This window comes from Hippopotamus amphibius, chromosome 6 (genome assembly GCF_030028045.1).
Source record: "Hippopotamus amphibius kiboko isolate mHipAmp2 chromosome 6, mHipAmp2.hap2, whole genome shotgun sequence".
Classification (NCBI taxonomy): domain Eukaryota; kingdom Metazoa; phylum Chordata; class Mammalia; order Artiodactyla; family Hippopotamidae; genus Hippopotamus; species Hippopotamus amphibius.
Window position 1 is genome coordinate 168,239,027 of NC_080191.1, and position 144,179 is coordinate 168,383,205.

The 144,179-nt window shown below is 41.2% G+C and overlaps 2 protein-coding genes and 1 long non-coding RNA gene across 12 annotated transcripts; 1 reads left to right on the top strand and 2 right to left on the bottom strand.

Annotated features, from left to right (window-relative positions):
- The first annotated feature begins 3,669 nt into the window (after positions 1-3,669).
- LOC130855053 (uncharacterized) lies at positions 3,670-8,863 on the top strand. Its single transcript, XR_009054216.1, has 4 exons — positions 3,670-3,717; positions 4,108-4,227; positions 7,857-7,929; positions 8,850-8,863. It is a non-coding gene; the product is annotated as an uncharacterized LOC130855053 (long non-coding RNA).
- Positions 8,864-19,661: 10,798 nt separating this feature from the next.
- On the bottom strand, positions 19,662-20,907 carry GP5 (glycoprotein V platelet). The gene is given in 7 exon segments (XM_057737817.1): positions 19,662-20,049; positions 20,051-20,204; positions 20,207-20,330; positions 20,332-20,355; positions 20,357-20,743; positions 20,745-20,787; positions 20,789-20,907. Coding segments are annotated over 7 exon segments (1,239 nt in total).
- A 5,080-nt stretch (positions 20,908-25,987) lies between these two features.
- Positions 25,988-106,886, bottom strand: ATP13A3 (ATPase 13A3). Of its 10 annotated transcripts, XM_057738287.1 has the most exons (36): positions 106,347-106,408; positions 105,657-105,700; positions 103,361-103,504; positions 102,403-102,467; positions 84,655-84,754; positions 84,036-84,209; positions 83,201-83,383; positions 82,826-82,896; positions 81,086-81,166; positions 79,873-79,942; positions 76,664-76,798; positions 76,150-76,222; positions 73,684-73,815; positions 72,363-72,542; positions 71,879-72,036; positions 71,002-71,190; positions 68,945-69,006; positions 64,884-65,034; positions 61,361-61,477; positions 60,731-60,748; positions 60,447-60,600; positions 60,230-60,350; positions 56,897-57,021; positions 55,074-55,249; positions 54,427-54,549; positions 54,270-54,349; positions 53,466-53,508; positions 53,268-53,377; positions 52,881-52,977; positions 51,255-51,327; positions 49,495-49,672; positions 48,631-48,827; positions 43,560-43,648; positions 37,811-37,891; positions 36,108-36,197; positions 25,988-29,407 (listed from the first exon to the last, which is right to left on the bottom strand). In XM_057738287.1, the coding sequence occupies exons 5-36, from the start codon at positions 84,703-84,705 to the stop codon at positions 29,210-29,212; spliced, it is 3,780 nt and encodes a 1,259-aa protein (XP_057594270.1). In that variant the 5' UTR covers positions 84,706-84,754; positions 102,403-102,467; positions 103,361-103,504; positions 105,657-105,700; positions 106,347-106,408; the 3' UTR covers positions 25,988-29,209. The 10 variants fall into 10 exon arrangements, 9 of the variants coding, with proteins under 9 accessions (XP_057594270.1, XP_057594271.1, XP_057594267.1 ...); XM_057738288.1 differs by lacking the exons at positions 102,403-102,467; positions 103,361-103,504 and adding an exon at positions 104,740-104,873 and having other exon boundaries at positions 106,347-106,428; XM_057738284.1 differs by lacking the exons at positions 102,403-102,467; positions 103,361-103,504; positions 106,347-106,408 and adding an exon at positions 106,438-106,884.
- Positions 106,887-144,179: the final 37,293 nt, after the last annotated feature.

Sequence of the window (144,179 nt, forward strand, 5' to 3'; positions counted from 1 at the left end):
TCCCACCCACATATGTTTCTCTAGTTTCGTGAATAAGCACAGAATCCAGGGAGTTGGAGGCCATGTGATCCAGCCTCCCCACAGGAAGCCCCCCCACTTCACCCTCAAGAGGTGAAGTTAGGACCCAGTTGGTCTACTTCTAGGATGGGGCTGTCAGTATTGCACAATGACGTCCCCTGGTAGATCGGCAGAATAAAAAAGATGGAGACACCCAGGCTTGGCAAGTATGCTGGTGGTCTCACGCACGATTGATGGGAATATAAACTGGTGGAGCATTAGATATCAAAATTCAAAACATGTAAACCAGCATCAGTGTCACATTCGCAGACAGGATCGTGTGGACACGAAGTTATATGTTCAAGTGTTGTTGGCAATAACAGGTCATTGTACACAATGCAGATGTCCGTCCATAAGACATGAGTCCATGCATCAGGAAAATGCACACCAAGTAGCTAACTTAAAAGAGGGGCTTCACCTCTATTTGCTGAGGAAGAAAAATATATATGATGTTTTAAGCAGACTAGTATACATAATATGATCACACTTATTGGTTTTTATGAAAACACTCTTTCTATTTGTCAATCATGATCACACAAGAAAGGCAGATGGCACAAAACTTCAGTTTCCCCATCGCACGGCTCTTCAGTCCCACGGAGCCCACCGGCACGGGCATCCGGGGGTCTTGTCTCTGCCTGTCCCCCCACACTTCTCTCCTTCCCCATGTGGCCCCGTTCTGCCCTCACCTGTGGCTCCCTTTCCAGTGGCCCAGCTGTCTTGGAGGCAGAGAGGGCCATGGTCCCTGAGCTCCGGATGTGTGGCTGTGGTTCCCAGCTCATCCCCACGGCCCCAGCTGTTCTCTGAAGGAGGAATTTTAGGTTGTTCCTCAGAGCAGTGAATCTCAAAGACAAACAGGCATCCCTTTTGCTCACATGGACAGCCTCTCATAACAGGACAGGGATGTGGCTGCCACCTAAGTCTCTGTCCATTTACTCCGTTTTGTGAAAAACCTTTCCCGACCCAGATAAGGAGGAACAGGAGAGAATAGTGCAGGTGAGAGAAAATTTCAGCCAGCTATATATCTGTGTGTGTGTGTGTGTGTGTGTTATACGTACACACACGTATATCTTTGTCTATATCTATTACATAAATGCACAGAAAAAGATCTAGAAGGATACACACAAAACTGCTACAGTAGTAGGGGTAGAGAGCAGTGATGAATGAGGATTTTTTATACCTGTCTGTTGTTTTATGTTTCATTTTTTAAAAAAGACACAAATGAACTTATTTCCAAAACAGAGACTCAGGAACACAGAAAACAAACTTATGGCTACCAAAGGGGAAGCGGTTTGGGGGAGGAATAAATTAGGAGGCTGGGATTAATATATAGACACTACTATGTGTAAAATAGATAACCAACAAGGCCCTCCTATATAGCACAAGGAACTATTCTCAATATTTTATAATAACCTACAAGGGAAAAGAATCTGAAAAAGAATATATATATATATAACTGAATCACTGTGTTGTATACCTGAAACTTACACGATATTGTAAATCAACTATACTTCAATTTTTAAAAAAATTTTAATAAATAAATAAATAAACACACATTCCTGAATTTCATCTAATTGATCATTAGGACAACTGTTTTAAGACAAAAAAACAAAATTCTATTTGTTTAATGTTTCTTTTTATTACTTTAAAACCTGGCCCCCTGGACCCTCTACCAATGGTTCTTTTCCCCGCTTCAGACCCCATCGTCCCTGCCCTCACCCGTGGGCCAGCCCCTCAGACGTTTGGGATCCATGAGCAGGCTCACCCCATTCCAAAGCCCCTTCCTCTCCTGAACCTTTGGACACATCATACAGTCCCTTCCCCCCACAATCCTGGTTTCTCAGCTTGGCGCCCGGCTCAGCAAACTGAGCGTTCAGTAAAGGGCAGGCCTGGCCAGGGGCCCGTGTGCAGAAGTGAATTTGTCTGAAGAGGACACAAACACGTGAACAGCCAGATGCAAGCGTGAGGCATGTGTGAGATGCAGCCACACAAGGGAGCCGCCCAGCCTGCCTGAGCCGTGGGAGGAAGGCTTCCCAAGGAGGTGGCCCTTGGTCTAAGCCTGGTAGAATGAGTGGACATTTGGGCACTCGGGGAAGAACAAATAGCAATTGCAAAAGCTCAAAGGCACCAAGGTCCGGGGCACATCCAGCACGTGGCAAGTCGTTCCAAGTAACCAGAGGGCAGGGTGTGCGCAGGGGCTCTGCAGATACACCGTCCGGGGGATGCAGGATGCACTGTACGAAGGGTCCACCAACTGACTCACTCTGCAGGCCAAGGAAGGTCACAGAAGGGGTTAGCCAAGGAGAGATGTGCTCAGGTTGCGGTAGGGCAGTGGTTTCCAACCAGGAGTGATTTTGCCACCCTCTCAGGGGACATTTGGCAATGAATGAAGACATTTTTGGTGGTCACAACTTGGAGAATGCAAGTGGCATTAACTGAGTACAGGCCAGAGATGCTGCTAAATATCTTCCCATGCACAGGACAGCGCCCCCACGATAAAGAATAACCTGGGCTGAGATGTCAAGAGCGCTGAGGTTGAGACACACTGGTGTAGAGGATGGGTAGTTCTGGCAGCAGGACAGAGGATGGATTGCTTGGAGGTGGGGGGGGGATGGAGACCTGATAGAAAAAATTATAGCAGTAGCTCAGATGGGAGATGATGAGAGCCTGGGCAAAGACAAGACCGTGAGGACTGAGAGAAGAGACTGAATCAAAAGTTATGTAAGGAGTAAAACTGGTAAACCATGGTGATGCATTGGTTATGGTGGTAAGTGGGGTAACACAGGGTGGCTGTTACTCTATGGGTGAGGTCACAACAAAGTGAGCCCCCAAAAGCAAGAGGTTAAATTAGATGAATGTTTATTTTCCGCCTAGAGCTGGAATGGTGGTGTATCAGGGACTGAGGTCTCATCTATCTAATTGCTCAATCCATGGTTGCCCTCTCATGTCCAAAATGGCTGCTCCAGCTCCTGCCTTCACATTCATATTCCAGCCAAAGGAAAAGAGGAAGCGAAGGGGTCAGTCCTTCTCTTTCAAGGCATGACCTAGGCGCTATACATATCACTTCTGTTCACATTCTACCGGTCAGAACTTGGTTGTATCGCTGCCCCTACCTGCAAGGGAAATGTCGTCTTGAGCTGAGCGCCATGTACAAAAGTAAAACTCATAACTATGAAAGTAGGTGTGAACAGTCTTTGGGGGGCTCTTGGCAGTCCATGCCACAGGGGATGAAAGAGAAAAAAACCATGAAGGAAAGCAACCAGGTTTTCAGCACGGTGCACACAGTTAAAGGGGGAGAAAACACAGCAGAAGGCGTGGGGGGCAAGGTGGCAGACGCACTTGCACAGGCTGCATTTGAGCCCCATGGGACCACAATGTAGACTGTCCGGTGGAGTCCGAAATCAGGGTCTGAGCCTGGGAAAGAGTCTGGGTAGGGTGGAGGTCTAAGTAGCCATAGATGAGGACTTCGCCCAGAAAAGGTGTTAATCTGGGGTCCAAGAACCTCCCCCACTAACGCAGGTGCTGCACCTAAACGATGAGAGGGAGAGGCAGCCTGTGACTCCCTGAGACCGCATGTCAGAGCACGCGTTGCACATGGGCGCTTTTCTAGGGAGTCAGCTCATGACTTTTGTCAGATTCTCAGAAGTCTGAGTGCAGCGTGAGGTAAGAAAAAAAAAGTTCAGAAAGGCAGCCTGGGGCTCCCCGATATTCCTGAGGCGGGCGAAGGCAGAGGAGCCAACTCAGGGAACCGGAAAGACCATGAGGAAGGTGCTAGGAGCAGCAGGAGGGAACTGGGGGGGGGTGCAGCAGCGTTTGAGAGACCGTGGCGGCTGAGGGAGGAACCGTAGGCGCGGCCGTGTGTGGAGGCTGTAGAAGGAGCTCGTGCAGGAGGCGGGGGCCCGGAGCGCAGGATGGGAGGGAAGGCTGACCCTGGAGGGGACACGGGGCTTTTGGGGTGACCGAGGGTGAAACATGCCGGTGGAAATGTCCAGCGCAGAGGGAGGGACTGTGAAGAGAGAGATGGAGCAAATGATTTTTTTCTTCTTGAAACAGGTTCCGGACACCAACGTAAGGTGTGGTCCCAGCACCAGGAGCAGAAGTGCTTGCTGGCACAGAAAGGGCTCAGGCTTCTGGGGAGCTTGCCACGTCTGTCTGTCTTTGGCTGTGTCCTTGGTAAGTGAGCCACCTCTCCAAGCCTCCTTGTCTCCGTGCGTGAACTCAGGTGGCAACCTGCCTGATGAAAGGATGAGCGGAAGAGTCACGTGTGGGATGCCCGGCTCAGTCCTGACTGCAGTAGATGCTCAGTAGGTGGGAGGGCCTTGCTCTCCTCCCCACCTTTCCCTTCCTATAGGATGGCTGCTTTTTACTTCTCAGGAAAAGGGCAGTCTTAGAGAAAATGACTTTATACCCTTCCCACTTGTCCCAAAGTGGCAGGATTTTGTCCATTTAAAGTATTGCAGACCAGCCTCATGAGGGAAGAATGCAACACTTAAAATATGCAGAAAAGTATTAGTAGGACACACAAGCAGAAAGTCACCTTCTTTTTTTCTTTTCCACCAGAGTTTTTTACAAGATATTGAATATAGTTCCCTGTGCTGTACAGTAGCTCCTTGCTGTTTATCTATTTTGTAGATAGTAGTGTGTATCTGTTAACCCCAAACTCCTAATTTATCCCTCCCCACCCTTTCCCCTTTGGTAACTGCAAGTTTGTTTTCTAAGTCTGTGAGTCTGTTTCGGTTTAGTAAATAAGATTGTTTGTATCACTTTTTAGATTCCACATATAAGTGATATCATAGGACATTTGTCTTTCTCTGTCTGACTTACTTCACTTAGTATGATAATCTCTAGGTCCACCCATGTTTGCTGCAAATGGCCATTATTTCGTTCTTTTTTATGGCTAATATTCTATTGTATGTATTTACCACATCTTCTTTATCCATTCCTTTTTTGATGGACATTTAGGTTGCTTCCGTGTCTTGGCTATTGTAAACAGTGCTGCAATGAACACAGAGGTGCATGTATCTTTTAAAATTAGAGTTTTGTCCAAATATATGCCCAGGAGTGAGATTGCTGGATCATATGGTAACTCTATTTTTAGTTTTTTAAGAAAACTCCATGCTGTTCTCCCTAGTGGCTGTACCAATTTCCAGTCCCACCAACAGTGTAGGAGGGTTCTGAAAGTCATCTTTTTAAAATCTCCAGTGACAGCTCCCAGACTCATCCCCATCCATACCCAGTTATTAGTGATGTTTCTCCAAAGGCAGGAGTCATGAGATGGTTCTTCATCCGGGCGTTCTGTTCCTGATGGTGATGATGCTGTGTTTAGAGTCATGAGTGTCCCCAGGAGGCTGTTTGGTCAGAGATTGTCAAGCCTGGGAGCAGTGGGTGGAGGAGAGAGGATTTCACACGTGAAAAAGCAGTCTTCAAACAAACAACCCAATTAAAACCCAGGCAAAGGACTTGAGTAGACATTTCTCCAGGAAGATACACAAAAGGCCAACAAGCACATGAAGAGATGCTCAACATCACTAGTCATCAGAGAATTGCAGACCAAAACCATAATAAAACATTACTTCACACCCATTAGGATGGCCGCTGTCCCCAAAATAGAACCTAGTAAATGTTGGAGAGGATGTGGAGAAATCGGAACCCTGGTGCGTTGCTAGTGGAAACGTAAAAATGGTGCAGCTGTCGTGGAGAACACTGTGGTGGCTCCTCAAAAATTACACCCAGCCCAGGAGCTCTACTCAGTTCTCTGTAGTAACTCATACGGGGAAGAATCTGAAAAAGAATACATGTGTGTATATGAATAACTGAGCCACTTTGCTGTACACCCGAAAGCTACACAACGTGGTAGATCAGTTATACTCCAATATAAAACAAAAATTTAAAAAATTAAACATAGCATCACCATATGACCCAACCATTTCACTTCTAGGTGTGTGTGTGTGTCTCCAAACGACTTGAAAGCAGGGATCAAATAGTTAAGCGCACACCCCTGTTAACAGCAGCATTTTTCACAATAGCCGAAAGAGAGAAGCAACCCAAAGGTCCAAAAGGACAGATCCTGTATGTACAGATTATGTGAAGTACCTGAGGTACTCATGGTCATAAAGACAGAAAATAGAATGCTGGTTGCGGGGGGCTTAGCCAGGGAGGAATGAGGAGCCAGTGCCTGATGGGTACAGAGGTTCAGTTTGGGATAATTAAAAAGTTATAGGAACAGATGGTGATGATGGTTGCGTATGAATAGGCTTAATGCCACTGACTTGCACCCTTAAGAATGGTTAAAATGGTAAATTTTATGTTGTGTGTATTTTACCGCACACAAAAAGCAATCCTCATATCAAATTATGCTGGACAGAGTTGAAGATCACACTTTAACCGGTGAAATGTTTTCCTACGAAATTAAAAGTTCGACTTGCTGAAAACATTATGAAAAATAAACACAGGACTTCCTAGGTGGTGCAGTGGTTGAGAATCTGCCTGCCAATGCAGGGGATGTGGGTTTGATCCTTGCTCCAGGAAGATCCCACATGCCGAGGAGCAACGAAGCCCGTGAGCCACAACTATTGAGCCCATGTGCTGCAACTACTGAAGCCCACACGCCTAGAGCCCATGCTCCGCAACAAGAGAAGCCATGGCAATGAGGAGCCCGCGCACCACAATGAAGAGTAGCCCCCACACACTGCAACTAAAAAGAAAGCCCATGCACAGCAAAAACGACCCAACACAGCCAATAAAATTAATTAATTAATTAATTTTAAAAAAAGATCTGGGATCTAAAAAAAAAAGAAAAATTACAGAAGCCCAGTCTAAGTGAGCTAGTTCCTGGCTCACCCAGACACGGACAGGTCGCAGAACCCACCCGTCTGCTCTGGTCTGAACTTAGCTCCCCTCGCCCAGCAGACACATCTGAGCCGTGGAGGAAGACTGGCCTGCCTCTGGGTGATGGGAATATCAGCCATCTTTCCCTCCCCTATAATTTTGTCGTTTGTATGTTTTCCACATTTTCCGTAATTGATTTGATGGTTTTTATAATGAAGAAAACACTCCTTAAATTCCCCATATTTTAAATACTCCATCCTCCATGCCAACCCCTGTGAGCGAGGGCTCAGCGTTTCTCAGGAGGGGCCTCCACTGCCCAGGACCAGCCCCTGAGTGAAATGCTCTTTTCCTAAGTGAGTCCTGCAGGTAGGATCACAGGGATGGGCTAGGCTCACAGTCCAGGTGAACAAACGTCCCAGCAAACCTTTGTGGCCATCAGCTGGGCTCCAGGTAGGCACCCTGCTAGGGTCAAATGTCTGAAGAGACCACCTGGAATGACCTGCAGCCCTCATCCTCAGAGCTCAGTCTCAGGGACCTGAGACACATAAACAACTAACATAGAGCATCCCAAACTAAAACAGGTCCTGACCTCATGCAAGTGTTGTGCCCGGAAAGGACAGAGGAGGGGAAGGTTCTCCAGCCGGGGTAGATCAAGGAAAGTACAGCAGGGTGGATGTAGGGCTTCGGAGGATGAATGGGATTCTGAAAGGGTTTGCAGGGGGTGGGTGGGCATTCCAGACAAGGGCCACAGGGTGAGCAGAGGCCCAAAGGCAAGAAAGGGTGCTTGTTTGAGGGCTGAGCTTTTATAGGTAACTGTATTATAAAGCCCTTGTATGCCAGGCTGAGAGATTTGGACCCTTTTCCACAGCTGACTGCAAACCAGGAAGGGTGGTGGTTGTTACGGTTTCATTTACTTTATCAAGAAACCAGCCCACGTGGACCAAAAGGCCTCAGAGTCTGCTTTCTTATCCCAGCAGCCTCAAGTCACGCAGGTAGGAGAGTCTGAGCCTAACCAGTAGCTGTCTCTGAACCTACAGACTGACTATGGTAAGCTTGCCAAATGTCTTTTTAAACACTGCTTTTCAAAGAGCCCAAACATTCCATTTCCCTCAAAGGGATTCAGGGAGTTTGAAAATAGACAGGACTTCCCTGGTGGCACAGTGGTTAAGAATCCGCCTGCCAGATGTAGAGAACGGACTTGAGGACACGGAGGAGGCGGGCGGAGAAGCGGGGGCAGGGGGGGTGTGAAGGGGAAGCTGGGACGAAGTGAGAGAGTAGCACTGACATATACACACTACCAACTGTAAAACAGCTAGCTAGTGGGAAGTTGCTGTAGAACACAGGGAGATCAACTCAATGATGCGTGATGACTTAGAGGGCTGAGATAGGGAGGGTGGGAGGGAGTCTCGGGAGGGAGGGGATATGGGGATATATGTACAAACACAGCTGATTCACTTTGCTGTACAGCAAAAACTGGCACAACAGTGCAAACCAATTATATTCCAATAAAGAGCTTAAAGAAAAAAAGAATCTGCCTGCCAGTGCAGGGGACACGGGTTCAAACCTTGGTCCAGGAAGATCCCACATGCCTCGGAGCAACTAAACCTGCGAGCCACAACTACTGAGACTGCGTACTGCAACTACTGAAGCCCACAAGCCTAGAGCCTTGTGCTCCACAACAAGAGGAGCCACCGCAATGAGTAGCCCCTGCTCTTCGCAACTAGAGAAAGCCCGCTCACAGCAACAAAGACCCAACGCAGCTAAAAATAAATAAATAAATAAATAAATAAATAAATAAATTTATTTTAAAAAATAGACAGTTAACAGATAGGGGTGCGAAGGGGACAGGGCTAGTTGCAGGAGGAAGAAGGGGAAAGTTCTCTTTTGCCTAAAACAATTTACTCGAGTTACATTCAATTGCACAATTTTAATATGAGACTTCTGAATTTTATGCCACAATGAAACAGAGCGGCCTTTGAAATGATTAAACTCACAACTTCGTGGTCCTCGTGGCTGGAGCAGCTTCCAGGGCGTCACCACACCTAATTAAAGGTCAGAGATGAGCGCTGTAAGAGCTGCTGTGTTTCCCTTAGTCACTACATGAACGAACAGGTCTGTTTTGAATGCCCTACATGATTGAAGGCTGCACAAAAACACAGGGGCACGTGGCTCGATCCAAGGAGCCCCATTCTTCCCCTGCTCCCCACTTCGAGGAACCTGCTCTGCTCATCAGCCGCTCTACAAGTTCCTCGCAGCCTACGACCGAAAAAGGGGCAAGAAAATGCAGCCAGCCAGCCAAACAGGTTTAAGAAAGGCATGGACCAGAAAGAGAAAAACAAACGCTGTATACTAGCACATATATACAAACTCTAGAAAAATGGTACTGATGCACCTAGTGGCAGAGTAGGAATAGAGCTGCAGACGTAGAGAACGGACTTGAGGACACCGGGGGGAGGGGAAGCTGGGACGTAGTGAGAGAGTAGCATCGACATATATACAACTACCAAATGTAAAATAGGTGGTGGGAAGCTACTGCAGAGCACAGGGAGACCGGCTAAATGCTTTGTGAAGACCTAAAGGGGTGGGATAGGGAGGTTAGGAGGGAGGCTCAAGAGGGAGGGGATATGGGGGGATATACGTATACATGTGGCTCTTTCACTTTGTTGTACAGCAGAAACTGATACAATATTGTGAAGCAATTATACTCCAATAAAGATTAAAAAAAGAAGAAGAAAAGAAAGGCATGGACGGCTAGGAGCCCAGAACATGGACCACAGCGAGTCACATCCCCGTTTGGGTACCGGTTTTCCCATCCATACAGTAGGGACATTACATGAGCTAACTATTTATGACAGTCTGTTATTCTATGAAAAAAATCATAGCTTTTTGCCTCATATCATCTGATAGAGGAGAAGAGAGGAAGGAGGGAAGGAAGGAGGGAGGAGGGATGGGGAGGAGGGAGATGGGCAAGTTTTGTTCACAGTTTACATTTGCATTTGCCTGACTAATATCAGACCTCCTGACTGCACTGCCCACTGACACATCAGTGCCCAGAAGCGACAGCTTCCAGCTTTATTATTATTGTTGTTATTATTATTTATTACATAAAAATGGAAAACGAGACCCTGTTTCCGGCTTCTCTCACCTCACAGGCGCATAGGTGACCCAGGCTCCTCCTGGCTGGGACTGGGGGCAGCGGCTCTTGCAGGAAGGGAGTCGGCTGGGCTCGGTCTGGATAAGTTGTGACCAATGCCCTCAGAGGTTTCGTTGCACCTGGAGCCTTCAGCCGCTCAGTTCCACAGTGAGACCTGAGAAGAGCATTTCGGATTGCAGCCCGATGGCTTCCTGAGCTGAGGCCTCTGGAATTCTGCCTCCTCATCTGCTTTCAAAAACTCCAACCTGTGTTTTTAGGCCATTTATTCAATCCCAGACCTTGGAAGGTCACGCCACCTGCGGTTCAGAAAGTAAGACATCCTCGTAGCAAGGTTCCTCTGAGGGCTTTGGCCCCCATTTCCCATTTTGAAGGACTTGTCCAGAAAAGATAAGTCTAGTAAATTTTTCCAAATAAAATCTGTATCAGGAGGAATTGGGGTTTCTTTTCTTTTTTTTTTTAATTTTTAATTTTTTATGTTTTACAATAAACTGCATATATTTAGAGTGCACAATTTGGTATCCCAATCTCCCAATTCATTCCCCCCCCAACCCTCCTCGAGGGTTTCTTGTTTTGCTTAAACAGTTGCTTATATGTGTGTTACTATCCAGAACCATCTTTGTCACCTAAAAGTGGTCAGGGTTCTCACACCACTACCCACCCAAACCATGTGCTTTGGGGGAGGGGTTGGGGGAGGGGGAGGACCGAAAAGGAGGCGAGATCTCATCTGGTTTAAATCTATACTTTTCTAGAAAAGGAAACTTAAACCCAGAGACGTCTCAATCAAAGTTGGGATTAGAATCCATGATTCCCTCTGTTACTCCACACCTTTGACTACTCGTTTCTGTGCTTCGGAAGAGCAACATGGGATTCCTGAAGACTGCCTTCCGCTCAGCCTGTGCGTAAGAAATGAGACAGCTGGAAGAGCCGCTGCTCCTCATAAGGGATGCTGCTGGTTGTTGCTGTGAGTGGAAAATAAGGCTAAATGACCACGGAGCCTGGGTTCCATGGTCAGAGCCATCACTTTCTGATGGGGGGCTGTCTTCTCTGGCATCGGCCATTTCCCTGCTGGCAAATGAAGGGAACTAACTAAGCCTTGCTTCCGACAGCAGAGGATTCTGAAGACAGGAAGGCAGTGATGGTGCTTATGACCACTGGGCACCTAGAAGGAAGGCGGGAAGTGGCTAACAGGATGGATGGAGACCCAGGTGACGAGGAGGGGGCCGAGCAAGGATGACCCCGGGCTCTCCCCTGCTCTGGTCACCCACCCCATCCCTCCTGGGAGGCATTTCCTCGTGTCTAGGACGGCATCATGGCCCTCAGGACTGGTGGCTCTGGGTCATCTCAGAGAACTGTGTTTTTATCCAGTGACCCATTCATCTTTTGTGTATTTGCTCTCATCCCTCCCGGTTCCAGAAAGCATTCGAGGTGGCTCAAATAAAATGTAACAAAATAACCTAAGTTGAAAGCAAGAAGGGGGACTTCCCTGGTGGTCCAGTGGTTAGGACGCTGCACGCCCACTGCCGGGGGTGCAGGTTGGATCCCTGGTCGGGGAACCAAGATCCCGCATGCCTCGTGGCGTGCCCAAACAGAAAAATATTTTTTTTTAATTGAAAAAAAAGCAGGGCTTCCTAGGTGGCTCAGTGGTTAAGAATCCGCCTGCCAATGCAGGAGACACGGGTTCCATCCCTGCCCCAGGAAGATCCCACATGCCGCGGAGCAACGAAGCCCCTGTGCCACAACTATTGAGCCTGCGCTTTAGAGCCCGTGAGCCACAACTACTGAGCCAGGGTGTTCATCCCGGAAGGAGAGGATCTGGGGGGCAGATCACTGCGTTTAACCAGTTCAAGGTTTGGTGTGGGGAAGAGGAAGGGATGTGTTCCATGGGGTCTCAAGAGACAGAACGAGGCCCACTTGGTAGGAAGCACAGATAAGGCCCAGGCAGGGGCAAGAACTCACCCACAGTCACACAGCTGGTCAGTAGCAGAGTAAGGATCTGATCCCGAGAAGCGGGGGGCAGGGTATCCAGAGGAAGGGGCACGAGAAGAGGGAAGAAAAGTAGACACACGCGCTTTGGCCGGGGACCAGCCCTCTAAGGACTGTGTGGGAACCTAGAATTGAGCTTTTCCAAAGCAATCTGGGAATATAAACCCCTGGGAGGCCCTGCTGGCCAGTGAGAGGTCTCCTCCCTGGAAAGAGCAAGCTGCAAAAAACTCTGCTGTTGGGACAGCCGGTTTTCTGTTTGAGGATGTGGACTGACCCCAGGGCATGAGGCACCCACACCGACACAATGCCTGCAAATTGCTCTTCCTCTCTGTGCAGATCAGCTCAGCAAGGCCACGGCCAGTGTCTCCAGTGGCCAGAGTCTGGGCAGCAGGTTACACCCATATCCACCCAGTTCAACCCAGAGCAGGGTGGAGTAATCACAGTTCGTGTGAGGGAGAAGGGACCTTAAAGGGCATGTTCCAGCCTCACAGCTGTCTCCATCAAATGCGGGAACTCCTTCCGTCTCGGGGTTGCTCGGCCACAGCCTGAGCAGCTCACAGACACAGCTCATGGCCCCACGTGACGGCCACTCTAACCCTAGGACCAAGTATCAGTAAAGTGGAATAATAATACCTACCTCCCAGGGCAGTTGTGAGGGTTAGGAAAATTGATTTCATGTTACCAGGCATGTATTAGATGTTTAATAAAGCTTGGTTGAATGCAGCAGCATCTGGAACACAGAACCCTCCCAAATATTGGACTTGAAAATATCAGTATCTGTGCTGGAGCAATAAAAGTCAGGAAGCACCTGGAAGCATCAACAGAGAGGTGGAAAGGGATGGAGGAAGAGTGTCACTGGACAGAGGCAATTCATTGTTTTTTTCCCCATGGGCATCTCAGGCTCCCGGTACTCTGGAACCAACCATTGAATTCAATTAATGCTTGTCTCTTTATGATGTTGATGAAATCATCTCATAACATTCCAGATGCCTAATGAGGGTGTGTGCAGCTACTGGGCAGTGAGTCCTGGAATCTCCCTGCCTTCGGCATGCGCCGGTAGTAATGGTGATTTTTAAAAGCTGGGAAGCCCAGAGTGACTTCTCCCAAAACAGACTTAGTCAGTCCCAATGTCAGCAGAGATTCAGAGCCCAACCTGCAGTTGTTCCAGAAAGAGAAGCCAATTACAACATGCTGGGCGGGGTGGGGGTGGAGGCAGAGAGACTGGAAACTGGAGAATAGAAACGGAAAGACTTGCAGTTAAACATGAAAAGTGGTCGTCCCCAGTTATCTCCTCTCCCTCCAAGGACCCCACTTAGATGGTAGCAAAGGAATTGAAATGATAAACCCACTACATCACAGGGAATGGAAGAGGATTATCAATGAACTAGAAATTTGAGCACATTTATGGAACAGAACAGTTGAAGGCAGCTGAGCAGAGAGATCCCATTTTCTTAACAGAGCCTCAGAAAGGTTTGGAATTGATTATATGAGGTACAATTCAGGATAGGTGTGTGTGAGATGTGGGAGTAAACACCAGGGAGTTATTTGAAAGCTACTATATGAAATAGCTGTCTTTGCTTCCATCCCAAGGAAAACAAACAAACAAGTTATTTTTTAAAATTATAGTGTACTAGAGAAAACAACCCTCCACAAACATTCTGGCTTGTAGAGGTTCCCAGTATGATATTCAGCCTGCTACACCAGAACCCTAACATGAAACTTGCCCGTGTGCACAAAGCTCTTAGAGTTGGTGATTTTTATTGCCTCAATTTTAAAATATGAGCCAACAACCAAGGATTTAAGGGAAGCAAACAACAAACAACAACAAATCGCAGAGAAAATAGAGATAACTCAGAAAGGAAAGGAGGACTTTAAAAACTACAAAATTTTAAACTCTAGTATTCTAAGAGAAATCCAAGAGACTGCGTCCATAAAATAAGAGCGAGTCTATAAGTCTATTAAAGAACAGGCACTACAGAAATTAAAACTACAACTGTAGATATTAAAATTTTAATTAAAGTATTGGAAGACAGAGTTGAGAATTCTCAAAAAAGTAGAAGAGATTTAAAAGATAAGATACAAGAGAAGATTAAAAAGAAAAAATTAAAAGAGAGTCAAAAAAATTATCAAGGAAGTAGTGTATGATAATTTCATAAAATTTAAGGACACAGGTCTCTAGAGGATCCTGGGCATTTCCAGCCATGTGAACAAAGTAAAGAGGAATACATAGCACATCGTATTGAAAGCAGAACACGAAAGACATAGAGAAGATCCTAAAGGCTCCCAAGAAGAAAAAATGAGTCAGCTATAAATAATGACAATGAATTTTCACCAGTAATCTTGATGCAAAAGATAATTTGAACTTAGAATTCTATTCCCAGCTAAACTAGCCACTAGTATGAGAGGAGAATAAAGACATTTTCAGGTAAGGACTTGGAAAAGAGGATACCCTCTGTATCCTTTCTCCCAGGAAGTTGTAAGATGGGAGAGCACGCTGGAAAGAGGGGTACATGGGATTTAGGAGACAGTGGAAGCAACCAAGGGAAGCCGTGAAGAGGAGCTCCAGGAGACAGCTGGGTAGAGGTCCAGAGTAGTTTCCACAAATCCTAGAAAAATGAAGGAAGTGCTAGAAAGGAAATATAATTACAATGTACTACTTGACACTATGTAAACAATATTTCCAAAGAAACAATGACTTCTACTCCTTTTTATTCATTTTCAACAACTACCAAAATGTTAATTATGGTAAGAGAACATAAAAGTCATAAACCTTGACAGAAGATGGGAGGTAGGAGAGAAAAGAACAGCAGGAGAAATGATCACAGAATTGGGATCATACTGACCACAGCTGAGCCAGAAATCAATAAGAGAGAGGTGTAAAAAAAGAAAAAGGAATTAAAAGCATACTTCTAAACAATTCAGTTAAAAAAAATCATGATGAAAATGAGAAAACACAGAACTGAGCAATAATAGAGATTAACATTAGAAATAATACCACAGCTTAAAAATGGGAACTCCTGCTGAAGCAGTCCTTAAGGGAAATTTAATCCCAAAAAAGAAGAGAGTGTGAAAATTAATGAGGTGAGTATCCGACCCGAGAGGTCATGAAGAAAAAGACAACGAAATGGACTCAAAGAAAATGGAGGAAGGAAATGCTAACGCTGACAACAAATAAAACAAAAAACAATGATACACTAGAGAGGGCAGCAAAGCCCGAGGCTCGTTCTTAGTAAAAGCAGGGAAAAAAACCAAAACGTGAGACTGATCAAGAAAAAAAAAAAAAAAAGACGTGTATAAACAATATTAAGGATGAATAAAAAGGGCATGGGGGCTTCCCTGCTGGTGCGGTGGTTAAGAATCCGCCTGCCAGTGCAGGGGACACGCGTTCAAGCTCTGGTCCAGGAAGATCCCACATGCCACGGAGCAAGGAATCCCGTGTGCCACAACTACTGAGCCCTTGTGCCACAATTACTGAAGCCCACACACCTAGAGCCCTTGCTCCACAGCAAGAGAAGCCACCACAATGAGAAGCCCGCACACGGCAACAAAGAATAGCTCCCGCTCTCTGCAACTAGAGAAAGCCCGCGCACAGCAACGAAGACCCAATGCAGCCAATAAATTAATAAATTAATTTAAAAAATATATAAAATGCAACAAAAATGGAAAAATAGAAAATCAGATTTATAACTGTTGAAATTAAATCAGCAGTTACGAATAAACTGATTTACACAAAACATCTGTGGTAGCCAGGCTCCAAAATGGCCCTGGTGATACCTGCTTCCTGGTGTTCTCACTCCAGTTGGTGCACTCCCACACTGAACAGGCTGACTTGCATATACCAGTAGGATACTGAGGAAATGATGAAATGTGACTAGCAAAGCTAAGCTATAAAGGACACTCACTTCTGTCTTGATATCTCTCTTGAACACTCAATCTGGGGGATGCCAGCTGCCTATCAGAATCCCAGCAGGGTTTCTCAGTGGAGCTTGACATGCTGACCTTAAAATATGTGTAGAATTGCAAAGGTCCCAGAATAGATAAAACTTTTCTGAAGAACAGGTGGAGTGGTGACTCTACCGAGAATTATTTAAGCTACAATAATGAAGACAGTGAGTATAAGACTAGATAAGTAGGACAATGGTTTAGGCTACAGGACCCAGAAACCAACCCATGCATATAAGCAAACTTGATAAATGACAGAGGTAGCTTTGCAAACCAGCGGGGAAAGAATGGACTATGTTATCACATAGTCTAGGAAAATAGGATGTACATTTGCAAAAAAATGCAGTTGGTTTCCTACATCTCACTGTATAGTAAAATAAAATCCATGTGGCTTAAAGACCTAAATGTGAAAAACAAACTTTACAACTTTTAGAAGAAAATAAAGGAGAGTAATTGTATGACTTGAAAGTAGGAAGATTTTCTTAAAACAAGATTTTTTCGAAAGCACAAACAATAAAATTTCATTGCTTAACCAGATTAAAAGTAAAGCTTCTGCTCCACAAAAGACAGTACAGATAAAGTAAAATAAGAAGTCACAGACTAAAAAAACAGATACTTGCAAAGCATATTTTACAGAGGATTAGTGTCCAGGATATGTAAAGAGTTCCTACAAATCAATAACAGAAAGACAAAATGCCTCATTATAAATTGGTTGATGTATATGCAAAGATAATTCTAAGAAGAAATCTGAACATTCAATAAACATTTAAAAATAAGTTCAACTTCACTAGTTATCAGGGAAATATAAAACAATGAGATACAATTTCCTACCTATTAGATTGACAAAAATTTTAAATTCTGACATTATCAAGAGTTGGTGAGGATATAGAGTAATGGGGCATAAGCAGAAAAGAAAAAACCCAGGGAATAAATGTCCATCAACAAGAGAACAGAGACATTGTGGTATATTCATTCAATAGAATATTATGTAGCTATTAAAATGAATGAACTACAGCCAAATGCTTCATGTGGATAAATTTCAAAGATGTGTTAGCCCAGAAAAAAAAGTTAAAGAATACTATATGCAGAGTATCATTTATATAAAATTTTGAAAACGGGCAAAGCATTACTTCTGCTTGTTTAGAGTTGCAGACACACGTAGTAAAAGTATAAAAACAAGCCTAGGGATGTAAAACACCAAATTTATTAATGTGGTTACCTCGGAGGAAAGGAATGAGAACAGGGAAGAAGTATAGACAAGAGTCTTTATCTGGTGTATTTTATTCAGTTGAAAAAATATCTGAAGCAAATATAGCAAAGTATAAAGGTTTGATACAGCTGGTTGAGGTGTCCAAAGATGTTCTCCATACCTTTCTGAATGCTTGAAGGTAATGGCCAGGAGTTTGGGGGAGATGTTTTAGTTGGAGAGGACACCAAAATGTAAACCCCAGGGAGGTGTGTACTGTTTTATCTGCTGCTTTATCCCTCCACTTAGAAGAATGCCTGGTACTGAGGAGGTACTCAGCAAACGTTTGCTGAATGAAAGAACATATGCAGAGGCATTGAGACATGTTAGAACACGCTGTGGTCTGAAACAGCGAATCATAATAAGAGTAGCCTACTTCTATCGAGCTTCACCTGCATTGGTCTGGATTATTTCAATCTTGCAAGGATGGTAAGGACCATTATCATCCTCACTCTACAGGTGAGGAAACAAAGGCTTAGAAAGCCAGGCAGCCTGCCTGAAAGCATAGTGGTTAGGACTACAGTCCACAGTCCATCAAAAAAAAAAAGTCTGAATTTTACGGTGTAGGTAGTTTCAAATTTTGGAGCAGTGGAAATAAATAAGACAAGAAGGCACATAAACACGCACACACACCCTCAAGTGGGGTGAGCAGGACCAGAAGGCGTGGGAGGGTGCCTAGTGCCGGAGAGCCTGAGAGGGGCACACACAGAAGGGAACACTTCAGTCTGCCAGGGTACTCAGGGAAGACTTCAGGAGGAGGAGGAGACAGGTGAACTTGGCCTTGAAAGAGAAGTGCACCTACAAACGGCAGGAACCCAGCTCCTCGTGCTCCACATCCAATGGTTGCTGTTGGCAGGTCTGTTTCCCTGGACCCTGAGCGCAGCCTCACCGCACAGGGCTGAGACCACCCACAAGCGAAGACTAACCTGAATGTAATCTCCAATTTGAGGGTGTTTGCTCTCACTTTTGTATACACAGAGAAGAAAAACCAGCTCAAAGCTCTTCTTTTGAAATCATGACAGCAGTAATCATTGCTTGCCCTTTAACAGTAAGAGCTACCATTTATTGAGCATTTACTGTATGCAGGGTACTGGGCTAAGTCATCAGATGCTTTACTGCCCTTAGTTCTCACAACAGCTCTAAGTACGCACTGCCTATACCAGAGATGAGGAAACCAAGGCTTCAAGAATTCAGGTGTGTTGCCACAGGCCTATGCAGTTACTGGGTGGAGCCGGGATCTGAACCGGCGCGGGTTTCCGACTCTCCAGCCCATGTTGTAACCACTGCGTCTCACAAGCAGACACCCAATTAAAGCAACGAGGGTTTTACTGCCTTCAATTGGAATAAATGAGAACTTGATCCGAGCATAATAAACTGGAACCCAAACTTATCATTACATTCATGAACACCTGTCACTGTCAGGCGCTCTGTGAACGCTTGTGAAATGAGGTAGCGTGTCTAGTTCCAGCAAATGAAAAGCACCCCAGCGTCAGAAGGACAGACCTCACCCCTGCAGGAAGCAGGTAGAAACTCACAGCCCACGTGAGCAGGCAGCCGTGCTCCGCCGGCGCGCACCTGGGGAGGCCGGGAGCAACCACCGGCGCCCCCCGCCTCGGCCCCGCCGCTCCCCCAACCCGGGCCCCACCCGCCCTGGTGCCGCGCCTCTTCCGCTCCTCCGCGCTCAGCCGCGACCCCGCTGGAAGGGCTCTGCGCTGGGTACCGAGCTCCTGGAGGGGAGGCCGGGTGTCCGCTCCCCCTCGGCCGGTGACACAGCGGGCCTGCTCTGAAAATACGCGTTTGCGTGGATGGAGTTCAGCGCTCTCCCCCAAACCCCAGAGGTCACACCCATACAGTGAGGAGCAACAGGACAGAAAGAGAACCGGGAGAATTCTGCGCTGCAAATCTAAGTAGATAAAGAGAGCCATCCATCCTCTCCCCTAGGAAAGGCCACCATCCCTGGGCCCCGGCCCCCGCAGTCGTTTTATTCATTCATTTCACAGACGCTCACCGCACACCTACCAGGTGCGGGAGGCAGGCCCTGGCCTGGAGCTGGCCGCCTCCCTTGCACCCTCCCTCAGCACACGGGGAAGAGACCCCCTCTCCACCCGGCACGTCGGGCAAGCGAGGGGCCTTCGCAGCCCGCGCCCCCAGGAGCACCCCGTGGAGGAGGAGACCAAGACCCAGCGGGCAGACGCAGTGTGCGGCTGTAAATGGCTGGGCTGGGCTGGGGGATGGGATGGAAGGGGGAGGAGGGAGAGAGGCAGGGAGGGAGGGAGGAAGGGGAGGGAGAGGAGGACGAGGGAGAGGGAGAGGGGGGCAGCGGCCGCCGGCCTCGACTTTCCCCGGAGCCACGCCTGACAGTACCCTGGCCACGTTTCCATTACTTGCAAGGTCTTCCCCGTGCCTCCAAGCGCAGCGCGCGCGCTGATGAGGTTCCAAAAGAGCCTGCCGAGCTTAACCATCGCGCACGGTGCTCCCGGCTGGTAAGGCCCGAGCCGCGAAAAGCACAAAAGACAGACCCGGGACCGGCGGCGGTCCTGGCGTCTGCCCTCGGCCGCCGGCCGGGCGCCCGCGCGGGGCGGCCGCGGGGCCTCGGGACGAGCGCGGGCGGGGCGGCGGCAGGACCCCGGGCAGCCGGGGCCGAGGGGCACACGCGGCGCCGGGAAGCGTCCGCGGCTGCCTGGGGTCGGGCTGGGCCGCCTGCGGGCCGCGGAGGCCGCGGGGCAGCGCGCGCGCGCGACGGGGAGGGAGGGCGCAGGGGGGCGCAGGGGGGCCCGCCGCTCGCCGAGACCCCCGAGGCCGCGCGGGCAGCGGGGGGCGCAGCCGGGTGCCGCGCAGCCACCTCCCGCAGGCCGCCCGCCTCCCCGAAGAGCCCCTCGGGGGCTTCCCCCAGCGGGTTCTCGAGCAGGGTCAGGGAGGTCAAATTGTGCGTCTGAAGAAAGAGGGCAGCGGGCAGAAACTCAAGGCGGTTTCTGGAAAGAGGCTGAGAACTCAGGCGTCGAAGGCGCCGGGAGCTACGGAACGGATGCGATTTCGGTGGAGCTGCAGCTGCATCAGGGCGCGCAGGCTCTCCGGCAGCCCCGAATCCAGAGAGACGAAGTGGCTCGAGTGGAGCGGAAGCTTCCTTCTCAAGCTTAACCTGGACCCCCAAATAATCCCCCGGGCAGGTGGGCCAAATTATCTCCCGGTAAGTCCAACAATATCAGGTTCCCCAGGTGTGTGAAGAGGCTAGCAGGAAGGAAAGCGAGTTGGGTTTGGTTCAGACAGAGCTCCTGCAGGTTAACCAGTTTCTGAAACATGTTCTGGTCAAGGCTCCTTAGTGCATTGCCGTCCAAAAACAGCTGTTCCAGGAGCACCAGCTTATCCAATGGCGCGCCTGGAAGGCGGGTTATCTAGTTAAGCGATACCCTCAGGGCTTTGAGTTTCATCAGGTCGTGGAGAGTGCCGGGAGCAGTGGCCGAAACGTGGCTGTCGGACAGCATCAGGCGCCGCAGGACGGTCCTGCCACCGAAGCTGCGGTCCTGCAAGGCGCCGCGCGCGGCCCACTTGGAAGAGCAAGGCGTGCGTGCGGTTGGTGGGGGCCGAGCGCGGCGATGTGCGCCACGCTGCCCCGCGAGGACCGCGCCGCGTGGCGGGAGATGCACCGGCAGGTGGGTGGGCAGGGGACGGGCTGGGCGCGCAGCGCAGCGCTCCTCAGCATGTCTGAAAAGGCGGCCGTGGCAGATCTCTGCGCAACGCACAAAGGGCAAACGCTCGAATTTCAGTCTTGTCACCCTGCGTGATCCTTTCGCCAGGGTTATCGCTGACTTTGAGTGTGACTCAGATACCGGTTAAGGCTCCCTCTTAGGGGCGCTTGCTTTTCCTGGGTGGTGAAAAGACATTCGTTCTGCACTAGGAGGCCTCATTCTTTTGTTTTACTGATTCTCCACTCTTAGTTCAAATCGTTGAAATGAAAGCCTGCGGAAAAGTCAACACCTTTAAATCTTTACATAGAACTATTTAAAATAATCCTTCTCACAATCAAGCTCACAGGCATCACAGAGTCGTGCTTGGCCCTGCTCTTGACTTTATAACTTAGCCAGGGGTGGCTATGCCCTACGGCCCTGAAGGGAACAGCAAAGTCTGTGAAAACAGCAGCAACCACCACCTGATTCTTTTTATCAGAATCATGCTGTATCTGCAGTGCCAACTTTACTACCACAGGACCACCGCAAAACAGTGAACACCCTGTTAGCCACACTGAGGAAAGCCCGTAATAGTACCTATCACTTTATGCCACGCATTGTTCTCAGCACTTTACTGAAATTAATTCAATGCTTACGATAACCCTATGAGCTAGGTACTGATATTATCCCCAATTAAAGGATGATGCGACGAAGGCACAGAAAGATTAGGTAACTTAACCAGGGTCACAGGACTAGAATTTGAGCCTAGTATTTCTGATTGAGCCATAAATAAGGAGCTATCACTTCTAAGATGCTTAAGTAAAAATTAGTACTCATGGAACTGAATTAGCTGTGAAATACACACAGTAATACTAAGCTGCCAAAACAATGTTTCCCACATGTAATTTTAAATGAATTGCTTCTTGTACTAAGTTTTATTTCTTATTTGTACAGACTAATTGGGCCCTCCAGTCGCCCATGCTAATTTTTAAAATATTTGGCCTTACCTGAAATGGTGCTGCACCCGAAAGCAATCGGAAGGCTTAAGAGCTTTGTGTGTGCTTTAGCACTTTCCAAAGGAAGAGGGAAGTGTGCTTGCATCCTGAGGATAAAGACTTCCCCGGAATAAAAGTCACGGAAAGGACCCTACCTCAGAGGGCATATTCTGGTTTTTAATGACAAGTAAATGACAAATATCTTCAAACTTTGAAGAAGAGACCGTATATAACCCAAGTCCTACTGCCAAAGCTGAATGATAAGAGCAGGAGGGAGAGCAGTTTCTCCATAAAGGCACAATATGCCTCTGTGATGTGTGCCCAGTAGTGACACAGCCAGGTCCCTGCAGCAGCCACACCCCTGGTTTGGCTACACGTCCTCTGGGCCTTCCTCTTTCTGCCACTGCACTCCAGTTCTGCTCCAGTTCCCCTCTCTGCCTTTTAGGACATTCTCAAGTGCTCCACTTTTTTTTTTTTTTTCTTTTTAGGCGTAATAAAGCTAAAAAGATTCTCAAATGGCCATCCTTGCTGGGTTGAAGGGTGTTCACGTGTTCAACTGAACATAGGAATGTCAAACTGCTTTGCCAAGTAGTTGTGCCAATATATGCTTCCACCTACCCTGTATGACAGTTCCTGTACCAGAGTTTCTGTACTTCATCTCTGCCCAAGGCTTGGAATTGATTTTTTTAATTTTTGCCATTCATATGAAATAATTGTCTCAGAGTGGTTTTAATTTTTCATTTCCCTATTGAATGATGAACTTGAGCATCTTTTCATATTTTTAAGGGCCAATTACGCTTCATTTTCTGAGAAATTTGGGCTCTTTCGAGCATTTTTCTACATGCAAAATATGTATGATTATGTCTGAAAAGCTGAACTGTGGACATTATGTATTCTGGATACTAATTGTCAGTTGTGGGTGTTACAGATATCTTCATCTAGTTTCTGCTTTGCCTCTTCACCTGCTTTATGTCTTTTGATGGACAGAAGTATTAATATAGGCAGTTATTAATCTTTAATGATTCATTTTTTGTCTATTAAAATAATTCCTCCTCTCAAGCTAAAAAAATATTTTCCTATAACAGCTTATTACATGTTAGAATTTTGTCCTTTGCATTTAGGTCTTTAATCCATCTAGAATTGATTCTTGTGTGTGATGTAAGTTAAGTACAATTTTTTTTCCCCACTAGGCGAACCAGCTGTCTTCCCTCAGAGCTACAATGTCAGCACCATCATAAATCAACACCTGATGAATGTGTGGGTCTGCTTCTGGGCTATTTGATAATCCCTGTACCAACATCACACTGAAATATAAAGCCTGAAAATATTCAGTGTTTTATGAAGTGTGAAGAAGTAGACATTCTCACACTAAGTTGGTGGGGATATAAATGGTAGCAAACTTTGGGGAGGAAAATTTAGTGGTATCAACCAAATTTTAAGTATACATATTATTTGTCCAGCAGTTCCACTGCTAAAAGTATACCCTATGGAAATGCTCATTAAGACATGTACACAAAAACTTACCTGCAGGATTGTAATAGAAAAAAAAAAGAAAGAAAACCTAAATGACCACCAATAGGAAACTAGTCATGCAATAGGATGCCTTGCAGACTTTGAAAAGAATGGACTTGAGCTCCGAGTACTGATGTAACTTTCTAAAATACACTGAATGACATAAAACAAGGCCAGCGTGGCATGTAACATGGGGTTCTACTTGTGTAGGATTTTTAAAAACATATGAGCATATATATCTTTTCTAGAATGATACAAAAAAGAAACTTTAGTATTCCCCCTTTGGGGGAAGAAACCAGGAAAAATGTCACTTCCTTATATACCTTTCTGTGAGGTTTGAAATTTTACCAAATGTACTTAATGTCACTATTAAAATTTTTTAATGCAAATATAAAGTGGTTTGGAAGGGAAAATGGCACCATTTAAGAAAAAAAGGAGGAATATAGGTATTTAAAAACACTAGGAAATGTCAATGCTTGAATTGCAAAAGAATAAACATTAACCTCTGGAATTTTTGAGTGGAGTGGTACAGAAGTGGTTCTTAAATTATTCTACCCTAGGTGGCAAAAAGTCCCCCAAATTCACATTGGCAGGTGTTATAGAAAAGGACCTGACATCTATTCAACCTTTGATGTAGCCAAATGCAGTCAAAGCCCATTAAATGTTGAACTGACTAAAATCATCCTCTAAGGCATGCAGTCCTAGACCACAGGGAAAGCCGGCCTCTGCCAGGTATCGTGGGAGGTCTGCTTTTCCGCTCAAATCAACGGAAGCAACTCCAGAGCCCATAACAGCTCCCCTGGTGACCAGTGAGTCAGTCATGCACGGTGCACTAACTGAAAGGCCCCTTGCCCATCAAATACCAGGAGCCACCGTGACAGAGGCCTGGGAAGAGGCACTGTGGGATAATCAAAGTACAACTTCGAGTCAAATTCAGGTGGAACTCCATAATTCAAAAAGACACATGCACTCCAATATTCATTGCAGCACTATTTACAATAGCCAGGACATGGAAGCAACCTAAATGTCCATCAACAGATGAATGGATAAAGGAGATGGGGTACAAATATACAATGGAATATTACTCAGCTGTAAAAAGCAATGAAACTGGGACATTTTTAGAGACATGGATGGACCCAGAGACTGTCATACAGAATGAAGTGAGTCAGAAAAACAAATATCGTATATTAACACATATATGTGGACTATAGAAAAATGGTACACATCAACCGGTTTGCAAGGCAGAAATAGAGACACAGATGTAGAGAACAAACATATGGACACCAAGTGGGGAAAGTGGGGAGGGTTGGGGGGGAATGAATTGGGAGATGGGGATACCAAATTGTACACTCTAAATAGATGCATTTATTGTAAAAAATTAAAAATTAAAAAAAAAAAATTCAGGTGAAGCTTCTTTAGCCTGTTCCCCCAGGAAGATCTCCAATGAGAATTGCATTTTGAAGAGAGGACATTCTGATGGCCCCAGAAGGGAACACTGGGCACAGACGTTGCAGACAGTGGAGGAACACTGAGTTCATTCGATGAACAAGTTGATGAGGTATTGAGAAGTACTTTGAGCACTGAAGTAATAACGGTACCAGTGTTTCAAATCCTTTGGATTTTGGATCCATGAAACAAGTCAGGAATCTGCTGTCCTAAGATGGCAGCTTCTGTATCCAAGTCACAGAACCCTAGCTTACAGGGTTTGGCCATTCAAAAGCAGGTATCTACCCAAATGAGATACACTTTTCTCCCCCTGGGAGGAAGACTCGGAGGCCAGGGCACAGCAGGGATGTCTCCGTACGTGTGGAGTAACCACAGCCCCAACTTGGTACAGGGATGATCTCATTCAAACTCCTAGAACTCCCTCTGTGCTTCCCTGCAGTATACACCCAGAGTGAAGTACCTGGCAGTGACGGAGGGGGAGGAGGAAGGTGAGATATGCAGAACTGTGCTGCCACCAGCAGGCTGTGGTGCAGGGAGCAAGACCATGTGCTACACTACCCACAGTGAATGGAAGGAACTCAGGCTCAAACTAGGTCTCACACCAGCCAACCACCCACACGGCTCATAGCAGAGGACACACAGCTCCTGCAGAACCTGTGACACAAGGAAAGGCCTCCTACCCAAGCACAAGGCCCAGCAATCCTGCCCTCCCTGGGATTCCCAGGGCCGGCAGTCAGCTCCAAGGTCTCCTGCTCCACGGAGCACTCTTTTGGCATCCACGGATGCCATGTCACCTCAGACTTACCATGGCTTACATGGCATCAGCTTTTGGTTTGATCTTCCCAACTGTTCATAAATTCTAAGTCCCTAGTCTTCTGTCTCACCATTTCCCTCTGGCCTCGACACTTGACATTTGGCTCTACACGGTACCTGACAGGTTTCCATGGGCTGCTCACAGACATGACATGGTATGTGGAAGGCTGCATTCTTTTCTTGAAAAATTCAAAGTTGAGGGAGAGAGCGGGGGGGAGAGAAATGCAGGGAGTATTAAGCAGGAAAATAAATCCAGAGAGGGATTCGGCTTCGTGTAACTAAAGAGCAAACAAATGTATATAAAGACACAGGGAAAAAAAAAAGAAAAAGAAATGTTAAATCATTCATTTAAATCTTTATTTTGAACAGCTTCAATCAAAAAATTTCAGGTTATTTACAGCACTAAATGTACAATTTTGCATGTATGCCTTTTTGACATCAGGGTACCATTCTTGAGCAGCAATACGTTTTTAAAAATATAAAGATGCAGTATCACTTCTGATATAAAGTTACTTAAAAAAATCCAAAGTCTTAGGGAATTCACAAATCATAACAGAAGTAACTATTTTATTAATTTAATGTGCACATAATTACCAAATCTTAATACATTAAAAATATGTTAAATGCCCACAGACTGTACAAAAATTAACATTTTGTTAAAAGTTCCCAACCACCTCCCACCATAAATATACAAAAGCCTTTCTTCAGATGTGTCAAAACTGCATGCATGAAATCTTAGGATGTTTTCTAAAGCTGGAACTCTGCTCTTCTCTGGATACTGGATCCACAGCCGTTTGGGGAACAGAATACATAAACGCTGATACAGTTTTCCATGCCTCTGAAACTGTGCAGTATTTTCATAAACATGGGAAACAAAATAACAGTAAAAACCGCAACAGTTTTATTTAAATGCAAGTACAATTTGGAAAGCTTTCAAATGTAAGGATTATAAAACTAATATAAAAACTTTTTATTTTGTTGTTGGCTTAGCCACTCTTATTCAAGCATTATTTGCAGCATTGCTTTACAGCAGTTGGTGCTAGAAGATACAAAACATAGTTACCACTATTTATAATATTTAAGGGAGGGGAAAAAAAAAAAAACTTTAAACAACCCTGAGGGAGACACACGTTAAAAATCTTATTTATTTAAAAAGTTAAAAAGTTGCCTATCATTTAACAATTACTTTCCCGGACATTTCTGTCCCTTCAGCATGTGCATAAATACAGTTTAAATCAGCAGTATTCATTCCTCTCAATACATCAAAATAACATATGTACAGATTTTAAATTTAGATCTGTATACACTCAAATAATTTAATGTGAAACTCAGAATCAAAATGACGATGTAATGGTGGCCTACAGAGAGAGGACGCATCCACCTAGGGCACTGAGCGGGGCGCACCCCCGGACTCACAGACAGTCTCCAAAGCACATTCTGGAAGCCATCCATTACAACCCGAACAACCCACCTGGTCTGTGTTCAAACACAACCTCCTACAAATGCTTCTGTCCACCTACCTAAAAACCTCATTCCTTTGAAAACAATATAGACAGATGTGATACAAAACTCTTATAAAATCTAAATGTTAAGAAAGGGGGAAGGGTGTCAAAAATATAGCTCTTTATGATCATGCTCTTAAAGATGTTGAATACAATCTGATAGTGAGATTTTTAAGCTGCTACTTAGCAATTACTTTAATTATATGCTTCAGTATTTAAGTCAAAGAATAAAATTTGCAATTGTGGGAGATCACTGAAGACGAACACTCCTATGTACTGGAAGTGAACTGAATGTGGAAACTACACAATGATCAAGAGAGCAAGTAACTATAAAAACAGTGCTAACTCACAGCTCGAGAGGTCTAAGATGCATAGCTTCATAGAATCATTCATGGAATAACTGTTCTTATTATCTAATGTGTATTAATACAGTATCATACGTTTTGATGGAAAATTCTGATTATGTGTTTGTAAGAATCACCAGTGGCCACAGCAGTAACAGTGATCCTGAGCGTAACGTACATTTTTCTGCAGTTACCAAAAATCATCAGGTCTCCACAGCATAAAAAAATGAGAACCACGTGGTTCTACGGTTCTGGGTGACATCTGATCAGACTGGTGAACACGTATCAGCTGGGAGCAGAGCACAAGCACGCTGCTGGTCAAGGAAGAGCACAGGGTAAGATCACACAGTCTTAGGAGTGCAGTGTCCACATTCCAGCAGTATCAGTTTTCTTGTTTATCAGAACGTTGGGCTTTGCCAAACTGCTAGATCTTACCTATACAGGAATTTTTTAATTACCTTAATTTTGTTTAGAATTTGAACGTTAACCAGGCAAAACAGAAAGGTGAAAAATATTTTCCACATTTCTTTTGACTCAATGAATGTCTTTTTTTTAACTTTATTTCATTTTTTTCCTCCCAGAAACTTCCACAACCAAACATGCTCATTCGTAAAAACCCAACCCAAAATAGGTAAGCTCTGACCTCTGGCGCCACCTAATGGCATACAACAAACTCGCCAGGTTCATATTGCTTTGAAAAAATAGCATTCAAAACCACTCGTTGTTTAAGCCTCATTATTGACAGGAGAAACATACATCAAACCTTTAAAAATTTAGGAGGTAAAATTCTAACTCAAAAAACTAAAAGACAAAAAACTATTATCCTATGTCTTTAGGTAAACTAAAGACGTAGAAGAAAACAGACATTTAAAATAGTATAAAACCTGAGAGGAAAAAACAGGTATGAAGAGATACTAGAAAGATAGAGCTACATCTACTGCCAAAAGAAATAAGCTTTTTTCCTACTGAAAAGGGTTCAACAACATTCAACTAAAGCAAATTACACTACTGACACCACACACAGCGTAAGATTCATTTAATAGCTTTGAGGGACATCTCAAGAAGGCAGTGAAGCACCTTGCTGATTAGAAAAAATAAAACCCAGGCAGTTTATACAGAAAATATAAAACCATAAATGGAAATTACCTGAGTTGTTCTGTAAGTAACAGCATAAAACTCACTCCTAACTCTAGGCTATCAAAGGGAACTGTATGTGTACAAAGTTTACTTTGGGAGAAATACTGAAATCAAACGAAAACAGGCTTTCCACCTATTTTCATTGGAGGCTAATTAACACCCATTTCATCAATCATGAATTTAGGGCTTGTATATAAATGATGACTTTTTCTAATCAGGGGGCTGTGAAAATAAATTTAAAGGCATAAACTAAGTCTTAGAAGCTGATATCTAAACACCTTCCAGATACCAACTTTCTTCTGTACCCTATGAACAGTATCACTGAGGGTAACAAGCAAGTTCTGGAAATATATATGTACTATTTAGAGTTACTGAATGAAGGTACAGGGCTTTATAGATTGATTATTAATTGAACTGACAGGCCAATCTCTTTTGTTTTGTTTAAAAAAACAAAAGGCTCTCAAATCAGCTGCTCCATTAGAAGGGACATAAATTGAAAAGGTGCCATTCTGAAGCACAGGATTAGGTAAAGTCCAACGTTTACACTCTCAATACTGCCACTAGAACACCACTGAGACCCATTCACTGCTATGTTATGGTGATGATCTGACATGATCCATTCTCCTTTACTAAAGCTTTAGCTTCTGTTGTTGTTTGAGGTTTTGGTGGCCATTCTGGGTCAACCAAGAGCTCCTGAGCCAGATACATGTACTTGGCCTTTGGCATCTTCTTCCTACAGTTCAGGGCCCAGGACAAGCAGCATTTCCCCCACCAATCCACTGACTCCTAAGAAAATAAGGAAAAAAAGGAACACTCAGTAGATTAAGAGCTGCTGTTTTTAACAGGTTTGTTAAAGCATCGTTCATCAGCACAGAAAAATAAGAGGAAATGACTTCCGAGCACAGCAAATACATGAAAAAAAAAAAAAATCCACACTTAATGGAAAAAAGTCAGCTTTCAATTATTTAGGAACATTATTTTTTTAAGATTATATTTTTAAATTATCCATGTAATTTATACTTTGTTTTACTTAATCCTACGTTCCTATCTCCTCTTGCATGCAGATATATTTTTAAAATAATGTGCATATTTAGAGTCTATGATTCCATAGCATAAAATATCTAATGTATTAAGAATAACTGTAAACTATTCAGAAAGAGAAAAAATTTTCAGTATTTAATATGAAAACCCTCATTCTATCCCAAATTATCTTTTGGTACTATTGCTTCTAGCAACTTAAGCACCTGATCATTTTGGGAAGAAAACAGTATAAAGATACCGCAGCTACTGTTAATGTCACCTTTCAAAGCATTATGTAAATACTGTAGCTCAAAAGCAGAAGTTAGATCATGTTTAATGTCAATCACTTCTTTTAAAACCACATTCTTGTTAACATAAAAAAAAATTTTATTTTATAATGATGGTTTCCCCAGTGCTCCACAACTGGAAAGAGGTACATAGAAAGGAATAAAGTACTATTTCTTAGTATTATTTCATCATAAAAAGCTCTGCTGTCACAGAAACCCTCTCTGATCAATCCTAATGTTTTTACTTGATGTGATCTTAGATAAATAGCTCTTGGAGAACAAGAAAGCAGAGTCCCTGGTTATTGTACAAAAATGTAAATTCAATATAGGCCCTCAGAATTTGTCTTAATTGAAACTGGAAATACATGAAATAAAACTAAATGACTATGCTGAGACCTGTAGTCATATTTACTTCTGAAGAACAGTCAATTCTTAATTATTTTGGCTGTTTCTTCTACCAAGCAAAATTAAAATCCCAGGTTACTCTATTTTGCCACCAACATATAGCCTAGGCTACAACCAGGTCTAATCTCAAATGAAGTAAGATGGCCCTTGCAGCATGAGTGTGAACTGGACAGGTCCACTTACACACAGATGTTCTCAGTAAATACCAGAGTGCTACATGATCCACGACGGAGTGACTGCAGATACAGAGGAACCCCGTACACAGAGGGCCCGTTAGATTGTATCAGTCACAGCAGGTTTTTGGCTGTGGGGAGGGTCAGCGACCCTAACCCTGGCGTTATTCAAGGGTCAACTGTAACCTAACAAAATGGAAGCACAACATAACTGAGAGAGGCCTTCTAATGTTAACTCTCAAAATAACTTCATGATGAAGAAAGGCAAATGTGCTGTAACACAGACCCTGAAACACAGTTTTCTAAATTGGCCAATGAATAGCAAAAATACTTTAAAATGAAAATTCTTTATTTAAAACTTCTTCCAATTATATTCCAATACAGACCTTAAACAAACAAAATTCTTCGTACTCTGACTTGGTAGGTCTCATCTTATTGAGACAACCACCAGGAACCTACTACCCTCTCCTTCCTCAAAACTGAGGGTGGGCAGGCGGCAGAGCGCCCAGAGCCTGATACACAAGGACCACGGGCTTTAAAAGGCCTTCCAGTTTACTGTGTCGACAAAACACAGTCAGCTGCAGCACTACCAAGAATTTAAATTTAAAGGCAAAAACTGGTTGGTCGCAAGTAAGCGATATTAAATTAGGGGTGGGGTGGGCTCGTGGGGATACAGATTAGAGGACTATTCATCTAGGAGCCTCTTTATCGTCATAGCTAAAAAGAGTCATTATCGTCACCTTAGAGGAAGCCCACAAGAAAACATTTAGCATGAGAATACAGAAGAGACCAGATATAGGAGTCTTCAGGTGACCCAAATAACAAATTCCTTTCCAGGACAGGCACACTTAGTATGACAAGCCTTAGTACGTAATCTCAGGTGACGGTTCACGACTTGGACGTATCTCTTCCCCAAGGTGTTTAAATTCTTCAATCTAATTGCAGGGGGGAAAAAAATCACTGTTCCTAAATCAATGTGAAAGCTGTCACTTTTTATTTTACAGCAAGTAGTTTTGTTAAAGGATCACAGAAAGGAGTGAATGGTGAATGCTGACTTTAAAAAAAAAAAAAAGAAAAAAAGAAGGCAGAAACATATAGGCCTTGTCTTTCCAGATGAGCCCACTAGGTTGAAAGCAATGCATAACAGGCTGAGTTAAGGAAAGTCACAGCCAAGTCTATTCAAATGTAAGACAGACAGACACAGACACACACACACACACACACACAAATCCATCATTCTCCACCTGTGGAATATAAGGCAAGCAATAAAAATCAAACGAATTCCACTGCAAACAGAATCACAAATGAATAGTCTTCTTTTTACATTAATGTGCGTTTTTTAAAAACCATGTCTATTAAAAGCAATGTACACTTGTTATAATCTTAAAAATAAACTGAGTCACAAGCAACCCTAGAGACGCCCCCTCCACTGTAATCTGACTTATACTTTGTTCTTGTACCCTCACCTCTCCCACATATCATACACAAAAAACGCACTGTAAGCAAGCACAGGCTTGTTAGTTTACAAACACACGCATACCACAGACATCCTCAAACAGCGTAATTCACTGGTAGAGAAAACAAACAGTGCTACAGGCATGCTAGAATGAGAACTGAATCAAGAGAGAGGAGACAGCTGCAACAGGACAAAGGCAAGCACTGTGCAAGGAGAGGAAAGAGCTGCAGCATCACGGAGCTTAGAATGAGCGCCAAGGCCTCCCCAAACATCTAGGTGCAGTCCCTAAGGCAGGAGCACACAAGAGCCCCAGCAAGTGGATCCTGTGATCTGCTCCTGAAAGGCATGGTTAAATAACCAAGGGTATCCCTCATGGCTACCACAGCCCAGCAGAAAAACCACAAAGAACTTTCAGAAAGATACACAGCTAAAATTCTCCTGCTTCTTAGACCAGTCCAAGCTGTTCATCCTAGAACCCCAAAGCCAGCCTGCTCCTAGCAGTGTCTTTTTAGGAAATGTTTTCATAGGTAGTATGTAAGATATAAAGCCATGCTTATGTGGGAAATGTAATGGTACTGTAGTTTTCATAAAAGTCTTCTACCATACCAATCCTGAATATAAAACAAAGACAATCAAAATTAGAATTCTATCTAAATAAGCTCGAATAAGATCCTAAGTGGCATAAAGACGACAGCTAACATCTGGATTTTTCCCCCAAAAGGAAAACATAATCAGGACAAATTCTCAGGCATTATCAAAATACATGATGTTATGACTCCAGTTCCACATCTACCACTAAGCAGCCTCAGTTTACCACACACAGGACAGGCACAAATGCTTCTTTGAAAGAGACCGTGTAGCACAGATCTCAAACACGGGTAAAGCTGCACAGAAGACAGCTGACGATGGGGCCCTCCACTAAAGACGTCTCATCAGTAGATCAAAGGTGGAGCTCAATGAATACCCTTACTTGAAAAGCACTGCCATCTCAAGAATCTTTTTCTTTTTTTCTTTTTTTTGGGGTGGGGTGGGGGGGTCAGAGAATAAGTGTTAACATCTGGGGCTGCAAAGATCATTCTAGGAAAAGAATATGTAGTTACATTAAAGTTTTAGCTTTGATTATTTACCAATGGTTTATTTAACAATGGACATTTACTGAGCCACTGAGCATTAATAAGAAAAAGAGCCACTATGGGAAATAAATGACTATTATATAAAAATCTTTCCTGTATCTAAACTAGGTTGGCTGCACATACGTTCAGCGGGCCAAGTAAACATACTATCTGAAATGCCTACTACTAAATAAAATTAAAAAGTTTATTTGGTTTCTAAAGAACAGATGGAGGCTTTCTGTTACAGGCATATTATGGTCCTGGGCCCATATAAAACTGAACTTGAATTGCAGTTCTAACACCGCTTCCTCATCTGTGAAGACACGAATATCTTTAGCCTCTCTATCCTCATCTCTTAGGTGGTTGTAACAGTTAGAGAGAATTTATACAAAATGCCTCACAGTGTCTACCATAAAAAGTACATTTTGAAAACAATAGCTCCTGTTTGTCTCCATTCTGTCACTTGATTGGTTCTATCAGCTTGCATCTCTATGGCTCCAGCATGCGAGGCAGTGTGGCACAGTGGAAAAAACACTCCTCTTAAATCAGAAACCCTGGCTTCAACTCCCAGCGTGGCCACTCACAAGCTGCATAACCACAGCAAGCTGACTGAATGCTGTTTCTTTATGTACAAAACCAAGTTAGAAACACCTTAAGAGTGGAAGGGTTCTGGAGGTGTTGCAGAGCTGCCTTGCAGATCACCAGATATTTTGGACATGGTTACTAGAGATTTCTAGGTGAGGTTCTCAACTTCCCAACTCAACTGTGTAAGACCTGGAGCCTAGTCCAGGGTCTCTAGGTTTGAAGCTTCGAATCCTACTCAATGGTCTCTGGGTCTATATGGTAAAGAAGGAACAAAGAAACAAGGCTGTTCTCCAACATTAAGAGAAGACTGGGAGTTGCCATCTGAGAAGACCTCACGGGATTCTTGGTAGGAAAGAGCACAGAACGGGCTCCTAGGTGAAGCAGGTCACTCTCATCTCTACTTTCTTTTTCACCTTATGACAGGGTTTTTCAGCCTTGGCACTACTGACATCTTGGTTTGAACAGTCTTTGTGCTGGGTGCTGCTGTAGGATGTTTGCTTAGCAGCACCTCCAGGCTCTACCCACGACACGCCAGTAGCAACACCCACGCCCCCGATTGTGACAAAAAAGTCTCCAGACACTGCCAAGTGTCTCCGGGAGAGTGGGGGGCCTTATCCCTAGTTGAGAACTATAGCCTTACAGTAACCTGACTAACGGAGGGGCTCTCTCCAAGGGTCACAAACACGAACAGTGAGAGCACAGTACAAACGGGAGTGTCTGAAGATGAAAGCATAGCATTCTGTGCTATGAGGTTTTAAGAACTCTCTTTCTAAAGCCAATGATTTTAAAAATGCTTTCTTACTTAAATCATGACCCTAGAAACTGAAGGCCAAAATTCTTGTCTACTCACTGATGCTCAGAACCGGTTAACACATGGGGCCTGCTGGAGCCTCCCTGCTCGAGACCACTCTCTCCCTCCACTCTCTCCCCAGACCACTTCAGAGGTACAACTTCACATGAGAGGCACAAACTCTTAAAAATAATGAGGACACGTGCTTACTTACAAATTTTTAGAAAACAGATGTAGCAAATGACTCAATTTTCTGCCATTTAATTTTGGTTGAAACGTGAGGAAGGCTTTCCAAGTTACATTTTTTACAGCTTTATGATACCCACTTTAACTTAGGGTATAGGTCCTCTTCGGAACCTGCGTTTCCTGTTTAGATCAATAGTCAGAGATCTCTTTGCAAAAGCTAAAAACTCAACAGAAATGTTTTCCTTGGCCAAGGCCTTTCCAGTACAAATATTTTATATGAGGACTGATGACAGGACCCAAAGTTAACCCCTCGAAGTAACGTAGTGAGGTAACCAAGACACAGCGGAGATTTAGCTCAGGGACCTGAGCCTCTGACACAGCTCTGGTCATACTTACCAGGGACAACGGGGCACTACGCTGCTTTGAGAAAAAGAAACTAAAGCAGATTTTAGACTTATCACTTCATTACAAAACTATCCCTACTCATCATCAACCATTAGAAAAGGAAACAGTGCTCTACAGACCCTCTCATAAAGTGATCCTGTGACGACACCAAGCATCAAGCCTAATGAACACCAAAGCAAAGCTCAGGACATAGCTACTCAGGTAAAAGAAGGCTTTATTTTTAAATAAGTGAGGGGTCCATGCCAGGGAATCCTCTTGAATTTGGAAAGCTTCCTCCTGGCTTGGGAGGAGTGAAAGGCTTAGAACTCGTGTCCATGAAGCATATCACCCAACTACAAACAGCAACGCGACAGTAACGAGGGAGGGAAACGTCACATTGCCGAGTTCTCTATACTCAAAAAGCTGGCTCAGAGCTGCGATTCAACAGTACTGGTTTCAAAAATAAGACTAAACTATATTTTCTATCAAGAATTTCAACATCCTTACACCAAAAAATGGGTTTTATTCACCTGCTTCTCTCTTCTTTTTACCACAAAAAAAGCCAAAAGTCCTAAACCATGGTTTGTATAAAAACCAACACTATCTCTCTGGAATTTTTTCTGAATGATGAGAGATAAATGCTGGGGAAAACCAAAAAGCCACCCAAAATTAAGCAACTCACAAATCAGAAAAAATTGCTCAGATTTTTGACCTTTGGACTCTGATCCATGAAGAAACAATTCCCATTTCACAACTTTACATGAATCTCATTTAGCTTCTAATGGGACTCATAAAAACCGGAAACATAAAAATTAAGTCAGACAGAAATGGAAAAATGAACTTACCACTGAAGACAAGACCTTCACACACAGAGAACATAGGGATTGGAATGGAAAGGAGGCTTGTGAAATTTCTGAAGTCCTAAAAAGCCTGCAACAAATGTTTGCCATGAATTTTTTAGGACTCCTTACAAAACATGAAATGCCAGGCACAGAGGGAAAGGTTGAGCAGCACACAACAGAATGCCAGCCTACACAATGCAGAGGACACAGTGATGAGAAGAGCTGAGAGTAAGGGCTGATTCCAACCTGCGGTGGCTGTGTGCTGCTGAGGCGATATTCTCCTTGTTTGTCTCGATTGAACACAACTTTCCAAAGGATCATGTCAAGGAAGACGTTCTGAGAGACAGTCCAGTGGGTTAAGAATTAAAAATACTACTTTGTTAATGCATACATTTAAAAAGGCTCACACGATGCTGAGTCATTAGTGAAAAACATGATTTGGTTTCCACACAGAGAATTTCAGTTAATACTGCGAAAGGGTAAAGAATAATGACAGGACTTTTGCAACAAACATAAAACATCATAAAATTCTTCATAAAATGTGGCCTCTAAATTTTCTACAAAATATGGCTTTTATTTGAATCCTTCGGTCTTTCCCATATTAAAAGAATGCTTTTCCTCTGAAGTATTTTTCTTAACAATGAATGGTGTTATTTATATATAACTATACGTGAGTATGACGAAAAATAACTCTGTGGATAGCAAGAATAAACTAAGGGAGATCAAGAAATGATTCCCTAGAAATTGTTTTTTCAAAAGATCTTATCTTAACATTTTAGTGAAAAGATGAACTTAAACTATAGGAAGAGGAAAGCTTTTAAAATACAGTATCTTGGATGTGCTTTCTGCTGTGCATAAAACAGCACAAACACACTAGCGTAGGCAACGTAGACGATGCGTGCCATAATAACCGTACTGCCCACTGTGGCCCCAATTTAAACACCACATCCTCTTTTAGAAAAATAACAGACATAATTTCCAAGTCTAGAACTATTATCTCTACAGTATACGTATTTCCCACACATGACCTAATTTTAATTCAAAAGCCTACTCTGTGAAACCCTTAATTAAACATCACAGGTGCATCTCCTTCTTCATTTGATATACTGCTGCTGTACCAGTGAGAAACAGCAGCTCTGAAAACAGACCAAACTGTATTACTAAGCAGCAAGTGAGAACTTGCAATCTCCTTTCAGAGAAGCTGACCTAAAGGCACTCCTAGTGGGAGGGTAACTATACAGCATACAATGGATGGAAGAGTACGTAGGGCCTCCTCCCTCCAGGGAAAACGTAAAAGTAGGCAGCAAGGAAGAGGCCCCAGCAATCACCGCTGGGCTCCGTAAGTTCATCACGGTGGCTGCTTCATGTTTTCTGTAAACTCTCTCATTATTAACACTCCCTACACTTCCTGGAGAGTGCCCCTCCCTCTCCCCCCTTAAATGGGAGATTTGACTGTACAGCACAGGACCTGGGTGGTACTCTGATGTTCATGGCCGCTGGTGTGCCAGTTTATGGGCTACCTGAGCACCAATCTTCTCTCCTTTCTCTCTAGCACTAATTTTTGATTTCTAACTGCTTATTTTCTCCCACTTATGACTGCAGCTAAGTCATACCCCACCCCCCGCGGCCCCCTTTTCTTCTGGCTACATCTCATGGCATGCGGGATCGTAGTTCCCCGACCAGGGACCAAACCTGCTCCCTCGGCAGTGAAAGATCGGAGTCCTAACCACTGGACCACCACGGAATTCCACTCCGTCTCTTAACATGACTATCATTAGCTCATGGAAAACGTGAGATGAGAAGCCTAAATGAATTTAACTACAATGAAACAACCTCTTTGTGGGTTTCCATAATGTTACCTACCCTTCCCCCCCCCCCCCCCCCGTTATCATTAAATATCAAGAATCGCAAAGCAGCACGGCAGCCATTGAACTCCGCGAAGCGCTTACCTCTACCACGATGGAAACGAAGGCGTTGACAAGAACAATGATGAGCACGGTTGTCCGCCACTGATACGGCACACACACTATCTGTAAGACAAAAGTTACGCTAACGCGGTACGCACTTGATATTACAGCATTACATCATAATTTCCAATTTACTTAACTCCCATTATATGCCAAACACCTTCACATATACTATCTACTCAGTCCTCAACAATGCCACAAGCTACTTTTCAGATGACAAAACACAAAGTGAAGTAACTCAAGGTTTAAAGATACATTAAAGAGGTTGAACTTATCGACAAATCCTATTCAAACTCAAAAGCCCATGCTCTACTAGGATCATGAATTTCTAACAAGTCTCTATTTTAAAAATAAGCCCCTAGGGCTTCCTAGGTGGCGCAGTGGTTAAGAATCCGCCTGCCAATGCAGGGTACACAGGTGCGATCCCTGCTCCAGGAAGATCCCACATGCCGCGGAGTAACTAAGCCTGTGCGCCACAACTATTGAGTCTGCACTTTAGAGCCCGTGAGCCACAACTATTGAGCCCACGTGCTGCAACTACTGAAGCCCACACACCTAGAGCCCGTGCTCCGCAACAAGAGAAGCCACGGCAATGAGGAGCCTGGGCACCACAACGAAGAGTAGCCCCCGCTCACCACAACTAAAGAAACCCTGTGTGCAGCCACAGAGACCCAACAAAGCCGATAAATAAATAAAATAAATTTATTTAAATTAAAAAAAAGAAAGTCCTATCTTTAAACAATGAAGTAGATACCGATCTAATAATGAAGTATTACTCAAAACTCTACACTGTTTAAAGACAAATTCACACACACACACAAAACTATGCAATCAATTTAAGAAGTAAGTTTTCACTTTAAAACCTCTGGTTAATTTCTAAGGCCTAAAAAAAAGATCTCATCCATGCATTCATCCCTTTAGTCAGCAAATTTACTGAGTACCTAAGATATCGTGTCAAGTGCTAAGGAGTGACATGATCTAACACAGTTTAGAAAGACACTAACAGCTCAGCAAGGATTTGAGGGATGGGAACTGCTATACTGATCCAGGCAAGAGACAATGGTAGCCTAAACTGCAGTGGTGGGGGCAAAATAATAAATAAATATATTTGGTCTCTGTCCCTCGTTCCGGACCCAGAGCTCTTTAAACTCTTAATTTCCTGAGTGGTGGGGGTGATAAGAGTATCTTAAACAGAGCTTCTAAGGCTACTCTCGATGCTCCTGGATAGCTTCAGGATGGGGCTGGTCACCAAAAAGACTAAGGCCCCCTCCCCCATCCTCCAGGGAGAGGGGAGGGGCTAAGACTGCTTGAATAATTGATCATGCCTATATGATAAAACCTGCATTTAAAAAATCCCTGAACTACAGAGTCTGGAGCGTCTCTGAGTTGGTTCAACACGTCGTGTGCTGGGAGGGTGATGCATCCCAATTCCACAGGACAGAAGCTCCTGCGCTTGGGGCCCTTCCACACCTCGGCTTCTGTACCTCTTCATCTGGCTGTATCCTATACCTTCATTATATTCTTTATAATAAAACAATAAATATAAGTGCTTCACTGAGTTCTGTGAGCTGTGACAGCAAATTACCAAAGCTGACAAGAGGGTAGTGGGAACCCTGATTTATAGCTGACTGGTCAGAAGAAGTATAGGTGACAGTCTGGGACCTGCAACTGGCGCCTGGAGCAGGGGCAGTCTTGTGGGACCACGGCCTTAACCTGTAGAGTCTGTGCTCACTCCAGGTAGTGTTAAAACGGAACTGCAAGACACCCTGTCGGTGTCCAGGGAGTTGGAGAACTGGGTGGTGTGAGTAGGAAACAATAGTTTCCTTTTAGGTGGCAGATGGGATTGGAGTAAAGAGAGAGACAGAGATTCAGAATAAGAAACCTGAGAAAACCTAGGAACAGATTGGCCATGAAAACAGAAGGAAAAGACAAGTACACACACACTTCTGCCTTGGATAAATGGCAGTATCAAGAAACAGAGTCGAAGCAGGGTTGAGGGAGAACATGATGCGCTTTGTATTTTACATGTTAAATGAGAGAACTGATGGGTGAACCACGCATACAATGTTCAGTACGTCAGTGGATATTCAGGTTAAAGCTGAACTGTGAGACTAGGCTAAGAGTTTTCCACAAAGTCAGGAGTTTTCAACACAGAGATGGCAACTACAGGTGAAGCTACAATTAAGGATGAGGTCACCTGAATGGACAGAGTAAGATAAGGGATAAGAACACAAATGTGTGGAACACTAACATTTAAGACACAGGCAGAGGGTGTGGAACCACAATGGAGAATGAGAACGAGGAGTCACAGAAGCAGGAAAAGGTCAGAAGAGAGCAAAGCATCACAAAATTCCAGGCGGAACGTCTCAAGAACGATGGCATGTCTAACTTGTCAAATACTGCTGAGGAGACAAGGAAGACTGAGGGGAAACAAACAAACAAACCACAACAAAAAACACGAGGGGGACAAACCCACTGGACTTAACAAGAGGGCTGTTAACTGCCTTGGCAAGGGCAATTTCAGCAGACGTGCAGGGGCAGCAACCAGACTGAGCTGAATGAAGCATTCTTTCAAAGAAAAAGAATTCGGCTGTGAAGCAGAAGACGTGTGGCGAGAGAGAGAGATGATATAAATGTGTTTTACTTTCTTCTTTTGCTCAAAGTGCTTATCTAAATCCCTGAATGAAGCATGTGGGGAAACATGCCCACACACGGTTGGTTAAGACTACAAACTGTCAGCCTCTTCAAAGTTCAGTAACACGGTATTTATAAAAATTCAAATTCTAGAAATCCTTTGACCCAGCAATTCTACTTCTGACATTAGCCTCTATATATGCATTTGTCCTTCTTAGTGAAGTGTGCAAGAATCTGCAAATACAGCACTGTTTATAATAGCAGAACAGAGGAAACAACCTAAATATCCATTAAAGGGATTCGTTAAAATATGGAAAAGTCTTTGAAATGGAATGCTCGTACATAAAGTTCAGGTAAATTTGATACCCAAACTCGTCAATAACATCAAGAAAAGAAGACTAAGTCTGATTTCACGTATGCAACCAGAAGCAAAAACCCTAAACAAAATCACAGTAAACCAAATTCGGCAGGTATAAAACAAGAACACATCATGACCAAATTGGATTCATTCTAGGAATGCAGTATTGGTTCAACATTTGAATATCAGCCGACTATAATTCACCACATTCTCCTGGGAGAAACATTCTGTGACCATTTCAACAGCTGTAGAAAAAGCATTATGTAAAATTAAACACCTATTTATGTTAACAACACCATAGAAGAGGTAAGATTCCTCAACCCAATAAAGAACATATACTAGAAACCTACAGCCCACAATATACCCAATGGTGAAATACTAGGAACACTCCCCGTAGAGTCAGGAACAAGACAACCACATCGCTTCATGTGGTTAACAGACATGAAAACACATAGACGCGTAAGGACGGAAATATCAGGAACAAAAAAAGTCACTATTTATAGATAACTGTCTAAAACAAAATCCTAGAGAATCTAAAAATTATAAGAATAAAGTTCGACAAGGCTGATGGATACAAGATGAACATCCAACAACTGCACTGTTTCTACCAGCATAAAAGGTTACAAAATGCAATTTTAAACAGATACTCATCAGAGGAACAAACACCATAATACTACAGGAATAAATCTCACAGAGACTTGTAAAAAACCTTTAGGGAAGAAAGATATTCTGAAGAAATACAGATATTCTCCCCCTCAATTTTTGATAAACCCAGTGTAATTCTAATAAAAATTCCAAGAGGACTTACCCTGGTACTTGACAAACTAAACGTACAATTTACATGGAGGAGGAAAAGCTCAGGAACAGCCAAAAAGATCTTGATGAACAATGTGAGGTGGGGACATGGGTCCTATCCAACCATATATCAAAATTACTTATAAAGTCATACGACATTTCACACCCACTAGACAAACACTGGCGATGATGTGGAACAAAAGATCTCACACACTGATGGGAGCATAAATTGGTACAATCACTTTGGAAAACAACTGGAACTTTACAAAGCTAAAGAGGACGTGCTCAAAATTATACTAGAACACACCATAAGACCCCTTTGCCCTAGTGGTACGCCAAGGTAAGGGAGGTGGTAATGCAAGCAGTATTTTACCACTGACATTGCTTGGAATTCCCACAACAGGGTGATACTTAATAGCAGATGGGTGTTTAGTGGGCTTTATTGCTGGTTTTAAATTCTCAACAGCATCACACCACCCTTCGTACTTGGGATGAACTCTTCAATATTATGCACTCCCTTATACTAAGAGACATGTATAAGAATGTTCACATCAGCACCATTAATTCAGGAAAAGTCTATAAACAACCCAGTTATCTACCAATGAAGGACTGAGAAGTGAATTATGGTATATTCCTATAACAGAATACTACATACAATGAAAATGAAATGCATGTAGCATCATAGCAAGGCTGATGGGAAAAAGTAAGTCGCAGTAAAATAGAGATCGCAAGACACCATTTTCATAAAGTTCAAAAGTAAGCAAAACTATCTTTTAAGACTTCATACATATATGATAAGTGTATAATGAAAAGTAAGACAATGAGGTAGTGGCTCCCTCAGGGTGTGTGGAGAAAAGTGCACAACAGAGCCTTACTGGCATTGGTAATGCTACCTCTTTTTTAGGTTAGATGATGGACTCCTAGGTGTTATTTTATTACCATTATGATGAACAACTTAAATATGTATGCATATTCTCTTGTATAAAACAAGTATTTCATCTTTCATAAAGTTTTTAATGAAAACAAGAATAAAGAACTCAATAGGGACTTCCCTGGTGGCACAATGGTTAAGAATCCACCTGCCAATGCAGGGGACATGGGTTCCATCCATAGTCCGGGAAGATCCCACATGCTAGGGAGCAAACTAAGCCCGTGCACCATAACTACTGAGCCTGCACCCTAGAGCCTGTGAGCCACAACTACTGCAGCCCTCGCGCCTAGAGCCTGTGCTCGGCAACAAGAGAAGCCATCACATTGAGGAGCCCACACACTGCAACAAAGAGTAGCCCCCACTCGCCACTACAGGAGAAGGCCCGCGTGCAGCAACGAAGACCCAAAGCAGCCAATAAATATATTAATTAATTACTTTTAAAAATAAATAAATGTACAGTGAAATCCGTGCCCCTCCTTTAGAAAAAAAAAAAAGGACTCAATGGACAGCACCTGATGAGGCAGCACACGCAGCTACTCAAGAAGTAGGTTGATAAGGGACAGATCAAATAATGGAATCAAAGCTTTTTACTTTTAAAGACCAAGGGACATTTAATCTGCTTGTGGACAAAGGGAAACGGAACCAGAAGCAAAGCCTGAAGAAACAGGAAAGAAAAATAACAGGTAGAGTCAGCAAAAGCTGCTGTTTCAACTATGTTCCTTATTATTACTGTTTTTTTAGGGTATCTTTGGGTTAATATACCTGCATCTTAGAAAATTAGGAAAGAAGAGACCCTGGAAAAAAGAAACACAGACAGTTTAGTCTCTTTCCCGAGTAACACAAGAGCAAAGGAGCGGGACAGATCCTAGGCCCTGGAGTACTCTCCAGAAGTCCCATTTGGCTGCGTAATTCCGGGCGTCATTCTCCACGGCTGCCTCGTGCACCGCTGCTCTCACAGGCCCTGCTCCTCCCCAGACGACCCGTCACAACTGCCGTGCCTCCTTGAGCCTTACCTGAAGAATCTGGTCAACAGAGGCGACCGGATGCAACATGATGAATAATATGAAAACACACAAAACAATCACGGACGCAACAAAAAAATCTGAAAAAGAAAGGAAGACAACTAAATTAGGGAGTTCCTTTAAATAAAAAAAGGCACATAACAGCAGCTGCTATGCTGTTCGTCTTAAATGTGGTTCTGAACACTTCCACTCAGGTTGACGAAGTATACACAATGCGCGCTCTATGATATTTCCCAGCGTATGATACATCGTACAGGCCTAAAGGGTTTATTTATGTGATGTGAATATAATCAGCATGTATAAAAAATAAGAGACAGACCTTACGGACATTTATTTGTATATCTCACAGACAGCTACTTTATAAGATAACCAAGCCAATCTATAATTCACAGACAGGAGACTAGACTGTGTGTGCCAAATGAGATTATCGTTGAAAACATATGCAAAGACAATTATCGTTGACTGTAAACATGCTGATAACATTTATTCGCAGTGTTAGTTATGTTATAACCCTAAATAGAGGCATTCTAAATTGAATGTATCTCTGTTAAATGAATCCCACTTTTTCATTACCTTCCTCTGTGAAAATATTTCCACAGAAAACACCAGGTAAAACCCAGAAATTGCGCTGATCCGTTACTTTAACTCTGGGCTAACCCTGTGGCTTGCTGTGGTAGGGAGGGATGGTAAACTCCACCCACCAGCACTCTGTGCCACTTTCCTAACTCAAAAATAAAACTCCCTGTTCAAGACCGTTCTGTTACCTGTGTACATACCTGCGTTCTAATGCACGTACACAAGCACACACATGCGTAGCGAGCCACGGGGGGGTGTCTCAGAAATAGTCTCAGGTACACTGGCATACCCCCAACGCCCCCCACCCCCCTTCTTCCTCTGGTCTGGATATTTATTTCTAAGTTCCTATTTGAGGTCAGCTTCAAAACTCAAACTTTACTATCACCTTAGATATCCAAAACTTTATCATGAAGCCTTTAGACTGAGTAAAGAAGTTTAATATCCTATTTACTGGAAATGAGGGGGTCTCAATATTTTTAAATGTGGGAGTCATTTGTAAATATGAAATTTGTTAATATGTCCGTTGAAAACTACAGCCAACAGAATATTCTATAGAAACAATACTGTGTTTTACATATATGTACGTTTATTGTTTCACATATATGTGTGTGTGTGTGTGTATTGTCCTAGCAGCTCAGACTGGAAGCTATACTAACATTCATGCCAAAAGTGGGGAAACTTTTGATACTATGAGCCACTGACCAATAAAATGAATTTGGAACCCACTTTGATAAAAAATGAATTTTTTTCTAGATTTTCCCCCTCAACATTCTACTAAATTGCACAGGATGGGCCTTCCCTGGTGGTCCAGTGGTTAAGACTCCACGCTTCCACTTGCGGGGGACACGGGTTCAATCTCTGGTTAGGGGAACTAAAGATTCCGCATTCCGCAAGGGGTGGCAAAAAAAAAAAAAATTTCAATCATGAGATACAACATTCTATGCAATAAATGCAGCAATGGAAGTAATACACGTTATACAGCCATTCAAATATTTATATAGTCAGTTAAAGAAAAAGTGTTTGGAAAATGCTAGCTGGAAATATATGAATACATAAATATACACAGACTAAATGAGAAAAAGGACCAAAAAGAAAGTGAGAATACAAATCCTGAAGAGACAGAGACAGAAAAGGTTTTGTTTCAATAAAGTAACAGCCCATATTGAATGTTTTTCAAATTCTATTGCATTTTTACAGTGATAAGCAAAAACAGACTTGCAATCTAGTCCTGACACATTACCAGAAAAAAAAATTTTTTTTTTTACCCAAGCTCAAAAACTTCTTACATCTACCTCAACAGTATTTTGCAAATTTTCATCTGTCTTTCTGCCAAGATTTCCATTTGAAGGAGAAAATAAATAATAGAATCTTTCCTTTGTTTAGCCAAGGGAGGAAAAGGGGCACTATTCAAAGGAATTTGACAGGGGAGGTGGATGGCTGGCAGATTTAGATAACCACCAAAATGAAAAGATCAATAAGGATTTCAACCAAGAATGGAAAAATCAGGTATTCATTTTGGAGAGGTATGAGTTTCTAGTAGACCGTGCTTTCAGTTGCTGGATTCTCCTGGCATGGTCAGTGATTCCTTAGTAATCCTACTGAAGTACAAGGAATACTCTTCACCAGAAGACAGCTAACAAAACAAACTCTGGGAGAATGTTCCACAAGTTAAAGAATTAGATTCTGTTTCAGATGCTGGCACAAAGCTATGTGAACACCAACAAGTCATTCACAGTCAAATTATTTCACCTATAAAATGGGGATACGGTGAGGATCCTGTAGGAAAGAGCAGATTTAAGTTGTTATCACATACGTCCCAGCTATGGCATCAGAGAACTGTTCTTAATGGTACCAGTTACTCTTGACCGACATGGCATCAAAATAAGGCACCAAAAAGGACTCCCTTCATATTCCCCTCAGTTAAATGACTCAAAAATAAAAACATACACAGAGTAAAAAAATCTGCAATACTTGGCTAAGGCTCTGATATATACCGCTCTTGTTCCTTTCTCAAAAATACTAACCAGGACTGTCTGACCCATAACCACAAATTTCAGGTCTTTCTTGTTCCTATTCCCTCCTTCCTTACTCAGTTACTTGTCTTTAAGAGGCCACCTTAAAAAAAAAAAAAAAAAAAAAGAGGCCACCTTATCCTGCCAGGCCTCTAAGTACCTGCTCCAGCCAATTCAGGCATGGCAGATGAACAGGAAAAAAGAGAGACAGGCCTGAACAGGAGAGATACTGGCAGGTGAGTAATACTGCCTTCATGAGCTGAGAAAGAACTCGGACTTCAAAAACCGTAAATAACAGGGAGCAAGCAAAAAAGCTGTAACAAAGACCCCAAGAAATCACACCTGGCTAAGACAGAGCGCTGGAACTAAGTCCACATGATCACGGCCCTTGAAAAGATAGCACAGTCAAGTAAGAATATATAACTGGGCTAAGCTAGAGCTGAAAATGGGTAATCGCAGGCTGAAATGAGGTTTTACTTATTAGATTCAAACGGAACCACGAGAAGAGAGCAAAAAACTCCATAATGCTTTAAATGCCTAAGACTGGGGTTAATTCTTAAAAATGATCACCTCAAGATAGACTGAGTACATTACACTGTTTAGATATCGAGAGCAGCAACTAGCAGATCCCAGTGCAGGAGAAAAGGAAAGGCTAACGTCAGCTCTAGGAAAGCCTAAACCTCTCCATCTGTATTCATACCTTACACTGTACATCACTTTACACAGCGACACCTTACTTCTGTCATTTCTCACTCTCTTCTCTGCTTTTCTTTCCCTACTCATCAGCACCGCCTATATCCCAAACCAGGGCCTTCAACGACAGACAGAAAGACGGACAAGACGTGAAAATCAGCGAAGTGTGTATATGCTGCCTTTCCTGCTCCTACTGTGTTTTCCAGGAAGCATGCTTTATGACAGCATGCACTTCTGTATCCACTGACAGACACGCACGAGCTGCATATATAAGTAAGAAATGTGGTTATATTTCTACTAAAATATAATTTTTAACACATATTTAAAAAAAAAAGTCCACCTATCAACCACTGAGTTTATTTAAATCAATTTAAAATTAAATGGGAATACAAAATATTTAAGCCTTTAATTTTTTTGGAAGTTTTCCAAAATAATATAAAAGATGCATTTAAAAAACAGGCAACTAATAGTCTCTTTCTTTCTTCTTCTTAATTGGAGAAGTATGCATAGGGTGGATTTACTTAGCTCTCTAAAAGTAACTTTCCTGGTGTACCTGTCTTACTTATTACTAATGAGTCTGAACACCAGTTTTCTTCATGTAAAGAAAGTTTTGTTCTTTGATAGATGTTTTAGCTATGCCTGGACATGCTCAATATTTCCTTGAAATTTTAAAATACTGAACTACAAATAAAATGTAATCAACCTTAATTATTAAATTCACCTTATAATAAGGTAACTTAAGTTATGAAGTTCTCTTAAAAGTTCAATGATAAACCCTCTCTGCAAGGTTTTCTGTCCCACATGATTTTTATATGATTCTCAGTCTCCGTTTATTAGATAAGAAATACCAGGGTTTTTTTTTTTTTTAAAGTAAAAACAGATTTCAATTATTATTGGCACATATTTTTTAAACAGTCTTACCTGTCCAAAATATAAAGTAATAAAAGCTGCCCTGCAAAGCAGAGGGTAGAAGACTGAAAACGTAGGTGAAAATGCTTTGTAAACTCTAACATGAGATAGAGATGCGAGTAGTCATCACTCCTATGTCACACCAATATCTGTAACCTGACATTCTGCCAACCAGAACACTGGCATTCCTTTACAGCAAAAGAATAACTACTACTCACCCCAAAACACTGCAAAAGTCTATAAAGTTCTATATAAAAAAAAAGGTAAGTTGTTCCACATATTAATTAGTAGACTCTCAACTTCTTAAAACCAGCATTTACATATAGTGAATGATTATTTTTCCCCCAAACCCTAATTGTGAAAAATCAAAATGCTATCTCCTACTGCCACAGGCAGACAAGCTTACACAGGCACAAGCCTCTACTCTACTGGCCCCTTCTGCGGTGGATGCAAAGGTGACAGAAATGGAGAATTCCAGGTGAATACTGGCTGGAACAGTGTCAAAAATGAGAAAAGACAGCTGGTGCTATGCAGACCACCCAGAAGGAAAGTATAATACCCACTGTTCCAATTGAGGAACCTCTGTTCCTGCTTCTAATTCTAACTCTCTTTGCAATGGGCTGTAAAAATAAAAGATGGAGCCAGAAGTAATAGGATGTGAAAACCAAGAATGTTTAGAACTGCTGGCTTTAATTTTAAACTCAGGGTGGCAGCTACCATGAGAATAAAACAAGAGAGTAAACATCTAAATCACTAGGTTCATTCTATTTATGAAGATCTATTTTACTTTGAAAGGACAGTTTTAACTCTACTCTTGCATTACTCTTAAAGAAGGGAAGTAGGATGGAATTCACAATAAATGCCAAACTTACAATTCTTGTAGCAAGGTTGCCTGAAGGGTTTTCCTTTTGAAAAGGCAATTGCCACTATGAGGTACTGAAAACTGGAGATAAAAAACACTGTGGTATTTTCATAATTTTCTATATTATGTCTATCAGGATTGGTTTCATTGGACAAATCTGAAGAATTCCCATATAGGCTTCTTGCTGTATTAACAGCTGCCTGTGTACTAGAACACACATGAAAAATTCTGTATTAGTAAACACAACATCTATTTCCCAAAGGAAACCAATTTTTCTTTCTTGTCACATTCCAACCAGTTAAAAAATTAGAAGAAACTTCATTAATTAATAATAAGCCCCTCTTACTTTTAATAAACGCTCTCCCCACTCTTTAAATTTGGGGAGTAATTTTAGCACAGTAAAGGTAAACACACCTTGTGTTTTACCTATGTGTAATTAATTAAAATAACATTATCATAATTTGTGAACTGGAAAACACTCTGCCCATAAGCAAATAAAAGATCCACTTAATACCTTTACTTAATTTTTTTTAGGTTTTAACATGTCGTTTCCCAAACTGGGGGTAGAGAAGTTAGAAACAAACATTCTGGGTTTAGAAGAGACCCTAGTGATTAATTTCAACTTTCTTATTTTACAGATAAGGAAGGCAAGGCTCAGCAGCAAATTAAGAAACTGGTCCAGTGTCCCCATCTTAGTAGTGATTATTAGGACCTGGCCCGACCACCTTCCTACACATAAAGTCAAATACAGGCCAAATTATTTAAGTGCTTAGTCAAGCTGCATGCAATTTCTACATAAATTTTAAATCTATTTTCACATGCATATACATTACACACATTTTACACATATTTTTTAATGGACTGACCAACTTACTCTGAATATGGAAGCGATTCTTTATACCAAGACTGCTGCTTGACCCAAAAAAACCCCAAAGACTGAAATCCAATGCAGATGATAATCTGAGACAAAACGGAGAAGAGAAGGGCCCCAGATATAAGACCTGAAGGTGGTCTCTGTGCCACAAGTTCCTTCCAGGCAGGATTTAAACTCACTACATTGAAAAGAAAGAAAGAAAGGAAAGGTTTGTATCTAAATTAATTTGTCAGATTCATTTAGGAAATTAAAAAAACTTTTTCCCTAACAAATCTTTAACATGAAAAATGTCCAAAAAACAAGCCAGATGGCATACATACTTAAATAATCTGTAAAAGTAAACAATTTGGGCTTTTTCAAAAATGGCTCAGGAGTACTTCTTTACATTAGCCTATTAAAATTCAAAGGAAAATACGAGCACAAGTAAATAGAAAACTAAATAATAAGCATATATCATCACTTCCTTTATACGTTTAAGAATTTATTTCTGAATCTTTAATTACAAAGCTACAGTTAAAATAATACATATTTCTTCCTCTTAAGAAGACATTAACAAAGGTCTGAAGCTATATAAACGTAACAGTAACATAAAAAAAGGCTTTGACTGCTTATTAAGGTAGTGTCCACCAAGTTTCTCCACGATAGCATTTCTATTTTTCTCTTTGCAATTAATAAGTAATTTGTAGAAAGATACTTTGTAAAAATCCTGTCCCTTATCAACTTTCATTCACAAGTTTTAGCATCCACTAAAGACTGTCAAACTCAGCGGTTCTCAACCAAAGTGATTTCGGCCCCCAGAGAACACCTGGCAATGTCTGGCGATACTTCTGATTGTCACAAATGGGAGAGTATCACTGGTATCTAGTGGGCAGAGGCCAGAGATACTGGTAAGCAACCTATATAACACACAGAACAGTCCTTTCACAACGAAGCATCAGTCGACCTCAAATGTCAATAAGACCAGGGTCCTTCCATGGTATAAGCCAATCATTCCTTCTGTATTATTAATTAGCATTTTACTGTTATTTCCAGTATGGACTTGTGAATTTTCATTTGATTAAATAGATCAGATGTCATTACCCTCATTATTTATTTTGATGTAAACATCACCAGTACTGAAACAAAATCAACAACTTGTCTCCTTATATGATGTACTCAGGAGGACACAGCATTCTTTGGTACTCCTGCCAAGAATGCACAGCCTGAGTCTACTGAGAATAATCAGACAAAGCCATACAACTGGGTTACCTTCTTTCATAAATGTCAACGTCAAGAAGTCCCCAAAAAGGCTGACATACTATTCTGGATTAAAGATGACTAAAGAGATAAGATAACTAAATGAAATTTATGAGCCTGGGCTCGGGGACTAGGGGAGGAAATATGTATAAGGGACATTATTGGAACACATAACAAAACTTGAATATGGGTACGGAATAGGTAAAACTGTATCAACGTTAAATTTCTTGATCTTTATAACTGTGTTTAGTTGTATAAGAGAATGACTGTTTAGGGCAATATACACTAAAATATTCAGAGGCAAAGGGGCATGATAACATAAACGTACTCTCAAATATTGCAGAAAAAAATGGAGAAAATAAAAAATGGGGCAAAATATAAACAACCACTAATAAAAGAACATACTTACAGGGAAAACAGAGAGATATGAACTGTTACAACTGTTCATGTAAATTTACCAAAGTTTAATAAGCCATATCAGAACTTCATATGCTTTAAAAACAGTAACAAAACAAAATACTCACTTGTAAACACCACTACCAAAATGATTGCCAGATCAATGAAGAGAAACTGGAAGTCTCCTAGGTTACTTAAGATCTAGAGAAGGGATTTTTTTTAAATAGTTAGTGTTCAGGAACTATTTTTACAGCACCACATTTATACGATTTCCCCCTGCTTTTATTAGATTTTTCCTTCCTGGTTTTAAATGACAACATCAAAATGACACTTGGACATGCTTAAAAATTGAACAGATTTGCCTAGTGAAATATAACATCTGCACAATTCATTTATTACAAATTTATTTATTTATTTATTTATTTATATTTACTGGCTGTGTTGGGTCTTCGTTGCTGCGTGCGGGCCTTCCATAGTTGTGGAGACCAGGGGTTCCTCTTTGTTGTGGTGCTCAGGCTTCTCACTGAGGTGGCTTCTCTTGTTGTGGAGCAGAGGCTCTAGGCGCGCGGATTTCAGTAGTTGCAGCACACGGGCTCAGCAGTTGTAGCGCACGGGCTTAGTTGCTCCGTGGCATGTGGGATCTTCCCGGACCTAGGATTGAACCTGTGTCCCCTGCACTGGCAGGCAGATTCTTAACCACTGTGCTACCAGGGAAGCCCGCACAATTCAATTTAATATATTAGCATAAAAAGTAGCTCCTCGGGACTTCCCTGGTGGTACAGTGGTTAACAATTCGCCTGCCAATGCAGGGGACACAGGTTCAAGCCCTGGTCCAGGAAGACCCTATATGCCGTGGAGCAACTAAGCCCATGCGCCACAACTACTGAGCCTGCGCTCTAGAGCCTGTGCTCCGCAACAAGAGAAGCCACTACACTGAGAAGCCCGCACACCACAACAAAGGGTAGCCCCCGCTCTCTGCAACTAGAGAAAGCCTACGTGCACCAATGAAGACCCAATGCAGCCAAAAATAAATAAATAAATAATATTAATAAATAAATCTTAAAAAAAAGTAGCTCCTAAAAATTCATTCAATAAAAGCCTTTTAAAAGGTTTTTGGCAAAAAGAAAACACAGACTACTCACAAACTTCAACATTCTTGAAAATGAGTATCCTGACGTGTCCTTACTCTCCACCACCACCCCCCTCCTGATATTTTCCACACAGGGTGAAAAGGGATAATTTCACAAAGACTCTGGAATCTCACCACTGTTCATCTAGAGAAAAATCTAAAGTGACATCACTTCAACTACAAAATCCATGGAGTCCCTAGGATATCACTTGTTTATAAAAGTCCTAGAAGTCCTAAAACTACAGCTGAAACATCTTTTCTCATTCTGGCCTTCCCTTATAAATGTGCAGCAAAGTTAACTGCAATTCTAAAATGTGTCACAGCTGGACATTTTGAAGAGTTCTAAAAAAGATGTCCAATCTGTGTTAAAGGCAAAAAAAGAATACAATCATCTTTTACTCACAAGGCTGAAGCCACAGTTGCTGGCCTTAAGGAAAATTCTATTCCAGATTAATGAGATTTTCAATCTGCTACTCAAAATACAGTAAATTAAGGGAATATTTACAGATGCTAGTTAAGTTCCATAATTAATGGATGCACTCAAACTGAAACATATATGCTCAAATATCTTAGTTTAAATATCTTAACACTAAGTATCATCTCTGTTAGCACTGTCAGTACTCACAGAATACAGCAGAGTAACACTGAAGTACTGTATAATGCTGTACAAAGCCATAAATTTAAACACACAGAAGGAAGTCATTAAAGCAGCACGGCCTTCCCTGTGAAAACAAATGTCGGCACGTGAACAGAAGTATTCGAAATGCCTCCTACAAACCATAATTATATCCTGACAGATGAATATCTACATTCAACAGTTACAACAAAGCACTTTTCTACCAAAAGAACTCAACCAAAGCAGACGTGGAAGAGCTAAGGAGCAGCAATCCATCTGCTGCTAAAGAGTCACCGATCGAACACACTAATATGCCATTAAGACAGATTCTTATTACTTTCTACGGCTTTTCTTCTACATCATTAGAGCAAGCTACAAGAAGATAATGTATCCTACCTGATAAGGTTTGGCACACAGGAAATACTCGGAGTTCTGGAGGTAAAGGGAGATGCCACTGAAGCCTCGAGCTCTGATAAGGAAATGCCTCCATGTGCCCTCTTCAGAGCCTAACGGTTTGAAAAAGAAAATTGCTTGAGTTCTGTGCATGTGATTTAGGACACAGAAAGAACTACAAGTCACAGAATCGATACTTACACCACAATCATTCGCACCGTCACCGCACATCCCAACAAAGTAACTAAGAAACAAACATTATGTTAAGATTTTGATTAATTTCTTAAAATACACAACTTTTAACTTAAGACTTCCTCCAGTACAGTATTTTGAAGAGCTAACAGACCATGATTCCCCCAGTGGAACTAATGAATCTTTTTCACTACAATGACCAAGGCAAGTTGCTTTACCAACAGCACAAGCCTGCAAGTCAGGTGACCTAGGTCACTGCTCTATTTCTTCCACAAGATGGGCAACCACCGGTCTGTCACTCTGGCACCTCGATTTCCTAATCTTTAGAACAAAGGACTTGGGCCTGCCGAGTCTTTAGCACACTTATTTTTAAGGCTATCAGTAAACATTTCTCCCTTAAAAACTTGAAACGTAATTAGTTACTAAAAGTATAATATCACGTCTATCAAGCTGAGTGAATGAACTCTACCTTGTGGATACCAGGTAGAAAAGGAATGGTGGATACTGTACTTTACCTAAATAAATAAGCAGCTGAGCCTCTTTTAAAGAGGCGCTTACCTATCTTACAGGTGATAAGTTTATATATATGAAATATTTTAGTTACTTTTCTGGTTTTGAAAACAAAACTACAATTCATAGAAAATTAAAAACCAACAACAGGGAACTCCCTGGTGGTCCAGTGGTTAGCACTCTGTGTTTCCACTGCAGGGAGCACGGGTTCAATCTCTGGTCGGGGAAACTAAGATCCCACATGCCTCAAAGCACCCCCCACTCTCTCGCAAACAAACCAAAACAAAATCCACCGCTACTCACTCTACATTTTGCAATGCTTCCACTAACTGTGTCTTCTGGTCAGGTGCCATACGAGCAAACACAGTGCCACGCAGCATCAACTGGAAAGACACACACTTCTGTAAAATGCTGTTCACAATGTATTCATGTGGACACACACAGAACCCACGTCACTGACCTTAGGGACAAGGTCTTGAAAATGCTCCAGTATCACCGAAAATGATTTTCCATTCATTGCGAAGTGGTAACGAGTCACCTGAAGATCCTCCAAGTTATCACGGAACAATTTAATTGGAATAGCCTGTGTATAAGACATTCAGAAGAATATGTAGGCAGCCAAACCAAGTAACACAGTCCTATTTTAAATATCTGATCCAAAACTAAATTCTTTCATTTGATGTTTTACGCAAGACACTGAATGTTTAACATTTATTGAAAGTAAAAAAAAAATTCAATTTTAAGGTAATCTATATTGCTTATTAAAAAAACAAACCTTAAGGAAGGCTAAGTATCAGCTTTGGTTTGGAATGACGCGTGAGCCGAATGTTACAGACCACTTGCCTCATTTAGCACTCCTTTTCAAATAGGATAAATATTTGGGATTCTTATACTTTAAAACTGTGCTTCTGAACTTTGGCTAAATATCAAAATTTAAACACTGAGATACCTGCACCTGCCCCAGTCCTAATGAATCAGAGTCTCTGAGGAGATGGCCCAGGCTTCCGTTTTTGTTGACTTTTTGTTTTGTTGTGTTTTTAATGTACATTTTTTCAGAATAAATTAAAACAAGCAAGCTTTGGAAAAGAAAGTTCTGCTTGACATTACCTCCGAGTCAATTGCTGATGAATCCCTACTCTGTGTTAGGGTGTCTGCATAATGCCAATTTATCTTGGCAACTTTCCCATCCCTTGGAGGTAATGCTTCGGCAATAATAACTTTATCCTGAGGTAGAATCATTCTACAGTCTCTGGCCACAGAGATAGCAGTCAACATGTTGTCACCTAATTTTCGAAACATTGAAAATACGTTAACATTAAAAAGGAAACATGAATGCATTAAACAACAAGTACTTACGGAGAATCTACTATTGTTTCCATGACTGGGCTGGGCAAAATGAAGTTAGTGTATGGTCCCTGCTCTTGGAGTTTAAAAATAATAAAATCAGGACAGATATATATCAAAAGAAGCCTCAAATAATTCAGAAGCACATAGATACTAAATAGAACATTCTCACCCACAATTCCGAAAGACAAATACATTCTCAATCTTTTTGAGTCCTGCACTAGTGGGACCATTCAATGCCCTGGCACAGTGCTCAACAAATATTGTTCAAATAACGTAGGAGTGAGTAGTAATCTGTACAAGAATATGCGCGTAACATCACAGAAAAAAGTGAATTACAAAAGCAAGATTACACAAAACAAAAAGATAAGCAAAGTAACAAGAACAGAATCTTTACAAGGTATAAGGAGAAGCAAGACAGACAGCTTCTCAGTCACGAAAGGAAAGAACTACAAATGCTGTAAAGACAAGATCAAGAGAGGAAAACACATGTGCGGGAGAAGCAGGCGAAGGTTTGGGGAGCCCACTGCTACCAGAGCAGAAGGGCACTACTGTCTCTTCCCTCAGTTCCCACACACTAGTTCCAAGTGTGTCTTCCTATGACCTGACAGATTCTCTTGGGACATATGCCATATTCTGTCATGGCAGGAAAACAAGGGCATGCGATACAGACAGAAAGTGCTTTGAAGCACGATCATCAGAACCAAGAATTGCTGGAATGCTAATAAATTTGGTTACTTGAGTTATCTGGTAATAAGCGTGGTATTAGATGTATCTTAGAGTCTAAAACATAAAAATGTGAACAGACCTTTGCCATGTGTCTTACTAAACACATAAATACCATAAAGTGAGTATCTTAAATCTGAGTCTTTGCTAAGAGAAAAAAAAAAAACCTTAAGACGGCCACATTTTTCATACAGCTAAGAAATAGGAATTATCTAACACTATCAACAGTATAATACCAGGAGAATCACTTAGATGTAGCAGTCCAGAAAGAAACCAAAAAATGGCTCTTTTCACTATTACACAAACAACGATAAATGTATTATCTTATATATAAAAATATAATTCTAACAAATATCTATTGATCATTTTCCATGTATGTGGCACAGTTCTAAAAATTACAGACCACCTCAAAATAAGTAAATCATATTCCTAGCTCTCAAGAATCTTATATTCTAGTAGAGAAAACAAATCTACAGATAACTAACACAAGGCAAAGTAAAATAACTGCTCTAAGAAATATATGATTAAAGAGACAACAAAAGAGAGCAGAATTAAATATATATAGTGTGCCTTTCACTATTTTATTATACTTATTACAAACAGACTTGCTAGACCTCCAAAGTATATTGTCCTCTATCTGGAAAAATATTCAGAGCTGAAATAGGGCGATGTAGGATAGAGCACCTATATAATAAATTTTATTACTTAGGTTACAGGGTAATAGTGCAGTATTAGATGGAGCTAAATATCAATAGTAATAAGTAGGCTTTTATAACTAACTGATCATTCCTCAGTATTAGATAACTTAAACTCTAAGAGTCACACTCAATTTTTTTCTGTGTCCTTTTATAAAGCCTAACCTGTAACCATGACAGTGCGAATGTTGGCTTTATGCAAATCTTCAAGTACTGCAGGGGTTTCTCGCTTTAATTTGTTCTGCATTATAACTAATCCCATAAAGTCCATGTTGTTCTCAATGGCATCTCTGCAGAAAAAGAAATTTTAACAAAATGATTTAGTCAAGAGAACAGGTATTCGTTCACTTTATGTTGATAAGGCAATTTAAAAGAGCCAAAAATTATAAATTAAAACATTTAATATGCTGAATAAACCATAAATGTATAAGTTTATGAGTTCAACATCAAAAAAACTTAAAATTGAAAAAACAATTCCCAAGAAATACATTTTGAAATTAAATTTTACCCTTTGAAACACGGGTATATAAAGATCCTTAGGAAATGTGTATCTTTGTAAGACACTAAACACTTCTAGTACTAAGGAATATTCATCATGTATCCTACCTACAAAATGAATGACCATAAAATATATCTATTCTTTACCATCCCCCATACAACACACTCTAATTTAAATATGAAGAGAAAAGGAGAAACTGTGCCACAGGCACATTCCATAGTTACACTGCATTCATTATCAAGTCTTTGAGGAATTTTATAAAACTCTTGATCAAATTCTTGATCCTGAAAGTGTGATACAAAAACTATTAGCAGCGATGAGATCTACTCAGGATCCAGAGATGGGTCTTTTAGAATATTCATATTCAGTAGTTATCAGGACGCTATTCCTTCAGACAGCTGATTATCTACTCTGCACCAAGTACTGCATTAGTCACTGGAAGGTCAAAGATGAAAAGGCATAATCTCTACTCTCAAGACCCTTCTATGGCAAAACAGACATGCAAGCAAAGAGATCATGCAAAAATAGTATGTGCTTCTGCACTTTACAATGAAGATGAAGTCTATGCAGTGATTACTGCACTCTTAAAAAAATCTAAAGCTATCAAATTTACATCACAGAAATATACTTTTCAATGGAGAATGTGGGGCTTGAAGTTAGGGACCAAAATTTCAGACTTGGAATAACCAAGTGGTTTTTCTACACAAAATTCAACAACAAGGGTGCTTAAGTAAACAGCAACGAAATCTAAACATCTTTGAAATTATGTAATTTATACAACGGGTGGTAAAGTTATTAAAGAGTAGTTAGAAAACTTAATACAAACGATACTGCTGGTGGTAACAGAAGAAATAAGCCTTGAAACCTGAAAATGCATCTCAAAGCACAAAGCTGTACCAATGTGAAACTACGGGGTCAAAGCTCTGTAGCTATTTTCCTGTGAAGTACTAGTATCTGGCTGTAGCTGGTTTCCTAACTCTCCTATGAATGACACAGGTCATGGAAATCTTGCCCTCTAGTTAATGAATAGTACAATATTCAATTCAAAGTATACAGGTTCAAGGTAAGAGAAATGCCAAAACCTGTTCCTACAGGTAGAATGGAAACACAGAGAAGATCCTGGCTGAAAGATGCGGAAGGGGAGCAGAGAGAGAGCAGGGTTGATAAGGAAGGTAGGGTATTCTGGGCAGATGGAAAAGCCTGTCCAAGGCATGGAAGGATGCCTAACCCATAGCTATAACTGAAAGGCTCAAGAGCCACAGGCAACTCAATTCTCCATCTTTAAGGTGGGGGAGGAGGGGTGGTAAAAGGCAGAGTTGTAGAGAAAGACACATAATCAAAATAACATTTTCCACGTGTGGCTCCCAATCACACACATGCGTCAGACCATCTGCTTCCTGTTGTTTGTTTTTGTTTTTTAATGTCCTTGCTTAGACCACATTCCCCCAGTATTCTGTTCAAATAGGTAGAATTCCTAAGGTTGTTTTCCCTTTCAGTTATTATTTGGCTATCCACTCTACTCCTTTAGTTCTCATCCAGAAAAACAGGACTGTACTATAAACACTGTCCTACCCTTTTCACATAATGCACTTGGAATAATTCACCTAAGTAGTAATACTTCATGATTTAACCACTACCTTATGTTCTTTATACTATTTAAACTTGAACCTTATGCTCACATAGAAATATTTCTTTAGGCTGGATTCCTAGAACTGCATTTTCTGAGTCAAACTGTATAAGCAAATTTAGATTTTGATAGGTATTATGCACGTTCTTTCTGAATTTACGATAGTGCAGTAGCAGTATGTTGTTAAAACTTCCTCAAGTCTTCGCTAACCCTTGGTATCATCAATCTTTTCAATTCTGTAAACCTTAGGATAGAAGTCATGTCTTGTTGTGGCCCCCAAGAACTGAAACATCTTACCATTTTCAAGTGTTCAGTGGCCATTTGCATGTCTTTTTTTCTGGTAATTATCTGTTTGTATCATTTATCTTTTTTTTTTTTAAACTAAGCATGTGCTTTGTGTTTCTTTCCTGATTCATACCCTTGATTGTGAACTCCGCCGGTGGGTGATGGGAGCCAGGTATGAGAGTTCCAGGCAGGAGACTGGTATTAGATTTGAATGCTGAAGAGCCCTCTGTAGACGCAGTGTGGTACAGAGATTAGATATAGGAAAGACTGGAGAATAGAGCTGTGTCCCTGAATTAGAGACAATGGCAGCGGGGATGTGAGAAGAAAAGTCTATTTGATGGGCAGAATTAGCACGATAACCAATAAATATTTCTTTCTGCTTACAAAATGCTAGGTACGCCACAAAATATTCCTAAACCGAAGTGTTATCTTCAAAACGTCAGTCTATATCAGTGATAGTAAGTAACAATCCTTGACTGTGAAACCCACAGTTATAACTGGAAGTAAACGTGCTGCTGGTAATGGCCATCTCACTTTTGGGGGTGAGGATGGCGGGTGTGGTTATTGTGACTCATGATATTCTGATCAAATTAGCGCTTTTCATTTCAACTACTGGGCAAAAGCAAGTAGAGCTGACCCTTGAACAGCACAGTTTGAACTGTGTGGGTTCACCTGCACACAGATGTTTTTCAGGAAATACTATAGCACTACAAGGCCCACAGCTGAATCCGCACAGCAGGTGCTGGAGCCAGTGCCCTACAGATACCGAGGAGTAACTGCAGATCACTGGAGACAAACAAACTTCTGGAGGATTACATTTACCAAAAACATAACTGTGTTCCTAGAACACGCATGACACACAGCAGGCACTCAATAAATATTCAACAAGTAAATGAAAAGTATCAATAGTTTCAGAGCTGTCCTTTTATCTCAATTGCCTAAAACATTGAATTATGTTATATACTTGCATATATCCAATACCTAATAAATAAATAGTAAATTGAATATAAATTATTACACAAGACTTCTATAAACATAAATGATGCCTTATTGGAAAAACTGTAGAAAAACCATTCATCAATCTTACCTGCTAATATTCTGCACTTTATGCCATGTCAGTTTTGACTCTAATTTTCTGTGTGCAAGAGCAATCACACGGAAGCCCTGTTTGGTGTAATCTTCTAAAACTTTTTCAAAATCAACAGGAACTTTTAAAAAGGAGAAAATAAAGGTCCCTGTTAGAATTGGGACTACAGGCTTACACAAATACCAGCGTTTCACTCAAAACCTAGCTGCTTCCTTACCTGTTTCGGGTTTACAAAGACTGGCAATGACCTCCGGTGCCCCTTTCATGTAGGCGTCCATCTTTCTGTCCCCTAGCACCCTCGCAACCACACTCATACGTTGCAAAGCAGAAGAAAAGGGGAACTGGCGAACGATTCCTATCTCATAAACAGCCTACATAATTTCAAAAGATGCACAAACCATTTAGTATTTTTTAAGCATTAAAACAGATACAGAAGTATATCAATTTAAAAAAAATTTTGTTAAGATATACTTAGGTAACAAGTAAACATTCTTCACTTACTGGAAGTTCAAACAGCTCCTAAAAATAAAACAAGACAAAAAGAATAAAGTGCTAGTACAGATTAAGTCCATTAACACACTCAAGCTAAAAAAAATGTCAACCACACATTCACAAAACATTATTTGGAAAACAGCAAAGAATTCTGAATATTTCAAAGTCAGGTTTTACGATTGCTTCTCTACCACCTCTCATTTCTAAAAAGAAGTATACTCGAGTATTTTAAAACATTCTGCTACCCTAGAAATATTAACATATTCAGTTCTAAAATAAACTAAGAGGGACATATTTTAAAATTAACTTAAAAATACAGCCTTTCACATCTTCTTTTTATTAAGTCCTAGGAATATAGATGTAATTTAAAAGGTTTTAACCACCATGTATCTAAATCACAAGGCACTAAGAAGCTCAGTAAATAAAAGTGAAAATTAATAGTACTGAGAATTAAATCTCAATGTTTTACATAGAATGCCTGCAAAACACCAGGTGTAGTTTCTGATAAATGCAGTAAACATAGTCATGTCTGTATTAGTGTTAAAAAAAGGACATGTGACTTCATCTTCCAGCAACATTTTAAAATGAGGACAAAATGTGAGCACCAGCAGTATTACCTAGTGTAAAACAATTCCGTACCATTTCTTGGTTTCCTGCAGGTGTAGATTCAGGAAGCAGCTGTTTTGGAGGACGAACCACAGTGGGCATAATCCGATTATGAAGTGCTGTTTCCTCTTCAGTTGCTTCTTCCAGAAACTGAAAGGAAAATATTCAACGCGTTGATTCATGAAATTCATAAATTTAATTCACTGTTTCCATTTTAAAATGAAACATTATGGCTATGTTCAGTTAAGTTTAAAAAAAAAAAAAAAGTAAAACAAAATATAAACAAAGCTAGTTAAAGTCCTAGCAACCAGGCTTCCCAGGTGGCACAGTGGCTGAGAATCCACCTGCCAATGCAGGGGACACAGGTGCGATGCCTGCTCCAGGAAGATCCCACATGCCGCAGAGCAACTAAGCCTGTGCACCACAACTATTGAGCCTGCGCTTTAGGGCCTGTGAGCCACAATTATCGAGCCCATGTGCTGCAACTACTGAAGCCCACGTGCCTAGAGCCCGTGTTCCGCAATAAGAGAAGCCACAGCAATGAGGGCCCACGCACCACAGTGAAGAGTAGCCCCCACTCACCGCAACTAAAAAGAAAGCCCGTGCACAGCAAAAAAGATCCAACACAACCGATAAAATTAATTAAAAAATAAAAATAAAAAAATTAAATTAAATTAAATTTAAAAAAAGTCCTAGCAACCCATGGCAGAGGGGAGGCAGAGGTTAGCAGACTAAAGATACAGAGAAAAACTTCTCTAATTTTGCTCCTACAACCAGCTGGGTTTAGAGACTAGTCCTGCAAAGTACAGAAAGTCCTTGCAGTTCCAACAATTGTCAGTCTATCATCCAGGGATTCCCTCTGCTAACGAAAGAAGATTCAAAAATATGTGGCGCTCAGATACGCTTAGCAGAACCACTGGGTCAAGAGCACACTGAGGAACAGAGGTGTGAATTTAGTTGCCCAGCCTGAGCATGTCTAATTCAAGTACTACTACCCTAACTCCTTGAAATTTAATTTTAAAGTATTTTTGATGAAAAATCCAATCAAAAACTTGTATTAAAGACATATAAAAAGCAATAAACTAATTTATCTCTATAACTGCAGGAATCATCAATGGGAAAATGAAGGGGAAGAGAGCAGTGTCCAATCAGCCATTTTTACACAATTCTTAAGAAACAGTTTAACACCTCTGAAACTGGGATGCATCTTACATGGTATGAACCATGTCAAATAATACTAGTGCCCAGTTATGTAAAAATATTCCACAGGTACTCTGTGGTAAGATCAAGCATCAAAGCACCTCAGAGTTAAACAAGCATGCTATTAAGCAACAGAGACACAGATGTAGAGAACAAACATGGACCCAAGCAGGGAAAGGGGCAGGGTGGGGGGGGTTATGAATTGGGAGATTGGGATTGCCATATACACATTACTAATAAGAAAAAACATAACAAATTGTACACTTTAAATATATGCAGTTTATTGCATGTCATCTGTATCTCAATAAAAGTCCTAAAAAAAAAAAAAACCATGCTATTATACAACCTTACTTATTTAGCCCACTTTTTAAAAGATTCACATGCAGAACAAAAAATCTACTCAAAATCTATTCAGTTGGAGAAAAGCTTTCGAGACTATCAGAGATGAATCACCTGTACTTTGTCTAATGAGTACTTATTGTGGGCTTTAAGAAGATGAGAGTACTTCTTCATTCATCTCCCTCCCTTTCAAAATATTAACAAAACACACAAAAAAGAAATAATCCTGAAAAAGTAAACAGAAAGCAACGCAGGGAGAACTGAAACACACTGATGGATACAGCAATGAAGGAAACAGCAGCCCGGAATAAACACAAAAAGGACCATACGGGAGAGGCGGGAACATCTCTTCTCACCAGAACAGCTGAGCAAAGCAAAAAAATAAAAAATAAAAAAGACAAAACCAGGAGTCATGCTCTAGTAATACAGACTACCCACCGGAGAAAAGGAAAGGCTGCTAATGTGAGGGGCAGCATTCCAGAGGACTGCTTGTACAAGCCCCGTGAGAGAGGGCGGGGAAAGCAGCCTAAAGATCACGGCTGCTGGGCTTCCTAGGCGGCACCGTGGCTGAGAACCCGCCTGCCAGTGCAGCGGACACGCGTTCGATCCCTGCTCCGGGAAGATCCCACACGCCGCGGAGCAGCGAAGCCCGTGCGCCACAACGATGGAGCCTGCGCTCTACAGCCTGTGCGCCACAACGACGGAGCCCATGTACTGCAACGACGGAAGCCCATGTGCCTAAGAGCCCGTGCTCCGCAACAAGAGAAGTCACGGCAATGAGGGCCCGTGCACCACAACAAAGAGCAGTGATGGCATTCTGATTTTCCTCCCTTTACAAGGGATTTGTTATTTTCCTTGGATGCCCACAGGACTTATTTTTTCTTCTTTAAACTCCTATGGTTTTATTAGCATATATCTGGGTATTGGCCATCTGGGTCAATTTTCCCAGGTATCTGGTAGGCCTTTTCAATATCGATTTCAGATCTCTTATGTTTGAGGAAATTGTTCTTGAATAGTGGCTTTTAGTATTTTTCTGTTCATTGCTTTGGGCAAAAGAAAGCCTGCGCGTAGCAAAAAAGACCCAACACAGCCAATAAAGTAAATTAATTAAGGAAAAAAAAAATCACTGCTGCTCCCCTGAACCTGAAGAATGCCTGCTGGGGGGGCCCCACCCTCAACACACAGCAGGCTCCCCCAGTCAGCCTCCCCACTCAGGGAGGACACGTCTCAGAAAAACAGACCAACGTACATATGAACAAGGAGAAACACCTTGTTGCAGCGACCCAGAACTATCAAGTCAGATCTTCATCCTTAAATATGAAAGTACCATCAAGATGTATAACGAAAACGAAAAGCATGAAGGAGATGTCAGTGACACCTCATTTTTTTTAAAAAACATAAAGGAGAAGATGAATATAGGAAGGGGTAGAAAACCTGACCCAGAGAACATAAAAAATTCAGAAGCAAGAAGGGAACTTTAAAAACAAACTATTATTAAATCTTCAAGAGAAGAACTGGATGCAGGAAAATGCTAACCACCAGAGAATGTAAGCAAGCACTCAGAAATTAAATAATCAATGACAAAACAAGCAGAAAAGTAAAAAAAAAATAGAAAATTCTGTGCACGCATGTCTATGTGTGTGTGTGAGAGTAAGGACACAGGAAGTACAATATGGGGACAAAACAACACTGAAGACACATGACCACCCTATACGTTTTCCCCACGGCCAATGAACTTTGTCACTGAGATCATCTTACTGACTTAGACCTACTGCCTCAAGATACTGATACAGGTCATCCTCTATTAAAGGTCGTTTGAATGAGTCAATTTAACTATATAGACTTTTTACACAATTATAAATATCTCTCCAGTGATGTATCTTTAGAAATTACACAGTTCCTTTTATGGTACAATACAGACCATTGTCAAAACAACTTGAAGAAACAATTCTTCGGCAAGTTAATTTTTACTATTTTCCTAAAGTTAATTAATTTTACTTTAAAACACTGAACTTACCCATCTGATGGCTTCAAACATCTTCAAATCAAGTGGATCACCAGAAAGCACTCCTTCAATTTTTGTAAGTGAATGACAAGTTGCCATACAAGCAACAAACTGAGACTTTACCAACAGCTCACTGCAAACCTTTTCTTCTGGCAAAAGAAAACTATACAGAAAATGCACTGAATTAGTCATAAATCCAAAGACTGGAGGCCTTTTCAGGTTTCATTATTTTAAAAAGTAGAAATAAAATGTTTGCATTTATACATGTATTAATTTTCACTATAGATTTTGACATTCAAAAACATTTTCTTATGACTTAGAGGGCTGGGACAGGGAGGGTGGGAAGGAGTCGCAGGAGGGAGGGGGAGATGGGGATATATGTATAAATACAGCTGATTCACTTTGTTGTACAGCAAAAAACTGGCACAACACTGTAGAGCAATTATATTCCAACAAAGAACTTAAAAAAAAAAATAAAACCACTTTCTTCCATGAAAATTATTATACATGACTAAAATACAGTATTATCTTAGATTCTGAATAACTAGACCAGACACAATAGTATAGAAAATACTACATACTAAACAATAATTAAAACTCCTGCCTATGGACCTACTGCAAATTAGAACACATAAAAACTCTCTTGTAAAAACATAAAATGAATGTGTAACATATTACCTTTCAAACGCAAAACTGGGCTCTTAAGAAAGGGAAAATTTCAAGCGCCAGAATCAGGGAAAGGAAAGCCAGAGGGGTGTGACCTTAAACAGATGCTGCAACTGCCTGGGCGAGAAGGAAAAAGGAGGGGAGCCATCTCACCACCCTTAGGGCCTTGGGTGTTAGTAACCACATCCTGGCCACATACAAAGTGTGGAGCTGGAACTGAGAGAACCCCTCTCACCCAAAATTGCCAGTGTTCTTGAAGAACTACACCCTTGGAGAAAGAGTATACTAGAAAAAATTTCCCCACAGACACAGGCAAAACTAAGAATAAGCTTCTCTCTTTTCCCCCACTCAGAGTTCAAGAAAATAGTTGCTATCTGTATAATATGTTCACTATGCATCAGGCACTGCTCCAGAACTGAAACTTACTCGGCTCATCTCGTCCTTACGCCGCAGGAGGCATTTCATTCACTCATTCTACAGGTGAGGAAACTGCAGCAGAGCAGCTAAGTGACTTGCCAAGGCACAGCACGTAAGTGGCAAAGCAAGGCTTCAAACACAAGAGGTCTGGTGTCAGGGCCTAAACTCTAAACCATTACGCTACTCAGGATGGGATTTGGGCTTGAATATATGCTACTGCCTGGCCCAGAAATCCCCAAGTTGTGAAAGTAACAGTAAAGCTTGTCTGGCACCACTGATACTCCTTTTGGCCAAGTGAAGTCTAAACTCTCTAGAGAGGAGCTCCCACAACACAGTCACAAAGAAGACTCACAGAAAAATCCTGCTAAGGATGAGTCCATAATTTAAAAACGAACCAGGAAACAATTCCCACACCTCATCAGACAAAACAAACATAGAACTAGAATCCCATGAACTTGAGATAACAGAATGGCAAGCTGAAAGAATGCAAAGAAGGCATTTTAAAATTACAGACTTAGAAAAAGAACAAGACACCATGGCGGGGTGAAGGGGAGAGGCAGATTTGGAAAGAACCAAATGAAATTTCTTGTCGAGGATACAGTTAGGATTCCCAGATGGAGAGAAAACAAAGAATGGGGGAAAAGCCACAACGGAACAGAAAGAGGCTAAAAATTTTCCAGAATTTATGAAAAGCATGAATCTTTGGAATCAAGAAGCAAAATGAGTCCTGCACAAACAAAAAGATCATGGTAAAATTGCAGAAATCAAGCATAAAGAAGTAATTTTTTTAAACAAAGGAGAAAAAAAATTACTAAAGAAGACTAAGATGTCTCAATAGCAATAACAAAAGAAGTCAGGAGAAATGGAATAACATCTTTAGGGTGCTGAGGGAACACAGCTGTCAACCTAGGAATCTATATACAGTTACACCATCATTCAAGAGAGAGAATGAAATAAAGATCTACTAACAAATGTTAGTTACAGAAGATGGCAATTTAATCCAGAGGAATGGGATACAAGAAGCAATGGTTAGCAAGGTATCCATAAACCTAGGTAAATTGTAGCATGTAGACTGCACAAAACCAAAATCATAAAATGTTATGCAACAAATAAATATAAAAAGGGAAGTGAAAGTAAAAGTCTACAGTCCATGGGGTTGGGGGGGGGGGGAGGGTTAGAAACTAATAAAGACACCCAGGACTTTAGACTCTAAATATGAATATTAATAACTTAAAGACAAGTAGCAAAAGATCAGAATGTATAAATTCTGAGAAAATGAGAGAAATATGAGAGAATGTGTATGGGAATTGGGGTCAGGGATGGTACAAACAATTTCAAATGTGTCTGAAATCACAGTAAATGTGAACACAATGGCACAGAAAGACTGTAAAGTCAAGAGATGGGAAAAAAAGATATACTAGGCAAACATCAGGCAAGAGCAAGCTGGTGTGTAACTATACAAATATTAGATGAACGAGAATTTAAGACGATGCATCGTTAGGGGTATGGCACAAAGTGACATGCTAATTACCAAGAAGATGTGTCAGATCTGACATTAAATGAACCAAACAATAATCTCTCAGACTGTATAAACCAAAATCCCACAGACTTTTGAGAGGAAGAAAAAAAAGAAAACACAACCATGGTAGCAAAACTTTTAAGCATCAAAAGACAGCAAAAACAAAGTAAAAAGATGAAACAGAGACTGGTGAAATATTTTTACAACCCATAGTACTGAAAAAGACGATCACCCAGAAAACACAAGAGGACTTCTAACAAGTGAACACAATGAAGACAAACACCACCACTAAAGAAATCAGGGTATAAACTGACAATATACAGAGTGAAGGTACGCTCAGCTTTGTAAGTAATAAAGAAACTCCAAACAAAGCCACAATGAAATACCACTTCCTGTCTATCCACCTGGAAAAGTCAGAAGCCTGACAATGGCAAGTTTGGCAAGGACATGGAGCAACAGGCTCTCTCACCCACTGAGGGACGGAGTGTGAGTGAGCACCATCACATACAGAGCACCTAGACGGTACCTACTGCAGCTGCGGCCATGCACGTGCTGTGTGATCCAGCAACGACACTTTTAAGAAGCTGGTGTACTGGAACTCAAACCACATGCTCACAGAACTTGTGAGCCTAAGAATTTTAATTATGACACTGTGAAAGTGGAAGGAAAAAGGAAGAAAAAATAAAACCGTCCCTTAGAGCTGAAGAACAAATATTATGATTTAATCACATAATGGCATACTAAACAACAGTTAAGATTAATAAATTGAATCTATACATATCCACATGGATGAATCTTGAAAACAAAGTTATGAGGCAAAAAAGCAGCAGAAACACATGCAGTGCATATCAGTTGTGTATATTTATTTATAGATATATCTTGTTTAAGGGTAGATATAGATGAAGTAAAAATATAAAAACATGCAAAGATAACAACTTCAGAATGATGGTAGGGACAGAGAAAGGGACAGGTTAAGATTTTAGCAATATCTGTAATGTTTTAAAGCTTTTAGGAGATCTGAAGCAAATATGGCAAAATGTCAACTATTTATTCTTAGTAGTGGGTACACAGCTATCTACTATATTACTTTCTATGTTTGAATGTTTCATATATTAAAATATTCATTAAAAATTAACTAATAGGGACTTCCCTGGTGGCGCAGTGGTTAAGAATCTGCCCACCAACGCAGGAGACACGGGTTCAATCCCTGGTCCCAGAAGATTCCACATGCCACGGAGCAACTAAGCCCGCACACCACGACTACTGAGCCTGTGTGCCTACAGTCCGTGCTCCACAACAAGAGAAGCCACTGCAAGGAGAAGCCCTTGCACCGCAACAAAGAGTAGCCCCTGCTCACTGCAATCAGAGAGCCCATGCACAGCAACAAAGACCCAACATAGTCAAATAAATGAATAAATTAAAAAATAAATAAAAATTAACTAATAAATGATCAAGTCTAGCTAATAATTACCGTGTATTTTCCACTCGTTGAATCCCCCAAAGATCTAAACCATCTTCAGTAAGAGTTCCAGTCTTTAAAACAAAGAAGAAAAAAGCACACATTTACAAAATCATGAAAAGCTATGCTACATCGACATATAGCTATACAGCTGCAAAAGGGGGAGGGAGATAAGCAAGATCTCTGTGTGTGTACTAACAGAGAATAACTTTTAGGACAAAAAGTGAGGAAAAGGGCGCAGAACACTCCCTATGGTACAGTTCCTCTTACATGGGTGGGGCGGGGTGGGGGAGATATGTGTAGAATTGTGTACTTATGTGCTTATATTATTAAACAGTGAAACAATTCACCAATCAACCTATCAATCAATAAAGGATGCCAACACAGGAGGAAGAGACTAGGGCGTAGGGAGCCAAAAAAGGGAAGAGGAACAAATTAAATGACATCAAGAGGTTGCAATCAGCCAGCCTGGTTTCCTCAACAAGACGACTGGGAAAGAGAGGTAAGAAAAACAACGGTCCCAGATTAATTGTAACCAATGCAATCCTTATTTAGATTCTGACTGAAAACACAAATTGTAAAAATCTGAGACATTTCTGAGAAAGGCAGGCAAACCTGAATACGAATTGGATATTAGGTAATACTAAGGAACTGTCAATTTTGTTAAGTGTAGTAAGCAGTGATAATGGTACTGTGGTAATGTTTTTTTAAAAACACTATCTTCTAGAGCGATACACCAAAGTACATGGATGAAGTAATATAATGTCTGGTGCTGCCACCTTCAAAATGAGGCACAGTGAAGTAAGACTGACAAAATGTTGGTAACTGCTTAAGCTGGATAATGGGCAAATGAGGGTTTATTATACTTGCATCTTTTTCTCCACTTTTGTGTCTGCTTAAAAAGTTTAAAAACATCTCCAGAAAAGATTAAACAAAATTTTAAGTTTCTGAACAGATTCACATGAAACACAGTCATGGGATATGACCTTTTTCTTTTTCCTTAATAAAATATATATCACATTTTTTTCTTTCATAATGGAGATGCACAAAAATCAAATTCTTATCATATCAGTTACCCAGAAGAGCCAGATGGAAGGTTTTTTGGTCAAGGTTTAATTCTCTCAATTTTTAGGAAAACTCATTTCAGGTGAGGAAAGAAGAACCCTTTGTAAGAGGCAAGATAAATTTCACACAGGCACAAAATTTGCCATTTTCACATAAAATCACAGTCAGTGTCTTTCATAATTTTGTAACACATTCAATAAAATCATGGAGCAAACACTAAACGTATGTACTTTACAGCAATAACATTCCAGTAACTGTATCTGTATAGAACCTATTCTGTTAAAAAGATGAAAGAGCAGATACACTTTACTACTGCTGCTGCTGCTGCTGCTATATGGCGCAATTCTGGACGTGAATGGTCAGTCAATTGCAGATCTGGGCAAAAAAGCAATATCCAAAGTATTCAAAATTGAAAAAATGAGAAGAAATAATACAAAAATGATGCATGTACCAAGTAAGTTAAAAAAGAGAAAAATGGGAAGAACATTTCTTTTAAAATGTGTGCAAATTAACTGATAAAGAATACAGAACCACTGCACTTTAAACACACGCAGACACTGTGTGTCAGCTGTATCGCGATCAGGTCCTTACAGAAAAAACAAAAAAAAAATATAGAAACTAGGGGCTTCCTAGGCAGCGCAGTGGTGAAGAATCCGCCTGCCAATGCAGGGGACACGGGTTCGAGCCCTGCTCCAGAAAGACCCCACATGCCCCGGAGCAACTAAGCCCGTGCACAACTACTGAAGCCCACGCACCTAGAGCCCGCGCTCCACAGCAAGAGAAGCCACCACAGTGAGGAGCCCGTGCACCACAATGAAGAGTAGCCCCCGCTCACTGCAACCTGAGAAAGCCCGTGTGCAGCAACAAAGACTCAACGCAGCCAATAAATAAATAAATTACTTAAATGTATATAAAAAAAGAAATACAGAAACTATTAATCTGAATAGTTTAGATTTACAAAGCTACAAAGTGACCTTTGAGAATGATTATGAAATTGAACCAACCTTGTCAAAGCAAACAAGATTCAGCTGTCCACAGATGTTTATCCTTTGGGGACTGATACAGAAAATACCCACTTTTTTCAGTCTTCTTTGGGCATACACAATGCCAGCAGTCATTGCAGCAGGAAGTGCAGGCGGCACAGTAATTGTAATGATATCAAGAGACTCGATAATTATATCTCTAGCTTCTACCTATAGTTAACATAAAAATGTCAGACTCTCAATATTAAATATTTATTAACCCAATGTGGGTACTTCTTTAATGAAAACTCTATAAGCCATTTTTAGTTTTATATATAATAAGTGTGTATATTCATGCATTAACTATCTATAATTTTTTTCCCTTTAGAGATTCTGCAAAATAGAAGACTGTGGAATGAGACCTATTTTTAAAGCTAATTCTTGCTTTAATAGCCCCATATACTTCACACACTACATACTTCAAAGTCAACAAATATTTTCAGATATTGTCTCTTACTACTATGCTAGTCTCTATAGGGTACAGAAAAAAGAAATCTGACAAGGTTCCTTAGAAATATCTTCAATTATTTGTAATCACAAATAATTTTAATGCTGTATATACCAGAGGTTAAAAAAAGAAAAAATAAAGCTTTTGGTATGTGATCACTCCTCCCTTTTTTAAGTCACAAGAGAACAGATAAAAGATCATCTAAACCGGAACTGATCAAAACTTTCTGCTTTGATGATGATGTTCTATATCTGTACCTTCTAACATAATAGCTACAAATCTTATATGGCTTTTTTATTTAAAGTTAAATTAAATTTTTAATTTTTCAGTCTCACTAGCTACATTTCAAATCTCCAATAGCCACATGTGATAATTAAGAATGAAACTCCATTAACGGTCCCACATACATACCTCATTTAAAATGCTATTGATAATACTGTAGATAAATCCAATGCCAGCCACTGCCACAAGACACAGCAGAAATAAGTAGGCATCTCTGTAGAGTTTAAAATCAGTCGGTTTGGGATATAATATGGAGCGGACAAGTTGTCCTTTGGAAGTACTAAATCCTTTAAAAAAAAAAATTAAAGAAGAAAATGATCATATAGTATTTTTATAAGAAAACGAGAATTATCTCTCAAAACAGAATCTCTTCTTAAACACTCAAGAGGCATCAAATATGCTAAATGAGGGCTTCCTAGGTGGCACAGTGGTTAAGAATCCGCCTGCCAATGCAGGGGACACAGGTTCGATCCCTGCTCCAGGAAGATCCCACATGCCTCGGAGCAACTAAGCCCGTGTGCCAAAAAAACAAAAAAAACAAAAACAAGCAAACAAAAAACAAACAAACAAAAAATATGCTAAATCATGCAAGACAAGATTAACTATTTTCTACCTGTTCTAACTACTATGGCTTTGACAAGTTCTCCAGTGTAGAAACGAGTTTGAATAACAGTTGTCCCACAAAACAAAGTGTGTCGTCTATGTGTCTCTGGACTATATAATTCATCTTCTGCTCCTTTTATGTCCACTGAAGGGTTTGGCAAATTAGTCTTTGTCACTGGAACACTTTCTCCTTAAAAAAAAGAAGAAAAAAAATTCATAAATTAAAGCACAGAAATCAGTATCAAACAGACAAATCTTGAGTTGTTAAACATCCTGTCATACTGTTGACAACAGTTATTAAGAGTTCTCACATGTGAATAATACAGCTTAATCAATAAGCTTTTTGTCTACCAATTTCCTTACCCAGAAATATCAAATCTTGTCTTCCACAATAATTTCTGAAAGTGATCTGTGACTCAAAGGTAATCATTTGGAAACAATTGCATCAAGTTTCCAATAAGAAGACAAAGTTGCTACTGTTGCCCTAGCAGCTGTTCTGCTACTCCTGAGAAATAAGCTGGAAAGCACTCTGCAACCCCAAACACACAGGACACGTGACGATCCGCTCCTAATGTCCCCCTTCCCTGACACCACCCCCCTCCGCCGCCACGCCCCCACTCCCACCCCCCGCCACGAGTAAGAAGAGAACAGGCATCTGAGCAAGGCAGAAGAGTATGGTCATTCACTAACAGTAAGAAACAGCCAAATTCTTTTAACACTAAAATCTAATACTCTGTTGCATTCACACTTCTTGTGTCAAAGGCGATGGTGTGTGGGGGTATTTATGTGTTTGAATGTGTTTTAAGACAGATTTAACAGTTTAAAATTGCATTCTATAGGAATCACTTTCTTGCCAGATTGACTATGACAATTAAAAAACAGTCATATGATAAAAATATATAAAGCTCTACCTCCAGATTGTGAATTTCCAAAGGGAAGTTATTTTAAAGTCTATTTCTCCCCAATTTAATAAAAATATCAACTCTTCTATTTCCCCTTTTTACACATCAAAGTGAGAAGTAAATACGCTGTGGGCAAAGGATTTCTTTCCTCTTCCCTTACTATAAAGCATTTCCTCATGTCAAAAGAATGGACAGAAGCAGGACAAGAGGTGAAGGGAACACCAGCATTGTGCTTTAGTACCACAGCTGAGTATAATGCAGAATTTGGTTCCCTCAAAAAAAAAAAAAAACAACAAACTTCAACAGCTATCACATTCATGAGTAAAGGATATAAACAGCATAGTTAATTTCAACATAGCTTCATCAGTAACTTAATCCTGATATCATTATAAACAACTCATTTGGGTTTACTCATTTAATTTAGTTTACCTGTTAACATGCTTTCATTTACAATGCAAGTACCATTAATAAGTACTGCATCACAAGGCATGACTGTCCCATTTAATGGAATGACCATGACATCTCCCGGCACAAGGTCTGTAGAAAAGATCTCTTCGATTTCTGAATTTAAAGAAAGAGAAGTCTGAAAAGAATATTCTTTCACTTGGAATAAAAATACAGCAAACAAAAGATCTACCCAAAGGTCCCCTGGTCTCAATAAGCATTAACAATATAATGAAGTTGAACAGGAAAACCCCAATAGAGTTTTGACAAATAAGATTATTATTCCTTAAACTAACAAAGCATGGTGTCTAAATGTGTCAGCTAATTTGTCCCTAGACAGGACGCTCACTGCACAGAGTTGATGCCAAGTCCCCTCTAACCTAACAGGTGGGTGGGCTTCAAACTCATTACAAAGGTGGATGGTCAATCTTAGCTATCAGCCCTATGAGTAAACAGACCGGTGAGTCCACACAGGAGACCCCTGCAGCAGGTAAATAAACAAACTCAGATTTCTGTAATCCCCTGGAAACAGATAAAAGCACTGAAATCTTAGCACTTTCTTTTTTAACAGCACTCTTTTTCTCATTGTTACTATTTATAATCCATAATGTGTCACTGTCTTCTAAATATTCCTAAAATAGTCCCAAAATATCTTAGATATTTTAAATCAATTTACAAAATAAACTTTGTCATATCTAGTTCATTATTTCCTTAGGAATTTATGTATTATACTCAAGTGAGTTAACACACCTTTAAAGATCTTACCAAGTAAAAGGCGGCCTTATATTTGGGCATTCTCTCTCTCTTCCCCTACTCCTAGATTTTATTAAACTATGCTTGGAAGAGATTCACACTAGTTTCTAAGCAAAGATGGGTGAGGGGAAAACTACTGTTTGTAATATTACCCTGTAAGAAAAATACTCTTGTTTTCTAAAAAAAGGTAGAAGTCGTTTACTAAGCTATGAGGAAACAACTTCTAAAACATTCTAATGTTATTTAGCATGTAGTAAGTATAGTATTCTTCATTTCTTAACAAGATCCTTTATTTTAAAAACATGACTCTTAATGCCTTAAAACCACTTGAAATTCTAACCCTCTTGGTGTACCGGGAAACTAAACCGCAGTGATCCGTTGGACTATACAAACCAGGTGAGGAAGATACACACTGAACAGCGTATCTGTCCCAGCACCCCCAGGATCTTCGGTAGGGGCAGAGTGGGAAGAGGAAGAGCGCCGACAAGCTACGCATCTAAGACTGCAGGCAGCTAGGAGAGGCAGACACTACCAGCTCGAGCAGCAGGTGACCAAGAAGCACGAGGAAGAAAGCAACCTACTAGGCCAACTTGGGTTTACACTTGAATGTAGTGTGCTGGACCAAAAGAATGCAGACGGATTGGTTTTCCTGATCACTCAAAGTGGCTACTGTCTCCAAGGCCCATGACGCTGTGCTCCCTCTCCTTTATCTCCTTTACCTCTTCAATACCTCATCAGACAACCTGATGCGTCCAAAACATGTTCCTTCCCTACAATCCTGCTTCTCCTCCAGTGCTCCCTATTTAATTAAATGACACCAACATCCATGCCCCCAGCCTGATACCATGCTATCACCTTGCATCCAATGAATCATCAAATCTTGTTCAATGCCCACATTTAAGTATCTTTCAAGCCCATCTCACCACTTTCCATCTTCACGACCCTCACCCTGCTTCCTTTCATGCCTTCAATATCACTCCCTTCTAAGTAAGTTTGAATATGGCAAACAGAATGATTTTTTTCAAACAAGCAAATATGATCATATCACTCTCCTACTTAAAACCCTTCATTGGCTTTCCACTGCCCTTTGGGAGAGTCCAAATTCCTTAACAAGCCTTAAAAGGCTGTCCACCATCCAGCTGCTGCATCTGATACACTGAATTTCTTTCAGTTATTACAATGGCCAAACTCCCTCTAATATCCAGGCCTTTGGGCCACTCAGAACCCTCCTCTCTCCCTCTCTCACCCCCACCTTACCACTTTCTCACCTACTTCTTATTCATTCACTTAAAAATACTTTTTCAAAGCAGCCATCCCTGACACCTACAGTAAATGAGCTCTGACATCTAAGTTCCCTGATCTCTCCCTATGATAGCATTCACCACACTTCACTGTTTCAGTTTATCATCTGTCTTTCCAACTAGACTGAAGTTCGATGATGGCAAGGACTATGTCCATCTTGGTTAACCACGGCATCCCAAGAGCCTAGTATAGTACCTGCCACATTACAGAAAAGCAAAAATACAATTTCACATAAATGAATGAATTTGATACAGAAACATGAGTACAAATACAAACACACTTTCGTTTCTTATGGAAAATAGTGTGTATGTATAATATATTGGGCTTGTTTCACACATTAGTGCTTAGTGGACATCTTTTTAAATTTATTTTTCCAGAGTAAACTGAAGTACTTACCTTCATTTGCTCTGCAAACTGAAACTCTCACAGTACTGTGAGCTGCCACCATGTCATGCAACATAATATATTGCTGAATCAGGAAAAAAAAATTTTTAATCATTAATTTAAGCTAACTCTTCAAGCTATTAGAAAGCAAGGGTAATATAAGGTAAGTTAATATAATAAATGCACATTACTCTGCCTTTAAAAATGTCAAGACCAAATTCAAGACAAAATGAGAAGCACTTTAATGAGACAGCCCTGAAAACAGAAGAATCAGCCCTCCAGTATCCCAGTCTAAGATAAGCAACTATATAGTTCCCTACGGCCTTGAAGCAGTCAAGCGATACTCTGCCTCTAAAAAGCAGCTGCCTTCCCCCAACTCAAAAAGGAGGGAAAGGGAGTACATATTCACATAACTAAAAGAATAACTGCATGGAGTACTTACTTTATACCAAGTATTATTCTACACATCTTACGTGTTATTACAAAAGACAAATACAGTTGTGAAATCCACAACAAACTGACTCACCTTTCTAATGGCATACAGGGAGCTTACAACTGATATTACAGACATGATCACGATGGCTACAGCATAGTAATAGTATTCATCTGTGCACCACAGTATAACACTGAACAACTGGAAAATGTAAAATGGGTTGAGAACCTAAAAAACAAGATTTTTAAGTCAAATTGAATGAGATTTATAACCATACAAATTTAGGGAAAAACGACAAATAACATACAAGGGAACTCCCATCAGGGTAACAGCTGATTTCTCAGCAGAAACTCTGCAAGCCAGAAGGGAGTGGCATGATATATTTCAAGTGATGAAAGGCAAGAACCTACAACCAAGAATACTCTACCCAGCAAGGATCTCATTCAGATTCGAGGGAGAAATCAAAAGCTTTACAGACAAGCAACAGCTAAGAGAATTCAGCACCACCAAACCAGCCCTACAACAAATGCTAAAGGAACTTCTCTAAGCGGGAAACATAAGAAAAGCAAAGGACCTACAGAAACAACAACAAAACAATGAAGAAAATGGTAATAGGAACGCACATATTGAAAATTACCTTGAATATAAATGGACTAAATGCCCCAACCAAAAGACACAGACTGGCTGAATGGATACAAAAACAAGACCCATATATATGCTGTCTACAAGAGACCCACTTCAGACCTAGGCACACATACAGACTGAAAATGAGGGGATGGAAAAAGATATTCCATGCAAATGGAAATCAAAAGAAAGCTGGAGTAGTGATACTCATATCAGATAAAATAGACTTTAAAATAAAAAATGTTACAAGAGACAAGAAAGGACACTACAAAAAGATCAAGGGATCCATCCAAGAAGAGGAAATAACAATTATAAATATGTATGTACCCAATATAGGAACACCTCAATACATAAGGCAAATGCTAACAACTATGAAAGAGGAAATGCAAGGCAGAAATAGAGACACAGGTGTAGAGAACAAACACATGGACACCAAGTGGGGAACGCGGGGAGGGTTGGGGGGAATGAATTGGGAGATTGGGATACCAAATTGTATACTCTAAATATATGCTGTTTAGGGCTTCCTAGGTGGCGCAGTGGTTAAGAATCCGCCTGACAATGCAGAGGTCACGGGTTCGATCCCAGCTCCAGGAAGATCCCACATGCCACTGAGCAACTAAGCCCATGTGCCAAAATAAATAAATAAATAAATATATGCTGTTTAATGTCTGTTAACTGTATCTCAATAAAAGTTCTTAAAAAAAAAAAAAAAAAAAAGAAGTAACCAGCAAGATACTTACAGGATAAGCTCTATAGTATCCTTAGGGCAACATGTAACTACCCAAAGAGTAGGGCAAGATGTTACTGTTTTTTTTTTAACCATTAAACTACTAGAATTTGACTAAATAGGCTTAATTTATTTGCATCTGTTTAAATTCACACCAAACTCAAACATAGATTCAACTAGAAATAGCTGAATTGTATGAATTTAGCTGTTCTTCATTCTGCTTTAGCAATAAAACACATTTACTTTCAATAATTACTATGCTGTTAAAGGATACAAAACTTTCAACCAAGTGGAATAGATGTTTCCTTATTTTGAACTCAAAACACTAATTTACTTATGAGTCAAAGGTTCACTGGAGTACAAAGAGAAGACAAATATGAGATAAGTTATACCATTTTGCTTTCTCTAAGGAAATTAAGGATTAAAACCTGAATGAAAAAAAAGATAAGGAGTCCTGGTAATGGACTTTGTTTACCTAAATTTTCTAGTACGTTATCAATTTCATTAATAACCCCCCAATGTCTTAAAATTGATGCTTCTGTACTTTTTAAAGCACTTTCACATGTACAGTCCCATTTTACTTCAAAACCAAATGAGATCATTAAAGGACTTACTACAATTTTACCAATAAAGCAGCAGCAGGGAGAAAGGTCTTCTAATGATCAAAGCTAGTTACTGATGAAGTCACATCACAAACCAGCCTTTCTAATTCCTGATCATTCACTTTGCTAGGCTCTGAAGCAGCATTGCATGGCCACTCTCAGGAGCCGACAGAAAACAATCTGTACCTTCTTCTAAAAGTATTCACCCGGGCTTCCTAGGTGGCACGGTGGTTAAGAATCTGCCTGCCAATGCAGGGTACATCGGTTCGATCCCTGCTCCAGGAATATCCCGCATGCCGCGGAGCAACTAAGCCCATGTACCACAACTACTGAGCCTGTGCTTTAGAGCCCATGAGCCACAACTATTGAGCCCATGTGCTGCAACTACTGAAGCCCACGTGCCTAGAGCCCGTGCTCCCACAACAAGAGAAGCCATGGCAATGAGGAGCCTGAGCACCACAATGAAGAGTAGCCCCCACTCACCGCAACTAAAAAGAAAGCCCGCACGCAGCAAAAAAAGACCCAACACAGCCAATAAAATTAATTAAAAAAAAAGAATCAGAAAAAATAAAAAAATAAAAGCATTCACCCAACACAGCTAATTCTAATCTTTAGCCCCAAATCAGAAAGAAGATTGGAGAGCCTAACTCTCCTAGATAAAACCACTTACTCCCTTCCTTTGCATGCCTGCACCCCTTTATTCACACCTCTTCTATGGCTCTCGCACCTGAAGAGTCTCTACTGTAACTACTGACATGTGTTCCTTCTGAGCTAAAACGCAAGCTCCTCACTGTCACTCATCATGTCATGTTCTTAATTCCAAATTCCCTACACAATGCCTAATTCCTAAGAGTATACCACAAGCAGGAAACATGACAAATTCTTTTTAAAATTAGGGGGAGGGCCTTCCCTGGTGGTCCAGTGGTTAAGACTCCATGCTTCCACTGCAGGGGGCACAGGTTTGATCCCTGGTCGGGGAACTAAGATCCCACATGCCCCACAGGGAGGCCAAAAAAAATTCAGGGTGGGTAGCAAAGGAAAGAGCTCTATACATCTGTAAAACAGGGCAAGGTTTAGATGTGCAACTTCCTGAGAGTTTAAAAACAAAAAAACAGAAAAAAGACGACAGACAAGAAAAGCAAAAAAATTAGACAAAATAAAAAAGTAATCATGCCCCCAAATTATTGATCTACCAGAGTAATATCTTTCTGACCTTCCAAGTAAAAAAATAAGCAAAGAGACGTTAGGAAACAAAAAACCAAGAATATCTTCTTATTACTTAAACCCTGGCTCTTTTCAATTGACAAACCTATTGATCACAAATACTGAGACAAGTACAACTGTCTTACCTCCTTAATTAGAAGCTTAAAAACCGAAGGCACTTTCACAGCAATTTCATTTACTCCATAAAGCAATTTTCTATAACAGGAAAATATAATAATAATATTACATTATATCATATTAGTACAATTTAGGGAAGGCATTGCATTAGATAAGGCTCAAACCACCGACTGCTCCTTAAATCTGGAACTTAAACATTCATGTTTCTGACCAGCTGTCTTCTACAATTTAAATTCTCTATCTACAGTATTTTAATCAACGTAGTCAATACTGGATAACTATACTGTTATTTTATCTTTCTGTGTAACAAGTACCTTTCCCACTAGTCTATAATAACCACGTCAGCAAAAGATCTCCTTTTCCATCCATGAACACAATACATCTCAACAATTATGAATGGCAATTAATTTCTGCAAAAGACTACATAAGTAAATCTGAGGGGTCCTGTACTATTTTTCTAATAAGAATACTGCACTAAAAATGTTTATTTCAAAACACTATACATTTGGCTTTTTTTTTAAGTTGCTTAAAACCTTTCCCTTAAATTCCTTATAATAGTACTTCCTATATGATAAATTAATTATTGCCTTTTATAAAGCAGAAGCCTGAATGAATTTATATTCCAACCCTTTGAAAGAACATGCTATAGGAGTACAAGAAAATTTCTAATTTAGTTTGAAAACGGCATTTATCTCTACGATATGTAATATGCTGGTATACTTCTATACTTTAGCAAAGAATAACACTATAAAAAGGATTATGTCTCTAAATTTACAAATTTTCACTGTGGTAAATTTGAGCTCATGCTTATAATTCCCAATATTTCAGTAAATCTGAGATTTGAATTGTAAGACATTTCATGGTTTTATGTACTATCAAGAAAGATAAAAATGCTGTCAAGTAAAGGATAACACTCCACCCAATGTGTGACACACCCTTCTTTAGAGATGTTAAAATGTAGGAAAGTGTGCACCTTAGAACTGATGAAATACAGTATATTTTCAGGGACAGTCACTTCAAAATCAGCTTCAACATTTTTATAATTCTTAAACTGAGAGACAGTCTTACCCAAATAAAATATCAATAAGTTGTCAACTACTATGTTATAATATTTAAATACCTGTTAATATTACAACTATATGGTAAAAGCGTAGACTACACATACACTACTTTATTGAGGAGTTTTGATAATAGATCTAACTTTAGTTGGATAAAAATTACCTGTAGGCATGCATCCCCTTTGTCAGTCCTGCACTATGCTTTTCATAAATTGACGTACAAGAAACACCTTCATCCAGTCCCCTAAATAAATCCAAAGTTTTTACTTTAAACAAAGTTTAAAATATCCAAATTTCTTAATGCCTCATTTTTCTATATCCCTGATTTTAAACTGTGACTTCCTTGCAAATAGACACCCCTAACAAAAACTGAGATAACGGATGAGAATTTTTAAACCTCCAATTCCTGAGATAAACAATAATGAAAGGTCTAAGTCTGAAATGTGGCAACTTCTAAATTATCCAATGTATCACGTGATAAGATGGTCTCAATACTCAAGTTCATATAACGATATTATTATCCTTTAAGTCTGTGCCAAAGTTGTTAGAGCTTATTTAAGCTAATAAAATTAAAGGTAAAGTAGGACTAACACAACAATTCCAAACTAAACATGAAAAAGTTTTTACTTATTATCTAGTTTCCCCTCAATTTTTAAGCTTCACACTAAAATAAGTCCTATTCACTTATTTTTCTTCCTATAAAAGCATCAATCTAAACCCTTCCTTCATCTAATACATACTCAGAAGAGAAGTGCAGGATCTGTATGTCACAGGCAAATGTCTAAAATCTGTAACACTCAAAACTGGGATTCAACCAGCATACCTACTTTCCACTACAATGTCTTAATTACGCTTATTTTAAATGAGATACTATTCATAAAAACTCTAAAGAGAATCTAACACATCATTTAACTCCAATCTTTTTCTACTTTTTTCAGAGAGAAAAACCAAGCTCCATAATTTGCTATCATTGGGATAAGTTTAAACTCTACAAGCTGGCATGGCTGGCAAAAGCTACACAGCAAATACGCCTGACATTTTTTCCCACTGAGGCTGATTACTTCTCCAAAGGCAGCAGGGATCAGCTCCAAGTCAAAATTTTTTTAAAAAACAAAAGGACAGTTCATTGGCAGTGGTCTATAAAGAAAGTAACGGATCTTAACTAGGAATGGTCTTCAGAAGTAGGCATGTGGAATTGCCCTGCTCCATTCCAGAATATTCCGACTGTCTAGTGTCTGAGGAAAAAATCCAGGCATGAATATCTTAAATGTTCATAAAGTGATTCTCTTTTCACTGCTAATATTAAGAATTCCTTTGCCATTCTCAAGCAATGATACTTAAGGAGTGTTTATAATAATCACTTTAACAGCAATAAAAATAGAATCCTAGTTAATTTAGTACTTATATAACTTGAAGCCTCCACAAAAAATAAATTTTAAGGGATTATTCCAATTTGTCCTACGCAAGGCTTAAGACATTTGACAATGTCCCATCTGTATCCACATATTAAAGTGAAATTTGTCTATCACTCCATCTCTCAAGTACAAGTGGATGCAACTGTCAGGAAACTGAGCAGTGATAATTCTGATACCTTGACAGGCTAAAAGGTACACCTGAAATTCACTCTGAGATGAATCCTCAAAAAGAAAAGCACTCAGACTGGATTTTGGGAGCATACTGCTTCTAGCTTTTATGTAAATTTTGCCAAGGTACAAGTTGCTGATAGGATTTATTCTAGAATGGTTACTGAGTATTCAAATAACACCAAGGAGTTATTAATGAATAAGTGAATGAAAGTTACGTAATAAAAACCTCTTCAATTTTATGTAACACTAAAATGAATTCTTTTCTAGCTAAAACATTATCAAGATACTCATAATATAATCCAAAGAAAAGTACTTACTTTAAGAAATCGAAATTGTGAAGGGTATCATTCCAGAAGTATTTTACACTATGATGGGTGAAATAACGAATCTGCAGAATATACATAAAGGTTACATCAAAAAGCATTATCATCACTTGTTAACCATTAAGCTTACTAACATAAATTTAGCATATAGTATAATAACTATTAAAATTAAAGCAATCACATGTGACATGTAATCTATTCCTTCTAGTAAATAACTAAATTGTTATATAGTTATATATAATGACAAATAGGTATTTTATATGCATATAATTTAATCTCAAACAAAAATAACTGCAAGTACAATCCGTAATAGCATAAAATATAACAATTTTGGTTTTTAAAAAAACTTTGAGACTAAGATCACAATACCTGTTGTGACTGAGGTTGTGAATATTTATTCATCTCAAGTCTATTCTCTTCAGCCAGATTTTCAGTTAAGTGAACTGCATGGCCATTTGAAATCTTATCAGCCATTGATTTTGGGCTTGAAAATGGGGGAGTTTCCAGAGAAAGAAAGTGAATTTTTGCACAAAACCATATTCTGAATTCATCCTTAGAAGAGGAAAGAATAAGGGTAAAGAATCAATTATGCATATTACATAACCATATATATTTGGTTTCCGTTCCTTACATGATATATTAAGTATCTCTAATTGAGAAAGTGCCATTTTCTACTCACTAAATGTTAAACCATCTCATCAAGATGCATAAATTCAAACATGAAATGCTTTCAATTGCTTACCATTTTATATGTCCTACTTCACTGATAGAGGATCTCATAAAAGATCATAATTTCTTAATTTATCTATCTACATACTGAGACTAGATATTAAAGCCTCTTATGTCAATAAAATGCTTCCAATTAGGATTTAAAAAAAAAACACCTAGGGTGCAACAGCATCGCATAGTAGAAGAGATCTGGGATACAGTCCTGTCAAGTGACCCTGACAGACCAGCCACTGATCTAACCTCTCAGTGCATCAAGAGCTATAAAAAATGGTAGATGTGATGATCTTTAAGATTTTTTTAAAGTCTAACCACTGGAATAATAGTCACTTCAAACACAGATGCTTTAGAAATACTAGGATTAGTATTCCTCATTGTATCCTAGCAGTGACGTTCTCTTCATATTTTATTTTGAATACACACAAAGACATTATTTTACTCCTCAAATAATCAGCTACAAGTAAACACGTGGACTTACAGTAGTCCTCAGCAGCACCACTTCACAATCTTTAATTGCAGCTCTGATACAGGTCGCCTTCACCCGCCACTCAGGCATCCAATAGAGGAGCAGGAGAAGAAAGCCACCGGTACACACCACTCCGAGACAAACTATGGCAAGCTTCCAGCGACAAAAGTTATAGCCATAAATCTCCTGCACGGACACAGTGATTACATATCAAATGATATGAGAGGTAAATTTCAAAGTGACAACCCTATCTTTCCCCCCACACACCACCAAGAAAGAGTTGAGTTTTATTAAGGTGATTTTAAACTTTTTTTTATAAACGAAAATTAGAAATTTTGCATTTGGGATTATATTTAAGCATTAGCTAACGTAACTTCTTAAATTATCAAATAAAAAAACATACCTCTTTCCTCTAAGTTTTAAAAGTTCACAAGTGAAACAGGAACTATACTGGAACCAGAAGTGTTAGTTACATAATCCCAATTCAAAAACAGTCAGAAGGAAGGCAGAACGTTGATTTAGCTGTTGTTTTATTGTATTTTATTTTAGTAGTTTTTTTTAATGTACTTTTCTACTTCCCTAGAAATACAAATTCTTCACACTTTACAAGTAAATTATAAAAGCTGGTTACCATTTCATCCTCTTGACCCTGGTTGACAGTCTTTCTTTCTTCTTTGTCCATTATCTACAGTGGTTGGAAAGGTCTTGTGCCTCAGAACAACTGAAGATAACTGAGGGAGGGAGGAACAGATATTAGGACATTATTCTGTATCTTAGTAGACTATACTTGATAGTAACTTCATACTATCAGATTTCTTGTTTTTATACAAGTTTAACTGATATTTAGTAGTCACTAAAGTGCTGATTCTCATGACATTTTCAATGGTGTGCCAGTTCCTGAATCTGCATGACTTAACTACTATCACAAAACTTGGCATATTTCATTAATTAATTTACACCAGCACTAGCCTTAACACAAAGCCATTTAAATTCTAAGAGAAAACTAGTACTACAGAATCTTCCTGTTTCATTCCCCAGACTCATCTACTGAGCACCTATCACGTGTATGGCAATCCCTGGCCAAGGGTCAATCTCTAAGGCAGGTGGACCCCTATTGGAGACCACTCAACTGACTGTCTCATTCTGATTCCAAGTCCACGGAGCAATCTTCTTATTCCTGACTACCCACAATGCTTGTCTAGGAAAAGATGTATTGAGCCCACTGATAAAATTTTTTTCCTGTATTAAAAAAACAGATTAAATTCAAATATTAGACATTCAGCCACACATTAAAGAGTTGCAAAATATAAAACTATGCCACTTTTCTTGCAATTTTTTTTCTTTGCTTCTGGAAAATATATATATTTTTGAAAAAAATGTTACTTAACATAATATCTATTACTGTTCTATTAAATTAATATTCTTGTTTTTAAATTTTCTTAAGTTAATTTTATTTATGTATTTATTTGCTGTGTTGGGTCTTCATTGTTGTGGGCGGGCTTTCTCTAGTTGCGGCAAGTGAGGGTTACTCTTCATTGTGGTACGCGGGCTTCTCATTGAGGTGGCTTCTCTTGTTGCAGAGCACAGGCTCCAGGAGCGCAGGCTTCAGTAGTTGTGGCACATGGACTCAACAGCTGTGGCCTGAGGGCTCTAGAGCACAGGCTCAGCAGTTGTGGCGCATGCGCTTAGTTGCTCCACGGCATGTGGGATCTTCCTGGACCAGGGATAGAACCTGTGTCCTCTGCACTGGCAGGTGGATTCTTAACCACTATGCCACCTGGGAAGCCCCAAATTAACATTCTTAAAGATCTATAACTAATGTGGCAATAACAGATATAACCCACATAAACAAAAGCTCCTTTAGAGTTCACAGTTGTTTTCAAGAATGTAAAAGGGTCTGAGCCCTGATTCTGAAGAGTCTTAGAGCCACTGCTTCAGACTAGGCCGATCTCTGCAAAACACAGCGGGAATATTACCTCCCTTATTCCAGATGCCATACCTCCACTCATCTATCTGGTGTATACAGCACAGGCCTGACACACGGTAGGCACTCAAAAAATAATTGCTGAATGAATGACCTGATAGAGAATCTGTGCTAAGACAGCAATAACTATGTAATGTTTACAAGATACGAATTAATAGCAAAGTAAAACCAACTGCAGGATTTCAAATTAACCCCCCATACAAGACTACTAAAATCTCCTGATTTATGTCATCAACAAAATGACCAATAAAAATACTGATGCCTCCTGAATGGGCACCCAAAGTTTCTCTACCTTTTGGTACCCCTGAAGACGGGGTCAGGACTAGGTAGGGTCAGGGCTTTCCACAGAAATAAAATGCAAGAGTTTGATTACACACGCACACACACTATACTGGACTCAGTGTCACCTTGGAGAAGGAGCCACAGAGGTATCTTGTTTCTCAGAGGAAAACAAACCACATTATCATACAAAACTTTTTAGGCAATTTAGTAACAAGTTCCTCCCAGTCTAGAGTAGTGTTACAGCCCTGAAAAGTACAGTACTAGAGTCATCCCACCATTGTAAGACTGTTCCATCAAACCAATACAACTTGAGGTGGCAGTTATTCTCAAGGGCTATACACCTGCTGCTACAGACTATGGGGAGAAAAAGCAAGTCCAATCTCTTTCCCTGTAGAAAAGACCAGCTGTTGTTACCTGAACCTGTAAGGTTCAGTCCAATCCTGCAAGGTTTCAAATGTGCACATGTCCACCTTTCAAAGGGTAAGGCAAAGGAACTCTCCCTGATACCTTCCCCACTAAAGAATCCAGTCTGGAGTTCTTAACCTTTAATCTGTGGTTCTTCCTTAAGTTCTGGACTGAATCTCAGGATCATCATTCAGGACTCACCAGAGCCATTTTTAATAACCAAAACATATAACTCTGATCCCTATTTCCCACCACCAACCAAAATATATTTCTTGAGGGGAGGAACTTCTTCAAATTCTTAAATGGAGAGACTTCTGCTTCCACCCAAGACAGAGTAACACGGACCAGACTAGCCGTCCTAACTAAAACAAAAAAATGAATAAAATACATAAGACTATACAGTCTTCAAGGAACCAGATGTCAATGAAAAAAACTGATACAAAAATGGGTGAGCTCTACAACTGTCCCATTTTACAAACTGCATAATTTACAGGATGCAAAAAGAAAAAAAAAAGTAGGACAGGGAACCCAGGGGGAGTCCAGCAATTTTCCTGAGTTAAAGAGTTGAAGCTGGAAGTCTGGGGAGGCACCAAAGTGACTGGGTTTGCAGGGTAAATTACCGGAGAAGAGATCTGTACAAAGAAGGAACACTGAAAATCTGCAAAGTGGTCCCTTCTCAACTCTTCAACTGAATACTGATCAGCACTCGTGTGTGAGGAAACTACCAAGATGAGGGGAAAATCCACCCAAAAGGTTTAAGTGGAAAAATGCATCAGGGCTCACAAAGGGCTGGAAAGACTACCTGTTCCCACCAACCACAGTGGAAAACCTGGTTAGCTGCATGAAATCAGGAGTACTCAGAGGGTTTTGCTTCAGTAGCGGGTTCAAATTAACCCAAAACTAAAAGCTACACTGGCCCTGCCTAAGAAAATGTTTAAGACTTGAAAGAATGAAATTGTTTCTAAGTAACTTAACTGCTTCACAGAAAACAGACCAAGGAGATTTACAGGAATACAAAATATCTAGTTACAATATCTGATATCCAATTAAAACTTCAGCTTGCAAAGAAGCAAGAAAATACAACCCATAATGAGAAAAATCAATGGACAGAAGAGGACCTAGAACTGAGAGAGAGAAGAGAATTGCCAGACAAGAACATTAAAATAACTGCTGTAACTGTAGTTCGTATGTTCAAAAAGCAAGTGGAAAGATTGATCATGTGAAGCAGAGACATGAAAGATATAAAAAAGAACCAAATCAAACATAAAAAGTACAATGTCAGATGAAAAATACACTGTATGGGATTAACAGCAGACTAAATATTACAAGGGAAAAAAAATCAATGAACTTGAAGACAAAGTAATTGAAATATCCAAAATAAAAAAAATGGAGAGAAAAAAAGACTAGGGGGGGGAAAGCTAACATAACAGCATCAGTAAGCTTGTGTGACAACCTGAAGCACCCTGATATACATGTAAGAAAGGAGGGAACAAAAAATATATAATTCTGAAGTGGTCCCCAAATTTCTAGATTATATGAAAAACTATAAACCCACAGATCCAAGAAGTCCAACTAACACTAAGCAAAGAACATTAAGAAATTACACCAAGGCATGCATATCATCATCAAAACCTGTGAGGAAAAATGGGTTTTTTACATATTTATGTGTATATATGTGTGTATACATATACACACACAAACACAGAGAAAGGAGCCAGAGAAAAAAGTTATGTCACAGAAAACAAGTAAAAATGACTAAATTTCTTGCTAAAAACAATGCAGGTGAAAAGACAGCAGGGCAACATCTCTGAAATACCGAGAAAAATAAACTATTCTGAGAATTCTATACCCAGCAAAAATATCTTCCGAAATCAAAGGTGAAACAAAAGTCTTTTTCAGATATAAATTTTGGAAAAAATTCACCAGCAGCAAACCTACACTATTAAAAAAAAAAAAAGTTAAAGGAAGTCCTCAGACGGGGGGGAAAAAAGATAACTGATGGTAATAAGGATTTCCACAAAGGACTGAAGAGCACAAGAATGGTAACTATGTGGGTAAGTATACAAAACAACAACAAAGAACATGGAGAAATGAAAGTATACTCTTACAAGGTTCTTAAGAAAGTAGAAAAAGAACAGCAAGTTACACCCAGTGTAAGCACTTAAGGGAAAGACTAAAATTCAGAGAAGAAATAAATGAAATTTAAAAAAACAGAAAAATGAAGAAAAATCAATGAAACCAAAAGCTGGTTCTTTGACATCAATAAAATCAATCATTTCTAGTTAAACTCGGTGGGGGGGGGGGCACAAATTATCACTATCAGGAATAGGACAGGAGACATCGCTATAGATTATGCAGATATGAGAAGGATAATCAAGGAACCAACAAACAACTTTACACAAATCAACTTTTCTGCAGGTCTGAACTTACTTCCAAATTAAAAAACTTAGAAAGTTTAAAAAAAAAAAAAAAAACTTTATCCATCAGGGGATGGTTGATAATTGATTGCTAAAGCTGACTTAGAATGGATAAACACAAAGTCCTACTGTACAGCACAGGCAAGTATATTCAATATCCTGTGATAAACCATAATGAAAAGGAATACAAAAAAATGTGTGTGTGTGTGTATAATTGAATCACTTTGTTATACAGCAGAAATTAACACAACGTTGTAAATCAAATATACTTGAATAAAAAAAAAAAAAAGCCACCCATTAGAAGTGAAAATAGGAGAAAATTTTCAGAGAATAGCCATTCCTGGCACCAAGGGATATGAATGTTGAGGACTCTGCCTCTGAGTCCCAAACCTATGACTCAACCTATTATATATCAGGTATTACCCATTAACTCTTACTCCTGGGTTTTGAATCTAACTCTTCTTCACTCTTGTCTTTTATCCATTGCCTAGAAATATAGATGTAATTCCCCACTTTTGCAAATTCTAAGTTTTCAATGTAGAATACATTCATAGATAAATAAGCATGCTTTTTATAATTTTAGAAAAAGAATTACACTAAAATTCAATGTTTTCCTTAATTCCATATACTATACTCATAATTATTTAAAATCTTTTCCCCAAATATCTTGACAGAGTTCACATTAGTCCAATAAAACAATATTTTCATCTCATCTTCTACAGTTAAAAACTGACCACAGCAAAAAATACTCAAATTATTTTTAAATGAGCTATTATTATACGTGGTACACTTCCTATAACAATCTGTGTTCATACTTTTCTAAACACAATTCTTGACCATATTCTCTCATTACTCTTTTTATAAATGTTATCTCTCTGAAATTCATAAATTTATTTATAATTTTATGTATAATATTTATAAATTTATAATGTAATAAATTTATAAATTTATTTCTCTGAAATTTAAGGCCAAGTTCTTAAGTCTTATCAAATTTTACCAAAGATGAATATTAAAAATAATTTAAGTCATTCAAATTAAAACTTTCTCTAAAAGTCACCAATTATTATTCTCTTTAAACATATTATACTTCATAGGAAGTTACTAAGAATTCACTTCTCAAATAAACTTTTAGTAAAACCCAGTGAGACAACTGCAACAGCTTATATTTAAAACATATACACACTGCAAATGTATACTTAAATTTTAAAAATATGTACATAAATAGAAATCCCTTAACATTTCTATGACATCATGAAGATAAAAATCTATATAAACATATTTCAAAATATATTACTTATCAAAATGAAAATAAATATTAAATAATATTCTACCATTTACCCAATTAGATGCTTAAAACATTAATATCAAACTTCTAAAATCTATTTAACTTAAAGAAGTATAACTTCCGGTGGTTTGCTTGAGTGCATGTGTTTTTTAATCAAGTCAATTCCTAGATCATAAAAAACAAAGAAATTTTTCTTACCAATAGCACTATATCATCATTCCTTCCAACTGTTGGTATTAGCAGAGCTTTCAAAAGCCGGCTCTTAGTAACAAAAATAAAATAAAACTAAGCATAAAAATCCACTCAAATGAGAATTTTCTGCTACATACTGGTTTGGGTTTTCTTTTCTTTTGAACTGCTTTCAAAGTGACATTAAAATTTAGGATTTTTTAATGCACCAATTATAAATTAGTTTTCAGAAGATATACCTTCTGCCATCTGACTACCACTGCAGAGCTCCGATTTCTTGAATAAATCAAATAAATCATACCTAGCTAGCATACTGAAGTCCCAATTCCACCGTGCATGACTGAGCCTTGGTGTTATCTAAATAGCAGGCAGCTTATAGCCTATTGTGCTTAACCAAACCCTTCCTTGCATTTACAATGAACTTGATTTTTTGTTTGAGTAAAAACAGCAGCAAAGGACAAAGTGAAGCTATCAGGAATAAATCTGGTGCTAATTTTTGTGAAAGGTAACTCATTTTTTTCACATTATATAACTGCTAAGAATCATTTAAAGTATAGTCTTAAATCTAGGATAAGAGTCAGATCTCATTTCCTAAAACAAGATGAGCTGGCCTCAACAAGCACAGAAATCCCCAAACCTAAGGCATCTTTGCTTCAAACCTGAGTTTCCCATGAGCTGTAACAATATTATAATAGTATGTGTGCAGGGTTTTCTTTGAGGATACTCTATGTATATGCCTAGAATTTCAAAGTAAGTATTTTTACAAGGTGATTTAGAGAATCGTCTGCCACTCAAGTAAAACCTCAAAGTAAATTCTGAATAAATATTTTTAACTTAATTTTTTACTTCAATTGGCATCTGCCAACTTCAGGAAGACTGAAGTTAAAAAAATAAAATTAAAAATGTACTATTCAATATTCACAAAGCTAAATAAGTATTAAAAACTTCTCATATGATATTTTTTATAAGTTTGTAACATGTACTTCTGAAGTTTTAAAAATTATAACTGCACTAAAACTTTTTGGGCCACCTTGAACTGTACAAAAACAAAATGAATCATCCCACTTTATTTTGTAGTTCTAGGCTTTTTCCTTAGAATTAAACATAGCGACCCATGTTAAACAAAGATTTGATAAACACATCTTTCAGGACCACAAAGCAAAAGGTGTTTTAAAGATTCTTAAGTATAAACAGCACAGCCAGCATTCTGAATATTATTTCACTGTCAAATTTGTAGCATCCACAGCAATTAAGATGAGCTTTTGCAATTCAAAAGCAGTTCTACCTTTACAACTGAAATAAAATGTGCCTTAATAAATATAAAATCCTAACTCTACTCACTGTACAACCTTAATTTTAATATCTATACAAATATTTATGTAAATAGAATGAAAAAAGTCTCAATCTCCCAACTATAGTAAGCAAATTGTGACAACTTTATGATGGCAAAACTTAACACTTCAAGTCAGCTCCTAACAATAAGAATGACATAATATAATTTAATGAATACATGGAAATTTTACAAGGATACCAGCTAAATTTTAACAAAGCTCTACTCAATACCGATTTTATCACTTCCCATCTTGAACTTTCTTTTATAATACATGCTTTTGTTTCTGTGTTTAGGCTTAAGGAAGACCATTGTATCCAATATACACCAAACCAAAACTGTATTTACATTTGTAAAGTACAGTCTTTGTATAATTATTTTTTTGGTAAGTTACAAAACAATGTGATAGCTAATGCAATTTTCTGTCTTAGGGTCAATTTAAGAACATTAAGAGTCATAACTTAACCTGCACTATAACATATGTACGTACATTTTTTATCACTTTTATTATATACTTTATTTAAAGAAAGAAATCAACCCATTTATTCAGAGAAACTCCATGTGGTAAGACTATCACTGGACAAAATCATCATTGAGTATTACAGTCAACTGTACAGTATTTAACCAGTAAAAACTGGGAGAAAGCACCTTTGGACTGACAAATGGCATCTATGTTTTATTCTCATTATAAAAAAAAGGAAATGAGTAAAATACATCATTTACATACAACATAATTAAGTTTGCATAACTAAAGTTTGTCTACTTAATATGAATGAGATTTCTTTTCATTTATTCAAACTACTTTAACATTAAAACTTTTACACTTCCCCTTAAATGTTCCTCATGCATGTGACTTTCTAAAACTCCATACTCAAGGATTGAGAGTTATGATTTCAAAATTTTACCATCTATTATGAAAAATACTACAGCAGACAACTGAAAGTAGTGGAAAGGCTCACTGTAAAGAGTGAATATTCAAAACTGGCAGAACCAAAAAGGCCTCGAAAGAAAACTGGCACCCACCCCTAAGACAACCAAAGGCTGACTCTATCTGTAAACTGGTGACATAACTATCAGTGTGTTAGGACAGGAATGAGGGAGACTTTCATGCTCTTTGAGTGCTTTTACCATCCACATGCAATTATATTTTTAAACAGTTAAAAGAAAGAAAGGAAAGAAAGAAGGCAGGCTGAGCATATGTACAGAATTCTAATTCTACCACACATGGCCAACTGTGGGCCTGAACTTGTAGGAACCTCCAAATGGTCTCTATCAGACCATTCCACTCTCTGCCTGGATTGCACTCTTGCTGTTATTTTACCCCAGACAAGGTAAAGTAGCCATTTTGAAGGCTCCTTTAACGAGCATATTTCAAGAAAGCTACAATTGGCTATTTTTATTTTTATACCTCCTCCATATTTTGGCTCCACTGAGGGAAAGCACTAGCCAGTGATACAGCATAAGCAACAGCAAATTCTAAATTATTTTAACAAACTAATTCATCTATAAGTATTAGGTGAGCATATACACCATGTTCACTACTATATTAGGAACAGTAGGATATACAACTTTACCCCAAGATACAAAAAAAAAAAAAAAAAGACAAAAAACCAACAAATGAAAAGAGTACAGAACTCAAGAGTCAGCTTTAACATGTTCTTTTTTTTAAATTTATTTATTTACTTATTTATTTATTGGCTGCATTGGGTCTTTGTTGCTGCACATGGGCTTTCTCTAGTTGTGATGAGCGGGGGGCCACTCTTCATTGTGGTGCGTGGACTCCTCATTGCGGTGGCTCCTCCTGTTGCAGAGCACAGCCTCTAAGCACGCAGGCTCAATAGTTGTGGCACACGGGCTTAGTTGCTCCGAGGCATGTGGGATCTTCCTGGAGGAGGGATGGAACCCATGTTCCCTGCATTGGCAGGCGGATTCTTAACCACTGTGCCACCTAAGAAGTCCCTAACTTGTTCTTAAATGTCAATTAATTCAACATAAACTACTTCACAAGTTCCTTCATCCATCTTGGTTTCAACTTCTCCACTAAAATGAGATGGTTATAATACTGGGTTGGCCAAAAACTTCGTCCAGATTTTTCTGTAACACCTTACAGAAAACCCAAACGAACTTTTTGGCCAACCCAATAACTCATGATTTATTCCAACCAAGAAAGTTTTTGAGCTGCACAAGTATCGCCTGTATATATAGCCTTCTCTTGCACTCTTTCACCACTAGGTGACGTTCCAACATTGGTAAGAAAAGAGGCTGACAGTTTTCACAAGCCTTAGCAAGGCAATCACTGATCTAGAATGATTAAAGATAAGAAACTTTATAGAGATTTTTTTAGTACCAATGGAAATACTAATATGAGAAAGTAGGAGTTGCCTATAATAGAACTTCTGTTTCATATGTCTCAATGGAAAAATAAGACATGGCAATAAACATAAAGCATATGATACTGGGGCAGGGACGGCAGGTATATTATTCCCTCTATAAAGATTACTCCCAAATTCACAATCACCTGAAACTAGAATTTAAGGATCTTACAATGCCATAGAGCCAGGGAGGGGAAACAGTAACAATTAAGGAGCACATGATCCTATTAGAGGACAAGATGAGGTAAAGTATGAAATTATGTGATAAAACATTACTCGCCTATTACATTGGCACCAAAAAAAAAAAAAAAAAGCACCTTTATACATTGCTGTTAAGAGTGAATCTGTACTGGCTTTTTGGAAAACCAACTGACAGTATACGAAAATTCAAACCTCCTACATACTTTGATCCAACAATCCCAATTAGAAATCCATGTCACGTGTGCCTATACATGTATGTTACCACTAACAGTTTCTTCAAATTCCTCTCTGCATTGTTAGACTTCTGAAATAGAGTATAAAAGTTTTTTGCCTTTTTTTTTTTCTTTACGGGTGAAAAAAAAAAGTAGGTACTTACAAACAAAAAGACCTAATTGAAACAAATGAGAGTATTTTAAAACACGCACAAAAGAAACTGTGTGGCTTGGGCATTTAATAAAATACGAACTGGCAAATCAAGAGTGCTAATCACAACGGTATAAATAAATCAAACTAAGCCTAATTCCCCAAACTAAAATTTACACTTTTAGGGGTAAGCAATTAAGAGGTACAAACTGTTATGTATAAAGTAAGTCACAAGGATATATACTGTGTGACATGGGGAATAGAGCCCATGTTCTGTAATAACTGTAACGGAGTGTAATCATTGTACTGAACCACTATCCTGTACATCTGTGACATCTGATACTGTACATCAACTATACTTCAATTTAAAAAGTTACACTTTCCAGAGGTAAGGTAAAAGCTTTTGTTAAGCAATATATATATGAATGTTTCTCCCATTTCAATGCAAATTAGTGACTATTTCTTCTAAACTGTAATGCTATTAATCCAATCCCTAACAACGTGTTTGACATTTCAATCAGCAATTGAAAACGTGGTCTGTGAAATCCAAACATTCATTAATTCTAAGACTCATATTTTCCACATTTTAGCATAGTTAAAACTGGGATGTAGGTTAGACAAAACCTTACTGCTGCAGCTGAGAGGTAACTGTGGCGATGCAGTGGTCAATGCATGCACGTGCTCAAAGCTGGTGTCAGCTGTTCACAGCACTGTCATTTCAGCTGAGTGAAGTGCATTACTGGCAATAGGATGCTGAGTTTAAATTGATGATTAAAAGTATTCAAAAAGATTACACTGCAGTTGCATACTGAAACAGAAAGTAATCATTTGCACAGAAAAGTATCAAAATAGAGCAGCAGAGTGGAAAGGAAGGACTAGGATTAGAAGGAATGTGGGGATAGGGAGGAGTAGAGAAGGGGAAAAAATGTGAAGAACAGGAGAATTTTTCAGAGAATTACACTTCTAAATCTTCAGTATGTTACGGAGTCACATATAGACTACAGATATATTCATTTTTCTTATAACAAACTCCAAAATAATTTGTCTTCATTAACTCAGCACAGTTTACTTCAGAATTATTATGCTTACAAAAAAACAAAAAAATCATTAGTTTTACGCATGAGCTATACTACTATGGCTCACATTTCATTTTCCCAAACACTGTGAAGGCTCAACCTCAAAGAAGCACAAAATCACCAGGAAACCACTCTGTACAAAAAGTACAATCCCGCAAATTCACAATTACAACTGACAGGCACTTCGATCAGCTTTTTTCAATTACGTGATTTTTTTTTCCCACTTTACTCCTTTTCCCCCAATTTGAAACCTACCCATGCTGAGGCACAGAAAGGAAGTATAAAGCCCTTAACACCCACATTCGACATATATTTCAATAGTACAGAACTTTAAATTGCTGTTGAAGAGGATAACGGCCTTACTCATGGCACAACCATCACAGAAATCTAAACTTCCTCATTTCCTATGGTCATTTTGTAATCCACTATTCAGGATTAAAAAAAAAAAATCACTGTATTTGAGTACGATGGCAACCATAATAACAGTAACTGACATTTGTAGAGTTTAGTTTACAAAAATACTTTTACTGGCATTATCTACTTTACCAGTTTTCAATCAATATTGTTTTTTAAACACAGGGAAGAAACAATCTTCACTTAACTAAGGTTAGCATTTTTCACTTTCCCTAGAAAGTCAAGCATGGGGTAACGTGATACTGAAACGCCTTACCAACAAATTAAGGAATGACATGTAGACAGCACCATCCATTTTCTAAATTCATTTGAAGGCAACATATACTTGAGATACATGCTCTCATACAGAAAATAGCGACTACGCTCCCCAGACAGCCAGCACATGACCCTTCTACCTGCCACAATGCTGCTGAACTCTACTTCACGTTACACCAGCCTGGGCAGCGGGGCCGGCAGCCACGTCCCCAAGCCTCCACTGCCTCTGCCCACTTCTTAACTACTAACATCCTCCATGCTTCTCTCTCTGTAACAGCATCGGGGCAAAGGGTGGCACCACTGGCCCATCTACAGCGGCAACCACCAATCAGTGTTGTCGGCACTGCCCTCTCAGGAGCTCCAGACTCACAGATACAAACATCTACGGTCCGTGGTTGCAGACAGCTAGAGTTCAAAAGGCTTGTATCATCTTTCTTCCAAAAACCTGCCCTCCCACCTGCTGCTGCCGCTACCAAATTCCCTCTACTCCCTTAATGAACAGGACTTGCCCAGAAGGCCATGCCAGGAATTCGGTAGTCATCCTAGACTCTCTCCTATCCCACACCTTCTCTATCCATCTGGACACTAAGTCTTATCACTCCTACCTTTCTCTAAACCCACCTCACCATGCCCTATCTGCACTGGCATGCTCAGCTCGGGTCCTGATCCCCTCTCCAGTCTCCCTCATTCTAACCAGTATATAAATCAGATATGATCATTTCGCTCTGCTTAAAATTTCAAGAGCTTCCTATTGTCTACAGTAGCATTTCCCAACTGGTAAAAGTCCCTCCAAAACAAAAAAAATTTTAAGGCATTGCCTGCTCACATAAATTGAAGAGAAGTACTGCATTAAACAAAGTTAAGCAGCCCTCTTACTAGCAAGACGTTACAAAATCTTACAATACACAATACTACTATGTGTTTGCCTACCGTGGGAAAATGGGCACAGAAGTGAAGCCCATTTGGGCTCCAAGGACAAAGTCACAACTAATTGAAAGACAAATATAAAACCCTTCAGAATCCGGCCCTTAACATCTGCAATGCCATCTTCCATTCATCAATGGTTACTATTCACCTTCTACAAACCTTACATCCCATTTATACAGAACACAACTTGCAGTTCCTCAAAGAGCCCTACTGATTCCTGATTCCATTCCTTTGTTTCTTCTGCTGAGAATGCCATTCCCGGGACTTCGCTGGTGGTGCAGTGGTTAAGAATCTGCCTGCCAATGCAGGGGGCACGGGCTCAATCCCTGGTCCTGGAAGATCCCACATGCCATGGAGCAACTAAGCTTGTGCACCACAATTGCTGAGCCGGCAAGCCCCAACCACTGAGCCCGTATGCCACAACTACTGAAGCCTGAGTGCCTAGAGCCGGTGTTCCACAACAAGAGAAGCCATCACAACAAGAAGCCTGTGCACTGCAACGAAGAGTAGGCCCCGCTCGCTGCAACGAGAGAAAGCCCTCATACAGTAACGGAAGACTCACTGCAGCTAGATAGATAGATATAAAGTATGGAAAACATTAAAAAAAAAAAATGCCCTCCCCTAACTTAGCCTGGCTGAAGAGCTCCCGCCAGTCCTTCCAGGCCCTGGTCAATTATCTTCTCTACTAAGCTCTGATTGTCCCTTCTGCCTCCAGCAGACTTCTCCCACCTCTGTCCCTCCCCCACATACGTCAGAGCACTTAGCACTTGTCTCACAGTACTGAGCTTACAGACTAAAACCTTAAAGGTTGGGAGTCAGGCCAGCAACACAGCTGACTGAATCAGACAGGGCAAGACAGGTTGGGTGTGAGGCAGGGGTAAAATCTTTCCTCTTTTTCTGAGCAAAATTTCACAACAGTGAATTTTGTGTCTGCACTCCTCCCACACCTCATCCTGATGGCCCTTCCCGACTCTCCCAAAGCCCTCCTCCCTGGCCCTCAGCGGCCTCACCAGCCCTCTGCAGCCTCTACCACAGGACTGCGCTCCTCAGCACCAACCACCTCCTCTTCCATGGCGTCAAAAGGCGTTCTGTTCCGAAGTTCATACAGACATGGGTTAGAGCTTCTCAAAGCTGGCAAATCTATGATGAATCTCTAAGCAACATATTTTTTTTTTGGACGCACCACATGGCATGCGGGATCTCAGTTCCCAGACCAGGGGTTGAACCCCTGCTCCCTGCAGTGGAAGCTCAAGGTCCCAACTGCTGGACCACCAGGGAAGTCCCCAAAGTGTTTTTTCTTTAAGTATGAAGGAGATACGGGGAGTGGGCATTACAGTTCTACCACTCACAGAGGCTGGCCCATAAACGTCTGGGAGTCCTCCCGACGGAGTTTCCCTGCTGCCCAGCAGCAGCAGCGGGCGCTAATGGCAGAGACAGACGGAGCTGATGCTATAGCAATCCAATGGCTCACCCATTCTTCTTGGACTGAAAAGTTTTATTTATTTTAGAGACCAATGATGGTCAATTTTTCATTATTATTGACAGAAAGTCCCACCAACATGGCCACAGATGAACTTAAAACAGTGCCTTTATCCTAACCAAGTAATATCTTGAAATCTAACCCCGACCATTGTTTGATTTAGGAAAAGGCAACGTAATTGAGAAAAGCAAGATGTTGCCCAAGTACCCTTAATATTTCAAAATATTAAGCTAGCATTCCAGCAAGAATCAGTATGGTTTATCACTGCTTCCTATTTCATAAAAAATCATTTGTTAAAATGTCATTGTCTACATGCCAAGTATGTGCTAGATGCCAGAGATTACAAAGTTAAATTTCTAACCTCAGAAGCCAAATCTAGGCTAGGCAAATAAGTAAGCAAACATATCAAAGTGGCTGCACGTTGCAGTAAAGTAAGTATCATGGGAGCACTGGGAGCAGAGAGAAGCACAGGGAGGAGGAAGAGGCGGGCAAGGGACAGAAAAGTCTTCAGAGAAGAACCCTCCCTTGATCCAAGACCTGACAGGTGTGAAGTTCATCAAGCAAACAAGCAGTAAAAAGAGGGGAAATAAGAGAGATGGAATACCAGTAGAAGAATTATCATATGCAGAAGTGCTAAGGTGAGAAACCCTAGAACGTGTCAGGAATACAAGTTACTTGAACGAGCTGGAGCACCGAATGGCCCCTGGGGAATGTATGGAAACAAAGAGTCAAATTATGATGAAAGACTTTGTTTGATAAAGATATGGATTAACTTGTATGTGACAGAGATTCTGAACTTTTCTCAACTGAAAGAGATCCAAGGCCATGCCAAGGGGCCACATTCCCAGAGAATACAAAATGAATGGTGTGCAATGCATCAGTTCTGTGTTCCCTTGCTAGACTGTCTACCTCTAGAAGGCAGAACTCACTCATCAACGTATACCCAGCATCTAGCCCTGTGCTTGGCACAGACAGGAACTAAAAAAGTATCCAACAGTTAGATGTGCAAACACAATCTTAGGGCTCAACTAAGAGGCCATAACCCAGCCTCCCTTCTCACTACCTATAAAACCACAACTCTTATGCACTACAATAACTGGTAATTACCACAACTTTTAAAGTAACATGGGGAAAGGTCATTCACTATGGGATTCACAGAGATTAGAAAGGATTTGGGGAAACACCACAATAAGATGCTTTTGAATCTAACAAAATTAAGCAGTTTTTCTATCCTTCTCACCAAAAACTGAACAGAAAACAACTGTGGATTAGCTCAAAATTATTCCCCAACTAACTCTAAGACAGTGGTGATAACTATAAAAAGTATATTTTCATATAGGACCCATGGAATAAAAATCTATTTCAGCTAACAATTTGCTAGATTAGTCTTTCAAGTAAGTAAGTGCTACTTAGGCTACTTGTCTGCAGTACTTTATATTTTACTTAGTAAACTGAATTATATAATTAACATGTAAGTAAAAGAACTCCATCTCTGACGCTTGGGAAAATAATAGCGAAAAAAATATCTGGTCTATGAAGAACCAGTGACTCACATTTAAAGAAATCAATCCAAAGGCCACCAAAGTAAAACAAAATTTCAAGACTTTTTTTTAAAGAAAAGATGTAGAGACATTTCACTAATCAGAATTTCTAAATGAAAACAAAGGAACATAAAATCCTACTAAATAAACATAATTAAACATTTTTTTAATTTTATAATGCAGCCACGGAGAGAGAGAACAGGTAACAGTCACACAGAGGATGGGGGAAAAAGAGACGGCAAACACACCCAGAAACACCAAGATAAAAATACAGATCAAATGTATATAAGAGACACATTAAATTAACATCTTGAGCTTTTTAAGATACTGCTACCACAGACACAAAATCATGGTCTTTTTGCTCTAAAAGCCTGAATTAAACAGAGCCTGAATTAAACAGTATGTCATTATTGCCTGCTGCTCCAGCTGAAAAAAAGCAATCCTCAGTCACAACCCACACACTCCTACGACACACATACACACAGGAGTGGGACTTCTTTTGAATATGTTAAATGTTACTAAAGTAACAAATAACAGTAATCTACCAATTACTGAGCCTCTTATCCTCACAATTCTCTAGGTTTTATTACCTCTATTCAGCAAATGAAGAAACTAAAAAAGGTTAAGGGACTACAGGGCTAGTAAGTGATGAGGCTGGAACGCAGAATTACTTGTATTTGGCTCTGAGGCCACATTTTACCCAATACACCATGCCCTCTTCCAGGACATATGACTGTTAAATCTTTAGTCATCACAGCATTTCTTTAAAGACTGGTGTTTTCTTACTGTGCTATCCCCAGGGTGATATTTAAGTTCAAATACTTTAAATGTCATGGAAAACATTAACAGCTTACACAGCTGTTTTAAAATAAGGCAAATCTTGCTAGCAGTAAGGAGACATTAACTCTTAAAAACACTGAAAGTAGCTGAATATCCACCTAGAATTATAAAAAGTACCAACAGTGCCCTAATAATCCCAGCTTTATTACTTAGCCCTTTAATTATGCTAGGTTTTTTTGTATGGTATAAAACACCCAGCATAAACCTAGGGAAACAGCAATTTTCATAAACACCTAATTTCTTTCTCCATTATTCATACTGTGGAATCACATGACATATGGAATTAATTACATCAATTCAACTATCTGTGCTGCAGGAAAAAAGAAAAACAAGAGAGAAAAATACTCTAAACGGTGGCAGGCCACTTGCCCTTGCATCCTTGTCCCAGAGCAAGCACGCGACGGAAACAAAACCTGCTGTTCCTCGGTCAACCCCAAGTCCCATTCACCCGTCAAGATACCTCACATAACTGATTATGATTCCAGAAAAAAGTAACCTGTACTAATAGCTAGAGAAAAAACTAGCTGTGACAACTGGAAAACAATATGTCAATTAACTAGTTTTCAAACTGGTGCCTTCCTAAACGACTTTTTCACGGGTAATTTTGACTACACGGGACTTTTACCTTAAATGAGAATTTAGGCCCAAAGATCCTACACAAAAGGGGATTTCACTTTACTCAGCTCCTTAGATCAGAAAGAATTAGGAACCAAAACACTTGTCTTTTATGTGTCAAAGTAAGTTACTAACATATTTTTCATCCTACTTCACAAATGGGAAGAACAGAGCAACAGAGATGCTGTAAAGAAGCCACCCTAGACACATATGTGGGAGCTGTTCCATGACTTACTTTAAAATAAACTAAAAATGTAATAGAAGTCTGTCAAGTGATCAAAAGCAATCCTTTAAATTTGGTTCTCAATAGAAAAAAAAAAAAAACTCACAAAACTTATATTGAGTTTTGAGATGTGCCGTTACTAGAGTACCAACGAAAGACAAGAGTGAAAAGGATACCCACCTAACAGAAAGCTTCTCCTTCAGCACCATGCTGTTGCTTACCTCTCCAGACATGAGCTTCCTTCTCTGCAAACAGAAGGGGCTAGTCTAAATAACCTATGACCACTTCGCAGTATTATTTTCCAATCTCATACCTCCTTACTTCAAGGTCCAACTCATAAATTCCTTTGTGAAAAGAAAAAACTAAAATAGGAGTCAATTAACCTTGCTATCACAATTAAGCGTGCTATCACAGAGGTTGAACTGTCTTTCACCTCACCACCCAACAGATATAAAACCTTTTATTAAACATTTCAGAGAAAGATTACATAGACATCAGCAAGTTCCACATCAGGAAATTCTACTTTACAGTTAACTCATTGTTCCTGGAAATTTTATTTCTAACCTAACTAGTATCTGAGTGTCAATGGATTTTTTGGGGGGCAGGGGGGAGGCCACACTGCAAGGCTTGTGGGATCTTAGTTCCCCAACCAGGGTTCGAACCCTGGCCCCCAGCAGTGGAAGCGGGGAGTCCTAACCAGTGGACCACCAGGGAATTCCTTCAATGGGTTATTTAAAAGCAAGATCCCTAGCAAGTGAGTGAAAGAGTCAACAAGAGAGAAATTTTGATTAAGAAATTAATTACAACTCACTTCATTCATCCCATCTTACATACAAAAAAAATAGACTTCAAACACAGGGTACTACTTCTTACTGCATTCTCAGCTCACACTAGTGTTAGTGGCCTTTGGTGATAGATGAGGTAAAAGATGCATTTTCACCTGTAACTTCAAAGTTACATGCTTCTGGGAAGCTCCATTTTCATAAATCTATATGGACTCTTCCCTTGGGGAGATACCTTGTGGTACATAAGTCCTTTTTTAATTTGGACAGTCTCAAAGTTTGCTATTTGAGTTAACGTTTTACCATCTCAGACCTAGCAAAGGCCCCAATACAAGCCTTTGGGTTTAAGATATTACCAGGTATGGTGCTGGGATAGTCCTCTCTGGATAGCTGGTCTATGGAAACTCCTCAGCAATCCTCATCCTCAACTTCCCTCAGTCTCAGACATTTGATTATTTGGACAGCTCTTCCTTTCCTTCATTCCACTTTCCCCCTTCGTCCTGAGGACCAAAAAATCATTTTCAACTCACCATTAGTGATTGTTTTTTCCAATCACCATTTATTTATGACATTTCACATTACCTCTATTTTTAATCTTACTAATACAAATGTTTTTGACTCAATTTTTATAATTACTAGTTACCACTAACTTCAGGACATACTACCTTATAATTGATACATACTTTTCTCCAGATTGAATAAGCCTAGAACCTTTTACTTTTTAACCTAAATCTTAAAATTTGTGGCCCAATTCTGATCCTCTCTTATTTCTCTACTCTCAAAATATGAAGATCAACAACATTAAGTAAGACTCTAATGATTTCCTTGCTTCTTGCTTTGTTACCTAGACTAGTTAAGTGGTTTAATTAGAATACTGTTTTGATAACTACAGATTTTCTCTCTCCAATGGGCTAGCTGGCTTCATTTCACATAGAAAAACTATGTTCCAAAACCAAAGACTAAATACCATCAGCTAACCCTTAGATCCAGATTTAACCAGAGGAGCTATATATATAGCACATTCAGAACACATTCCATCACTGGAACAAACCTTCTGGTTATGTATCAGGTAGATGTCAGGCACTAGATTATCTTCCTTTAGCATACCACTGTGAGTTGTTTTAAGAATGCTGTCTTCAGTAAGTGATAAGCTGCTAACTCCTATTCAACCTAGGGTCTATTCACAAGGTCTCTCACTTAGGTTACCCAGTATACCAGTGAACAGAAGCTAGCTTTAGACGAACCAAGTAATCAGTATCATTTTGAAATTCCATTTGTGTCTTCTAAGATTTTAGAAATTACAACCACCATCTCGTTGTCATTCACAAGCATGAAGTTCCTATTTCCACCATCACCTAGACCAGTGGGAAAAAATACAAAACACTAAAGACAAAATTCCACACGATGTCCCATATCATTCATTACTGTGCATTTCCGAGGACTGCTATCAATTTTAGCAATAAAGTATATTCACATTTAAAACCTTACATTCACAGGGGTTACAAAAACACCATGCTAAACAAGCACAGCCTGATTCAGTATATGGAATGGAAGAGAGAAAGGAACTATTTACTATGTGCCAGAAAGAGTGCTCCCTCCTTTACATATGCTCTCAGCTAATCCTCAAAACCCTCTGACGGAAGTACTAGTATTCTTCTTTGTTAACAAGGGAAAAGAGAGAAAGGAAGGAAGGAAGGACGGACGGACGGATGAACAGGGAAGTTAAGCAACTTACAGTATAAGGAACTCTGACCACAGCCAGAATCCTAGCTCTCTGTTACTGTATGTGACATAAAGGTTTCTGTTTCTAGGTCTACAGCTGTATGTGACTTTGAGCAACTTCATTTCTCTGAACCTCAGTTTCCCAATCTGTAAAATGGGGTTTAAATGAGACAATTCACATCATGTTTAATTCAAAGCATAGTATACAGTAAGCTTACTCAATAACTATTAGCATTGGTCAAAGTCAAAAGCTAGTTAAGAAAACCAGAAAATCAAACTCAGGTGTGATTCCCCAGGTTCATGCTTTTTCTATTACAATATGCTGCAGGTGCAAACACACATTACTATCCACATAAGAATCCACACTCAAAATATAACAGATGGGAAATTGATGCTACCTAAGTCAAATAACTATTTAGGGCTAACTAAACCAACAGATGGATTTTAGCTCTAACAACTAATAAGCAGAACCAAGTAGAAAACTCATCATACAATACTATTTAGACATACAGATTATAGAGTTTTGTTTTAACTACTATGAAATTATTTTCCAATCTATATAGGAATTTATCCTATTTATCTCAAATCAGTTGTAAATTAAAACTTTAACAACCAAAGCTGTCCCACACAAAGCTTCCTGGTCCTCCTGGACAAAGAACTCATCCCTCCTACCACATAATTTGAACACGGAGTCAAAGTGAAGCCTGTCAACTTTATTTTCAAAATAAACTGCTACTTAATGTTTTCATTTTTGTATAACTGCACTACTAAAAGTTCTACCCATTTAGTTCGCAATCACGTGCAGGAAACACAGGTTTCTGTTTCTAGGTTTACAACTTCATACCCATTCATCCTCCACGAATGTAACCACTAAATGTAACTCTAAAACACTGATGATTAAAAGCAGTTAACTGTATGAGTGATTCACACCTCTTATGTCCAGACACCAAGATCCAAGGATGTATCTGTCAGATCTATGGGAAGAGGAAATGATAAACACCTGTCACAAAAGCTCTCCGAATTGGGAAGCTCTGAATTATCACTGTCCATCCCCAATAAAATTCCCTCGCTCCCCCTCCCCCCGCAAAAAATGAGGTCACACATCCGCCAGCACCTAACTTCGCGAATGATGTGGGGAGAAAGATGGGCTCTAAGGAGAGCGGCCATGGAAGTACTGGAGGAAAGGACCCCGGGTTTCTCTAGAGTCAAAGTGAAAGGCTCTAGGCAAGTCGCAAGTCGCTTTCCCTCTCGGGGCCGCGCTCGGCGTAACGCGGTGGCCGGCAAGGAGCCCTGCCGCTCGGTGGCCAGGAACGGACTCCAGACTCCCCGGTCAGCCCCCGAACCGACCCACCGAGCGCCCGGCCAGCACCCCCGCTTGGAGCTCACCCCCTCCCGGGCCCTCCCCAGGGCTGGGCCAGCCTCCCGCTCCCGAGCCTCCGCGCACTCGCCTCCCCCCCCCAGGCGGCGGGTCGCGGCCAGGCCCTCGCCCCCGCGGCGGGGAGCCCCCGCCTCACCTCGCCCGCCCCAGACGGACCCTCCGCGGTCCCGGCGCGCCCCGCCCCGCCCGCCCGCCCGCCCGCGCCTTCCGAGAAGGGATGCCCGACGCCGGCTCCAGCTCACCTGGCCGCCGCCGCCGCCGCTCGCCTCACCGGCTCCCCATGGCCACCGCCCACCCTGCCCTCCGTGCCTCGGGGAGGCTGGGGCCACTCACCCGGCGCCGCCGCGCCGTCTCCTCGGCGGCCTCCCGGCGGAGCAGCCGAAGGGCCGCGCGGGGCCCGGGCCCGCCGCTCGCCGCCGCGCCTCAGCCCAGCCCCATCGCCCTCGGCCGCGGGTCGCTCGAGCTCGAGGCGCCGCCGCCGCCGCCGCCGCCCGCTGCGGCTCGGGCTGAGGCGAGGGAGGCGCCGCGGCGGGGCCGGGCGCAGGGGCGTCCGCGCTCTCCTCCTCGGCCCCGCGGCGGCGGCGCGCAGCCGGAGCGGGGCGAGCACCCGGGCGGGCGGCAGCGGGAGGGCGGCGGCGTGCGCTCCGAAACGGCCTCCCTCAGCCGGCGACGTAGCAACCCCCGCTCCGCGGTGGCGCCCGGAGCGCGCTGCGGGGAGAGCCGGGCGGGCGGCGCGCGCGGCGAGCTCGGGACTCCCGCGCCGGACGTGCGGTCACGTGACTGCCTCGTCCCGCGCCGAGGGCGGAGGGGCGCGGAGGGGACGCCGGGAGGGGCGGGGCAGGGGCGGGGCGAGGGCCCGGCCCCGCCCCTCCCTGCCCTCAGCCCTCCGCGCGGGTGGGGAGAGGAAGCGCGAGCGAGGGCCCTTGCAGAGGCGCCGGCGGTCGGGGAGCGGGCGCTGCTCACGCAGGGCTGCGTTTTTTTTGGCGGGAGGAGGTGGAATTTGCCACCCTGGCCGTGCAAAGACCAGGTCATCGTCCAGATTGCCATTTCATGAGCAGGGAACCTGAGTCGCAGGCAGGAGCCTAACTTGCCCAGTGTCAAGGTCATAGAGGTAGCCTGTGCTGGAAGGATGGAGAGGAGGTCCGATCCTGGCTCGCCATCCAGGCCCCTTTCACTCCTTATCAGCACACTCCCCCCCCCCCAAAAAAAACAAATCGAAAGCTATCAATCGCATTCGACAGCCAGCGGGGCGCGCACCCCTCCGCCGCCGCCAGCGGTGAGGCTCTTCTTGCGACAGCGCTGGGTGCACGTCAGACCCTTCCCTCCGCAGAAGGCGTCTCTCGGGGCCGCGCCCCGGCCGGACCCGCGGATCGCGAGCTTGGCGTTCGCGGCGTCTCCTCGGGCGCGCGCGAGGGGCGCGCTCAGCCACCTGCCGCCTCGGGCTCCCCGTCCTCCGGCGCCGGGACGGCCTCGCCCGCGCCCTGGGGCCCGCTCCTCGCGGCTGCTGGCGGTCAGCCTCGCGCTCGCGGCGCTGCCCTCCCCTGGAGAGTGAGGAAGGAGAAGCATGACCGCGGGGCCCGCGGGGGGCGTTCAGGCCCCGCTTCGCGGCACAGAGTGACAGCAGTCGTTGGGGGGGCCACCCTCGGTCCGCGACACGTGGTGACAGCGCCTCTGCGGGCGGCACACGCCCCCAAAGCCACGCGCCGACCGCACCCCACCGAGAGCCGCGCGCGCGCTGCTCCTGGCCCCGCAGATCGTGCGGAGCTGGGCGGTGTCCGAGCGCTTCGTCCCGAGCAGTGGCGTGGACTGCGCGCTCGACCGAGGTGGATCTACAGCTCTCTCGCCGATCCCTGGGCTCAGTCTCACCGTTTGTCCCCCCCGCCCCCTCCCCAAATGATTAAATGAGATAAGGAGTATGGAAGTGTTGGGCAAACTGTAAGAAGCTGTCTCGGCAAGGCTGAGCCCTTAAAGCCTCCTTCCTCACCTCTGCGGGCACCTTGACTCCTCGCTATTTTCCCTCAGCCTTAAAACAAGCTTAGGTCCTAAAAACAAAACTATTGTGCCCACCCTCCACTCTAAGTGCCCTCTCCAGTTAGCCTCCAAGCGCTTCTCTCCCTCTCGTGCAGACCTCTTAAACGTGGTCTCTCCTGCTGTCTGCACTTCCTCGTTTCTCAACCCTAGGCCTTCGAGCTTCCCCTCTTCTGCCCCCAAACATCCTTCCTTACGCTGTTCAGGCAAGAGTAACCCGCGACCTTCCTTTTCCCAAATCTAGCAGGCATCCTGCAGACCTTATCTTTCTGGGATCTCTCTGCTACCTCTGACAGCTCAAATGACTCACACCTTCTGGAATCTCAGTACTGCCTTGGTTTCCAGAAGAGTATACTCTTCCAATTCTCACATCTCAGTAAATAAGGCCTCTGCCTCCTTGGGTGGCACCTTAAGTGCCACCAATTGTGAGTCTGCATCTTATATGCAACACTTCACTCCAAGCCCACAGCTCTTCTCATTCCACTCCGTCCTTACAGTTTCAATTACCAAATCAGTGGTCACCAGCCCAGACCTCTTCCACAAAAGTTAGACTCAAATATCCAACTGCCTGCCAGGCAGCTCTACCTGGATATCACAGGAACACCCCAAACTCAGCTTGTCCAAAACTCAACTCATCCTCTGTCTTCATAGCAGCCCCTCCCTCAGCTGTTGGCACCACCATCCACAGCCATCAGAATTTAAAAGTTGGGAATGAGTGTGAGTCATCCTTGATTCAGCCCCTTGCCTTATCCAATCAGCCAGTCATTTCTATTTCACCTCCTTAATAACCCTCAAATCTCTACCTCCATTCCCACTGGCAAAAGTTCCAGCCATCGTCTCCAGCCTGAAGTATCACAGCAGCCTCCTAACAGTCTCCTTCAGACAAATTCATCCTCCACCCAGCCTCCAGAGTGAACTGTGTAAAATGTACACCTATCTAAAATCCTGCCAGGATTCCCCTGGCTTCTGGCTATTACTTGTTTCTCCAAGGAACCCAGCATGAACTGATCAACACACCCAGGCTTTTAAAAGACCACGCAGAGCTCCAGACTTCAAGAATTAGCCAACATCCCCAAAGTAAGGCAACACACAACCAAGCAAGGGAAAACTATAGGCAAGACAAGAGCAATTGAATATTTCAAAATGTTTCCTGTTACAAATGTTTTGGGTATGGAAAGAAGAGAATTTGGACACTGATGAGAGGAGTTACTGAGTCACTGGGAAAGGCTTGAGCATGTTTATAGGCTGAGGGGAAAGACAAGCCAGAAAAGGGGAAGCCCAGGAGGAAGAGGAAAGGAGTGGAACAAGCCTGGAGACGTTCTCAGAGCCTGGCTGGTTCTTGGCCCGCGATGATCCTGGGCCCGGACCTCTGTTCGTGCTGAGCCCAGCTCTTCCCTCCTCTGATCCTACTTACTCTTTAAGACCCAACCCCTCATCACAACCCCGAATAGGTAACAGTCCTCTTAGTAAGCTCTAACTTCACTTTCCACCCTTGTTCTCAATTGTCTTCCCCCTCGCCATCACCTTACCTTCTAGCTCGCTGAAAAAATGCAGACCACCAAGAGGAAACACCTATGAGTCTACACATCAACCCACATCTGCATCCAGTATCTCTCCCTCACTGTTTCTGCAGAAGCACAGGCAATTCCTCCTTCTGAGAGCTCTAGCAATCCCGGGCCTCCCAAAGGTCACTGCTGTTTCCAACTCCAGCGGATACTTCTCAGTCCTTATCTCTCAGCACTGTCAGCAACGTTTATCTCCCATTCTTAAAACACTTTTCTCTCAGTTTCAATAAGTCTGTTTTGGAATGCCTCCTCCCTCTTTGTCTACGTCATCTCAGACTCTTGTGGATACTCCCTCTGTCTCACCTCTAAATGGTGCTCCTCCCCACGGCTCAATCCAGGGCCCGTTTTCTGTATACACAAGTCTTATTGCTTGGGTTTTGTTTGTTTTTTTCCATTTGTCACCTATGGACGTTACAGGAGTTGTGGATGGGCTTCAGAGTGTCTATAAGTTCCTTAAACTTGAATGCAAATACTTTAAAGGAAGAAGTACAGCTTCTATCAGCTTTTCAAAGGCATCTGGAACCTCAAAAAAGGATAAGATCCCTGATCCACATTCACTCCCCCGGTGACCTCAAACACCATGGCTGTAGCTAGCATCTGTATGTACGTTAATAACTCACAGCCGTGATATACACCTGCAGCCCACGTCTCGAGTCCCTAAGCCATACATGCATATCGTCTTCACATGATGTCTGACTGGTACCTCATAAATTCACTTCCCCAAAACTCAGCTCGTGCCCTTCTCTCCCAAACCAGCTACATTCTCAGGCTTTCTCGTCCTTAGCGAAAGACACTGTCGTCCACCTAGCTGTTCAAGCCAGAAACCTGGGTGTCATTCTTTCCAATCCAATATCAAATCCACTTCACATCCTTCCACATCTCTCCACCTCTACTTCCACTGGAATAATCCTAGCCACCTCTCAACCTCCTCTCTCACCTGGAACTACTTACCTTAGCCCCCAACTGATTTCCCCAGTCTCATGGTTACCACCTTCCAATCCATTCTACACAGCAGCCAGAGTGTATTATTGTGTGTGACTCCAAGCATAGCTTCTGATAAACGTTTTCAGTTGCTTCCCATTTCACTGAGAATAAAATGTGAGCTTCTTTGACCTACAAAGTCCAGGGTTAGATGTGGCCTGCCCATCACTCCGCCTTCACTGGCACCCTCACCTTCCTCCCACCCTAGATCCTTCCCTACCTCACCTCATTCCAACCACAGTAAGCCTTCTTTTGGTTCTTCAAACATGCCACACCCTTTCCTGCCCCAGGGCCTTTGCACAACCTTTTCCTTCTCTCTTTCCCTTGTTTCCTTGCCTGCTAACTCTTACAAGTTCAGCTCTTGGCTTGAATACTTGTACCGTGGTTCTTGAAAAAGGCCTTCCCTGGCTATTCATTCTTTCCTTTGTTTTCTGATGGCCTCCATTTTCTTTATAACCATTGCCACAGCTTTAATTACCTGTGAGTTTATATACATATTTAACACCTGTCTCTCCCACCAGATTTCAATTCTGTGAAGATGAGGACTAATTACAACACCAGAATTTTTCTAGAAGGGGCTTAAAAGTGGTAGTCTTTTTGGAAGAGGAAATGAGGGTTTGTCTTGAGGCTGTGCTTGCATGGCACTTTATGTGAGACTGAAAAAGTATCAGTTGTCCATGTTTGTAAATGGGGAAAGGATTTTTGGAATTAAGGGGAGGGGACATGGAAAGCATTTCCCCTGCCCTCCTCAGAAGCCATCTCTTGGTGATGCTACTGGCAAAGACCAAGTCAGTTTGGTTTGTCACTATATATCAAGCACTAGATGAAGCCTGGCATATGGTAGACTCTCAAATGTTTATTGTTGAATGAATGAATGAATGAATTTACAATCCCAAACATCATCTCTGTTAAATGCCTTTCCTGACTCTCAGACTAAACATCCCTATTCTGTGCATCTTTTTACTGCATTTACAGCCTTGAACAAGTACCTGTTTAGTGCCTGTGTCTTCCATTAGTCTATGTTATATTTGCGTTTTTGTTTCTACAGTTCTGAGTACTTCCATGTGTTATTTGATCATTACCACAATGCCAATACTAAAAGCAGCAGTAGTTACTATTATCTGTAATTTCTTTGTAGGTGAAGAAACTGAGGAAGCTTTACGTGTATTGTCTCATTTAATCTTTGGACTAATCCAGGAAATAGGTACTATTATCATCTTAACGTTTAGAGATGAAACTGAGGAGAGCTTAAAATTCCCTTTTACAGAGTAGGGAAAGATACTAAATAACTCACTCAAAGTCACAGAGCTAAAAAAAAAAAAAAAAAAGTCACAGAGCTAATAAAACACACATAACCAGGATGCAACACAGGCAACTTGGCTCCAGGGTCAAACTTTTCATCAGTACGACCAAATGAAGCTATAGGGATTCAGCCTCTAGGATCCAAAGTCTTTGGATTATCTGTTTAAGCACCCAGACTCTGACTTTCTCATGAGCAGGGACCCTCCTCGCCCATCTCTGGATCCTCACTCCCTAGCGGGTGACCTGGCTCATGGTGGTATTCAGTAATAAGCATGCTGAGGAAACGAATAACAAATTATCATTGATTTTCACAACCGCTATGTCAAACTAACAGTGGAATGATTAAGCTTCCCATTTTACAGAGAAGAAAAACGAGGTTCACAACCTCATAAGAAGTGATTTGTCTTACTGTCCTTCTGATTGACTCCAGCCCTCTTTTGTATTTCTTCTGCTGCTCCCACAAAAGTTTAGAGGACAGTGTTCAGGAAGACTTCGCCTTAGAAAAGACTAAAAATAAAAAATAAAAAAAAAGCCACAGCACTCACTGCTTTTCCTACTAAAAGTGACCACTAAAAGTACTTTGTGATGTTTGCCTAACAAGCTCTCTCTCCTTTACCTCCTCCTAAGTAATTTTATCCCTATATAGCTTGAACCACAAGGCATCTGTGTGTGTGTGTGTGTGTATGTGTGTGTGTGTGTGGACAGGAAAAGGAGGGGAGCTGTGAGTCAGATGTTTAGAAATCAGAGTCCAGTGGCCACCACTGACTGGCTTCTGTTGCTAAGCAAAGCTTGTAATCTTTTCTGTTCCCGCCGCGAGACAGAAAGCCAGGGATCAGCATTCTTCCCAGTCCATGATGTCCTAGGATATGGGGGGGGGGGGGAGGGGGTGTCACATGCCACTGACTATTGCTCACCAACTCACTGTTTAGATCATAGGACCCCTGCCTGGGAGAGTGCTCACTGCTGGCATGTAGCCAGTCATGTGCTAGGGAACCAGTCTCCCTGGAGGAAAAAAGCCCTGATTTGTAGCACCTGCCAATGCCGCGGTGTAAATACTCCCACCATGGCCATTTTCAAGCTACCAACAGTTCGCGCAGCTCACACAATTCCTGAAAATTTAGCAATCTGGTCTAATGAGCCAGCACAAATCAGCTCCAGCACACTACTGCTTGTAGGGCCTCCTTGTTGGATGGGGAGAGGAGAAATACAAGCAGCTCTTTAAATGATGGTTTTAGGGGCAAGGCCTGCTCCCCTTAGGCTGTTCCCAGGAATTTCCCTGTGTTTAGAAACAATGATTTCACCCCTGATGAGAAAAGAGCAATTGTACTGGAGATGGGAAAACTACGTTCCAGTCTTAGCCTTCTTAGAAATAACGTATTTATTTCTTCAAATTTCAATTTAATAGGAATAGTATTACCTACTTCACAGAATGGTTGATTATCTAACAAACACTCAGGTAGCACTTACTATCTGCTAGGCGCTGTTTAAGATTACTTATTTAATCTTTATAACAACACTGTGGGGTAAGTGCTGTTATTAATTTAGAGATGTGAAAAGACCAAAGCTCATAGAAGTTAACTAAGTTCTCCAAGGTCACACAGCTAGCAAGTAATAGTGCCAGGATTTGAACCTGACTCCAAAGTCTGTGCTTTTACCCTTTAGAGCCTCAAAACAAAGCCAGCTGCCTGATTTTATAGACTTTTATTGGAACACAGCCATGCTCATTGATTTACATATCGCCTATGGCTGTCTTTGTGTGACAACAGCGGAGACCATATGACCCACAGAGCCCAAAATATTTATAATATCTGGCCCTTTACAGAAAAAGTTGGCTGATCTCTGCTCTATGGTATCCTGCCTGTGTGTATGGGGAGAGATGATGGTTATTATTAAGAGCCTAGTAGTTCCCGGGTTCAAGTTGGTCCTGAAATTGTATTCTGTCCAATAAGACAAGTGAAAAATAATGTCGAGATTGTAACTGTACCCTGACATTTGTACTATAACAATTTTGTCAGTGAAACACGTTGTGTAAACTTCAGTAACAAACAATCCATGAAAACAAGTATTAATAGAAGCATATATCTGACATCGTGGGGTCCCAACATCTCAGCGTTGGAATTAATTCAGAGATTGTCCATCGCAGCCTTGACTTGGGGCTGTCGTGCTGGGTTTCTGAACTTAATGCCACAAACCCTTCGTGATCCTGCAGGATGACTCCCCTACGTATATAGTCATGGGCTTTTCGTACAACAGAGCGAGAGCACCTCCTTTATGGGGCTCAGGCATCCAGCTCACATCTCCACACCTGCCGTTCTGTCTCTGAGGCAGCTCCTCCACATGGCTGTTTCAGATGCCAAGCAGAGAAACTCCTGAAAGCCTATCGTTCACTGGCCTCTTGGATGGTTGTTAAAAACTTCCCCTGACCTTTGCAGCTACTTCCTGTGAGCCTCTCAGGGACTGCTAGTCACTTACGACCTATTTTCAGAGCTGGCAGTTCTGGCTTCTAGCGCAAACGAGGAATAAGCCCAGCTACAGGTGATCACTTCCTTTAGGCTCCTGGCAACATAAGAGAATTGCTGGATGAAGGTAAAAGAATTGTAGGTCAGTGGGTGGGTATGACTGCCTCGTGCAGGTCGATGGATGTCCATTCCACTGTAAACTACAGGTCCACATCTCAAGGTCACCAGGAGGCTGTTTGTTATCATCTGTTTGCTGAGGACAGCTGCTTCTTTCTAATAATAAAGAAAAAGAACCCATTTGCTCTTCCTGTTTTGTTTTGTTTTTCTCAAAGGAAAAAAAATGCCTCACCAAAATTGGCAAATTAAGGCAATACTGATTGAGCTACTGTATGGAAGCCCCATTACCAAAGAATTTCTTTCAGAAACATTTCAAAAGTAAGTCGATCCAAAATATACCTCCATGGGACTTCCCTGGTGGCAGTGGCTAAGAATCCACCTGCCAATGCAGGGGACACGGGTTCGATCCCTGGTCCAGGAAGATCCCACATGCTGCGGAGCAACAAAGCCCGTGAGCCACAGCTATTGAGCGCACATGCTCCAACTACTGACACCCGAGCACCTAGAGCCTGTGCTCCGCAACAAGAGAAGCCCCTGTAACAAGAAGCCCGTGCACCACAGCGAAGAGTAGCCTCCGTTCACTGCAACTAGAGAAAGCACGCGCACAGCAACGAAGACCCAGTGCAGCCAGTAATAAATAAATAAATTTATTTTTTAAAAAAAAAGAAAGAAAACAGAAATTATGTGTTCCAGGTGGTCCAGTGGTTAAGAATCCTCCTTCCAATGCAGGGGACGCACGTTCCATCCCTGGTCAGGGAACTAAGATCCCATGTGCCTTTTTTTTTCTTTTTTTTTTAATTTATTTTTTTCGATTTTATTTATTTATTTATTTATTTTTTCAGGTACACCAAGTTCAATCATCTGTATTTATACACATATCCCCGTATTCCCTCCCTCCCTCGACTCCCCCCCACCCTCCCCGTCCCAGTCCTCTAAGGCATCATCCATCCTCGAGTTGAACTCCCTTTGTTATACAGCAACTTCCCACTCGCTCGGGCTCCAGAGCACAACTAGAAAGCCCACTCGCTGCAACTAAGACTGGACACAGCCGGAAATTAAATAAATAAATAAATAAATAAATAAATAAATAAATAAAATATTAAAAAAGAAAAAGAAATTATGTGTTCCTATAATTAAAATTCATGCTCAGTTCTACCCTCCTTCATACCAATTCAAATACTCACAGGCTAATTACAAGGTCCAAGAGAGAAGGTACAGTTCCCTTTTTATCCCCCACATGTGTCTGTAGTTTCAGGTGGTCAGTATTGTTACTGTTGCTACGTAACCTCCACGAAGACAGGAACTTTCCCCATTTTGTTCATTCCTATAGTCCCAGCAACTAGACCAATAAACATTAGGTAGCAGCCACTCAATAAATTTTAAATAAATTAGGCTCCAGTCTTAATAAATGTAGGGTCACGAGGTTTAGAATTTTTAGCTTTTCTTGCTTTCATTACATGTGGCCCTCCTTGTAAGAGTCAGGGGTCAATCAGAGGAGGAGGGGAGAAGGAGATATCTATTAAGAGATTTAGTGCAAAGAACTGGCCTATGCGATTGTGGGGGCTGACTAGGCAAGGCTGAAATCCACAGGGCAGACCCTCAGGGAAGGTCAGCCGGAACACTCGGGTGCATTTCTTATTCTCCAGGAAAGAGTCAGCTCTGTTTTTAAGACTTTTCAACGGATTGAACCAATTGATTATCTAGGATAATCTCCCTTACTTAAAGTTAACTGGTGAAGGACTTTCATCATGTCTACAAAATACCTTCACAGCAACATTTAGATCCGTATTTGACTGAATAATTGGGGACTGTAGTCCAGCGAAGTTGACACATAGAAAAGACCATCCCATCCCTCAAATACTTATCTTGGAACTTTGGAAGTGACTCCTTCCATATCTATATTTCCTTTTCTTATTTCATATAAGAAGGACTAATAAAAATATTCCTTTATGCATCAAGGTTTTTTTAGAAATGCTCACATCCTCTGCCCTAGGTATTTCAATAATAGAAACCTAGTAACATTACTTAGGTACCAAGAAAGGATTAACATCCCTACATTACAGATGAAGAAACCTAAACTTGAGTAACTTGTTCAGTGTCAAATAGCTGGGTAAATTAAAGGACCAGCGTGTCCCTCCAAAGCCATTTCTCCTCTATTAACCTATATAAGAATTTGAAACAGAGAAATGCTTACACAGCGATGGTAACTCAGATATCATATATAATGGGGGAAGATGGAGGAAGAGAAAACCTAAAGCCCAAAGATGGTCAGAAAAATTGGAATGTAATTTATAACACATTATGGAAACATTTAATAGTATATTTACCAAGGAGAAAACAATAAAGATTAGAGTGACAACAAATTGGATAGAGAATAAGAAACCATTACAGAAAACTGATGTCCCAAAACTTGATTCTTGGAAAATTTTGACAACATTGACAAATCTTTATCCAGATAGTCAAGAATAAAAGAGGGAAGACAAATTACCAGAGTCAAGAATAAAAGAGAGGACATCATTACCTACATCACAGAAATTAAAGGCTTTATAAAGGAATACAATGAATAATGGTACACCAGCCAATTAGATAGACAAAATGGATACATCTCTAGAAAGATGTAAACTATTAAAGCTGACTCAAACAGAAATAGAAATCTAAACAGACCTATAACAAGTAAAGACATTGAGTTAGTAATTTTTAAAAGTTCCCACAAAGAAAAGCCTAGGACCAGATGACTTCACTGATGAATTCTACAAACATTTAAAGAATACCAATTCTCTACGAATTCTTCCCAAAAATACAATAGGAGGGAACATTTGCAAACTCAGTCTGCGAGGCCAGTATTAACCTGATAATCAAAACTAGACAAAGACATTGCAAGGAAACTGCAGACCCACGTCCCTTATGACTGTAGACACAAGCGTCCTTAACAAACTACTAGCAAACCAAGTCCAGTGACATGGCAAGGTGGGATTTATTCCAGGAATGTAAAGGTTGATCTCAAATATGAAAATCAATAAATGCAATAGACTATGTTAAAAGAATAAAGAACAAAAACCACATGATCTTATCTATTTAAAGCAGAACAAGTATTTGACAAAATTCAATATATTTTCATGATAAAAAAACAACATTCATGCTGAGGTTCACAGCGGCATTATTCATAATAACCAAAAAGTGGAAATAATCCAAATGTCCATCAACTGATGAATGAGTATATCCATATATTGGAATATTATTCGGCAATAAAAAGAATGAAATATCAATACATGTGACCACATGGATGAACCTTGAAAACATTATGCTAAGTAAAAGAAGGTAGTCACAGAAGGCCACATCTTGTATGATTCCGTTTATATGAAAGGTCCAGAATAGGCAAATCCACGGAGACAGAAAGTAGACTAGTGTTTTCCAGGAACACGGGAAGGGGTTTCAGGGGGATGAACACGGAGTAACTGCTAATGAGTATAGTGTTTACTTTTGGGATAATGAAAATATTCTGGAAGTGGACAGTGGTAATGGTTGTACAACTCTGTGAAAATGCCATAAGCCACTGACTTTCAGGCTTTAAAGGGTGATTTTTATGGTATGTGAATAAAATCTCAATAAAGTTATTTTTAAAAATAGTTTATTTACAAAAGGCTTTTAAAAACATAATAAGGACTTGAGGCCATGGTTTAGTTGTGCCTTTACGTAAACCTTATATTCTCCCAGGTACCATAATCCAATGCTTTAATCAGATTAGACCCTCAGAAGGCTCCAACTGGAATCATGTTAACCCAGTGCCTCACAGAATCACCCTAAAGGCATTTCATCTGAATATTTTCCCTATAACTTTTATCTAAGTTGCTATCATAAGTAGCCATATGGAACTTACTTCTGCATTTTTTGCATGAATACTGAGAATACTGCCCATCCCATCCTCAGGTCACTCACTGCTCCCTGTATTATAAAATACTTTATGAAAATTATACCCTTTTTAATAATCAAAATTATACAACTGATTGTGATTTCTTTTTAGCCTTGGAGGAAGTTCAATTGAACTGTAGCAATCGTTTTAATGGAAATGATTAACATATTTGTATCTATTTTTTCTTTCTGTTTTTCTTCTATTGATAATTTGCTATTTTATAGCATGGAATTTCATTTTTCTTTCCTTTAAGAACTTTTATTGAGATACAATTGACATACAATAAACTGCATATCTAAAGTGTAAAAATTTTTTTTTTCTTATTAGTAATGTATATATGGCAATCCCAATCTCCCAATTCATTCCCCCCCAAAGCCCCCTGCTTTCCCCGCTTGGTGTCCATATGTTTGTTCTCTATATCTGTGTCTCTATTTCTGCCTTGCAAACCAGTTAGCATGGAATTTCAATTTCCCAATACTTCTTTGAAGGATTGGTCCAGGATCTGGGGCGAAGGTTCAATATTAAATTGTGCCTTATATGAAATCAGGGTTTCTCTGTATTGGCACCATTGACATTTTGAGCAGGATAATTCTTTGTTTGGGGGTGAGCGGGGCTGTCCTGTGCAATGTAGAATATTTAGCAGCATCTTGACCTCCACCCACTGGACGCCAGTAACAGCTCCCTAGTTAAACAACCAAAAATGTATTCAGACATTGCCAAATGTCCCCTGAAGGGCAAAATTGCCCCTGGTTAAGAACCACTATCTTAAATAATCATTGAAAAAATGACCCCCACCACTCTTTCCAGTCACTCTTGAGAAGTATCAAAAATTAATTACTCTAGATTAGTAGGTGCGTAGGTAGATGAATGGATGGATGGATGGATAGATAGATAGATAGATGATAGATTCATACTTTGCTCACTTACTTGACATGAATTGAGATGTCTCCAAACTTGATGTCAGTCCCTAAAGCAGAGCTGCTTCCACGTAGATCTTCTCATTTCACACACAAAAAAATATTCTGATCTTTCATTTGAACCCAAGAATCCATTAAAAAGAAAATTATTCTAAATTTTAGATGAGATATGATCAACTTCAGGGCTAAATTCCAAATTCAGCACTGCTCCTCTTACTGCCAGGGAAAACTTCATCTGTCTCTCCCTCTCTGTCTATATATAACCATGCATCCCTCCCTAGGTGGGTGAAGGGTAGGGATGGAGGCCTATAAAGCTAAAGATGATCTTCTAAAGTACCAACAACTTGAAATGGTGTTCAATCCAGTCGATACCTAGAAAATGGGGCACCCCTTCCCAGATTATACTGTACTTTAATTAAAACTCACAAATTTCCATTAGATCTAACTTCCTGTTTACAGGGAATGCAGGGGACAGAAGAATGAGTTAGACACTAGTAGGAAACAATCAATCAAATCCAAAAGTGGGGGCATTCTGTAAGATAACAGGTCTGAACGCTTCCAACATGCCAGTATCTTGAAAGTAAACAATCAGAATACAAAAACCATGGGTAAACCATTTTAGAATAAAATAGGCCAGCACATCATAACAATCAAACACAGTGTATGAACCTTGATTGGAATCCTGGTTAGTATGTAACAGGATTCTCAGAAGGAAGGGAATTTTGAATTTAGATTTCATCAGTGTTCATTTTCTGAGATGTGATAATGGCAGTGTGGTATAATAGGAGATTGTTCTTATTCTTAAGAGAAACTTGTGAAAGATTTTTGGGGATAAAGTGCCATGAAATTTGCAACTTTCAAATGGGTCGACAACAACAAAACAACAAAGATGATAGATGATAGATAGATAGATAAAATAAATATAGTAAAATATTAACATTTTTAAGAGTGTAAATGGAAGATGTGAGGGTGTTGGTTGTACTATTCTTTCAATTTCTCAGAATGTATGGAATATTTTCATATTTCATAGAAAGTTGAGGGGAAATTAACAAGCCTCCTTAATGCACTGATTCTTAAAAAGCAACCCTCAGATCACTTTTGGGGGGGTGGGGCTCTGTGGTTATGCTTCAAGGACTCCATGAGCTCCTTACAGCTGTCAGCAACACCCTGTCTGCAGATGTAGCTCTGCCTTCCTCTGTAGTTCTTGTCCAAATTTTTAAAGAGGGTCCCATGACTCTGGAAGGGCTGAGGCTAGAGGCTTTTCTGAAGATTTTAAGTCTGACGGCTGCAGATGTGAGAGATTTTTGAACTGCAAGACATTTCCCTGCTGCTCCAATCACATGTAGGTCATAGGACCTAAGAACTGAAAGGCAGGAGCCTTAGGAATGATTTAATTCAACGCTGGAGACAGAAGCTCTGAAATAGGCCTTGTCCAAGGCCAGGCAATTAACTTAGTGGTAGAGGGAGAAGCCAAGTCCAGGTCTGATTCCCAGGTTTCCACTCTTTCTTATTCAAAAAACTGCCTTGTCTGCTCAGTCACTTGACCTCTTCCAATTTCTGTGTAGACTTGAAAGCCAAAACCATTCTTACGCAGCTACAAAGCCTCGCTGACCTGCCTCCCCGCCCCCTTCCTCCTCCGCGGTCCCCTCCTACTGTCCTACCCAGGCTCACTGCTCACCGGCCACACGCGCTCCTTGGGGTTCTCCTGACTCGACCAGCACACATGACCTTGGGGCTTTTGCCCCGCTGGTCCCTCTTGCAGTGCTCTCCTTCCCTACATGGCTTGGTGAACTGCCCTCCCTTCTTTATGCCTGCCCTGGTCTCTCCATGAGACTGACCACCTGGTTAGTACTGCAGCTCCCGCCACCACCAGCGCCAACAATATACGGTCCCACGTCAGCTGTGACCTTCACACATTCTATACAAGTTTTTTGTTTCGTGTGTTTTTTTGCTTATTGTCAGTTTTCCCCATTGGAATATAAGCTCCACCAGGCAGGGATCTTTGTTTTATTTGCTGATTTATCCCAAGTGCCTAGAACAGTGTTGGTGCAGAGAAGGTACTCAACCTTGGAAATTTTTGCTGAATTAATGAATATTCTCTCTTTGCACTAGGACTTAATTTCAGCTTAAAGGGGACCACAGAAAAGCCAAGATTAAAAAAAATTAATAATAAGTAGGAAAGATGAAGGAGAGGGGTTTTACTGGATGTTTTTATTATTTAAAAAGTGGAATTTGGACTTCCTAGGTGGCGCTGTGGTTGGGAATCCGCCTGCCAATGCAGGGGACACGGGTTCGAGCCCTGCTCTGGGAAGATTGCACATGCTGCGGAGCAATTGAGCTCGTGTGCCGCAACTACTGAAGCCCATGCGCCTGGAGCCCATGCTCCGCAGCAAGGGAAGCCACTACAATAAGGAGCCTGCGCACCGCAATGAAGAGTAGCCCCCGCTAGCCACAACTAGAGAAAGCCCATGTGCAGCAACAAAGACCCAACGCAGCCAATAAATAAATAAAATAAATAAATTTAAAATAAATAAATATAGAATCTCTTAAAAAAATAAAAATAAAAAAATAAAAAGTGGGATTTGATGAAATATATGAATGGACGTATGACCAGCAGCCCTGCCCTGATTAGCACAGTGTCAGCCGGCACTGCTCCACACATGGAAGAGATTAGCAGCATCTTTTCCTGCCTGAGGGCTTACATGTTGCTCTTCTCTTGTAATAAGTTCCTAAATATTTAATACTTGAATGACTTTCTAATAGGGTGTTGATTTTACTACATCACAGGCATAATTAAGAGGCATCGATTCAGGTCTGTTGGGATTAAGTTTAAAGCTCAAAAGCTTAGCTTTCAGAGCCAAGCAAATACAAAAGCAGCACAGACATGACAGAAACATTTACACACATGCTAACCCTGGCAGCTGTGTTTTTCTAAGATCCCACCTGAGTTTCCTCCTGTTTTGAGTGCGTGAGTGAAGCTAAGATGAACCCAGAGTGCTGAGCTCACAGTGGGGCTCTATGGTGAGTCCACAAACAGTCACTCTGCCGCCTTTAAACTTTGGAAGGAGACCCTGACCTAGTATTTATGGAGACAGGTCCACTTCCATCTACAAGTGTGGATGTGGGTATCCATTACTAAATTTCACCAGAAATTGAGGATAAACTTCAGAGAGCAAGAAATGTTAGCTGTGGCAACTAAACACTCCATGTGTTTTCCTAGTAACTTTTCATTGTAAACACTCAAGTGTTATCTTACCATGACCTCAAGTTTTAGATGAACACATCGACTGACCTTTAAGGGATTTTGAAGAAGTCTAACAAAATAGAGTCAGGTTTTCTTTCTCCATCCTCAGTGCATTGCACATCTGGGCCTTTCTGAAAGCTTTCCCAAATCACAAAACCTTTCTCTTCTCTATGGACCCATTTTATCCACCCCCTCCTTTTTTTATTTTTATTTTATTTTTTTTTTTGATGCAAGTTTTCTGGCCTCCATTCATAGTGAAAAACCATCATCTCTGCTCACATATTTCCGGATTGCCAGACAGAAGGAAAAGAGGTTTAATGAGAGTTTCCTTAAAAAGAAAAAAAAAAACAAAAACTTTCATTTCTGGGGTTGTTGTTGCCATCATGCGTTGAAGAATTCTGTAGTGGATGACTAAATGTTTGGTGTTTAACAGAATGTGCTAAGCACCAGAGAAACCGGTGTACAAAGACACTGCTCCTGTTCCACGGAGTGTATAGTCTTGACTAGGAAAACAGAGCAATAAGTAAACCAGAAAACTGAAATACAGAAAGAGAGAGGCAGCGAAAGGGGGAAGTACAGACTGACGTTCCGGAGGAAATACCGGGGTTTCCAGAACAGGAAGCAGGAACGAAGGCAGCCACGCTGGACGCCCCGGCCCGGGTGAGGCGCGAGGCACGTGCAGCGTATTTCCTCTGCGTTGCCTGCGATTCCCTCTACTGCAGTCGCACCTACCCTGAAGGTAGACTCTGCCATCCTACCATCGTTTTCACTCCGTATAAGCACACAAGCGTTTCTCCCACATTATTAAAAATCGGTCGTGGGCGTGCTTTTAGTCATGAATGTGCTGTAATTTGCTTATCCTGCTCCTCACTGTTCATCATTTACACGGCATATTGTTTTCACTCAGATTAACTCATTCATTCTGCGTGTATCGAACGCTTGGCTTTCAGGAGGCAAGCGATGGGCTGGGTGTGGAGATAGAAAAGGGAGTAAGTCTGGACTTCCAAGAACGCGAAAGGTGGGAGAGACGTCACTGGGAAGCAGACATCCACAATGAAAATAAGGGGACAAGAGGCGGCACACGGGGTCCCAATAACCCAGAAAGGAAAGGACCTGCAAGTACCACAGACTGGGTGGCTTAGAAACAGAAACGTATTTTCTCGTAGTTCTGGAGGCTAAAAGTCCAAGGTGCAAGTGTCAGTAGGTTTGGTTTCTTCTGCGGCCTCTCTCCTTCCCTTGCACTGGGTGTGGCCGTCTCACTGTGTCCTCACGTGACCGTTCCTCTGCGTGTGTGCTCCCCTGGTGTCTGCACATCCACATTCCCCTCTTCTTGTAAGGACACAGGTCACTTTGGGTTATCATACCCTAAGGGCCTCGTTTTCACTGAATCGCCTCTTTAAAGGCCCTAACTCCAAACACAGCCACAATCTGAGGCTTTGGGTGGGGTCAGGGCCCTAACGCAGGAATTTTAAGGAGACACAATCTAGCCTCAAACATTTTGCGACAAGAACATGCTTCTGGAAGGAAGTGGCACTTAGCTCATTCTAGAAGGATGGTAAAGAATGAAAAGTGAAAGGAGCTATAAATAGTTTATATATATATAATAGGGATGTGAAAACAGGTGCAGCATGTTCAGAGCAACTACGACTATGTGTGACTAGCGCAAGAGATGGAGAGAGAAATCAGGAGATCAGCAGCAATTATAAGTAATTCTAGAGTGTATAGAGCTTTGTCCATACTTCACTGAGATTATTTCACAGTGATCATTTCACTGAGGTTGACTCCAGCGGAGGGACTTGGCCAGAGGATGGGTGCTCCCCGCACCATACCCCACTTTCCCCCCTGCTTTGTGTTGCTACTCAGACAGCTGAAGTCTCCGGTGGCAGCTGCTCCGAGGCCTCTCCCTAGAGAGCACACGCTTGCTTCAGGGTGGTCACCAGCCGTCTTCAGCAGCCCATCATCTCTCCAGAGAGCCATGGAGATACTTGCAGTTACTTCTGTGCCCTCTTTTCTTTTAGGTTTCACCATTGTCTCTCCGAACTTTCATGGAAGATGCAGGCTCCTAGGTCTCCGGTTCACCCTCAGAAGCATCGGGGATGCTGTTTGAATGGGGCACCAACATGGGGCACCGAGGGTTCCATTTCTCAGTGCTCTCTCTCTTGAGCTAGATTATCAATTACTTGTGTGTATCATCTCCTTAAACCTCACAGCCTGGCCCTATATTTAAAATAGGGAAAGATCATTGGTAAGACTTTTTGCTTCCCAGGACCTCAGTTTCTCTATCTATACAACTTGGGGCATAACATTTTTGAAATCTATGAATCCACCAAGCACATTAACATGTTTGCACAGTGCTTTAAAGTGTTTCCAATACTTTTGACAAGTAGGATTTTATTTAATACAAAAATGCCCGATAAATATTTGCTGACATGAATGACTGATGATTCTATGTGAACGGAAAAGAGCCTACTTAACGTCAGCGTTCCCTCTAATCATTAAATCTGAGAGCCAATTAAGGTTTTTTAAGTGACTATCAATCACTATAGGTAAGAATTAATTTTAATTCCCAAGTTTAATTCCTAAATATTGTCCAACCTGAGGAAAATGGTCTAAGCACAGCTGGACCATCAGTTGCCAGCTTTGAGGAAGGGGGAGAGCGCAGCTCCTCCATGCAGTACTATTCTCCTATGTTATGCAAGTGGCACTTTACTTGAAAAAACCGTTTCTCCCAGTGTTTGTTTCTATCTAAGTTGATTGGCATGCATTCAACATGTTCATTATTCAGCCTTGGTTTTGTCGTTCTGTTTTACTTTACGTGAAGCTCCCTTTCAAAATGCAGTTCTTCTCAGAAGGGCGCCTACCCATTCTCCCACAGCCCTTCTGAAGGGAAGGCCTGCTGCAAGCACCTGCCCAGGGCCCGTTCCAGGTGTGCCTGGGCAGGTGATGCCCCGCCCCCTCAGGTGCGCCCTCTGGAGAAGCACAAGCTCTCCTGGGCTGCTGCCACCACCAAGGGTTCCAGTTTCACTGTCACTGGGTCTCTGATGCCAGCGCTAAGGACAGTGAACTTTTAAAAACAAAGTCCTTTCTTCTCCAATCTGGTAGAAAAACAAAGCCTGAGTCAGGAATGAATCAAGTGGAAGAGAATGCATCTAAATCAAATAAACACATTGCCCTCGACGTTCTCAGACACGACTCCCCAGAATCTCTTGAGACGTGCAGGCATCTCTGGGACAGGTTGTTTTGGAGGGCCTGGCTGAGGAGGCTGTTGTAGGACCTGAGGTGCAACGTTTAAGAGGGCATGAAGAAACATTCGGGGGCACCACCTCCCTCCCGTCGGAATGTGTGATTATTATCAGAAATACAACAAATGTGTGGAGAAAAGGGGACCCTCATAGACTGTTGGTAAGACTGTAAATTGGTGCCGCCACGATGGAGAACAGTATGAAAGTTCCTCAAAGAAAATTAAAAATAGAACTACCGTATGATCCAACAATTCCACTTCTGGCTATTTCTCCACAGAAAACAAAAACGCTAATTGGAAAAGATATGTGCACCCCTATATTCATTGCAGCATTACTTACAATTGCCAAGATACGGAAGCAACCTAAGTGCCCACTGATAGACGAATGGATAAAGAAGATGTGATATATATGTGTGTGTGTGTGTATGTGTATAGAGTATTACTCAGCCATAAAAAGAATGAAATCTTGCCATTTGCAATGACATGGATGGATGTAGAGGGTATTATGCTCAGTAAAGTGACTCAGAGAAAGACAAATACCGATTGACACATATATGGAATCTTTTTTTAATAAATTTATTTATTTATTTATTTATTTACTTATTTATTGGCTGCCTTGGGTCTTCGTTGCTGCACACAGGCTTTCTCTAGTTTCAGGGGCGGGGGCTACTCTTTGTTGCCGGACTTGGGCTTCTCAGTGTGGTGGCTTCTCTTGTTGCAGAGCACGGGCTTCAGTAGTTGTGGCTCTCAGGCTCTGGAGCTCAGGCTCAGTAGTTGTGGCGCATGGGCTTAGGTGCTCAGCGGCATGTGGGGTCTTCCCGGACCAGGGATCAAACCCGTGTCCCCTGCAGTGGCAGGCGGATTCTTAACAGTATACCGCACCACCAGGGAAGTCCCTATATGCGAAATTTAAAAAAACAAAACAAATGAAAAAAAAAAAAACCAAAAAAGCAGAAGCAGACTCAGATACAGAGAACAAAAATATGGTTGCCAGACAGGAAGAGTAAAATGGGTGATGGGGACTAAGAGGTGCAAACTTCCAGTTACAGAATATGTGAGTCGTGGGGGTGAAACGTACAGCACAGAGAATATAGTCAATAATCTTGTCATAATGTTGTAGGGCGACAGATGATAACTAGCCTTATTGAGGTGATCATTTTATACATATAGACATATCAAATCACTATGCTGCACACCTGAAACTAATATAGTGCCATATGTCAATTATAACCCAATTTGAAAAAAAAGGAAAAGGGGAGGAGTCCCCCTCTTCTGTTATTGCTTTCCTCCTGTCACCTGCCCTAGAGCCTCAGAAAACCCGAGCCAGGCTGCCAGCATCATCCTCCCTTTAGGGCCCTCCCAGGTGAAACTGGAAACTATCTGAGTTGGGAACTAAGGAGTCCTCCTGCCTCAACTAAGACTCAGTGCAACCAAATAAATAAATAATAAACAAATAAATATAAAAAAAAGAATTTTGAGATCTCAGGTGTAAAAGCTTCATTTTGCTGGTGGGAAAGCCCAGAGGAAGCAGGAAGCTTTTGCCAAGCTGGTGGCAGAGCTAACGAGTGAACCCAGAGTCCCCTTGACACGCCCCCAGGCCTTCCCTAAGTGTAGTCTTGGCCCCCAAGAACTAGCTCCTCTCCGAGTGTTCCTCTTGCTATCAGAAACCCTTTTCCTCCCGGTTAATGAGATCAGGAATCTGAGAATCGTTATTAACTATTCTTCCTTATCCTGCATTTCCAGTTAATGAAACTTATTGAATCTTACTTTAAAATAGCTTACTCACTCATTCCAGTAGCTGTCACCCGAGGCGGTGCTGCTTCAGTGCTGGCCTCCTGCTGCCGCCTGCCTCTGACCTCTCTTCGGTCCATCGAGCAGATAGCTAACGTATTGATAACAGCTAACCGTTGTCATGCACACATGTGCCATCCCTGTTTCTAACTGCTCTACATTTATTATCTCATTTACTCCTCATAAAACCCTTTCATTACCCCCATTTTATAGATGAGGAAACTGAGGCACAGAGCAGTGAAATAATACATCTAAGGCGGCACAGCTAGCAAGTGGCAGAACTGGGATTTTAAAAAAACAGATAGTTTGCTGCCAAAGTCCAAACTCCTAACTATTGCACCATACCGCTTTTCTCCTGAAGCACCCAATATTGCTTCTCTGCCAAAAATCTTCAGCAGCTCCCCGCTGCCACTGTGGGAGTTCAAAGTCCTAGTTTGGCACTCAAATCACTGCATGGTTTGGCTTTCCCTAGACTTCAGGTAAGTTAATTAACTTCTCTGCGTCTCAGTTTCCTGGTCTATAGTTGAGGATGGTTATAACAGCAACCACCTTGTGGGGCTGTTGTGAGGAGCAGAGGAGGTCACCCACGTGCAGCACGTGCTTGAGTGCCCAGCACGAAGGGACACGTGATCAATGTTAGCTATCGTTGCACACAACTGCCTTATAGGACTCCTCTGCCCAGAATGTTGCTGCAAAGATATAGTTCTCGTTGCCGAACGGAATGCTGGCACAGTTTTTCCCTTCTAGAAATTTTCCCCACCGTCTCTCTCATTCCCATACGCCAATGTAGCCAAATCCTCCCACCTGCCAGTCTCCCTTCCTCAGTGGCCCCGCCCCCTACACTAATCTGAATTCCTGGCACACTTTTTTTCCCATCATACTTTTTTCCACATCATCATTTGTCTAATCACTTGCTAAACATTTATCAAGTGCTTACTCCAATAATAACAATAATCGTATTTGGTATTATACTTCAAGGGACTCCAAGTGACAGTTATGCCTCTGTAAATCTTTACAGAAGTGGTGGACAGTGGTTCCCATTTTAAAGCTGCTCTGGGGACTTCCTAGGTGGCGCAGTGGTTAAGAATCCGCCTGCTAATGCAGGGGACATGGGTTCCATCCCTGTCCCAGGAAGATCCCACATGCCGCAGAGCAACTAAACCCGTGCGCCACAACTATTGAGCCCATGTGCCGCAACTGCTGAAGCCCACACGCCTGGAATCCGTGCTCTGCAACAAGAGGCCACCACAATGAGAAGCCTGCGCACCACAATGAAGAGTAGCCCCCACTCGACGCAACTAGAGAAAGCCCGTGTGCAGCAACAAAGACCGAACACAGCCTATAAAATAAATAAATACAATAAATGTATTAAAAACAAACAAACAAAAAAGCTGCTCTGGGTCCTGCAGCTGTTGTGTGTCCGTCCCAGGGACCGGGGGGTGGGGGCAGGGTGGAGATGAAACCAAGTCCCCCTAAAACTGAGTTCCTCTGCTAAGGTGATAATTAACCTCTCTATCCAAAACCGTGTTCTATTTCTTGTCCCACCCCTGTTTCCCTCAGGATTGAGGACTATTAAAGAAAAGGGGGGCCTCCAGGGTACAAACGGTCCCTCATGTCCCCCACTTCTTGTTTGGCCTTCCCTGAGTTTCCAAAGAGCAAACTCAAGCAGTTATTGCTTAGAACAATAGAGTCACAGAACTCCTAGTTCCTCCTGGAGGGATATAGATTACAACAAGGCTGAATGCACTTGACCATTTCTCTTTTTGGAATAGCTGGTACACAGAGTCCAGGTGATAAGTCCAGGGTCGATGGACCCTGGAATTCTCTCTTCCTGTGGCTAAAAGGGAAAAATAAAATAAAACAAAACTTTGCCTGAACATCCTTCCCGTTCTGCAGGGCTCCTTTCAATACAACATAATTTCGTATTGTTCTGCAGAAACGAAGACCCCTTACTAGAGTCACCATCACTAGAATGGTGACTACATGCTGACTGCAAGCTGGTAGATCTCAGACTTATTAGAATCAGAACACTGATGATTAAGATCCCGAAATACCACCCTGCCACCTCACCCCAAAGGTTATCTTTAGAGACGCTTCCCTGAAAGCTGTCGGGGATTTCGGGCCTTTTGGAGCATGAGCTGCCCATTCTTGGCGACTTGCAATAGAAGCTGTACCTTCCTTACCCCCACCCTGGTGTCAGGAGACTGGCTTTGCTGTACATCTGGAGCAGACTCAAGTTCATTTGGGTAACATTGAGGCAGATGGGACTCAGCCTCATAGGCAAAGCAAGGAAGGTCTCTCTGCCTGTGGTAACATTCCAGGGCAGATGGTGGCAAAGCCTGGCAGAGCGCATGAGAGGTGGTGCCGTGACTTTTCAGGCGTGAGCATGGCTTCCGGCCGGGCAAGTCTACGCTTCCCCGAGCAGGGCCTGCAGCAGAGGCCAGCGCGCCCTCTGGACCACAGGGGCTGCCTGCTGATGTGGCAATAGCAAGGAAGATGAATTCCTTCTGCAGGATGCAGGCACAGGCTTCCTAGGAGCTGCCCCCACTGGGAAGTTTAGTCTTTTTTCTTCTCTTCACTTACCCATTTGTTCACTACACAAGTATCAAATGTCAGCTGTGTGTGTGCTTGAGTGCACCACACATCACAGAGCCTTAAATACGGGCCCAAAGCAACCACGTGGCGTAGAGGAAAGACAGTGGATTTTGAACTTAGTTGGCTCCGGCCCTGGCTCAGCCACTTGCTAGTGGTGTGACCATGACAAGCCCTAGCTCGGAACACAGTTTCCTTCGGAAAACGGAGCTAACGCTCACCACCGTTTTGTTGTTATCGGAATTAGAGATAGCAGCTGGAAAACGCCTGGCAGTGTTCCTGGCACACGTTAGCTGCTCCATTCATTACTGAAGAGAAGGCTGAATGCACTTGACCGTTTCTCTTTTGGGAATAGCTGGTACACAGAGTCCAGGTGATAAGTCCAGGGTCAGTGGACCCTGGAATTCTCTCTTCCTGTGGTGAAAAGGGAAAAAAATAAAAACAAAACTTCGCCTGAACATCCTTCCCATTCTGCAGGGCTCCTTTCGCCTCCAGGCAAAATTAGTACCACCTCCTTTCTCCACAGCTTTTCCACAAATCTGTTTTAAGACATCGTTGATTCCTTTTATTAGTGTGATTTTTTTTATATACATCTGTACCTCTCCCCCCCACCCCCGGCTAAAAACTTCCCTAGAAGGCAAGAGTCTTCACTTTAAGACTCTTCACTTCACTTCCTCTTTAAGCTCTGTACCATATTGTATACACAAATGGAGACTGAATCCCTTAAATTTATACAGGTGTAACATTTTGCGACATATATATACAAAGCTTTTTAGTTGTTATTACTCATCTTACCATTTAAACCTTTCAAATATCCGGTAAAATTCCTCATTGGAATGCATTTCATACCTTCTCTTCCTTTTCCTTAATGCTGTAGAGGTAATAGAATTTTGTCTCAATTCTCTGTGGCCTTTAGATAGCACTCGTCTCCTGGACCCAAAGGGACAATGACTCTCAACCTGGAGGCTACAAGTTTCAGCTGTCAGTGAACCCCCCCAGATTGCAGGCAAAATCGTACGTGTGTGTATGTGTGTGTAAACATAGTGCACTTTTGGATGGGGTGATGCTCCGTGGTTTTAAGTGGGTTCTCCTACAGGTCTCTGACCTTACAGTGGAGAGCAAAATAATGAAAAATGCCAAGTGTTCACTGAAAACTCTTTACTTTTAAAAATGGCACAGGCCTTATTCACTTCTGTTCAGAAGATAAGAGGAAGGTGTGATATTGTGATATAATAAATGCATTTATACATTGCAACACTATTTACAATAGCCAGGACATGTCCATCAACAGATGAATGGATAAAGAAGATGTGGTACATATATAAAATGGAATATTACTCGCCTGTAAAAAGGAATGAAATTGGGACATTTGTAGAGACATGGATGAACCTAGAGACTGTCACACAGAGTGAAGTGAGTCGGAAAGAGAAAAACAAATATCATATATTAGCACATATATGCAGAATATAGAAAAATGGTACAAATTACCCGGTTTGCAAGGCAGAAATAGAGACCCAGATGTAGAAAACAAACATATGGACAGCAAGTGGGGAAGCGGGGAGGGTTGGGGTGGGATCAATTGGGAGATTGGGATTGCCATATATACATTACCAATAAGAAAAAAATATCCAATTGTACACTTTAAATATATGCAGTTTATTGTATGTCAGTTGTATCTCAATAAAAGTTCTTAAAGAAAAAAAATAAATGCATTTGTATTTGGTCTTCATCTCTGGTTCCTTGGTACAAGAGCTTCTAAAACCCTTGTAATTTCTGAGTGATAGAAGTGAGTGTCTTTTGTTATTCGTAATGGTGGCCGGGTGTGGCGTGGCGTGGCGTGGCGGGGTGGGGGGGCGGAGTGCCTGGGTGACTTCTTCGTGGGGGCTGGTTGCAACGGGAACTCACCCTGGATTTGAGGGTTGGAATTTTCGGACCTCCCAACTCTGGAGAGGGGAGAGATGCTGAAGACTGAGTTAATCACCAATGGCCAGTGATTTACTCATTCACACGTGTGTCGTGAAACCTGCATAAAAACCCAGGGCTGGAAGAGCTTCCGTGTCGGCAAGCACATCTCCTTGCTGGGAAGGTGGCACACCCCAGCTTCACAGGGTCCTGTGCTCAGACCCCTTCTGGACCTCACCCTATATACCTCTTCCTCTGGCTGTTCATTTGTATCTTTTCTAACAAACCAATGTTAGAAAGTAAAGTGTTCTCCTGAATTCTGTGAGCCATTCTAGCAAACGATCTAACCTGAAGTCGGTGGGGGTAGTTTGGGAACTCTGACTTTGTAGCCAAGTTGGACAGAAGTGTGGGTACTCAAGGGATCCAATACTTTCAACGAGCATCTGAACTGGGACAGTCTTGTGGGACTGAACCCTCGAACCTGTGGAGTCTGCGCTAACTCAGGGTGGTTAGTGTCAAAAGAGAACTGAATTGTAGGACACCCAGTTGGTGTCCGGAGAGTTGGAGAACCAGTTGTTGGCATGGGAAAACCCACAGAAGTGTTGTGAGTCAAAACACCCCAAGAGAAGGAAACGTCCTTTTAAATAATGTTAATGTATTTTGTTACTGTATCAAGACTACTTCAATAGTGAACATCCTGTGGAGAAAGGAAACCCAGCAGATGGGAGAGTGAGCACGAAATACAGTGATAGACGCCAATGAAGAAACACACTCCTAAAAGGCAACATACTTAGCCATTGACTCGGCTTCCAGAGCCTTAAATACATCCATCGTCAAGGTTCTGACGGCAGGTTACCACGAGAAGAGAATGTACGTCAGGGTAAGAACAAAATAACTTTCCTGCAAAAAGTTGTAAATAGCGCAGCACATGCTTCCCTCTGGTTTCTTATTTCCTCTTTATTTTGGCCAGCCTTGTACAGAACTTTAACGTAAACACTAACCTCTTAAGTTGTCTCCCTGACTTGGTTATCTCTTTTTTTCCAGATTAATCATCAAACAAGATCCCCTTAATCAAGTTGCTCCATACTGAAAAAGACAGGATGGCGCCTCTTCATCCACAAAGATTTAAATTCAAATTCCTTAGCCTTGCCTGTAGGACCCTTCCTAATGTGACCTTATGCACCTTTTCTAAGATTCTCTCATATTCCATGCATACACCCACCCTTTGGCCAGGTGGGCTTACTCAGTCTCTTCCAAATACATCAGACAGATTCCATTTGTTTACTCTTGGAATGTCCTACACAGGAGGCTGCCTCCCTATCACCTTCCAAATCGCACCCACCTTCAAGACTCCATTCCTTCCCCCAACCCCTCACAATCTCACCTCCCCAGCCATTTGTCTTTCCCTCCCATAAACCCCAACATTTCACATTTATTCCTTGTTATAGGTGGCCCTTTATCTTTGATTGGCTCCCTTATATGTGCTCATGTCTTACTTTCTTAGCGAGTCTGTGAGCTTCTTAAAGGCAGTGAACGTCATTGTATCTCCCTTGGCCCCCAGGACAGGGCCTGCTTAGAGTGAATATTGGATCATTTCTTTTTTCATTGATTGGCTTTGGAGTCACCGTGAGTTTTGAACTCCTTAGTGTGGCCTATAGCCTCTACATGACTTGGCTTCTGTCACCCTCTTTGGTCTCACGGATGGCCTTTCTCCCTTAGCACTTTATAACTAGTCATCTCAAGTACCAATCCGTCCCTTAAGTGCTCCACCCATGACATCTTATGTCACATTCTCTGCCTGAACATTCGGTTCCACTTCTTTGTTTGCTTGACCCTTACTCAACCTTTGGGTCTAATTCCAGGCATTGCTTCCTTTTTTAACTATTTATTTACTTCTGGCTGTGTCAGGTCTTCAGTTGTGGCATGCAGGCTCTTCGTTGCAACACCTGGCTTCTCTCTAGCTGTGCAGCGCTCCAGAGCATGCAGGCTCAGCAGCTGCGGCACGCAGGCTTAGCTGCCCCTCGGCATACGGGATCTTAGTTTCTCGACCAGGGATAGAGCCCATGTCCCCTGCACTGGAAGGCGGATTCTTAACCACTGGACCACCAGGGAAGTCCCCAGGCATTGCCTCCTAGTGAGAGGTCTTCCCCCAGCCTCCACTAGAAACCATAGGTTAGTAAGGCGGGGACAGCCAAATGTAGGGTGTGTGTGTGTGTGTGTGTTTAGCAAGAGGAAATGAGAAACACTTCCATCCACCCTCTCTTATGAACTCTCTCCAGCTTCTTCTTTTCCTGTGCTCTTTGGATGCCAGCCGTCTGAAATTACTCACAGGACCCCTGAAGTGACTTTCCTTTCTTCTCCAGTGTCTTTATACACACTTTTCATTCTGATTCCATTTAATGCACAACCTTTCTTCACCTAGTGCACTCCTATTCATCCTTCAACACCCAGCCAAGGAGTCTATAAAGTGGGACCAGAAGAAAGAGTTTCTATCTCAGAGCACTGCTAGGAGGATTAAATAAGTATACATACTTACTTAATGTATCATATATGTATAACATACATATCTAGCTCAGATTGCTTCCTGGTACATGGTGCGTGCTCAATAATTTTTAGCTATTATTATTATTGTTATTCATATCATCTCTCACATCATTCTCGTCAGCTGTATGACACATACACAAGTATCATGCTGTTTCACATGCTGTATAGCATGGCTTTTCATGTCTGTCTTCCCACGATCGTATGCGCTCCTTGTTCATTGAACGGTCATCAAGTGACCAGGTCACTCTATAAGTCCGAGCAAAGCATCACCAGTCAAAGCTCAGAGCTACAGAAATCTTATGGGAGTTGTGAAAAGGAAAACATCAACTGCATGAAAAGGCGATGGGAAGAGGAATGAGTAAATGCACTTAAAAAGAATCCCTTAGATGGCAAATAAATAGATGAAATAAGCTCTGAAAACCTGAGTTTAAAAAAAAAAAATCCCTTAGAAGCAACCACAGGACTCCCACTCACCACTGGCGAGAATGCAAATTGATACCACCCTATGTTGTAGGGCAATTTGATAATTACTAGTAAACTTTTAATTGTATATAAACTTTGACCAAGAAATCACTGTTAGGAATCCATTCAAGAAAAACACTCAAGTATGCGAAGATATATGATAAGATTGACTGTTATAACATTATTTGTAAAATAAAATATTGGAAACAGCCCAAATACTCATCAAAAGGGGACAATCAAATTAATTGTAGGATTAATGGGCGTCCATACAATGGAGTACTATGAAACTGTTGTGAAAAGAAGGTAAAGCTCTATGCCCTGAAGCTGCAGTCTATAATACATAGTTACATGAAAAAGTTGTAAATTCATCCAAATGTATTAGCCCCATTTGGGAGGTCAGCTTTATGAATATATAATTTAACTATAAAATTCATCAATATTAAGTGCATGATGAGATGTTTTAACAAATAGATAATGTCATATAACCACCACTGCAATCATGATATTGATAGAACATTTCCATCACCCCCAGAAGTTATTTGGAAACCATATGCAGTCATTCTGCATCTTCACCCTCTGGGCCCTGGCAACCACTGATCTGCTTCTTATCACTACGTTCTTTTTTTTACTTTTCTAGAATTTCACATAAATGGAATCATACAATATACGCTCTTAAAGTCTGGTTCCTTCCACCTAGCATAAAGCTTCTGACACTCATTCACGTCACTGCCTGTCAACAGCTCATTCGTTCTCATGCTGAGGAGCATTCCATCGTAAGGATGTACCACGATTTATTTACTCTTTAACAACGGATGGACATTTGGGTTGTTTCCAGTTTTTCATGGTTATGAATAAACACACTATAAACATTCATGTGCAGTTTCATTTAATTAAACTCTTTATTTTGAGATAATTGTAGATTCACATGCAGTTGTTAGATATAACACAGAGAGATCCTTTAAACCAATTTCCCCCAATGGTAACATTTTATAAAAGTGTAACACAGTATCACAACCAGGGTATTGACAATGATAAGGTGATACAGACCAGTCCCATCATCCCAGGGGCCTCTTATGTTGCCCTCTTACAGCCCCATTCACCTCTCTTCTCCCCTCCCCAGACCCTGGCAACCACTAATCTCGTCTTTGTTTCCATAGCTTTGCCATTTAAAGGGGATAATATAATGGAATCATACAACATGTCATTTGAGGGGAACTGACTTTTTCATGCAACATATTTCCCTGGAGATTCATCTAAGTCACTGAATATATCAACAGTTTGTTCCTTTTTATTGCTGAGCAGTATTCCACGGTGTGAATGTACAGAGTTTGTTTACGCATTCACTGGTGGAGAGACATCTATTTTGTCTTGAATTTTTGACTATTTTGAATAAAGTTTCTTTGAACATTTGTGTACAGTTTTGTTTTGTTTTGTTTTTTTAGAGGGAGATTTTTATTTGCTTATTTATGTAGTATTTATTTATTTGTTTATTGGCTGTGTTGAGTCTTCCTTGCAGTGCATGGGCTTTCTCTAGTTGTGGCCAGCGGGAGATACTCTTCGTTGCGGTGTGCGGGCTTCTCATTGAGGTGGCTTCTCTTGCTGTGGAGCACGGGCTCTAGGTACTCTGGCTTCAGTAGTTACAGCACAAGGGCTCCATAGGTGTGGCTCTCGGGCCCTAGAGAGCAGCCTCAGTAGTTGTGGCTCACAGGCTTCGTTGCTCTGAGGCATGTGGGATCTTCCCCCACCAGGGATCGAACTCATGTCCCCTGCCTTGGCAGGTGGATTCCTAACCACTGCACCACCAGGGAAGTCCCTGTGTACAGTTTTTCAGGGGGAACATGAGTTTTCTTTTCTCTGGGGTAAATACCCAGGAGACCAATTGCTGGGTTGTATGGTAGCTACATGTTTAGCTTTATAAGAAACAGCCAGGGCTTCCTAGGTGGCGCAGTGGTTGGGAGTCTGCCTGCCAATGCGGAGGACATGAGTTCGATCCCTGCTCCAGGAAGATCCCACATGCCCGTGTGCCAATAAATAAATAAAAAAAAAAGAAACAGCCAAATTGGTCCCCACAGTGGCTGTCCCACTCTACATTCTCACCAGCAGTATGCACATGATCCAGTTTCTGTGCACTCTAGCCAGCATTAGGTGTTGTCATTTTTTTGTTCTAGGTGTGTAGTGATAGGTCATGTGCTTTACCTTGTATTTGCCTCACGGCCAATGATGGGGAACATCTTTTCGTGTGCTTATTTACCATCTACACATACTCTTCAGGATGTCTGCTCATGTCTTCTGCCCATTTTCTAATTGGAGTTTTTTAACAGTTAGGTTTTGAGAGTTCTTTGTATATTCTAGAAACGAGTTCTTTGTCTAATATGTGGTTTGCAAATATTTTCTCTCACTCAGATTTTTCTTTCATCCTCTTAAATCTGCCTTCCGGAGGTGAGGGGCTCAGGATATTTATGGGATAAAACCAAGGTGTGAGCAGCTTGGGGAAAGGTCATTATAGATATGAAAAAAGTGAGGTAATCCTTACTCTGTGCAGGTGTATCTGAGTTACACGCTTCTTCATGAGATGCATGTTCAGCAAATGGCGGTGTTGGCATGATGTGAGGGTGGAGTTTCTTGGCCTTCGGACATCAAAAGTTCATCATCAGATATTCCCAGCACAGCTGAATTCTCGGTGCTCTCAACCGGTTTGAGCTGGGCAAGACTAGCCCTTGTTCCTGGAAAAAAATTTAAAACCTTAAGAAGTGTTACTATAGTGCCCCGAAGGTGCTGTGTATCGAGGACAGTTAGAGGAATGCTGTGAGATATCATTTAGTTTTACGGCCCATGTATTGCCCATATTGCGCATCTAAAAATTGATTGTTTCTTAAGCAGTTGCTGTAAGAATTTTTTGTATATTCTGGATATAAGTCCTTTGATAAATACATAATTTTTTGCCAATACAATTGTCCTGTGAACAACACAGGTTTGAACTGTGCAGATACGTTTATACGTGAATTTTTTTCAATAAACGCATTGAAAAATTTTTTTTGAGATTTGTGGCAATTTGAAAAAACTCTCAGACAATATACGTAGCCTAGAAATAACCCCCAAACATTTTTTAAAGTTAGGTGTGTCATGAACACATCGAAATATACATAGATACTAATCTATTTTATCATTTACCATAGAATATACACAAATCTATTATAAAAAGTTAAAATTTATCAAACCTTATGCACAAAAACACTCACAGACTGTACATGGCGCCATTTCGATCGAGAGAAATGTAAATAAATGGAAGGAGGCAGTATTAAATCATAACTGCATAAAGTTAATTGTAGTACACACTGTACTACTGTCACAGCTTCATAGCCACCAACTGTTGCTATTGCTGAGAGCCCAAGTGTTGCGAGTGTCCACTTTAAACACCACGTGACACTAATCGTCTCTGTGTGCGCAGTTCATCTCTCTAGCAAATTTCAAATCGCAGTAAAAAATGTCTCCCTACTGGTTCTCATGTATTTTTCATCATGCCTCGTGCGATACCCTACACCTTGAATAACCCCAGGGGACCCAGATGAAGTGCTGCTAGTAATGCCGAGAGGGCTCCGAGGAAGCAAAGTTGTGACGTTACAAGAAAAAGTCGAACTGCTTAATATGCACCATAAACTCGAGGTCTGAGGCTGTGGTTGCTGCCATTTCAAGAGAAATGAACCCAGTGTAAGGACCACGGTGAAAAGAGCAAAGGAATTTCATGAAAGTGTCACTGCAGCTACATCAGCAGGTGTGACAACATTGCACTTTTTGTGAAATACCTTTTTATCTTGTATTGAAAATGCAGCTTTTATGTGGGTGCAGGATTGCTATAGGGAAGACATACCTGTAGACTTCAATACTATTCAAAGCAAAGTCATTATATAACCACTTAAAGCAGAAAGAAGGTGAAGGATCTAAAGCTGGAGAATGCGATGCCAGCAATGGATGATTTGATCATTTTAGAAAAAGATTTGACTTAAAAAACATCAAGTTAGTAGGAGAAGCAGCTTCTGCTGACCAAGAAGCAACAGATGAGTTCCTAGATGCCAGTAAGACAATCATTGAGGAGAAAGGATGCCTGCCTTAACACGTTTTTAATGCAGTTGAAAGTGCCTTATTCTGGGGGGCAAAAAATGCCACAAAGGACATTTATTAATAAGGAAGAGAAGCAAGCACCAAGATTCAAGGCAAGAAAAGACAGGCTAACGCCACTGTTTTGTGCAAATGCGGTCTGGTTTGTGATCAGGATTACCTTATCTACAAAGCTGCTAACACCCAAGTTTGAAGGGAAAAGATAAACACCGGGGCCAGTCTTTGGGTTGTACAACAAGAAGGCCCAGACAACGATAACCTTCTTTTTGGATTGGTTCCATCAGTGCTTTGCCCCTGAAGTCAGGAAGTACCTTGCCAGTAAGGGAATGCCTTTTAAAGTTCCTTTAATATTTGACAATGCCTCTGGCCCCCCAGAACCCCACGAGTTCAACACTGAAGCCGGCAAAGTGGTCTACTTGTCCCCAGACACGTCTCTAATTCATCCTCTAGATCAGGGGGTCTTGAGGACCTTTAAGGTCTATTACCTATGGTACTTCTGGAAAAGGCTGTCAATGGAAGAGACGAAAGAGAACCCCGACAGAGAGAATATCACGAGAATCTGGAAGGATTACACCGTTGAAGATGCCATCATTGTTACAGAAAAAGCTGTGAAAGCCATCGGGCCCGAAACAATAAATTCCTGCTGGAGAAAGCTGTCCCGCTATTGTGCATGACGTCACAGGATTTATCGTAGAGCCAATCAAGGAAATCAGCAAAGAGACTGTGGATGTGAAAAAAAGGTGGTGGTGGGGTGAAGGCTTTCAAAATATGGATCTTGGGGACTTCCCTGGTGGCACCGTGGTTAAGAATCCGCCTGCCAGTGCAGGGGACATGGGTTCAATCCCTGCTCCAGGAAGATCCCACATGCCGCGGAGCAGCCAAGCCCGTGCGCAAAAAAAAAAAAAAAAATGCCATCACATTGCTGCTTCTTCACTATCAATGCATAAGTTGTTACACCAGTAAATAAATATGAATTTCTTTTTCACATTGTCTTTTCACTTTTTATGTCTAGTGTTAGTAGCATATGTAACATCTACAGTGTTTTCCATCACATAAGATAATATTGTGGTAGTTAATGACAAACAGACGATTCACCTTGTAAACAGACGATGTAAACTTATGGTATCAATAAATACAGTACCATACTGTGAGTGCATTTTCTCTTCCTTATGATTTTCTCAACAACCTTTTCTTTTCTCTAACTTACTTTAATGTACGAATACAAGACACAATACGTATAACACAAAATGTGTTAATCAACTGTTTCTGTTGTCAGTAAGGTTTCCAGTCAACAGTAGGCTGTTTGCACTTAAGTTTGGATACAAAGTTTTATGTGGATTTTCAACTGTGCAAAGATTGGTGCCCCCTAACCTCCACATTGTTCAAGGTCATCTGTATTTTATCCCAGCCTGTGGTTTTTTTCATTTTCTAAACACTGTCTTTTAAGGAGCAAAAGTTTTTCATTTTGGTGAAGTCCAATTCAGCATTTTTTCCTCCTTTTCGTGGTCTATTTAATGTACTCATATATCCCAACCCAAGGGCACACAGAATTTCACTTATTTTTTATTTTAGAAATGTAATATTTCTATCTCTTACATTTATATCTATGATATAGTAAAAGGTAAAAAAAGTTTTTAAATTTATTTCAACCTGTGTCTTTTCACTTTTTTTTTTTTTTTTTTGGCTATGCTGGGCAGCTTGCTGGATCTTAGTTCTCTGACCAGGGATTGAACTCAGGCTCTCAGTAGTGAGAGTGTGGAGTCGTAACCACTGGGCCGCCGGGGAATTCCCTGGGGTAAGTATTGAGGTTCACTTGTTTACATATGGATATCAATGATTACAGTACCACTTGTGGAAAGAGTGCCCTTTTCTCACTGAATTGCCTTGGCCCTTCTCAGGGGTTTTCCAAACTGCACAGTCGGAGGAAACAGGCCCTATAAGACTGCCCTCACTTCAGACAACAACTGCAAGTTTGGGGTTTTCCCAAAACCACCTTCAGATTCAGTACTTTGCTAGGATGACTCACAGAACTCAGGAGAGCCCTATACTTATAGTTACAGTTTTATTAGAACCAAAACATACAAATTAAAAGCAGCCAAAGGAAGAAATGCACGCGCAAAGTCTGGGAGTGTTTAAACACAATGCTTCTCTCACCATCAGGGATGTGTTACTGTACTGACATTGATGTATGAAAATATGCACAGAGTGTTGCCCACCAGGGAAACTCACCTGAGCTTTAGTGTCCAGAGACTACTGAGGTTTCATTACATAGGCATGATTGACTGAAACAGTGCCCAAGTGGCTGAATTCAATCTCTAGCCCTCTCCTCCCTGGAAGTTGGACTGATATCATTCTGACCCAAAGCCCCAAGCCTCTAATCTCATGCTTGGTCTTTCTTGCGTGACCAGCCCCCACCCTGAGTCATCTCATTAGCATATAACACCAGGTGTAGTTCCAGGGGCCCACCATAAAAAAGAAAGACATTCCTATTGCTCAGGAAATTCCAAGGGTTTAGAGGTTGCTTCCCAGGTACTGGGACAAAAGCCAGACACCTCTTTGGAGGCCACATTTCTTACTACACAGCATCTTTGTTGAAAATAAATATACAATAAAGTTCATGGGACTTCCGCGGTGGTCTAGTGGTTAAGAATCCACCTTCCAATGCAAGGGGCCCGGGTTTGATCCCTGGTCAGGGAACTAAGATCCCATCTGCCGCGGGGCAACTAAACCCACACCCCGCAACTACTGAGCCTGTATGCCTCAACTAGAGAACCCATGTACCACAAACTACAGAGACCACATGCTCTGGAGCCCACATGCCACAACTAGAGAGAAGCCTGTGTGCCGCAATGAAGAGCCCATGTACACCAACTAAGACCTGACACAGAAAAAAAAAAGTGTAAATATATATATATATTTCATATACAAAGGTTTAGGCTATTATGTATGGGTCTATTTGGGGACTCTATTTCATGATCTACTAAATGGAACTACAGAAATCTTTTATTTTCTTTGTAAAGTGTTTTTGTAATACTTAATTGTAAATAACATGTATATTATACTTTTGTCGTTGGGAAATATGATAAGAATATACAAAAGGAACATTATCTGCCTAGGTAAAAATAAAAAATTCAGCACAGGAGTTGGAAGATAACATTGGGGAAATTTCCCAGCAAATAGAGCAAAAAGGCAAAAAGATGGAAAATAAGGGAGAAAAAGTAAGAAATTAGAGTACACGTTCAGGAGGCCTTACATCTGAATAGCAGTGTTTCCAGGAAGATAGAAAGAGAAAAAAAGGGGGAGGAACAGTCGATGCTGTCATTCAAGAACAGAATGAACTGCCAGACTGAAGAGCCTGTACGTGGCTGGTACCATTTGAGGGATGAAGAGATTTTACTGCTTCCAGAGAGGAGAAGTTTAGGGATCAGAATGGCTTCTGACTTCCCATCAGCAACACTAGAAGCCAAAATACAATGAAGCCTTTACAATTCTGAAAGATGTCACTTCCAATCTAGAACTCTATACCCAGCTATACTATGAGTATGCAAGTGGAAAAAATTTTTTTCAAGTATGCAAGGTCTCAAAATTTTTTTACCTATCGTGCATCCTTGGAAAGCTACTGAAGAATGTATTCCACTCAAAGATAGAATAAATCAAGGAGGAGGATCTAAAACAGGAGAGAGACAAAGATTCCTCAGGAGGATGGTGAAGGGAAACCCCATAATAATAGCTGTGTACCAGACATAGAGATTAACCAGGTCCATTTGGAGAAGCATGACTCAAGAAACAGATATGAGGGAATTCCCTGGCAGTCCAGTGGTTAGGACACCCCACTTTCACTGCCCAGGGCGCAGTTTCAATCCCTGGTCCTGGAACTAAGATCCCATAAGCCACGTGGTGTGGCCGAAAAAAAGAGAAACAGCTACAATAAAAACTGTCATCACCAAAATCCCCACTGGCATCATATCCTCATTCACACTTGAGGACAGGTTCACCTGTTTTTGTCACGGCCTCCTCGCATACTAAGCAAATCCCTGCTCATCTCTCCATGCCCTGCTTCTAAAGTCAGCTGAGAACCCTCATTTCACAAAATACCTCCATTTCTGAAGCATTCTTCTTTGACCTATTCTTGAGAGCCGGACATAGGCCATGATGAACTTAGAAGCAGAAAATACCGTGCAGCCCTTTCCCTCTGACGCTGTAATTCTGCAGGGTGTTCAGTGCCTCATGCCTACGGCAGATCTGCCTGGACACAGGTGAGCCCTCGTGGCTAGAGACTTATTTATCTGAAGCCAAGGAAACTTAAGCCCCTTACTCATATGTATCCCTCCGAAAGCCCTGCACATAACCCAACATTTGTCATTTTAAACTGATACTCTTCTTAAAGAGTCCTCCAAATTACATAATCTTCAGCCCTCACAAATCCTAGGTTGGCCTCTACTTATGCCTTAGCCCTATGACTTCCGCAGAAGAGGCTGCTGAAAACTCAGGAAAGCTGAAGCGATACTGTACCCCAGGGACGCTAGTCAGCTTGTTTTTCTGAGAATTCCCATCTGATAATGGCAATACTGCTCTTTCCTTACGCAGCTTTTTTTTTTTAATTTGTGTTATTCGGATCCAAGCAGTACTTAGGGATATGTAATGTGGGGAGTAAAACTGCAGAGAAGACTGGAATGATTAACCTAAAAGTCAGCACACTGGTTACCTAGGACGGTGGCAGTCGTCACGGGAAGCAGGGACTGGACAGAGCCAAACAGCTGGGATTCAAGCCCAGGTGGGTAACAGGCGTTTCTTTTATTATTTACCTTTAAACCGTATGTATACACTTCTGTGAATGTGGAACATTTCACAATATTAAAGGGCAGGGGAGGTGCCTAAAGGACATTGTTTCCTTCCTTCATTGG

Bases quoted from the DNA above. Each gene is read 5' to 3' on its own strand.
- ATP13A3 (XM_057738291.1), bottom strand. From the start codon at position 84,705: ATGGACAAAGAAGAAAGAAAGACTGTCAACCAGGGTCAAGAGGATGAA. The intron at 54,350-54,426 runs GTCAGTGACGTG...GTGTCTTTCCAG, and splicing joins TTCAAGACCTTGTCCCTAAG to TTGATGCTGCGTGGCACTGT. The intron at 48,828-49,494 runs GTAAGTTGGTCA...TGTGTGTTCTAG, and splicing joins GAATCGCTTCCATATTCAGA to TACACAGGCAGCTGTTAATA.